General features: G+C 43.6%; 7 protein-coding genes across 16 annotated transcripts in view; all 7 read right to left on the bottom strand.

The window, feature by feature from the left end:
• Positions 1-11010: 11010 nt before the first annotated feature.
• On the bottom strand, positions 11011-16880 carry hoxb1a (homeobox B1a). The gene is made up of 2 exons (XM_047572129.1): positions 14820-16880; positions 11011-13121 (listed from the first exon to the last, which is right to left on the bottom strand). Exons 1-2 carry the CDS (start codon positions 15679-15681, stop codon positions 12772-12774), a joined length of 1212 nt encoding a protein of 403 aa, XP_047428085.1. The 5' UTR covers positions 15682-16880; the 3' UTR covers positions 11011-12771.
• A 13459-nt stretch (positions 16881-30339) lies between these two features.
• Positions 30340-35889, bottom strand: hoxb2a (homeobox B2a). The gene is made up of 2 exons (XM_047571244.1): positions 33414-35889; positions 30340-31924 (listed from the first exon to the last, which is right to left on the bottom strand). Exons 1-2 carry the CDS (start codon positions 33895-33897, stop codon positions 31056-31058), a joined length of 1353 nt encoding a protein of 450 aa, XP_047427200.1. The 5' UTR covers positions 33898-35889; the 3' UTR covers positions 30340-31055.
• Positions 35890-36049: 160 nt separating this feature from the next.
• On the bottom strand, positions 36050-122561 carry hoxb3a (homeobox B3a). Of its 10 annotated transcripts, none has more exons than XM_047571237.1 (5): positions 121862-122561; positions 77483-77852; positions 53054-53121; positions 45437-46142; positions 36050-41750 (listed from the first exon to the last, which is right to left on the bottom strand). In XM_047571237.1, exons 4-5 carry the CDS (start codon positions 46020-46022, stop codon positions 40885-40887), a joined length of 1452 nt encoding a protein of 483 aa, XP_047427193.1. In that variant the 5' UTR covers positions 46023-46142; positions 53054-53121; positions 77483-77852; positions 121862-122561; the 3' UTR covers positions 36050-40884. The 10 variants fall into 10 exon arrangements, with proteins under 10 accessions (XP_047427193.1, XP_047427192.1, XP_047427190.1 ...); XM_047571236.1 differs by lacking the exon at positions 121862-122561 and adding an exon at positions 99503-100648; XM_047571234.1 differs by lacking the exon at positions 121862-122561 and adding an exon at positions 90198-92578.
• On the bottom strand, positions 79465-90152 carry hoxb4a (homeobox B4a). Its single transcript, XM_047571249.1, has 2 exons — positions 83227-90152; positions 79465-81558 (listed from the first exon to the last, which is right to left on the bottom strand). Exons 1-2 carry the CDS (start codon positions 83699-83701, stop codon positions 81254-81256), a joined length of 780 nt encoding a protein of 259 aa, XP_047427205.1. The 5' UTR covers positions 83702-90152; the 3' UTR covers positions 79465-81253.
• hoxb5a (homeobox B5a) lies at positions 100957-106622 on the bottom strand. Its single transcript, XM_047571245.1, has 2 exons — positions 103472-106622; positions 100957-102141 (listed from the first exon to the last, which is right to left on the bottom strand). Exons 1-2 carry the CDS (start codon positions 104160-104162, stop codon positions 101894-101896), a joined length of 939 nt encoding a protein of 312 aa, XP_047427201.1. The 5' UTR covers positions 104163-106622; the 3' UTR covers positions 100957-101893.
• Positions 108091-113569, bottom strand: hoxb6a (homeobox B6a). Its single transcript, XM_047571246.1, has 2 exons — positions 111326-113569; positions 108091-109526 (listed from the first exon to the last, which is right to left on the bottom strand). Exons 1-2 carry the CDS (start codon positions 111876-111878, stop codon positions 109243-109245), a joined length of 837 nt encoding a protein of 278 aa, XP_047427202.1. The 5' UTR covers positions 111879-113569; the 3' UTR covers positions 108091-109242.
• Positions 122562-126238: 3677 nt separating the features above from the next.
• The window catches only part of hoxb7a (homeobox B7a), an 8544-nt gene continuing 2111 nt past the window's right edge, over positions 126239-132671 (bottom strand). Inside the window, exon 2 of the mRNA XM_047571250.1 lies at positions 126239-127498. Coding sequence (XP_047427206.1) covers positions 127278-127498 — 221 coding nt within the window. The 3' untranslated portion in view covers positions 126239-127277. The remainder of the gene's footprint in view (positions 127499-132671) is intronic.

Raw genomic sequence — 132671 nt, 5'->3', positions numbered from 1 at the left:
CGGTGATGAATGAAGCCCGGGCCGCCGAGCCCTTTGGACGAGCTGCACCGTGGGGCTCACCTGCACCGCGGGGCTCACCTGCCTTTGGGCAAATATGAACTCCTGCGTGAGGTTCGTGTCTCGCCGCTAGGGCAGCCCGGCATTAATGAGGAGGACGGATGCCGCGGCGCTACGGAAAGCTAATGTTTCCTCTGGCAGCCAACATGCAGAGCTGAATGGATCGCTGCGGAAAGCGGCAGGCTCTCACTGGCTCATATTTGTCTGTGTTATTTTGCTGTAGATACCGCTGCTGCTGCAGCAGCTTTTCAAGCATGTCCAATTTCATGGAATTGATACGTAAGTCCATTAATTTCAAGTACTTCAACGTGTTTTTAGTAGGTTCATGTTTTAAATCGGCCACTAAATTAACTGAATTCCCTTACAAAGATTCACCTGTGGAAAGCTTTTTTTTCTACATTTGTGGTTCATGACACTGTTGAACTAACACAAACTTTTCATTAGCAGGTCCCAACACACAGGAGTTGGTTTTGATTCAGTGCCACGTACATTGTGGTGCAACCGAAAGCAATCTGTGGGACATGATGTGGGACAGAAGCACGTAAAGTAAACAATGTGACATATTTTGAGGGGCGGGGCTTAACTGGAAGCAACAGATCTCAAACACTATAGCTTGTAAACGGCAGTTAGCATATTTCAAGAGACTGTTTTGGCAAGAATGGACGAGGGAAACGCATATTTTAGAAAATAGAGTAACACACTCACTCCCCGAGACCATGAGTGTTGTTTTAAAAAGTTGACTCTGATTGATGGGACTATATTCATGACCCCTACACTCTCACTCAATGGATGGACAATTTGACCAAAGGAGGACACAGAGGGGACGAAGTCTGGTCTGTCTTTATCTGGTGAAGTCAAATATAGTACAAGAAGCAAGAAGAACCACTGTGGAGGGTAATGTAGTAAATGCAACTTCTGCTTGGAAACCCCTAAAACATGGAACTAAAGTTGCGTTAGCTCGCAGTTGGCACAAGAATCCCCTAAATAATGATTAACTTAACGTAATTTCAGTCACGATTTAGTCTAACACATAACATTATCCAGGCTGAAACTGATGATGCATTACATATTAATCTGGCCTCATACGAAGTGTGCCCGTTGTTGTTGATTGTCTCACTCCAATCATTTCTTTTAAAGCCAAACCAAAGTTGTCTACGACTGGCAGTGGCCGGTATGTGATATAACTTCAAGTAAGTGTTTTTGATTTTTCAGTTATAGCACCAAAAATACAGCGAGACGACATTTTCATGGTTGAAAGTGACAGCGTTAGCTTCAAGCTTTCCTCTGTTTTGCCTCCAGTTAACACTGTGACGTCACAGTGACATAGAACACAGCAGACTTAACATTAATACACAAGATTATAATCTGCACCATCAGTAGCATTTAATAGTAGCATTTAAATGACTGCCACTGAAAGGATTTGGACCGTACATCTGTTAGTGTTAGCGATACCTTCTCAGATGGGCGTATATTGCATATATTGTTGTATTTCAGGACTGACTTACATATTCTGCATGTCACGGTAGTACGGGCTTCGTTTTTATTGAAGTATTTCCCCAAACTTGATGAACCGCTGCCAGTTTTTTGTCATGACCCTCTGGGCTCTGCTGAGCTGTCTTCTAGGGGGCGACCATGTTGTTATTGTCACATAAACGGCGACTAGTTGACTTCCTGCTTAAAAAGCATCATGGCACAATAGTAAAAGTCCACTAGTCGGCTCAACCCCTACTTCAGTCACAGCTCTTGTGCCATGCAACGTTGTGACACAAAAAATTCCCCAACAGTATGAGTAAAATATGTCACTGGATATCAGTCAAGAAGTGGAAGAAGTAAAGAAGAAGGTTGATTTTGAATGACTAAAAACTGGAAACAGAAGGAAGAACTTCCTTTTTTTAAAAAATTAAATCTACTGAACACATTCTGTAATATCATACAGTGCTGATCTACTGTCTTCCAGAGGTCGCTCTCCGTCTTCCTCCACCTCTCTCCTCCCTCTCATGTGACTCACATTTTCTCCCCGTCCTGACACTTTCTTCACTGACACCTTCCGCCCTCCTCCGGCTCCCATCTCAGATAACCCTCAGGATGGCGATGACAAGCTGACCCCTCTCTCTCTCCCCTCCATGACTTCTCACATTTCCCACCATGCCGTGCTGCAGACAAGATGCGGCGTCACCTATGCGTGTCCTCCCCGCAACCCCTTACACTCTGACCCCTGCAGGCACACACACAGACGCACACATCAACGCACACCACCGGCCCACGGATCACCATGTTGGCCTCCCACTCGCTCCACAGACAGAAAGTTTGTCCCAGGCCTGTGTGTGCGCAACTTATGCTTCACTTATACAGTTAGCCACTAGTCTAAATTAACAAATATCTCAGTTCATTGTTCTTTAACCTCCATTGTACATGGCATAATTTTTAAGTACATACACTACCGGTAAAAAGTTTTACAACAGCACAGGGCTTCATCCTACAACAAGATAATGACCCAAAACTTTAGTGCAAGCTACACAAGAACTACCTCAGAATAAAAACAAGATGGAAAGCTTGAAAACATGGAGTGGATAATGGCCCACTCTCTAGACTGGAGATAGTCGAGAGATACTTCTTCTGCGTTTATGGGGTCAACGGTGATGCTCATTCTTCCACCTGGATGCGAGGCTAACAACACCCGGGAGGTAACATTAGCTCTGTGTGTGTTATTAAAACGCAGTCCGCTGCTGTTTTTCAAAGTTTGTGGCACGTGGCTCGGTCAGTGAGGAGGCCGCCTGGTACCGCTAAGTGGACGCAGAGCTTTTGTGCCTCGTTCTGTTGCAGTTGTGAAATTTTTAGAACAGGTTCAGTCACATCCTAGTGACTACCTCATCATTAATTTACAGGTTTTTTTTTTGTTGTTCGGTGCTTGGTGTTGGGGACTAAGTGACTCAATGTATTTAAAAATTCACCCAAAATTCAAATACAGGAGTTAATAGTTGAATTTGTAGGGGATTTTTCTTCCAAAATTACCTTGGACCAGCCTTACCTGGTTAGGCTGGAGTCAATGTTTAAATTTAAAGAGCTACTATAAATTAATAAATAAATGAATCTAACATTTGTCACATCTGAAATTTACAAATACATTTGTCAATCTGTCACAATGTTAGCTCACATATGTCGCATATAAGACTGTGTCTGCTGTCACTGCACTCTAACGTAACACACATAAGTAATGGACAGAAATAAAGGCCGACACACACACACACACACGCACACGCACACACACACACACACACACACACACACACACACACACTTACTGCCGATTACGTGCTGGGTCAGGTGTTGTGGAGAGAAATGTCAAGAATCTCTTGGCCCAACCTCACCGTGACCCCAGCAAAGGCCAGCGCAGGTCAACGAAACCCGACCCTCGGGAGCTAGGCTATCTCTGTGCCCACACACACAAACACACAAACACACTCGCACAGATGGAGGGTGGTGGTGATGCCGTCAGGACAGGGTGTCGGGTCAACCCGTGAAAGAGGACAGACACGCGGAGAAGAAGAAGAAGCCTGCGTCACGTGTTTGGAGATGTTATTGTGGAGTCAACATTTAAGTTCACTGTGGCTTTTTCTTGTTTAGTTCAAGAACTGGAGATCAACTTAATTTTCATGAATGAACACGAAAAGATAAATACTTTTTGAGTCTGAACTGGTAATTAGGTTCCTCTACAGTCCTTTATAAGAATCCAAACAGCTGCATTGAGGCAGAGTGGGCGTTACTGATAAACTAAAGGATAACAGGAAGACAAAAGACCACCACAAAGAGAAATAGCTCAAAAAATGAATAATGGTGGGTGATAAATTTACCACCTTTTCCCCTCTTTCCTCTTGTCTGCATCAAGTCAGAGTTCATTTTCTCGTTTTTTTTACAGTTGCTTTTCCACGTTGTGTATACCCACATTAATTTTCTGACTGAAGGTAGAGGTTGCTACCTAAGCCATAACTGTTGACCTTTCCTCAACCTGAAGTCGTCACAGCCCACCCCCCCACATACAAATCAGCCTGACTGCTATAAAATGTCATCAGTGCACCCTGGGTTATGTAACATTTTATACTGCAGGATGGTTTATGGCTCTGTCAGCTACAGGTAGAGAACATTATTTAGTACTGACCGAAGGGGCTCCGTGATCTAAGTCAAAATACATTATACACTGTTTTATTTCAGTTTTTAAGTTTACATATTGCTTGAATATTTTTAGGCTAAAATTAGTGGCAATTACACCAGAAGTCAATCTCTATGACTCTTCGGTTAATTAGACATTTTTTATATATTCTCTACACACATTAACATGAATCCAACACATTTTCGTAAAGGGATGAGGGATAGCTTAATTCTCAATGCATATGACGCACGCCGTATACAAACATACAGCCCACATTACAGCCTGTAACCCTCTTTAGCTCATCGTAGTGGCAAAGCAACAATATTTCCCTAACCACCCAACACCGATCAATATCTGACATAGCACCGTCACAAGCCTGTAGTCCGCCATTGATGCTGCTGTTGTTGTTACGAGACGTCGGAGGCTAGAGGGGCGAGGGGTGGGGTGATGACATCATTGTGTTTGTATCAGGCGTCCACATGATTAAAAAAAAAAGAAAGAAACCGCACAGGCTCCGTATTTGTCTTTTTCAACCCAGGGACCTGGATTCCAGTCATGGAAAAATCCAGATCCGTCATGACGGTCGGCAGAAATGCACAAGACTTACGTGGTTTCACCTGAATCGTAAAACCTTGGCTATTGGCTTTTTTAGTCCAGACAAAGGCGTCACAGTTCTTTCTAGTTGTCAGTCTTACTGGTCACTGGTTATGCACATTCATCTGTCTTAGTCTTGGGGTTGCTTAGCTTTACTGACTTGATGCTAGAGGATGCATGATGGTAAATTTATTTCTTTTTGTTTTTATTCAGAGTACGGAAGTCGGGAAAACTGTGACTTTCCATTTCATAGAAGTTTAAAAGCTACTTCTCCGGGTGTTGACAAATGTTGGACCCCTGGTCACTGATGTTGTTAGTAAGAGATCAGACAATGACTATGATCGTGCTAATGGCTGTGAACTGTACTTCAAGAGACAATGATATAGACGTCCACCAGTGTCCGAAATAACGTGAGCTTGGAAACACACTAGGACAGAGCTCAGTCACAGGGAGCCATAAAAGGAGAATGAACTACTGCAAACGTGGTAATTAAATAATGACCTGGTGGACACAGGGAGACAAATGCAAAGCCATACAGTGTGTGGCAACAAATTGTGAGCTTAACGAGCCGAAACTATTAACATTAAGGCTGGAACTGACAAGAGGGGAAGACAAAATGAGGAGCTCAGCGGTGAGTCAGAAACTCAGAATGGAAGAATTGTAAAGTCCCAACCTCAAACCTGACCTGGCAACAATAAAGATACATACAAAAATGACAAAAGGCCTCAGTTAGGTGTCCAGAGGAGCCATAAAAAGAGAATGAACGGCCCCGTACCTGGCGACGCCACAACTCACCACCCGGCAACAATAACGTGACGAAACAGGACAGGAGAAAAGATCTCACACCTGACTGCACCGGAGTAATAAAAGGAGGATAAAGTCTTCACAAACTGCAACCCCTGGTTTCATGAAGCCATGTATCCCAAGCAGACGGGTCTCTAAGACAATTATATGGTCAGACGGCTGCTGATCGATGTTTACTTGTGGTTATGACCTCATCGGCTGACACATAGACAAGTAGTCCCCAGTCATCCTAAAGAGAGACAGTCACGGGTGTTTTGGTGACAGTTTAATAAATCTGTTAGATAGCACCATTATACAAATTGACTTTAATAACATAATCAAAGACAGTGATTAGATGAATATTAAAGAAATCCCATCAAAACCCACGGCACCCAAAGGCTCCCCACTAACAACATGCTGTTGCCAGACGCCACAGGACGCCCCATGTCCATTCTCCGATGAGTCACACTTGTGACTGTGGGAGGGACTACGCAATACTAGGAAGGTGGTTATAACATTATGCAAAACTGACATTGTTTCGAGCCTAAATAAGGCTTGCAGAAAGCTTCAACGTGGTTCGACTGAGCCAACACAAATCACCACTGAAAAATTAATCTGCTGCGTGATTGATGGGACATCTTTATTGCTAAGGGCTGGTCTCTTTTGGACCCAGACAAGTGTTGGGGTTAGGTTAACATGCTTGGCCTCCCATGCTAAAGTCCACGACCTTCTGTCACTTTGGCGCACTTGTTGAGGCGACCGATCCCAACTCCTCTCGAAGGACAGGTCTCCAAAAGCCTGATCACATCAAGCATTGTTATTTGACCAGTGTATGTTGTAGATACGCATTTTAAACCGCTGCAAGCTCTTAGTAGTGACTGATTTGGGCTCATGGACACGATAAAGAAAGATGAAGGATGTGTCTTGTGCAAAGTGATGCTAAATTAGTGGTTTAGGGTTTAAACGTGTGTGTGGGTTTTACCTGATCGGTGAAATGTGGTGTGTTGTGTATTTTTCTTCGCAAAGTGACCACACACTAATTGCGGCTCCCCGCCCTCCCCCGGTTCAGCACGGCCGCGCCCGCTTGTGTTGACTGTCCCTTCAGAGACCTGTTGGTGACGACACAGATGACCACCATGAACGCCCTGACCCCGTGTTTGTGTGTGGCCTCGCGAGCGGCGCCCGGCCGAGCGGTAGACTTTGGCTTTTGAATTATTATTGCCCCATTACTAATTGATTTCGTGTCAAACATATTTGCTCATTAAATATTGTCCGACCCATTGTCGTTTCGCGTCGCTGTGTGTCTGCGCGCTCATGTGTTGTCACCGCGTGATGGATGTGCCCTCGCTTTCGCCCCGGCGCTGAGGATAGTTGATGCACTTTAGCTGTTCCTGTTTCCTCTGTGTGTGTGTGTGTGTTTGAAAGAAAGAAACACACACACACACGCACACAGAGGGTGCTGAAAGAACGTGGCACAATAGCTTGTTTATCTCAGGCTAACACAGCAGGCCGACTCTAGTGTGTGTGTGTGTGTGTGTGTGTGTGTGTGTGTAATGAGGACACAGGGTCAGGGGATACGCAGCATCAGTTAAGACAAACATTCGTAGGTGTTCAGGCCTGTCCTCCATATAAACACACACAAAAGCAGAGTTTCTACCTTGGAAATTTTTTTTTACGTCATTTATCATTTAACACATTTAGAACATTTCCTTCTCCTTCTTACTTGAAGTCACAACTTTCCTTAAGTATTTCTGTATTTCTTGTCTTTTTTTTTCTAGGCTGCTCATTTCTCCTTCTCAAGGGGCCGGACTAACTGGAATGTCTGGCCTGATAACCTCCTGCTCCCTGTTCTCCCTCTGACCTCTGACAGTGCAGCCTGCTGACAAGCACATTTCCCCCCCCCAAAAACAAAAAAAAAAATCATTTAAGTTCCACTGTCGGTTCACGACCTTTTGTCTTTCCTCTGCTTCTTGTCACTGTTCTTCTCATAACTGACCAAAAATGGTGGATTTCGTAAACGACTGGTCGAGTAAAATGGCCACCACTTCCGTTTTACTGCATGTACAAGAAGCTGCTGGCTTCTTCTCAACGCCGACCGTCTGCTAATGTAAAAGTATGCTACGCGTTCATCACAAAGCGATACCGTACGAAGGCCGTTCAGACGGAAAAGAGAGAATAACGCACAGTTAACTGGCATTTGACGTTCATGTTACTGGATTGAAGTCAGTTTAAGTGTTGATCAGTTTAGATGCTACTTGAGTCAGAAGGTAACTTGGTGCAGCCGGATACAATTCAGAGAAAAAGCCCCCCCAACCAAGCTGTAACTTCTCTTATAAGTTTCATGGATATATATATAAATTAATTGTTTTTAACCACAGACACACAAATGACAGTAGCGTCTTAGAATAGCAATAAAAAAGGAGAAAACACCATGAAAGATCCAAAGATAAACTGTCATCACTGGACTTATTACTGTCTGGGTGGTGGATTATGTTCCATTATATAATTCATTTGTTTATTAGTTTGTGTGCTGCTGTAGTTTTAGTTCTTAATCTAGGTTTCTAAAATAACTGATATCTCTGCAGCTTCGTTCCACTTTTGAAGACACTTCAGATGTTTTTTTTGGGGGGGAAGTTGGCGGGTGAGGGCCAGGCCTTTTTTTTTTGTTCTACAGAGCAGCAGGCCTGGGCCAGCGGGGCGTGGCAGCTACTCGGCAGGGTCGCAGATCTCCTCCGTAGCCTGAGTTGGAGGAGGAGAGCGGCTGAACTCTGGTTTACCCTAACAGACAGAAACCAGGACTCACCTCTCCCGGCACTACCGAAAAGATTTCCCTACTTCTTTGTAATCCGGTTTTCATTTGAAGCAACACGTGTTGAGATTTAACTTTCAGACTGAGACAGTTACCAAAATACCACTAAAATTGCAACTGTGGCGTATTCTCACGCTTATATGAAGGAATTCTTGAATAATGGAACAGAAGGAAAGCCTAAACGTATTTACTTGCAGGGCGTTTACATGTGTAAAATAATGATAAAGTGAAGCAAAATAAAGTTTTATTGTAGCATTATTGTCTTCAAATGAGCAAAAATCATTTTTACCATTAGCTAAACACTCAACTGTACGTGAATCGTTCCCATGTGATATTAACAAGCAGGCAAAGGACTACAATGCACTCACATCTGTGTGCAAAAGAAAATAGTCTTTACATGTTTTCACAAGATTTCACATGCAGGCCTAGATTTAACGAGAGATACTGACTAGCACAGGAAGCTGAGGCTGAGGCGCGGCAAGAAAGTAGCCTTGGGACGGTGACCGTAGAAGGCCGAATCTGTTCACCACGGGCTGATGCCGGCGGAGCGGGGAGCAGTTTTGAGCAGTGTAGGTTGGCTGGTGAGCAGTTTGAGTTCAGAAAGTTCGCCGCGGACAACAGGCGTAGCGGTCGGATGAGGGCGGAAGAAGGTAGATATGCTGCGAGGCTCGATTGGCGGACAGACGTCAGATACGCAAGGTCACCACAGATGGCGATGATTGGACCGCAGAGTCGATACTGGCACGCTCGCAAAGAAAATACAAAATGGAACCGTGAGAAAAATGAGAGAGGGGGGAAAACCAGACACTTGTAAGGCCAAAGTCTTTTTTTTTTTTTTTTTTTGAATGACACATAGCAGCTTCATTGAAATAAAGTTATTGTATGTGGAAGAAATGAAAAAGACAGCAGAGCGGCACTAGCATGGCTGGGTGAGTGAGTAGCCTGTGCCGTATGTAAGTGATTGTTATATAGGCTAATGAATATGCTATGGAGGCTAATGTCATAGCAAAATGTTGTTAGCTGTGTTATGTTTAGCACCATTTTTCACTTTGATTTCCCGTCTGACCCTGCAGCCCGGGGTCTTGTTGCAGCCGTGCAGCCGCAACACTGTTTAAGGTGGAGCTGTTTGTTAGGATGGGGAGGACAGAGCAGCCGGCAGCCAATTTTTAAAGAATGTTCCAAAGAGCCAGTTATGAGGAGCCAATTCATCAAACGAACACGAGCAACATTAATACCAGCATCAATCTAACTTACGCAGTGATACTCACTGTTGGAGCTTGTAATCATTAGCTGATTATCAGCGGAGAGGGGAACTGAGACCGCTCGGAAAACAAACAGTCCCCCCCAAAAAAACCTCCGAAAAAAACACTTTGATTCATAATTTTAAACATTTTCAAAAAACAATCCATCGCGGCAGTTTGGAGAGAAGCCGAAACATCATCAGACTGTTGTCCAAAACAAATACACACGCCGGCATCTGGATCCAATCAGTCCCACGCGCACATAGACACGCATACCCTTCCAGTCGGGTGTCCGTGACTTCGGAGGACATTACATTGACTTGCACTCATTTCCAGGCCTTTTGCATTAAAGCATGTCTGGACTTAAAATTTTAACATATATATATATATATATATTTTAAGTAAGAATAGTCTCCTTTATATGACCACACACACAGAGACACAGACACATTCCTTCCATTAAATTATGCTCATAGCTAGTATATGTAGTATACGCATGGCAAACTGCTATTCTGTATTGAATATATATGACATTTTATATGTTTATTTGAAATAAGTGCCTTTTTCAAATATCAAACCTCTTTTAAAGCCTAATTCTCTTTGTTCACTCGTGAAGTGTGTTGTTTAAGATAAAAAAAACAAAAAAAAACAACACTTTTGGTCTGGTTTGGCACAAAACAATCGCAGAAACAGGTTTCCACCAGAAGATTCAGGTTTCTGCACAGACCGCTAATGAAACCTTTCTCCTGCGGGATGGTTTCCTGAGATACTTTCAGGGTGACCTCATACGGTCTGACCCAAAACCTCTGTTTTCCTTCCCATAACTCATCCCAAGTTCAACACGGAGCTGTCTGCTGCCCGATTCCCTCTCCCTGTGTCTTTCTGTGTGTATGTGCTCGAGACGGGCTTTGCTGAAGTGTGCATGCATGTGTGTGTGTGTGTGTGTGCGTGCATGCCTGAGGTCAAGCGGAGGCCACGCAGCCCTGTGAATGTGAGAGGCCTGGCTCCTATTGAAATGCATAGCATGCTCTCTGCATGTTGTGCTGCGTCAAACACCGTGTCCTGGGCCTTCATTTAATTCTCATGAATCAAATCACTCCTCTTCTTGGCTGTTCTTTTTTAGCTCCCAACCTTAAGCTCACTGGAAAACCAAAGGCAACAATACATTTTTACATTTTTTTTCCCAAAAACAAAACAAAAAAACTTAAACTGGGCCTACTTTTACTTTCATAAGCATATGGACATTTGGGGTTGAGGTTTTGGATAAACAAAAACAATATATTTTTGAAAATGTCAGAAATGTATGAGATTTATCATTTTTATGTCATATGCCGTACTTGATTGGTTTTTGGTCAAAAGCAGAGACAAAATCACATCGGTGGATTGACACAAGAATATTTAATTGAGGTAGCTCAAAGTAGAAAAAAAAAGACAGACAGGAACATGATTGGGAGAATCTTCAGGGCAGCAGAACTAATAAAACTCAGCCTGCTCTCATTTAAAACGCCACATGTAAATCACATCGTCATCAATTCACAGCAGAGGCCAACACAATATCACGCACTTGAAGACATTTACTCCTGAGTAACGTGCAGACGAGCTGTTTCAAGGAGGTGATCTGAACTACAAACATGGCTTCCTTTAAGATTCAATTCAGATTTGGGAGTAAAAAAAAAAAAAGTTTTTTCAGTAGTAACAAGAAAAATGTCCCACCTTTTCATGATCTAAAATCTATAACATGAAACGCAGTCAATAATTTATTCTCCAGGGGCGAGAGTCGTCCTCAGTAGTTTTTCCTAAATCACGTTCCCGTGCACACTTGAACCCGCTCACTCCAAAGGAACTTCCCATCACCATCTGCAAACCTGCGTTTCTGAGCGCTTTGTCTGAAAACGGTACCCGATAGTCAAGTAGTGCAAAGGCCAGAGTTGATAAAAACAGACAACATTCAAAAAAATTCAAAGGTAATCATATATATATAGTGTATATATTAAAAATGGAACCAAAATAGCTACAGCTATGAAGACTCAAGTGTGTTTTTGCCATTAGAGGCTCCCTGTATTCCTGATATAAGGCTCATTTGTTCAGGCTCCGGTCGGACTGGTTACATGGGTTAAAGACGGACCAGCTTTTCTTGCAGTTTGATTTCCATTCACACCGGTCAAGAAGCTTTTCGGGTGGCGTTTAACCTCAAGCTATGACAGAAATTTGGAAAACTGTTGAATTTTGTGTTTTCCAATGTGATAAAATTATTTTATTTTACTAATTATCTGCAGAAAATATGCTCTGTCCACCTCACGAGCCCCAATCCTAGTCAAGCCCTGTTGTTCAGACATCATATAAGATGCCAAAGTGCATCCTATCATCATCATCATCATCATCATAATAGACGTAGATTCTTGTGGCCGATGATGAATCCTATCATGCTAAAACTCTTGAAAACAATGTGTGTGTGTTAGAATGCCTGAGGTTTTTAGAAGCAATTATCTGACCCAGTGTTTAACTATAAAACGCAACCTTGAAAATATGGCTCCGTTGGTGCGGTCCAGCCCCTCAGAAACCCTGTAACTTTTAAGGCAGTCGCTTTTTTAAGGCAAAATTCACCCCGTCGCAAAGCTTAGACATTAGACATTCTAACCAATGTTGTTTTTCATTCACAGTTTTTAAGGGGGTTGGAAGGAGATGTAAACATCTGAAAGCACAGCCTTAAATTGGTCAAAAAGATTATTATTATTTTTTTCTTTTGTGCAGATTCCTTTAAACGCCTTGTGACCCCGTTGAGGCCTAGTGTGGGAACCGCTGTAGGAGCGGAAATCAGAGGTTGGGAACCATTATGTCCATTTTACATTCCCAACCATGCATCTTTACTCGTGCTGTTACCTTTGTAATAGGCCCTATTTATTATTAACGTCTGGTACCCTGATCTAGTGCTATTTAATGTCCTTAGTTTGTGTATTTGAAAGAAAAAAGCTGATAAAAAATGCTAGAAGAAGAAAGCTTTGATTAAGGTAACATGGTGTTGCACCTGCAAGTCCTGGTGACTGGTTGGGCCACCACGAGGAACTCTGGGACGTGTAGGAAATGTGCACACCCATGCATTCAGTAGCTAAGTGTCAAACACAAGCCTTCGGATCTCCACGCTACGTCTCTGAGCTCGGGGACGCGCCCGGAGACGTGGACGCGGAGGAGTGGTCGGTGTCCTCCAGCTCCTTGCAGGCGGAGGAGGAGGAGGACGAGGAGGAGGAGGAGCGCGCCACGGCGGAGGCGCCCTCCCGCTCCCGCTTCTTCTGCTTCATGCGCCTGTTCTGGAACCAGATCTTCACCTGCGTCTCGTTGAGCTCGAGCGTGGCGGCAATCTCGACGCGCCGCGCCCGCGTCAGGTACTTGCTGAAGTGGAACTCCTTCTCCAGCTCGGTCAGCTGCCGGGTGCTGAAGTTGGTGCGCATGGCGTTGTTCTGGGTGCCCGCGAAGCCGAAGTCTGAAACCTTGACTGGATGCAAGCAAGAATGAGAGGCTGTTAAAGGCTTAATGAACTCCTTCTGCGTACATGCCACGGTTGACGAATAAAGAAAAACACGCATGCTCGCGAAAAAAAAACAACAAAAAAACAAAAAAACAGTAAATGTAAAGTTATATGTTAATTAAGAAATGGACCGATCCCCTTTCTTGTTTCGTGTTCGTCTGCTTATTTGTTGCTCATTATTTATTCATCAATTGTTATTTAGTTCTAATCAGGCTAATTAAATCTGTTGTGTTGGCTGTAAACCAGCTGATTCTGCCTGAATAAAAATATTTATTTTTCTTCATTCCTTATCTGGATGACACGAGAAGGACGAATTTTAGAGAAAATGATAAGCTTAATATATAATAGGTCGATAAGAAGGAGGGGAAATGAAAATAAATAAATAACTAAAAGGGACGACAAAGGCAAAGAGGAATGGAGAGGCTGAGCTGGGTGTGGTGGTGGTGGTGGTGGGCTTGCCTAGAAAGATAACAGCAGGAGAGACTTCCCAGGGAGAAATAACCAGTCTGCTATGTCCATTAAGAAAGAGAGAGAGAGAGAGAGAGAGAGAGGGAGGAGAGATCAGACGCTGAGGCCCATAACACCAGAGCAGATCTGCTTTCTGTCCCGAGATAAAGCTACATATAAGAGTGAAAAACATATACATGTCTTCGTTTTTTTTTCTTTTGCGTTTATTTCCTATTTTAAAAGGAGCGATCTAGGTCATTTAAAAGAAAATATCTGATCTGGCGTTTCATGTGCAGAGCACCAGTAACTACGCTCAGTATACTCCTTAGTGTAAAATTGTTCACACGTAGATTGTTAAAATGTATCCAATTATATCTTTAAATTATTCCTTTAAATATTTTAGTTTGTTTTAAAGGAGTTTTAGCAGAAACAGGCCTCAACATAAAAAAAAATTGACTCCATTAATAGCTCGAGTTTCTATTAATAACGATCAAAGGGCTTCCACAAATGCTTTAACATTAGATGAAAAATAAAAGACATGTAAATAAAATTAAAATACAGCGTTCAAATTGTTACACTCTGGTAACTGACCATAAGTAATACCGAAACGCCGCATTAAAAAAATGCAAACGTGTTTTAGTTCAGCTTGCATTATTTCTTTATAATTTATAACTCCGGCTTAAATTCAAACGAACTAAGACTTGAGTGATTGAGACAGGTGAAAAGAGAACGGAAGAACAGACGGAAAGTAGCATTTACATGAAAAAAGCCTGGCATCTGCACAGAGATAATTCAAACTGAGGCCTGCAGATTGATTTAAAAAAAAAATAAATAAATATCTGTGGAGATAAATATTAATACTGACTTTCAGGTATGGTCCACATTTTAGTGCTTTGATCGAAACGATTTATAAAGTGTTTCTCTTTGCTACATCTCCCCTCAGCTATTCACAAAGGATCGACCTTCTTCAAACAAGCCTCTATGTTGGGGGGTGTTTGGCTGCAACCTGATCCATCTGTGCAAAATGAGACACTGTGCCTCTTTTTTTTTTTTTCTTTTTTTTGTCACGCTCCAACTGATATACCCACAAATCACTGTTAAATATGGAACCAGGACGTTTGAATTGACTGAACGCTTAACTTTTGGTGATTTGTTAAGTGGGACATTTCACCATCAAACAAACCAGTGATCGCGATGAAAACTCCAACCCATCCTCACCTGTCTTCGGCGGATTCCTCTTCACCTTCATCCAGTCAAAGGTCTGCCCCTGCCCGGCCTGCTGGCCGTCCTCATCCCCCTTCACCCCATCCAGCGATAAGGGTAGCTCCCCGTAGCCTCCTCCGTGTGGAAGCCCCTGATAGCCCGATGCGTCCAGACCTCCGCCGATCTGCTGCGGGTACTGTGACCCGGCAAGAGCACCCTGAGGCCCGCAGTGGACCCCGGCGAGAGCGCCATAGCTGGGGCCTACTGCGGGGGCCGAGCTGGAGAAGGTTGATTGATGGTAGTAGGTGGAAGCCACGGAGTCATCGAGGAAATACTGGTGGTGGACGGAGTTCTGAGGGCCTGCTGAGGGAACATACTCATAGTTTGTGGAGCACGTTTGGTTCGTATAGGCCCCAGTGCTTCCACTGCCATTATTATAGGGGGGTAATATTCCGCTCTGCAAGCTCAGGTTCTGGTGGAGGTGGGGGGGATTATGATAGCCGCTGTGCGTATGCTGGTGCTGCTGTTGCTCGGGATGGTGAGCAGGATGCTGCTGATGATGATGCTGGCTCGCCGCCGTGGACCCGTGCGGCCCTCCGCCGCCCGCGTCCGCCCCGGTGCTCCCGTACATTCTTCCATCCACCGCGTAACTCGCTCCCCCGGAGCTGCTGTCACTTCGCGTGCCGTTGACGGGAACAGGTGAGCCGAGGCCCGCGTGGAGAGAGCCGGTGGTTACGGGGAATCCCTGATGCTGATCCAGGGGAAGGTGGTGGTGATGCAAGTGATGGTGGTGGTATCCAGATTTGGGAGCAGAATAAGAGCTGGTCCCCGGTCGGTTGCAAATGGAGTATTCCACAAAGGAGTTCATGTTGTCCATGCAGACCTGAGGGAGCGTGGGAGTGGATGAAGTGACTGAGCTAATTACCACCAAGAAACTCGAGACCTCGAATAAAATTAAGAAACGCGAGAGAAAAACATGAAAAATCGAAAAATGTAGGGATTTCCAAGAGTCTTCGGAAGGAGCATAAAAAAAACACAAAAAGAAAACAAAAACTCCAAAAATAAAATTCAGCACTGGTGAAAATTTGGAAAAATGCGTAAAATTAAAAAAATATGCTATATGTAATAATAAATAAAAACAAAACAGCAAAACGAAAATTAAAAAATAACCCTTCCAATGTAGGGTGAAAAGCAAGTGGAGGCTGCACGTCTCCACATGAATGAGTAATGTTCTCTGCCGGGGTGAGTGTCTGCGTGTGTGTCTGCGTGGAAGGCCTTACGCCGTCAATAACTCAGAGCGTAGCCTCCGAAGGCTCATCGGTGACACCGGGAAAACAACGCGAGAGGACAGAAAAGAGCCGAGTCACCTCTTCACCTCCGCACAGGTTACACTGCGTCTTCCTCCATTCTGTCTTTTTTTGCGTGAAATTCTCTGCTTTTCCCTCTTTTCCCAACTCTCTCCTTCTCTCTCTCCCCCTCTCTTTCTCTTCCGTGTCACTTCTCGACTCCTGGCTCTGCGCCTGTGGTCACCGGAGGGCCAGAAGTTTGTCAGCTGGTCACGGGAGCGAGGGAACCACTGTGTGTGTGTGTGTGTGTGTGTGTGTGTGTGTATACAGGAGGAGGGGAGGGTTGTTCCTTTCGGTTCGGGAGTGGAGTTGACGCGCGCGCGCAACGAGCACCGGCGCACGCGCCTCATCCATCACTTCCCGTGACATTACCACGACAAAGAGACTTCAATCAAACCGGCCCATCAATCTGATATCAGCATGGATCTGTCAGAGCAAAGAGAGAGGGGCAGGGAATAAAAGAGGAGCTGTGAGCCGGTCTGCAGAGTCCAGACCTCCTCCCTGCACAACGCAGAAAAAAAGAGAAAGAAATAGCACCAGAATCTAAATAAACCCTCTGATCTGGTACCACAAGACTGTTCTGTACATGTAGCTATTGCTGCCACAGCCCATTAGTCCTATCAGTGGCTGTAACATTGCACTTTCTGATACAGAAACACTCTCTGGCCTCTCTGGCTTAGACAATAAGCAGTACTAGTGCTTAGCTTAGCTTGTGTGTGTAAATGTGAGATTAAAGGGGCATTGTAATAAATGGATTTGGGTTGATTGGGGGGATATTTAAATATAAGCAGTTGGGCTGTTTGTTTAGAGGTATAGAAATAGGTAATATCCCCTTGTATCAGAGCAAAATGAATGTTTATCGCAACAAGTACACTAGGTTGATGATAAATCAGGAAATGTTTCTGTTTGCATGGTGTGTACAAAGAACAGTAAGTGTAATAGGGATTTATCTCCTGAAATAAGCTCACCCCATTCCTAGAGTGTCAGCATGGCGAGTAAACAAAAAAAGATCAGATCCAAGTTGCAAAAAACAAGAATTAACCTTTAAAAATAGTTCTGTTTGTACTTAGAACGGGGCTTACTGAACCCACTTTACATCAGCTGTAATTTACAAACAGGGGGTTGCTTTATTTAGAGAAAACACGCATTCATTTACCGTAGACGAGTCGCGTGTAGCGAAGATCGTAGCTCTGGCTCATGTGATTAACTCTAGACTTTTTTTTTTCAGTGTTAACAGACTATGAATAATATGTGTTGCTACAGTGAGTCTCGGGCCGCGTTGCTTGCCAGCTGGCAATGAAATCTGTCAGCGAGCGGATGATTGACTGACTCTGTGGCCTCCACTGTAACATCCAGCTCCGAGCGTGTGCTCACAGATCGCTATTACAAACATAAAAGACTGGGGAGTGTCTTCCGTCTCTGATTAAAGTTTTTTTGCATTTCCTCGTCAGCTTTCATCAACTTCGCCCTCCGCCCCACTCCGCTCCTTCCCAATCGCTGATCGCCGCTTCAAAGATTATTGATTTGACTTTATCTCGTCTTTGCACATTCTCCCAAACGGAGGGAGGAAATCTTTCCACGGATGTGGAGGTTCCTATCGATCAGACACCCCCGATCGCACGAGGTGGGGGGGACTTTTGGGAGTTTACTTTTCAACAATTGGATTGAGAAGCCATAGATTTCTGATGGGTGAAATGTGTGTATGCGTGTGCACATGCGTGAGTGTGCGCTAATTGAATGAATGAGCTGATCTGTTACAGAAATGAGGTTAAGGCAGACAGGAGGCCTTCTGGTCGGCCAAGCCCTGCCGGTCCAGCAGAACAGGAAGCTGGGATGAGACAATACTGTGTGTATATAAAACAATGATCTGGAACTGTGCACATGTTTGAGATTGGCTCAGGTGGATCTTTATATCATCTTTCATTGTGAAAGGGGTTTGTAAAACCATTTACAATTCTGCATTCTTTCACCCTGACTTGTTTCAAAGTGGACAAAAGAGCGAAATCTCTTCATGTCAAATGTCTGCTCATCAAGCGTGTGTTTCGCCTCCCTCCTCGTCACTGATTAGCCGCCACTGCAACGGCCTCCCAAGGATCCCGTCATCAATTTCTCCCCTCCAGAGCCTCGGTGAAGGGCCTGACAGCAGACGCGCTGCTGTCCCGCCGCCGGAGCGAAATCAGGACGAGCGGCGTGGGCGAGCGACAAGGAACGAGGTTAATCATCGGTGAGGGGCTGAAAGGAGAGAGAGGCAGAAGGAGTGGGCAGGAAGTCTGGAGGAACAGACCGGGACAAGAAGAAGATTAAATGACGCCCACGTGCCTGTCTGTGTGCTGGAGAGACTACAGGAGTGAGGAAGAAAGAGGCAGGGGTGAAAAGGTCAAACCTAACTTGTGTCTATACATTCTTTTAAATTCATGTAGTGATTATCCAGATCATTTGTTCTTTATCGCTGTAGTTTGTGTGTTTTATTTTACACCTAATTTCCACCTGGTCATGACACGCTCTGTATCTGGGACGCCTTTACATTCACACAATGAAAAGTTTTGAGTAGTTTAATCTCAACTCTGCGTGCATCAGATCTGAACGTGCAAATTAGGTGGGCAGAGGTGGAGGACCTGTCAGTGTGAAATGGGTGAGGTCAGTGAAAGCAACCCCACAGTCTGGGTGTTTCACGTTAGCTGCAACTCAGAGTATAGTTCATTAGTGATGCATTATTAAATTACTCTTTCACAACAAATCAGTTCTAAATCCCAACAGAAAAACGCTAATATTCAGTTTATTATCAAATGCGACAAATTAACAAGTCAGACCCTCGGCAGTGGAAACCTCGGAATGTTTTTTATCTTTGCTCAAGCTGAATATTGACTACAATTGTGAACTGAATTACAGTTAGAGTTGATTTTACTCCAATTATTTCTCCTAAGCGCCGACCCTTCTGTAGTATTGTGCAGTCTTTCTCTTAAACGTAAGGCTAAATGTTCCCAAACATCTGCTTTTTCTTCTTCTTGGTAAAGGACAGACAAGTTTTTAAAGTTACATGTATTCACTTGTGAGTGCATTTTTTTCAAATTCCAAAACATTTCATGTGTACCATTACCAAGGCGCTGCTAAGCATTGAGTGAGAAAACACCGGCACTGCCAAAAGACCAGGAATATATTCTAGGGCTGGACTGAAGGCTCACAATATACTATATTGTATTCGTAGAAAATTGTGTAATGAGACCGGGGGCGGCACTAGAAGGTTAGCTTCCTAAATTCAGCAGATACTGCATCTCTGCATCGCAGTATGTAACAGTCTTTGCTACCATTTCTGTAAATTCAGTTGAAAATACTGGTTTAATTTTTAATAAACAGGCTCCTCACTGGTGTCCCTTTATGTCAGCTATAATTCCTGCTGATATTACGGAATAGAATTTACACAGAGATGCCTTTTAGGTCCTGTTTATGGCGTTTCATCTCAGTTTGCAGTGTGCTAAGTGTGACAGTCAAGTGAGTTTTGTCTAGGAAACCTTGACTGTGCAGTTTAAGTGATTATGTAATTGAGAATGCATTCCCTCTCCAGGTTCAGTGCTTGATCTTGAGTGGTGTAGATGGGAATTTGGCCGTTGAGCAGTGGAGGCTGCAGGAAGGAGTTGTAAAGCAGGTCACTGCGGTGGCATGGGGCTTTGTGAGTAGAGAGAAACACTCTGAATTGAATCTGCAGTGGGACAGGAAACCATAGGACGCTGAATCAAGGTTTTGGCACAAGACAGACTAACTACTTTCTTTTAGACTGAAAAAAAGCCTGGTGATTTGAGAGGCATGGTGTTCAAAAGCAAGGCCGCTGTCCAGACTTAATCCACTGTTGCAAATTTGTGGAGAAGGAATGAAATTATCAGAGGGGAGCGATGAGAGATTTATCACACTTTAGTTTGTGGAAGTTGGCTTGCATCTACGACGTAATGTCAGTGATTGGTCAGAGTGGAGTTTCAGTGGCGATGGACTTCATGGAAATGCAGATGTGGGTGGTTGTTGTTGTAGATGTTGCAGCAGAAGCAGAGACCATGAGAAGATATGATGTTGGAATATGAATACAAGGGGACCAATTACCGAACCTTGGAGGACTCCTCATAATGATAGGGCAATGGAAATGTTGCTAACCCCATTTTTTTTGTTGTTATTTTTCCTTTTCCTTTTTAGATTCCTCCATACTGGACTTCTGTCTTCAGTGGGAAGGGTTATAGTTTTTAGTTCATGGGTGTTTATTCATTCCTGAGTGGAATGATTCTGTAGAACTTGTGGGTATTTATATGTTCCAGTTTCAACTGGCTGTGATGAAAGCATGTAATGTTTTAAAAAGTAGCAATCTGATCATACACAACAGCAGGAATGTTTATATGTTGACAAAACCTGCATCCGTGGTTTCGGTTTGGTGTGAAAAGGGTGTTTGTGAGATTTAACGTTAGCCAGGAGAGGGCAGTACCAGTGATGTTGAGGGGGGACTCTTGTGGTATGGTAAGACGTGAGGTTGAATAAGATGGGCTGTGGATATAAAGTGAACTTTGAGTAAGGGTGCAGCAACAGAAGTATTTTTGGCAGAAAAGGGAGATGATAGATTGACAGAGAACTGCTCATCGTATGAGGGTTGAGTTTCCTGAGGGGGTGATGGCAGCCTGTTGGATTTTTTGGCACCGAACTAGAGTTGAAGGCAGAGCTTCTCTGATGAGTGAGGTGATGACTGACAATCCTTGACCAAATTAGATGGGATGGCAGGCTCATTCCACTTCTCATTCTACAAAACTGGACAGCTATAACAGAGACAAGCAAGGAACTGCGCAGGGACTGAATGGTGAAGGAAGACGAGACAGGTGAGGGGATGGTGAGGCTGATGAAGATGCTAAATTATTTAATTTTTGTTAGGAAAAATAAAAGTATTGCACTTGGTAACTGTGAAGGATTTGGAGTTTGAGAAGTTTGTTTATTGTGGAGAACTGGGCATTGATAACAGGAGGACTGGGTTGTGTTGACAGCATTTTTGGGTTCTTAAGGGTAATCTGAATAGTCTTGAAAATGCACTCTTAGTAAAATGTATTCTCTAAACTGGCTCTTATAGGATCTTATTTGTTGGAGTTCAGGCATGTGTCCAAAATCTGAGAATGGAATAAAATCACTTCAGTTTAAATCGAGGCCAGATGATAAAAAGTTGACCAAATTGTTGGGGACGGATCACATTTCACTGGTAAGTTGACAAAGACATACAGTAGATTTGATACAGTTTTCCATTGAGGTGTGGATGTTGTTAATGATTTGACATAAAATGTAACCTACATTTGTAAATCTAGAAAGTCGGAAATTAAATGTATCTGTTCTGAGTAAACAGTTGTCAGTTGTCACACCCTGTCAGAAACAATGTTTCGGATTAAATATGCTAGTCACTGTTTTTTATGCCGTATTTGGACATTGAAGCTCATTTTGTCTCTCTTTTATCGTAAAATTGTGGTTTTAACATCAGAATTTCCTCAACACTATTGATACTTGCAGTCAAATTACAGAAATAAACCATTGATTCTGTCTGGTCAACTTTACCACAATTAAAATAATAAATATACTAGCATAATACTCAAATTAAATATTTGTTTAAAAAGTGTTCATCGATATTTTTAATGAATAATACTTGTATTCTTGCAAAAAAATATTGCTGAAAAAGCTACAGATGTTTCCAGATAGTTTTCATCCATTAATGTTTTGTATTCCACCTGTGGCATTTAAATCTATAAATCATCCATTTTCACTTGCAACAAAATACAACTGTCCTTGTTTGGTTTTAGAACTCTGAACTTTCCACTGAAAGTAAGATCATACACAGGAAATGGAGTTTGACTGCAGCTGCAACAGATTAGTCTACATCAAAATTAAATGAAACATGCAACAATGGAGCGATAAGTAAAACACAAAAGTGCGTGCGTGCGTGAGTAGCTTTTTCTTGCCTGAAATTATTCCAAAAACAATGCTGCCTGAGGAATGGACGGAAGAGAGACACGGGGAAATTGTTAATTGTCCACCGCTATGGTCCCGCAAGCTAGTTGGGTAGACCGGTACTTTGGGAAACCTTTAAAACGAATGATTGACACCTCCACTGAACCACGAGAGCCAATAGAACCGAGGGGCGGTCCCGAAACCAGTCCGACCAATCACGTTCTCTGACGGCAACGCGGGGAAATACAACTGTGCCCGGAGAGCAGGGCCTTACCTGGTTCAAGGTGGGACGCTATGCACCTGCCGAGTTACGGATTCTTACATCGACATGGACGTTTTCAAGACAGCAAAGGTAAGACGGAATGGCTTTTCTTCTATGGCTGCTGGTTTTGCTGTGCTGTGGTTATTTGTGTCATGAAGAATTGCAATTGTTTGTGCCTGCTGTGCATCATGTGGCTTGTTTTTGTTGTGTGCTTTTTTTTTGCTTGCTTGCTGTTGGAATTGTGTTGAATTTCAGTAGAGATGCCTGCCATGGCCAAGCTTCTTTCCTTTCAATGTGTGTGTTTAATGTGTGGCTATTTGTGTCATGAAGAATTGCAATTGTTGGTGCCTGCTTTGCATCATGTGGCTTGTTTTTGTTGTGTGCTTTTTTTTTTTTTTGGTTGCTTGCTGTTGGAATTGTGTTGAATTTCAGTAGAGATGCCTGCCATGGCCAAGCTTCTTTCCTTTCAATGTGTGTGTTTAATGTGTGGCATGCTCCGTGTTAGCATGGCCTTAAAGCGTGTTTGTTGTTGGATGTGTGGCTGGCTTAGGCTTAGGCCCAGGCCCAGGCCCAGGCTTAGGCCCAGGGCCGGGGGGTCCTGGGGTTTATGCACCTGCTGATCCCATCCCATTATTGATCTTCACATGTGCTGTGTATTGTAAAACCTGCTTTAAAGAAATGTAATTTTAACCTGATTCTCCACATACATTGCATATCAGCCTAATTAGCCGTGTACCAACCATTTTTCTGAGGTTATATAACACACATAATAATTATTACTGGTTTTCTGCTGATCATCCATTGCGGTGTGTGGGTTTACGGCCTTGTCTCGGCGCAGTCCTGGCATTTGAGCACCAGTTCAATCCCACATCCCACTCAGACTTATTGACCGTTTTGGTTTGTGTATTTTCTTTTATTTATGATGGCCATGCATCACTGGACTGGATCCAGATCAGTTAAGAAGCTACAATTACAAATCGGAGAAACAACAGTGGGCAGTTTGCGCCCGTGACTCGGCGGGTAAGCTTCCTGTCCCGCTGTCTCGGTCTCTTCTAACAGCCCCGTCAGACAGGTCAAATGACTGCAGAAGCAGGAAGTTATGCTCCAGCATTCCTGGAAAAGAGAGGAGATGCGTGCGTGCGCGTGCGCCCGTGTGATTCGAGGGGCTTTCTGAAAATTGTGAAAGATGATACAGAAGCGAGAGTGAAGGATGGGCCCTGACGGGGTGAAAGAAAGAGAGGAGACTGCTGATGTAGTTGCATTAGCTCTGAAACCCGAGCCGCCGATGCAGACGCTTAACAGCATTTATTAACCGTTATTAATAACATTTACACACATTTCACCCAGTGGGGAGGGAAAGTGTTGGGGTGGCCCAGACTCAACTTTTTAATTGTTTTTTTTCTCTCTCTGTCATGGGTTCTTAACACCGTCATTTTAAATTGAATGAATCTGCTAATGAAATTAGACTGCATGCCGTGAATCTATGTGGTACAGGATAACAAGTAGACAATAGATACATCTTCTTTTGCTTTCCATATCTTTTCATGACTTAAACTCTTTTAACAGACCTTCTACGGAATACTAAAATTGCCAAAATAATAATTATAGTAATACTTTTGCCAACTTATTTACTTTAGTTGTATTTCTCTTGCAAATTATTTACCATTTGTCCTACTTATAACAACGCAGGCAGTAAGAATGCCAAGGAATTTGACTTACCTGTTTGTTTTTACAACATGTCTGAAGACCATGGCTTCACTAGCCTGTGTAATAAATCGCTAAATGTTTTGGTTTTGAAGTATATGTGGAAAACTGACTTGTAGATACAATAGTTTTGCGGCATTTCCTTGTTTTCTGGAAGTCTGCAAAAAGAAAATCGCAGCTTTGCGAGACCCAAAACTCCCTTGTTGTTTTTCCGTGGGTGGCTCGTTCGCGCATCTCGAGCGTAACCTGATTTGTTGTTTCATCCTGGCCTGCAGTATTTCCTGGAAGAAACGGAGACGCCTGCTGTGGAGACATTTTTAATAGAAAGCAGCGTTTTAAAATACACCCGCTCTTAACATAGACGCAGTTTCGAGCCCGAGGTCCGTGTCCTGACACCCAGCGATCAGTCCGTGTTGCTCTGAACTCTGAAAAGCACATATTACCATAATATGACACCCAGCAGTTTTTTTGCCGTGTTTTTTTAATTGCCACTTCATCGTTTGATTATTTCTCAGACAGTTTTAGCTTAAAATCCATGGCTGCTACTTAGCGGACCGAGTCGACCACTCAGCAGTCCATTTAGAGGCTGTTAATTGGTGCAGTTGAATTGACTGACAATTGTCTGCGCAGGTCCCTTGGTTCTTTATTGACCTATTAGACAGACCGAGCGGGGAATTCGGTGCAGCATCACGCACATTTCACAGAGTGATTTGTGTTTGGTGTGGATCCTCCAAGGCCCCCACCTGACAACTCAATACACGTACAGTTGTGTGTGTTTGCATGCGTGGGCCCAGCCATCCAACCTCTCTCCCTATCGCACACACACACAAACCAAAGCTGTATGTCAATGGAGTCCTCGGAGGCTGATGCATTGATCCCGCGCCTTTGGCTCACCTAGAAGAATGGATAGAAGTTCAGAATCCAGCTCAGTGGATGCTGATAAAACCACCGTCCCAATGCAAAGTGCAAAGGAACGGCTTGCTGTTCACACTCATGTGACACGCGCTCAGCACGTACAAGTGCGAACGCCGCTCGCCTGTTTTTCAGCCATGACCCCGCTTTGATACTCTGTATCCTGTCTTTAAACCTGATCCGTCTCACACCCGGTGGCCATTTTGGTTCAGTGTGGTGAAGGGTGGAAGGGTACATTTTTTTTTTTTTTTTTAGATACAACAAAGCCTCAAATAAATTATGCTTGCGGACATGAAAGGAGATAGGATAAAAAAAAAAAGTATACATGTTTTTTTATGTTATCTGAGAATGTTTAACTCGTCATAATAGGATACAAGGTACAAGAGGTCAAAGCTTTTGAATGCGATTTTAAGTATTTTGCCGCTAACCATCACAAATGCACCTGCAAGTATTGGATGTTATTCTAATTCATAAACGTCAACACTAAGAAACACTATTATTATATAAAGAAAGTCCATGATTAGCAGTCTTTTTCTTTAATATTAATTGATATTCGGTTGGTGTGTAAACTTGTTTCAGCAAGTTGTCTGTTAAGGGTTCAGTACTAAACAACTTGTATATATACGTATTATGCAGTGAATTATTGTATATGTAGATAACAGTGCACCCTTTAAAAATTTCAAACCCAGCCATCTGTCCATCTAGCCAATGTCTGGGGGTGGGAAAAAATATTGCGATATATTACCATATATCGCGATATTTTTTCTTCCGATACATTATCGATTTTGAATCTCTTAATAGTAATGTATTGTATCGTGACTCGAGTACCGTGATACGTATCGTTAAGTCCTTGCCAATACCCACCCTTAGTCTGCCTAGAACTTCTGTGCTTATCTCCAGAAATCTTGAGTCTGCAGAAGTGATCACCAAATGATGAGCTGTGCTAAAAAGGTGTTTGCAGAAGCATTTAAGAAGAGTGCAAATAATTCATTGCTACTGAAGCCCGTGCCTTGTTAGATCTAGCAACAGTTTGCCACATTACTGCAGTAGGTTAATAGACACTGCTTCAATTTCTACTTAATCCCATCATTTTTGCCTCGTGTGTCAGCAGCAAAGTTCGTGCCTCAGCAGTAGAGTACGACGGCCCGTGTGTCTAGAGAGTAAAGTTTCCTCTTGACGCCCTGGATGATAAAAATCCTCCGCTCGTGGATTTCACCACCGCTGCTAAGTGGGTGATATATCACGCCTGAGTTATGCAACATCACACACACACACACGCCGAGGAAGAAATCATAACAGTGATGGTGACGGTGATGCAAGAGATAAAGGAGCAGTCCGCGCATTACAGCATGGCAGCAGGCCGACAGGCGGTGACAGCCAGGAGAGAGAGAGATTATTGGAACACACACACACACCACCTCTCCCTCACACACACATTCAGGCACTCAGAAGGTGAGATATGTCTCCCAGCATAGAGATGTACTCGGCTGTAATCTCTTTGTCTACAAGATACACTTAGATGGATGGTTATAGGGGAGAGAGAGAGAAAGACTGTTGCAGTGACTGTACACCGTTTGTCCCAGTCTGCAGTTTCATAGCCAATGCACTTTTTTTTTTAATGGATATTATGGCTTCCTGTACAATTGTACACAAGTAAACTATGACATGATCCCTTCCTAATGAGACAGTCTGAACTGACCTCTCTCACTCAAGTGTGGATTGATTCGTGGGGTACCTACTTGTCAACCCAGGACCACCTGCTTTGAGTCTTCTCCAGTTTTGTTTTGAACTTTTACAGCTGTTTAAATCGTTCAAGTCTCCCACTATTGGTGGTGTCTGTGAAGACTTATGATTGCTGCTTTCTAGTGTCACAGTGGGCTTTCTAGTTTCACTTGGTTTCAATCAAACCTGTGAATCCACAACTGTTTTTCTTTTCTACTGTTGAGCACAGTTTCTGCAGGTTTTTATCCCTGCAACAGTTTCTACCATTAAAAAAATAATACATACTGGAAATTCACAAAGTGTGCTAATTCAGAGTAGTATCATCTAACAGTATATGAGTAACAGCCAAGTCACGTCACATGCTGTCAATGAGCAATTTGTGGTTTTGGCATGTCATTTCACACCTTCTAATCTCAGCAGCTCTAATCATTGCAAGTCAAGACTTCAAGTTGAACTTCTGTGCATTATTATAAGAGGTCTTAAAGTATTAAAGTTGAATTTAGTTTAAATGTAAGTGTCATATTTATATTCAGTAACTGAGGAAAGATGACTTTTTTCCCACTGAATTCCTGTGTGGTGTTTTACAATGTAACCAACATTGTCAGTTTTTACTTTCCTTGGGACAATGGGAGAATGCAAGGAATGTTGTATTGAATACTCAACCCAATAATACAATGACCGAAGTGTGTTCTAGGTCTAATCACTACAGTATTTACATACTGGTCGAGTAAATGGTAGATATTCTGACATGTTTTAAATCTAAATTCTGTTCTATCTTCTGAAATTAATATTCACCATGTCTAACCATATATAATTTATATTTATATATTTGTGCAAAGATTAGAATTAGAAGATTGGAATCTCGATACCAGTGCAGTATCTGTATTGCTATTATGATGTACAGTACACCAGTTAGTTCACTAGGAGTTCTGTTCCCAGTCAAACCCTAATTTTAATTTGTGTCAAGCACTTGTAAACAAATGGAAAACAAGAGCCACACTGGATATCCTTGAATATTTCTTAAGTGACCAGCAGATGGCCAACTCCTTTGTTTTAGATCTTAGAATTTTGTTGGAGCATTTTATTTAAAGTTAATGGCTTAAGCAGTGGGAATTCAAGGTTAATTATTTAATTATTAAACTTGTATATGATTGAAATAGCATTTTTCCTGTACTTTCTGGGTACTGGGTTTGTTTTCCACGGAGTTCCCCATGGTTCTACTCTGGGACCACTGCTGCTTTCTCTTGGCAGTATGACAGCCCAACATTGTTTTTCCCTTATACTGACACAAAATTACTTTTTCTAGGACTCTACAAACTGCCCAACTTAAATTTGCCGCCTTTGTTATTATCCAAACAGTACAGAACATTCACATAAATCCATAATCAGAGTGAGAGGTAATTTTGTCAACCGGAATTAAATCTTATTGCTGCACATACTTGACTTTGTATTAGCAAAGGGGGATGTTTTAAGTACAGTTGAATTTTATTGTTAAGTATTTAGCTTTTACATCAAGTTTGAAATGCTTTTTTGTAGATTTCTGTTATTTTTACTGTATTTTCGAGTAAAGCCTAACTGTTGATGTAGCACTTCATTTTATATAGGCCTAAGGCACTTACCACCAGTAATCATTTTTGTATTGCTTGTTCCAATCGGAATTACTATAAGTATTTTTATATATCTTTTATGGCTACACATCCTTATACTTGAAGGCTTAGTTTAATATGATGGGTGACTTTTTCTCTTTAAGATGACAAACTCTAAATTATGAAACTGAAAACACATCTACTGCTCAGTGCAGGATGTGGTTCAGCAGTTTTATGAAAAGTTCAGATAATGTCATTAATAACTAAGTTATATGAAATTATATAGAGCTATTGCATCCTGCTGCAGAACAGTGTTAAGCTGTAATAATTGTTGGTTCCCATGGGAAATACTTTTAAAATTTTAATGAATCTCAGATGGTTTTGTCTCACTGCTATTATGTATGTTTTATCATTGCAACATCATTGTTTTCGCTGACCAGTACTTTGACTTAATATAGGTCAATTACATTAATAGGTAATCAGAAATACAGTGGAAATCAGTAATCTTTTTATGATATGATTTACCACAGCTCACTCCTGCTATTGTAGCTAAATAGCCTAGAGAGCCCATGTGAGTAAATGTTTTTGCTCATTGTTTGGAAGCAGTAATATTTCTGTAGTTTGCAGTTCTTCCAGACTTAACGGAATGCTTTGTTTTATGCGTTTCTGGACATTTTTTGGAAGACGTTATCTCGTATCATTTAATAGGCGAGCTTGGCTGGACATTCAGCAGGGCTTATTAAACTATGGGCCACGACCCTGCCGTTTCTGTAAAGTGTTACATGACACAGCTACTATTTTGGAAGTATTTTAAGAATAAGGTATTGACTGTGAATAAATTGTACAGACAAAAGCCTATATTTGATTTCAGTTGTAGCCTTTTAAGATATGCATTTGATGTCAATTACTAACTTATAGTCATGTTAATGATGTGTAATTTCCTAGTTATTTATCTTTTGTATAAGTGTCTAAGTATTTCTTCCAACTGTGGACTTTTTATGTAAAATTGTGTATATATATATTTTTATTATTATTGAGCCATAAACCTGTCTTACAGCCTAAAAAAAGCTAGTCATTATTCTGCCTTCCCGACTTGCTCTCTCCCCTCCCACACAAACACACACACACATTCACTATGCCTGTCACAGTGAACCAGTCATCCTGTAATGGCTGCCACTGCTCATTGTTCACATCCTGCTTTGTCTTCAGCGCCATTTTGACTCCGCGGGAGGAGGAGCAGGTAGTTAGCACCATGGTTAGCATCGTGTCCGCACACACTAATGGCAGGGCGCTAGCCGTGCTAACTCGCGGTTAGCTTCACAGTCCCTCTGCTAGCGTAATAACCGGGCGGACACCGCGTTGCCAGGCTGCAGCTTATGTCCACACACATACGCACACAGTTTTAATTTTAGGTGAGTCCTGTTACTTTATCTCCCTGCCTAAAACACGGCCATTACAAAAAAAATGCTACATTGTTGCTCTTAGCCCTGCTTTTCTGGTGGAGGGCCTGCTATGCTAACCTATGCTAACCTGTGCTAACCGTTAGCCCCGGCTCAGAGGTCTAACCGTGCTTGCCTAAATCTGCTTTTATCAGCTCTGGAAAATATCTCCCTATCCCCCCACCCAATGTCAGGGTTATCTCTGTGTAAACACATTCACGCTGCGCTATTTCAAGCCAGTGTGGGAAAACTACAAGTATTTTAAAAGGAATGTCATTTTAAAAAGAAAAATGAGCAAGAAAACAGCTATTTAGGTCCGATAATAATAATAAAAAAATAAGAATAATATTAATAAATTAACATTTACTTGCACTTAATCGTTACAGGCTGGGTTGTAGTCTAATAGTAAAGTTTGTTGTGTAAAAATAAAATATTTCTCACTAGCTATTGTTAGTAATTATAAAATCTTAATTATAACCACCCTAAATTTATACTACATTATTAATACCGTAAAATAGATAAATACAGAGTCTTAGAAGATCAGAAGATTACCATGCAATTCGGTATCTTAATTAATAGCTATAAAACAAAACCACGTGGGCCACATCGTAAATGTTTGTGTGTTTTTATTATTGTTATTATTATTATCATTATTCCACTATGAAAATATATGTACAATAAATAATTTTGGATTTTCACTATTAAAGAATCTCAATAAATAAACTGGGGTCTAAACCTCTGCTCGGAGAGAGAAAGAGTCGATCCATTCTTCAGTTTAGATTTCCCGAAAAAAGCAGTCCCAACTCTCTGCTCCTAGACTCTGTGAACAGTTTCCTGAGAAGTTATTGAGGATCCATGAAGCTGCACTAGAATGGAGTATAGAGGAAACAAATCCACACACACGGAGAATTTTTGATTCTTCCTAATCCTTTTACCAAATGGGGGAAAAAAAATTAAAAAAACAAGAAGGGTAATTAATACCTGAAATTTGGACAAGCGGAGGGAAAAAAAAATCCACAACGTTTCGATCGAGATAAAGAAAATACTCTATTTCCTTTCGACGTTTAAAATAAAATCCCTTAAAACTACATTATAGATTCAAAATAAAACCAGCAAGAGAGGAAAAAAAAACATATTTTCAAGAACGAAATTAATTCAGAAAATCAGAAATGTTTCAGGAATGTTGACGAGATGTTTTTCTTTAAACAAGTGAGTCCTCGCCGAGTGTCGTCCCATCCGCTCCGATTGTTCATCCACACGGGCCTGTCCGTCCGCTCCTTGTCGCGTTTTATTTATTAGTTCTATTTTATGTTGAAAAGCCTGCCTCAGAAGTTGAGGTGCTGCAGGTCTATGGTGCACAGTGTGCTTGTGAATAAGTCGAAGTCCTCCTCGGAGAAGTCCACCGGGCTGTCCAGGGAGCTCTGCAGGCTGGGTGACAGGCATGCGTCCCCGGCAAAGAAGGTCAAGTCGGGGAGCGCGGTCGAGGAGGAGGAGGAGGAGGAGGACGCTGCGGGAGGAGCAGATGAGGCGGCGGGGGCGATGGAGGAGTCCCGCTGTTCGGGGAATGATGAGTCGGCCGCCGCTGCTGCTGCGGGCCCGGACTCGCTCAGCTGCATCAGGCCACCGGGGTTCTCTGCGGAGTTCGTGGCGGCGAACGCCGGCGGGGAGTGGTGCGTCGCAGCTGAGTCGGAGGAACCAGATGCCCCGGGCAGCGGTGGGCGTTCGGGAAGGCTCAAACGGCCTCCCTCCTCCGGCGTGGGTTGTGCATTGTCCCCGCTGTCATTAGCGTAGGCGGTGGAAGCAGCGGAAGATGGATTGCCGCCCCCCAGCTCGCCCTCCGACGCAGCCTCCCCGGTCCCAGAAGCTTCCAGCGGCTGGCTCGAGTACGGGGAGGAAGCATCGGCGCCTTCGAGCGGCTCGAACCCGCCCGGGTCGCCGGGTTCGTGGCTCCCTCCGCTGCCGTCCCTGTGGTGCGTGGTCTGGCGCTTGTGTTTCATCCGTCGGTTCTGGAACCAAACTTTAACCTGGCGCTCAGTGAGATCCAAAAGAGCCGCGATCTCCACCCTCCTCGGCCGGCATAGGTACTTGTTGAAGTGGAACTCTTTCTCCAGCTCCAGCAGCTGTGTGTTGGTGTATGCCGTGCGTAGCCGGCGGGACCCGGCTCCTCCACCGTCCAGACCGGCCTGGCTCGGATCTGCACGGAAGCAAAGACAAATGGAGACGCACAGAGGAAAAAAATTATGTGGGCGATTTATTGGCGCAAAATGTAATCTTTTATTTTCATTTTATATTTCATTTAAACTTTGCATTTTAATCTACTCCACGAGGACCGCGTAAAACCTCCAGGTTTATTGCATGCGAGAAATAATTTTCTTCAGCATCGAGCTGAAATCCCCTCGGCTCTTCTGTGCGTAATAAAACACAAAAAGTCTCATAAAAATACACCTTCCAATTACAGTGGCAGCCAAAGTCATAACTGTACAAACGGCCAATTTGGCGCTTGAAGAAAGGAAAGGAAAAAAATAGAGACACAAAGTACAGATAAAGACAGATGATGCCAAAGTGTGTTTCTCTCCTGTAAGTCCTGTAGTGCAGGCGAGCCTGCTGTGAGAGGCTGAGGCAGAGTGTGATCAGAGAAATGTAAAGAGAGGGACCTAAATAAATCACGGGAGTGGAAGGAAATGTGTGTGGAAATGTGGGAATGTCGATGTGAAACGAACGTGGCGGTATCTGTCAAGCAACATAACTGAAACCCTGAATATGTTTTTTTGAATGAGACCGGGAACGGCAGGAAATTGGCCGAGAAAGGAAGAAATAAGAATTTCCATTAGAAATGAATGGGGCTGTGATTTTGTGGGGGGGAAGCAGAAAAAAAAGAGAGAAAAGAATGCACTGATTGTAGTGGAGGTCAGTGTGAGAGACAAAAAAAATGACCTAAGCTCCAGAAAATCAAATTGTGTGCAGTGTATTTCCTGTGTGGATGTAGCTTATAGCACCCCTCCCCAACCCCCACCATATTTTTTTGTCCACTCGCTTCGCCTCGCCATTATTTTCCCTACCTCCATCCAATATGGCGACCATCTCAGTTGTGTTATGAATATATAATACCAGGATGATGCTGCTGCTCTGAAACTACACCGAAAAAAGTAAACGATACCGGCTGCTGCAGCAGTCAAATGCAGAGGTGATTAAATAAGAATAAAAACAATCTCCCTCTGTGCGTCTTTACGCACGATATAAAGGGATGCATTTAGGAAATTTGAGCTATAGAATGTGGAGAAATACACTATGCCTCCGCGGAAGGGCTGCACTCAATCCAGCTGAACTGAAGCTACACATTATTCATTTAAATGAGTGGGATTGGGACGTGTCTCAGGTGTTTGTTTTAGCCTTTTTGGATGCATGATGAAAGAGTGTGCAAAGCACTGCAGCATAATGCAGTGGTCTAGATATGGCTTCCCTGTTGACACAGCATCACAGCACTGCACAATACACACACACACTCACACACAGGGGGAGAAAAGACAATGTCATCCAACTAAATCCATGCAATGCGTAATGATGACTTATTTCTCAAATTAGGATGCAAACGGAAAATCATAGAACATGCTGCACAATCCCAACACTGCACACACGTAAAAACACACGTACATATTGGCCCCCCTGCATCTCAGAGTACCGACCTGTGGGTGACTCGATTCCCGTCGAAGCGTACCCAGAGGCGGTTGGTGATGGGGAGGACGAGGCGGGGGGGATTGTGGAACCGCCGCCGCTAGAGCTGCTTCCAGGCTTGGGGCACTTCTTGGATGATTTCTTCTCCTTCATCCAGGGGAACTCGTGCGCCAGCGGACCGGCCGCGGTGGCCGTGCCCGGCGCAGGGGCCTGGCCGGGCGGGCAGGGCTGCTGGGCGGCTCGGTGGTGCGTCTGGAGGCCATTAGTGGCGGAGGTTCTCCGGTTCTGTTGGCTCCTAGCAGCCGGTCTCGGCTGGCTGGCTGTGCAGGGGCTGAGGCTGGGGATGGTGTGCTCGAAGGGAGGCGGAATTACTGTCGACTCCTTGATTGATGAAGTTTGAAATGACTCCAGGACGGCGGGGAAGGACGTCAGGCACTCTGCTAGGGACGGCTGGCTGTTTATAAAACCGATCTCCCTCTCAAATTCAAAATTCATAGCTCCCTCAAACCAGTTTCACCCTCAAACGGCGAGACCCCGAACAATCCCTTGCACAAAATAAAAAAAACAAAAAAACAAAACACATGCACGCACGCACGCTCCCACACGCACGCTGCACAATATGGCTTCTCAAAAAAATAAAAAGGAAATGAAAAAAAAAACCGCACGAGCATGTAGGCTCCCGACCGCAATGGCGTAAATGCGGTGGCTATATAATAATTGTGTATATTGGTGATATTACTAGCGTATGGGGACCTGGGTAGGCTAAACTGAAGAACTATGGGGCGAAATTGCAGCCAATTCCTGGTCATGTGACCAGAGCCAGCCAATCGGGGATCCGGGCCTGGCGGCGGCGATGGCTGTGGGAAGCAGCATTATTATTTTCCACCAAATGCTGTGGCATAGAGGGGCTATATCACAGGATAGCCGCTATTGTTTTGTCGTAACGGGGGGTGAATTCTTGAGAGGAAAAAAAAAACGGAGAAGGGCTGCCGGTCGCCATGTGCGCCGTGTAGGCGGCGGGTCGGCGCATCCTGGCCCGGTGATAGGCCTATACGCGCAAACAATAGAGCATCTCTCGGACATTTCTCCCCAGCCTTTTTTTGGGTGATGTAATGACGGTTGCCGTTAGGTGAACGGAGCTGGCCTGCGCCGTTTACAATATGTCTCCTTGAGGGAAAAAAAAAATCTGTTTACAGCACTCGGCTCATTAATCTTATAAAGTGTGACACAGGCCGAAAATCCCCCAACTTAAACACAGAAAACTTGGGAGAGGGGTTTTTAGATGGCGCGGCAGCTCAGGAGGAGAGGATGGTGAAGATTTCTGCTGAGCGGTAGCGCAGATGGAGCAGTTGGGCTTCTAACAGATCAGACTAGACAGATGCTTAGATTTGAGGGGAGGCAGAGAGAAGCCTGTTGATGTGTAAGTGTACGATTTTGTACTTAATAGACTCGTTCATTTGTGTATGACAAATAGCTGCGTGTATGCGTGTGTGTGTGTGAGAGAGAGAAACCTAAATATTGTCTAAATATAAACTCACCCTAAAATAGCCTCTTCTCGAAGGCTCCAAAGTTCTTGCAAGATACCCTGGTTCCTCTCTCACCCCCTCTCTCCACTGTGATGTGTGTGTTAAAAATGTTCGGTGTGTTTACGCAGAGAGGGAGAGAGAGAGAGTTCACAGCGAGGTCGCTCCGTGCAGCTGGAGAACACGTAGAGCCGCAGCCTCCAGCTTCACCTTAGAATTAAAGCAATAATGCAGCAGCAGTGATATAGACGCTAACAGTAAGCGAGGGCGCGCTGAGTGGCCCTCCAGATTCAACAGGATGCACATGGAGATTTTTTTTTATAAATATCAAGAGCTCGGGAGTTTAGCAGAGGATATTTTGGGGAGGGCCCGAAGCGCCCCGAGTGGGAAAAAAAGAAGTGCGGTGATCAATCTTTCCTCCATGCAAAGAGCCTGACAGCAGCCCCTCTCTCACCCTAAATAACAAGGAAACCTCCAGTTCCTCTGCCTCTCTCCTTTTAGCTCCACGATTTAGCGTTTGTGTTTTACACCGCGTTTACGCGCGGCGAATACGCACCGCACGCGGGATTATTTTACCTATTTAAATAAATAATTAAAAAAAAAAAAAAAAAAAAAAAACGCCGGCTCAAATATCGGGGACAAATGGACAGAATATATTTAGCTCGCTTCCCCCCTTTCTTATTCTCATTAAGCCTCTGAGAAGGAAAGCAGAAATGTGTGTGGGAGTGGGGTCCATTGAGCGCAGCAGAAAGGCGCAGGCAGCGAGTAGGCCGAGGCTGCATGAGCACACACCAAACACAAGCCCACACAACAGCCAGCAAGCTGCTGACGGAGCTCCAGCACCAACAATACCCAGCGCCGCTTCTACTCTTTTTATTTATTTTTATTAATTTGAAATATATTTATTTATTTTATTTGTAAAATGTAAAACAGTCCAGGATTTTTTATTTTTTTTTCTGTGGAGAGCGTTCTTTAATTGCAGCCCTGACACGGAGAGCGTGGATTGGTCGACTAAACATGGAGGATTGTTACTCTTATTTTATTTTATCTTATTTTATTTTTAATTTTAGGTTTTCTCACGATGGTAGGGCTAATCGTTTTTTTTTTTTTTTTTTTTTTTTTAATTTACATTTTACGTAATTGATTTGTGCGTAATGGATTCATCCAAAGCCTAATACACAAACGGAAAATTGTAGCCAAATTTTTAAATAATTATATAACGAGTTATAAAGATTTTTAAAAAAAAGTTTCCAAAAAATATAGCTGTGCTAAGTATGATCATAGGTTTGGCTCAAACTCGTGACGGTTGACTTGGTCTCGGAGGTGACGGTGCCTGATGACGCCCCTAAACTGTCTTTGTCAAATAGCACTTAAGAGTTTTTGAACCCTCTCATTCGGTGTACCTGGCTGTGCGCGCTCTCTACAGTAATAGTTATGCCTTTTTTTTCCCCCAGCAGCGTCTGCCGAAGCCCTGCTCAGCCCTCCGTCTGCTTTTATGAGGCAATAAATTAGATCCAATCTCTGCTTATTGGTGTTTTTATTGTCTGTTAGTCCAACGGAGATGTAAAGGGAAGTACGGCCATTATTTATGGGAGCCTGATTTATGTCCCAAGTTTTATGCTGCTCTCAGGCGTCTGAGCACGCGTGTGTAGTAAGTGGAAAGAGAGAGAGGAAAGAGAGAGGGATGGGGTGTGTTAGGTTAGAGACCACGTGACCTGGCCAAGGCGCAGGCCCCGGGGCTTTTTTTTTTCTTGCTCTTCTTTTTAAAAGTCATAAACATTAACACAGGATGCGTGGCTCGCCAGATGATCTGAGTGTGTTTGTGTGTCAAGAAGAGAGACAGAAAGCTGTGAGAAGAGGGAAACCTAAGTACGCTTGAATCTGGAAAGACAACAATGAACTCTTGAAATGGGCACACATCCAAACAGCAACAGTTTTAAATAGTCAAAGTTTAAAAAAGAAAAAAAAAAAATCAAAATGCTGGAGGGGTTTCTGAATGGAGACGCTGTGACAAGGAACCATCTGCTTGAAGATGTGGTTTAGTCTTAAATCTGTCCTCTGACTAGATCTCGCCGAAGTTTTTAGCCACATCAGTGTCTCGCGCTGAATATATAAAAATCCATATGTTTTACAGAACTAGCTCCTACATCCTCTTAACTTGGAATAAAGTCATAACTACAATTTTGACCTGCATTCGCATCTCCCAAACTGCATCGCTCTATCATTTGCGGAGAACGTTTGACAGTTATCTGCTGAATATATCTGTCAGAAGCCCAACAGTGAGAGGAGTGCCAGCGATATTGAAACTCAGACGCTTAAAACAACTGAGCTTTCTTGCACTTGTCAGACAAAAACAACAGATCACGGGTGTCTCACTTCGCTCTCCCCCCGGTCCTGTCTGGCTCGTAGCGTAAACTGCGCAAACCTTGATGTCGAGGGGTTAAAGGTTTTCGATTTCTCGCGTGTTGCGCGTGGCTTTCCGACTCGGGGTTTGAATAATTGAGCAAGTTTTTCAGACAACGATGCCGCGCTTTAAGCCTCCGGCGTTGACCGGATATTCAACACCGGCATCGGTGTAAGGTCGTCTCAGAACCAGAGGAGCTGCCCCTACACCTGATCTGGGATTCAGGAGCCTTTTGTTGCCTCAACCCTTGCGCGCTTTGTGTCGTCGCTCATTTAAAAAAAAGTTTTAGCAGGTTTGCGGTGTTATATTGAGCTTTTAAAGCTGATAATCAGTGAACGGCATCAAGGTAGGCCTTAGCAAAACGTTGGTTTGTGCGTATTTTACGTTTTCTGATGCAACCTGCAGCCAAGAGGAGCACAGCAGGGCAAAGTGTTGTTTGTACGCCGCCTTGACAATGAATACAAAGGGAGTTGGCAGGGTTTCTCCAGACTGCTGTTTCAGACAGGAATTTGCGTTTTTGTTTTTTCGGGCTGATTACATTCTCTTAATTAATTACCAACCCACTCCGAGTCCAGCGTTTCACTCTCGGGCTTCTTAAAAAATCGACGGTAGCTCTGAATAACATAACATTTTATTAAAGAATTTTTTTGACAGACAACTCTCTCAACAATGAAAGAAAAAGGCGCTACAAAGGACAAAGAAAGAAGTTCTCCAAAAAGACTTGTTCTTTTTTTTTCCAGCTAATAGTTTGTCTAATTTTTTTTTTTTTTTGACTATGCAGGGATGGGTCACCAATCCCCACCCTTGCCTTTTTCCTTGTACAAGCCAAGACATTTATGTACAAGGGTCATCATAGGAACATAAAAACTACTTATTTTCTTCTAAAATACAATAACTAAAAAAATGTAATTTCAATACAATGGACAAGAAGAAACACAATGTTGTTTTTTTTCTTTCATAACAGGTAAATACTAAAAAAGTACAGTATTTTTTCTCAATATAAATACATGAAGGATAAATAATAATAATACAAAACAGAAAGTCTTTTTAAACTGGCTATAACAAATAAATATTTATATATGAATGTTCACTTGAACACACATTGGCGAAAGACGCTTTGATTGTAGGGCCTTCCGTCTTCAAAATAAGATTTTATTATTTTTTTTTTTTAACCTTTAACCATCAAAATGTAAACTCTAAGTGCAACAATGATGCCCAGATGTGGAAAGCTTTTTTTGTGTAAAATGTGCATTTTTAAAAACAACGCATTGGGGTTCACTTCCTGAACGTCGGCGAGTTTCGGCGCTGCCACGCGCCGCTTGTTTTCAGTATTGGACGCAGGGTGAAACAGTCTGTAAGGGTTTTGGCGTGTGTTGTCCCAGTTTGCCCTCGCCGACGGTTCAGAGAAGTTCAACCCGGGTTGTTTTAAAAAATGCATGGCACACGTTCGCTTAGATTTTCCGGGACATGCATTTTTGTTCAAATATATACCCTGTATCCACGTTAAAAGTCAAGATATGTGAGAACAAAACAAAAAGAAATAGAAAATGTGGACATTTACGCATAGGTGTCCACTAATGTAAGTGAACCCTTTTCAATAGAAAGAGAAGGAAAGAAAAAGAGAGGAGGGCGACGCCTTACTCAAACATAAATAAATAGTGTTCTCCACTCTTATTATTTACCCTGTGTCGATGATGTGCTAAAATAAGAACATTAAAAATGTCTCTTCCATGTTCTCGTGTTTGTTTGAAGATGTCAACAGCTGGCATACCCTGGCTGTGGAAGTGTCAACGAAAGGAAGCTAGCTTAACGTTGCTGTCTGTGTGTGTGTGTGTGTGTGTGTGCGTGTGTCTGTGTGTGTATGAAAGTGTGATTAGCCGAAGTAGCTTAGCACAGATGTGTGTCTGTGGGAGCTAGTTTAGCCGCTGAGCCGCTGTAGCTTCTTAAACCCTGTTAAGAGTGATGGGAGGGATGTATCTGTGGTGATGGATGCGTGTGTGGGAGGGCAGTCTGTGGGGGATTGTGGGAAATTTCACCTCCTTCAGAAGCCATGTGCTGCTGCCACAGACGGGAGGCGATGGGTTAGTAGTGATTCGGTCTGGACAGAGGGAGATGGGTACGGTGAGGGTGGGGGGGGGGGGCAAAAAGAGACAGCGGAGGGAACACCATCCAGTGGTTTTTATGTGCTTTGTAATACGGGAAGATCGGCTGAAGATGAGTGATGCCTGCTACAGGCGGGTGATTTTGCGCTCCTCTCCCGCTGATGGAGCGGCAAAGCCCTCAGCATAGCTCAGCTTGGCTGACAGCAACATGTGTTGCGTGGAGGGGGAGAGATCCCAGGGTCACAAATCTAACCACCTTGTTAACTGCCCATTAAAATTTCAACTGTTCCATTCACCAGGAGGAAGAGCTGTTTGAATATTTGTGTAGTGGGGGGGGGTTTTATTATCGAAGTAAAACTTTAAACCACGTACTAGTTCAAACAGTCATTACAGGCGTATTTACTACACACTTAGCTGAACTACTGCTGCACTTTGCTACGCCCACATAAAAACTCTTTGGAAAGTCCGCTAATGCAATCGATGGAGCAGAGTGTTTAATTCTTATGTAATAATGCTGCAGTTATTTAGCTGAGTGACTTGGATGCAGCATAAACAGTTTTCTTTCATCTGTAATTTTCTTTTTGTTGATTCTGATCCGAATCAATAACCAACTTTTCTCCTTTTGACATCTACTTGATTTGAATACAGCAGTGTGAATTACAGATTCACTGTGCAGCACATTATCAGTCTAATGAGTAATGACCGTACACTGGCGCTAACCACTGATCTTGTTATACCATCCAACTGCAAATACTGTATGTCTCTGCAGCAGAGTTGGGCCTTCTTGACATTTATTGCCCCGACCTGGGAGCAAGAACTGCACTCGGTGTGTAAAATTGGAATTAGGGGGTTAAATATCTGCATTTCTGTGGAAGTTGAGAAGATTGTTGATTCTAATAATGCTCTGGTAAATGGTTTGACAATTTGGTTCCTCTTTTCCTATATGAGGATGAATGGATTCAGTGGCAGCGAGTGAGTTTAGTCGGAGCTTAAAACATCAGCGGAACATTTTTGGCAACTACTATTGATTTCAGTACTTCTGCTCTTGACAGATGTGCCTTTAATCGACTTATTCGGTAACACGAATGGTTAGGGTCCATCTCTGCTACTTGATACTATAGTCACAAACTCTTCCTTTTGAAAATTAAATTAACTGCTATTTCAAGGTAGCAGTGAAAGCTCTCGGCCTAATTTGATTTGTTCAAGCTTTTTATGACGGCATTGAAAACAGGGCGGGGTCGAACAGCACCGAATGCTGATTGTTGCATTTTTGTGGCTGCAAAGCACGGAGCCGACCACTGGATGGTTCCCGCCTGTCTCGTTTTGCCTCTCCCGCCGTCCCACTGCAGCGGTGGAGCCCCCACAATTAGTTAGTCTGTTAGTGAGTCATGTCGTGTTACTTGTTCTTTGTCGTCTTCAATATTCCTACGTTGTCATTTTTGTTCCAAACCTGCTACAGGTGAGTGAGCTTGGGTGCTTCCTGGATTCTGCCCTGAGTCGAGGTGTGGTGCGCCGACAGCTCGGTGTACGTTGGGTGCGTGGGCGGGTCGCAGGGACCCTGGGGTCCCCCTCCGCCCACGTGGTGCTGGTTGGCGGCTGACATTGGCCCCGCGCCGTTGTAGTCCATGGCTTGGTGGTGGGACGGCGTGGGGCCGAGGTGGTTTAGGCCGTACATAGAGGGCCCCGAGCCGGGCATGGGTTCCACATAGCTGCCACCACCCACATAAACTGGACTGGCCTGCATGTTGGTGGGAGTTCCGTAGCCCGCGTTGTTGGCCTGCACTAAGCCGTGGTGGGGATGGGGGTCGCCATAGTCTTGGTCTGGGCCGCCGTACTTCTGCTGAGGGGGGCAGCCCTTCATGGGGACGTTGGAATAGGCAGTGGACATGGAGTAAGACACTCCTTGGGGGGGCTTGCCGAAGGACGGCGGGGACGCGGCGTCGTACCCCGGACCCCCTCCACCGCCTCCCATGGAGTGCATTGAGTTGAGGAAGCTGGCGGAAGACTGCATGGACAGGGGTGGGGAGCCAGTGGGTGAGGGCCCCCCAGAGCTGGAGCTCAAGCCCTTGGACTTCTGGTCCTTCTTGTACTTCATGCGTCGGTTCTGAAACCAGATCTTGATCTGGCGTTCGGAAAGGTTGAGCAGGTTGGCCATCTCCACCCGCCGGGGCCGGCACAGGTACCGGTTGAAGTGGAACTCCTTCTCCAGCTCGACCAGCTGGGCGCTTGTGTACGCCGTACGAGCCCGCTTAGATGATGCTGACGACCCTCCAGTAGGACTCTTCTCCCCGCTGCTACCGCTCTCGGCTCCCCCTGATGCTGAGGAGAGAAGAAAAAATAAAATGTAACCGAAAAAGCACTTGGTGACAGGCAAATCCAAGGAAACCGTAAAATTAATAGAGTTAAAATAAGAGAAATGTCCAAAAAGGTAAGAAAATGGGGTATTAAAAAAGGATATACTAAGAAACGGGTAGAAAGATGATCAATTGGAAATTTAAAGAGCGGGAAAGCAAGAGAGGCTATAACACAATCGAGCTGCTAGCTGCTGGAGGAAATTGAAAACATTCAGGTTCTTAATAAAGCAGAGGGGGGTCTGGGCAGACCGGCTGAATTATCCCTTGATATTAGTTGTCAACACTTCATAACAGTGGCAGTTATTAAGAGTCTGAGGCCCCGATGCTGGCCGAGGGCAGCTAAATTGCATCTTGGCTGGAAAGACAAATCCCCCACAGCAACAGCAGCTGCAGCACAACGACTGAGCAGGAACTGAGGTTGACCTCCACACGCTTGAATCAGCTTGCCAAGAAGTCAAGCTTCTCATCGCGTTTATGTCATAGTTACGCTGGCGCGTGAGAGAACTGCTCAGAAACCCATCCTACTCTTGATGAGGATGGGTTCTGAGAACACAATTCTCTTCACTTGCTGTTTGTTGTCGAATCTTAAAGATCGTTGGGACTTGGACATCTATGGAAACCATGTCTGATCCGTAAAATCCTAAAATTCCACCTGTTTCCGCCACCGCTTTAAAAGACAAGTCTTGAGTTAATGAGACTAGATGAAGACTCCTGTCAGTACTTAATCTGTCTGTGTTTAGAATAAGTATTGTGAAGCACAAATGTCACACATTTAAATAATAATAATGATAATAATATTGCAAATGACATTAAAAGCAATCATAACTCCCTTAGACAGCCTCTGAAAACACACTTCTTCCTCTACACATTCAGCACGGCTGCAAAATTAGAATAATGAGGCGGAATATTCTTGGACACCGTCTAAACTTGGATTTTATTTTGGTTGATCCTGGCCAATCTATAATGACAGCTAAATGTCACCATCTCGGATTACTGCTAAAAATATGTCAAAATGGTCAAAACGAACAACCAGTCAGTGCAATCGGGCTGTAAACAAACTGACCGTCGAGGCGGATTATGGACGGGGTGTATTCTTATCCGAAGCCACGATCTTTTCCTCAACCTCACCGAGTGTTTTTGCAGCCGAAATCTAACCCAGCAATAAATTAAAGTGAGACCAATATAAAAGTGAAAAGCAGCAAGTCATATGAAAAAAAAAAAAGGAAAAATACCTCAGTCTTCTTAGTCTAGTGAGCATAAATGTACGTAAATTACATATATGATTGTTGATTTGTTGTTGCTAAGGTAACCTAACGTGAACTGCACAACTTGATACTTTGTCCGTCTCAGTTTGGCCTTTAATTCCGTATTTTTTTTCATGCTAAACAGTAGCACTAAACTATCTGAATAAGTAAGCAGCAGGTGCTTCCGCTGTGAATATGCAGGCATGTGCTTTTGTGCGTGCTTCCAATGTGTTCAAACTAATAATAGCTGATGCTGTTCAACGAAAGGAGTGAGATCATATCTCTCGATATTCTATCTCTGTCTGGACAGTATAAACAGCTGACTCTAGTGTTTAGTCATGTGGACTGAGGCGCAATTATGAGGCCAGCAACTAGTGTATCGTCCATCTCGGGGAGCAGCAACTTTCTCTGAATGATTACTTCTCGTCAATTAGCAGCCCGATCTCCTCGGAGCTCCTTATCCAGTCATCAGAAAGGTTTTTAAATATCAATGTCAAACCCTTTTGACACAACATATGTTTTCCTCAGTGATAACTACCAAGAGTATACGTGTTTTGTTGATGACTGTGCTTTATGCCCTTTATCAGACGTGCAGATGATATTCAGACCATAAAGGGGAGCAAGGAGAGCACTCATAAGGCAAGTTCTTTCAACGTGGTTGTAGATAAAAGAAAGGAGAAGGAGGCACAAGGTGAGGAGGAGAAAGTGAATGGAGGGAGGTTTACCATCTGTTTGCTACAGGGCTGTGGCCGCTGGTTAGTAAACTGTTACTGTTTGTACTGTTCAGTCATAAGAACGGCAGTTTAATACAAAATGCATTAAAATAAATGTATGTATGAAGCCCCAGTTTCTTTCCTTTCAACCTGTGCGACATACTCTTCTTCGACAAACACCTTTTTTGGAAAATTTGTGGATGACTTGTAATACAATTACTGTCAACAACAGCATGTCCATCCAACCGCTATTCCAATGCCTCCACCTTCCTACTACTTTTTACTCTCAGCAAAAACAGATTTAAACACAGGCCACTGTACAGGCACCAGGCAACCTCAGCGACGACAAAGCTCCGTGACAACGCAACGAATCAGAGATGATCAGTTCAAGCATGCAACTCTTAAAATCACATATTTCTATTTCTATTTTCTGTAAATAGGCTGTTAAAACATAAGATATAATTACTTATATTTCTAACCTTTAAATGTGTTGGTAGGTATATATTGTAACTTCACATAGAGCTGGATTGTTTCACTAACTGATTCTAGATTTCCTTCTCGGCTTCTGCACTTATCACATCGATATAAATGTGTGCATCAAACCTTTGAAATGAAAGTCAAAAGGTGCATATAAAGAAGACTTGCCTTGTCCCAATATGCATATGCAATTTATACCCATCGAACTTTGAGCTTAAGTCAATCAAAGGACTCAAATCAAATGAAAAGCTGCCTTCATGTAACAGATATTTTGATGTAAATACTTTCTAGTGTCACATTTCCATTGAATTCAGTTTAGCCACATTAACTACAATTTAATTCTATGGCAAAAAACACACAAAATCATATATTTTACATTTCTGACGTCATTTTGGAATCCTCGCAAGTCTCAAAAACCATTCATCTCGCTATCCAACGACGCTTGGCTCTGACTCCACATCCACACACGCACGTCTCTGCAGCAATTGCTCCACAAAAAGCCATAATTAAAAATGTGTCTCTTCCTCCTCATTCTCATTACCATCTGCTCCCTAATTCACTGGCTTCAACCGCTCATCAGGTTAATAATGAAACCATAAACGCCAACTTCAGTGACCTCCGTCTCTACTTCTGTACAACGGCGCGCCGCCTGTGATGTCTTGTTCTTTTTTGCATGCGCGGTTTAGTTCAAGACTGTGACCACGTCTCCATCTGAGGCCAGCCACATTTAAAAATAAAAATAAAACCTGAAGAGCCAGACCAAAAAAAAAACAAAACAGCTGGGCAATTAATCCAAATAGAAAACTGATTTGCAAGCTACAGACAAAATGATACTCGGCCCGACTGGTTGCCCGTGGTCAGTTCCCTGTCTGAGCCACTGCCTGAGGAAGCCTGTTTTGCCATAATAGCCTAAGAAACCTTTTAAATCCTCTTGGGATCTGGGCCAGGAGAGAGGATGTTGATAAGAGAGGTGAGGAAAGAGCGATGTGTTGATGGGAGGGAGACGGCGGGATAAAAGGAACAAAGACGCTAATGAGGAAGGAAAATGAAGCGGGAACAAAATGGAGAGATGGAGAGCAGAAGGAGCCGAGTAAAAGAGCATTGAGAGATAGACAGAAAGAGAGAGAGATTGTGTTGTTGCTATGGTGCTGGGTGGTGGGGGGGGAAATCAAAGCAGAGACAGACAGAGAGACAGAGACAGGTGTAATCTAACACACCGTTGCCAGAGTTGTTGCTGGGTGAACAGTTTTTCTGCTTGGTCGTCTGCCGAGATTCTTTCATCCAGGGAAAGATCTGCTTGGCCAAGGCTGGGTTGGGCGGCAGTGAGGAAGAGGACGACGTGGAGGATGATGTGGAGGAGGAAGAATTAGATGACTTATTGGGGCCTGATTTGGACACTGAGCAGGCCCCAGCGCTGCCCCCCGGCTGCTGAGCGCCGGTATTGCCGTTGCTGGGGTTGGGGGGCAGCGGAGGGGACACTTGGGAGCCGGGGTGGTGTTCGGGCGGCAGGCTGGGCTGCATGCAGCTGCCATTCAACTCCTTGGTCTTGGCTAGCTGCTGCTGCTGCTGTTGGTGGCCGCCATTACTGCCCAGCGACTGTAAAGAGCACGCGGAGCGCTGGTACGAATCCACGTCCAGATGGGTGGCCGACTGGAAGGCCGGCTGGTGGTGGGACACTGGGACCGGGGCATCGTAGCCCCCAAAGCCATTGGGGGCCGCTGCCGCTGCCACCCCCTGCACCTGGTAGGACGAGTAGCCACCAAAAAGCGTCGATGAGTTGTCGTAGTATGTTGTCTTCTGCATTTCTGAGAGAAGTGGCGGCGTCTTCTTGTGCTCCGGTCCTTATTGAGAGCCACTGCCGGAAGACCATTTGGTACCGGGGTCACGTGACGGTGCCTCTCCAACAGTCCCCTGCAATCTGACCTGAAAGGTTAGGAGAGACAGAATAAAGAAATGAGAGAGATAAATCCATCTTCCTCCAATGAAAGGCGCCATGACATGAATAGAAACCACTGCTTTTCTTTCCTCACCCCCCCTCCCTCCCTCCTCACCCTGCCCCCCCCCCCCCCTCCCTCTGAGCCCAGTGCGCAGCCTGCAGATGCTCTGGTGGAGGGGGCACCAGGAGGGCAATCTGCGTACACACACACACACACACACACTCAAAATGTTCCATTTTCAAAGAAATGTTAACTTAATTCAATAGTTATGGTTATTATTATGCTAATTAATAACACAATTTGTTACCTTAACTGGATCAATTGTACAATTTTGGGGTGTTGTGTTGGTGTTACTAATTATTTTCAGTTTTCAGTAATTAATTTAAGGATAACGCCTCTGAATTTCAAACTAAAACGAAATAAAATCTCCTACTAGAACGTTTTACAATTACTCTTTGATGCGTTTCTACATACCTGATGCCTTCATGTCGTGTAAATGTTTTCTAATAAAGCTTTACCCCATCACGTCTGCTGTTGCTCAGTCTGAACTCGTGACGTTTCTGTTGTGTGATGGCGGCAGTGAATGGGTGTGAACGCGGGGCCTGTATCTGTTTTCCCTTTGTGACTGATGTAGGTAGCCTATTTCTGTCAACCCCTGCCTTCCACGCGTGATTTACTGTATTACCTCACCTCATCCCCGCTCTAAGGAGTCTCTCTCCGGAAGCGACCATTGCTGCTGAATAACGGCCTGGTTTTGGTATAACGGGATTTTTTTTTTTTTTTTTTTGGTTGCAGGTCAGGACGATTTTATGAGAGTAATGCTGATGAATGCGCGGTAATGGGATTTGTGGCAACAACGGAAAACAATCGTCTATTAATTGCAGTCTATACTTCACCATGTGTTAAATATGATTAAAAAAATTCTCCGAAATCTATTTTTTTATTATTTCATTTTTTATTTTGGTATAGAAATATTTATTTATTCGATTTGGGTCTAATAAATAATGTAAAAAAAAATAAATTCTATAACTATACTTGAGGACAAAAGAAGCAAATAATAGACAGATAGATAGATAGATAGATAGATAGATAGATCTCGGAAGAAGCTTCACGAGTCACTGGTCCATTAGGGTCGAGGGGCAGAGTGCTCTATCATGGCCCCTTCAGGGAAAAGAGAGAAAGAGAGAGAGAAAAAAATCACGGGTGAGCCTCGCTCGGGTGGGCCTGTGTCCACGAGAGGCCGGCTTGTCAGGCGCGAGAGAGCACCTGGTATTTATTCCTTATCCGGAGATAAAATGTTTAACGAACAGGATAGAAATGGTTTCTCAAATAGGATACAGACTGGGCTATGCTAGCGCTAGCCGCAGCTTAAGGTTAGGACACTAATTTATTTCACGGGTTCATATCGCAACAACACTGTCCTTATAGGCTAGCATGTTTCCTTCCGAATTTATATCTGTAGTGATATTTGGCTTAGCATTCATCAGTAAATAAATAAATGAATGTTGTCAAAAGTGTATGTTTTTCGAATTAATCGCGTCGTAAAACTGAAGCTACTTTTGTCTTTTGGTCGACTTCGCTGTGGAGACATTTATTTATTTATTTGTTTATTTATTTGTTTATTTATTTGTCTTGAAATAATTTGTCAGAGCGCGTGCGAAGATAAGGCACAGGGCCTAAGCTACAAAAAGCTTCATTAACAACAATCATAAAGGAAATGGTTCATGTGTCGGTTGGCTACATAATGTGTCTTATTCGTTCACAATCAGGATTTAAAGCAACAACAACAAAACGTAAGGAGAATAGCAGGCCCGAATTAGAGTTCCTAAAAAAAACAACATAAAAATAAAAATAAATAAATAATAATAAAAAAATAACGGCTAGCAAACGGAGCATGAGATTGCCTACTCATGATACCAATATGCTGATAATAACGAAAGCCATAAAATATATGGGCCATTTACAAAGCCACAAACAACGCAACAAGGAAAGATAAATAGGCCAAAATCCCCCTTTTCTGTTCCGAACGCCGCCATAATCGGGCAAATTTGTACCAATGTAATTCGCTTTTTAACCTTTTTAAAATGTACCACCATATTTTTTCTCTCAAGAGTCCAGCCTTCCTCCAGCTCTTAACACGTCACACATGTCAGCCATTTATCTTTCCAGCAGACAAGCTGGAATCCTAATTATTTACTCTGAGGAATAGTCCCAAGGAGGGAGAGGGAGAGGGAGAGGGAGGCCGTGGCAGTGAGTGGAGGAGGAATATGTTATTAAATCATATCGCTGTTTCGCCATTAAACGGGACACGTAATGTCTCTGCCCCTGGCATGTAGGGCTAGGGCTACAGCTTAATACAATCACCAACTTTACTAGACGCCTTCCTGAATAATCCACTTTTGCTGACAGAGAAACAGACACCCAAACAAAAACAACGGGGGGAGAGAGAGAGAGAAAGAGAGAGAGGGGTCGGCCTTGGTGTCCAGTGACTGTGTTTTATCCTGGGATATAAAATTACAAATGGCGCCTGCCATGAAGATGCATGCAGGGAGACAGAGAGGGAATGCATTAACTTGGACAATCCACGTATTCCTTATCCCATTAACAGACAGAAAGGGGTGGGGAGGTGGGGGGGATTATGTGGATCGGAGACCATGCAGCGACAATAAAGGACTGACCTGATCAAAGCTATAGGCTATTGTCCAGTGCCTCAATTTAAGGTGCAATAATCACCAAACAGTGAAGCCTGCGCGTGACATTAAAATTAAACTCACTGAACATTTTAGTGAGAATTACAATAAATGTGTTACATTGCCAAGATTTTAAAAATCTGAAGGAGGACAAAACGAAAGGGAGAAAGTGGACCATCCCTTAGCAGAAAAATGGTCGACCGTAGCTTTGTAAATAAATAGCAGTAAGTGAGGAAGAGGCATGGACAGAATAGGGGAAGAAATGAGAAGAAAAAAAAAACAGAAAAAAAATGGACAGAGATGGACGACCGAAAGAAGAAGGGGGGCTGCTTGAGGCGGGTAGCTACGGCAGCTTAAAGCATTGTGAACTCTTCTTGAACCGGGATTGAAGTCATACGGGCCATAAATCACTGAGCCAGCCACTCCACCGTTCACAAACTGCACAGCGGACAAACACACTATGTAGCCTATTTCTGGTTTGTTGTTTGAGCTCGTCTATTAGTGGCCTGCTTGCTTGCTTGGTGATGTTCCTTACCTTCCTTAGCACCGGCGGTCCCGGTCCAGTCCGGCACGGACCCAGCAGCACCGCATCATACAAGCTTATATCCTCACGCAGGTTCACTTGGCAGTCAATAACAATAATAGGCTAAACAATTAAACAAACAACGAGTCCGCTCGCGCTCCCCTCCGTCTTGCTCGCCTCCTCTTCCCCTCTTCTCTCCGCAAACCAGCTGCTCCCCCGGTGCTCTCTCCAGACTAGCAGGGCTGCTCGCCACCACCACCACCACAACAACACCTCCTGGAGCCGCGGCAGCGGCGGACAGGGCTGCGCGAACCGGACACCTTGTGGCATGAACGTCTGGCGGATGAGAGCTCTGGCGGGACTCAGGGCATCGCCGGGGGGGGGCTCGGTGTGAGGCTGGCAAAATTAATGGACGGACGCGGTGCAGGCAGGCTAGCTAGCGCACCAGCTAAACGAGCTTACCGGGAGCCCTGCCTGCTCGCGCCCCCCACCCCCCACCCGCCCTCCACCCTCCGCCCCAGCCCCAGCCCCAGCAGCAGCCCCAGCACCAGCGCTGCCTGCACCGCTGCTGGCCGATAACAATGGCCTCCAATTTCTTTCTTTTTCAGCCTCTCTCCGCACGCAGCCTGCCTGCCAGCCAACCAACCAACAAGCCACTCACTCAGTCAGTCAGCAACCTCGCGGGATCCAGTCCGCCACAAAAATGTCACCCCATCACATTTTGGGTGGTTATCCGTCGCTTTTTATTATTTCCCTCCTATTTCTTCTCCGCTTCGGTCTCCCCAGGTCTCCTGTCTCTCTTCCCGCAGCGTCTTCCACACTGTCTTGGGTCTGTGCTCCCGTCTCGCTTCGGTCTCTGGAAAGCTATAGTTGATTTATCCCACTGCTAACGGCATTAATGGCTTAATAATAACGGTGGTGGTAGTAGCCTGGTGGTAGTAGTAGTAGTAGTAGTAGCGCAGGTATTGCCATTACAGTGTTGACAACACGTGCGGGTATCAGCCACGCTCACGCGGCTGTAACGCACTAAATAACGGAGTTTGTCTCGCGGACGCGCTGATTCCCTCATCAAAGCAGCGTCACTCACAAATTATGCTAATGTCACTGACTGGAAGTGAAACACAGGCTTCATGCAGTCACGTTGGCTCCAACACCGTGACTAGTCTACGCGCTACTTTTCCATGTGTCACCAAGTCCCAAATTAAGTATTTTTTTCCTATTACAGCTGTGTTGACATATCCTGCAGCCCACAACTGGTTCTTATCACTGGTTGAGTTTTGCTCCAACTTTCAAGCAATGCAAAAAACAAAAAATTCCCAGTTTTTAAAGTTACGTTTCTTCCGTTTGGTTTCTTAAAATCACTTTTCGATTACCGGGCCGTATGCTAGGCGACGAAAAAACGCAAATATGCTACCTCTTAATAACTATACCTAAACCTATAGGTTGAAAATGGATGGACCAACAGCACAAAGATGGCCTACCAATGGTTAAAAGTTAGGATTATTGCCATAATGGAATTTAACAATCATGATTAGCAGTCCTTATTCAGTGTTTGGTTATATATTGGTCTAGACTTCCATAGCTCGGATCATGTGACTCAAATCTTAAAAGCTACTTTAAAATCTAACACGTGACAAACGCAAAATATAAAAAGACTAATAAATAAACATGGGAAATACTCATTAGCATAAATTGTATTAGAATTGTCCTCCTCATCTGAGAACTAACGTATAAATTACATTTTAAAAGGTTTCAGTAAAACAAAAAAAGCCAAGGAAGGTCTCTACTAATAAGGTTATTTTAGGATCAGTAGCCCAGTGAATTTCTAGAAAACCTGTTCCTGCTGTGCACAGAAACAAAGTAAATGAAAAGCACATGGGACACTGGGGTAAAATATTGAGATAATGTCAACAAACCGACGAGAAGCAGCTCTGAACGTAAGGGAGGAATCGGGCCCTTAAAACACTTCCACTTCCATTTTTTTTCTTTTAAAGAAAACACAACAAGAGAGCCTATGCTCTTCCTTCTGTTTTGACTTTAACACACATGGGAGGAAGACATGAACGAAGTACAACAACATTTGTAGAAAGAGGCGAAGTAGCCAGGAAAAAAAGAGAAAAGTAACAAGAAACCCCACGAGGAAAGAGACAGAGAGGTGAGGCCAACATGGAAATGAAAATATGAAGGTGTCTTACAATGTTTTCATATCCTACCACCACCACACACACACCCTCCCTCTCTCTCTTTCTGTGTCTATACCTCGCTCTCCCTCTTCCCTCTATTTTTAGTATTCAGGACGCTACCCCTGTCGTTTATGGCTACGTAAGATTTATGAGTTCTCTCGCACCCAGCAGCTTGTGTGTGCGTGTTTGTGTGTGTGTGTGTGTGTATGTGTGTGTGTAAACAGCCCAACTTTAAAACAGATAGCATTGGCTGTGGGCTGCTGAAATGAGAGGATGAGCTCCGTGTAGGTGGAAGGTGGGAGTCTGAAATGTGTCCGTCTGCAACTTTTCAAATCAGCCTTTGCGCGGACTGAAGAATGCTGCTGAAAAACCTCATTAACAAAACCACTAATCAGCTTTTTTCTTTTATACCTCGGACTTTTTTTTTCCCTTTTCTTCTTCCCCCCCACTCCCCAAAAGTGTGGGAAGAGACTTGCATGTGGAGAAATAAGCAGTGTGGATTACATGTATGTATTGACTTGTAAAAGCACGCCGGTGCTTGTAAAGGATGGCAGCGATTCTTTATTTTCCACGGATTGCAGACGCGCTTCGACATTGGTGTTTGGGACTGAGTCACGGGTATTGAGTTTCACAACTGAAAGTCGGTGCCTCGCAGACCTATGGAAATCCTTTTCTATTTTTTTTTTCTTCCCCTCTGGGACTTCAGACATGTTGGCCACTGAGGAATTTCCTTTGAATGTGCGTTTTAAAATCCCATTTTTACGCACTGTTTTTCTTCTTCTACTTCTTGTAAATGCAATTAAATATTCTTCACAAATGAATAATATGTAATTGTGCTGTTTCTGTTGGTGGTCTGAATCCTACAACTTTGATTTATTTGACTGCGATGGATGGCAGTGCCACCTTATTATGTAGCTCATAATATCATTGCCTGCGTTGGCATTGGTGTCATTACTGCAGTTACAAAATGTTGTTTTAATAACTGTCTATCAGATGATGAACTGACCCTCCATGTTTCCTGCTTCGACTGTAACCCGCGGCCATCACGCTGCCCTTTACGCCTCTGGATTATATTACATTAGTGCTTGTCATTACATTATATTACATCACTCACACGTGCATGCATCCGGCTGCACCTTTGCACCATCTTGCGTAGTTTTTCTGCTATAAAGCCACCAACATTTTCATGCACAGTTTGCATATTAATATCGAAATCGAACTAATGATATTAATCATTAAAAAGATTCCGGGCAAAAAAATCGTGTTATTATTATTTTTAAATTTATTTTAAGTTTTTATTTTAAGTTGCCATTTTTTATATTTTTAAAGACTATACAGCCTGGACATAATATAGAAATCTATTATATATTTATATATATATACACACACACACATATCTCGGCATGTTCCACAGCCAGTGGATTGTCGATTAATCTCAATACACAGGCTTAACGGCCTCTTTCATGCACCAGGACGAATGAAGTCAAATATTTAGACTCACCGAAAAGATTTCCTCTTTTTTCTCGATGTTTTAATGGAGGAAAACGGCTTCCAGAAAGCTCCTAAGAACTGTAGGATAAACGGGAAAAGGGAGAGAGACGTAGAGAGAGAGAGAGAGATGGGGAGACAGAGGGGAGGGAGGGAAAAAAGACAGGAAAGAAAGAGAAGAGATAAGCAATCAAAAGGTCTCGGTAAAATCCGATACAGAGCACAGACCTCTTGTAGTTTAATCGAACGATTTTGGGACAGGGGCAACCACTGACAGGTTGCCCAGACTATTAAATTATTCCCGGAATAAAGGCAAAAAGGAAAAAAAAAAAAAAAGAGCCAGAGGGAAGGATGAAGGCTGGGTGGGAGTGATCTTAGATGGTATTGATTCTGGTTATCATATTACACATCCTATTATATTTACTGAGTTTCCCTCACTTTGTAAATGGAATAGATGGAGAGAAAATGCCTGAAAAATGTCCACAATTTATTCGAAGCCGTTTCTGGAAAATTAGTTACTTATGCGCGCCATGACGCACACACGCGAAAAAATAAAATTACAGATCGCCAGATATCGTTTATATAAATATATATACGTTATATAAATTAACACAAATACGAATAGAATTAATTAATTAAAATAATAATCAAGCCTTTTACTGGTGCCGTAATTATACGCCGAGATTTGTGTGACTGACATCACACGAACTTGCACAAATAAATAAAGTCATCGTCTACAATAATAAATAAAAGTAATCAACTCTGCCTGGGCTGCCTCTAAATCCTGTCTCTGAGTCATTTTACTGGGCTTAATATAAAATCTAAAAATAAAATCGTGTAAACCTAAAAAAAATAAAAACAATAAAAAAAACACATATTCCTCAAAAGTGGATTTATCTCTAATAATTACAATGACGCCCACAACAGACACAAACGCGTAAAAGGGGAAAAAAGCGAAGCAAGGAAAAGCCCCCATAAGACGACCAGCTGCTTCATCGGCGAAGCCCATAAATAACTTCAGCATCGTTCAGACAGAAAGCACTCATCCCGGATAACATTCAGTGTTCCTGCCGCCAGAGCAAGAGAGCGCGTCCCAGACAAGAAAGATATATCCATCCACTGCTGCATGCGGCGGTAAACACTGTGCAAAGAGTTGTATAATTGTATAATGGCATCCGCGACCGCAGGATGAAAAGCGCTGTCCGTGTTGTTGCATAGTGGCTGTTATTATTAAAGTGCTGGAATAAAATCTCTGGGCCGCTCTGCTTCTGTTTCTGCTCCTGACAGCTTCCCCCAAACACATAAATCAAAAGCAAAGGATCCCCCGACCTCCCCGTACCAGCCTGCACCACCACCACTACTTCTACCATTACTACTACTACTATAAAGTTATTTATTGTTTCCATCCATGCACTCACGCACAGCGCTGGCTGCCGTCCATCCCCATCGCAGCAGCAGCAGTCGGGGTTTCCTCCCTGCGTTTCCCCCCCTCAGCCCCGCGGGTTAGTCGTAAATTTGCAGCCACGGAGCAGGAGTGGACTAGTCTAAAGTTGTCCAGAAAGTGATGCAGGGGCCGACTAGCTTAGCCAGCTAGCCTATAGGCCGAGACAAAGAGAAGGAGGCCGCCTCCAGAGCCCCCAGAACAGCTGATGAGCCAAATTTTGAGTGGAAGAGGAGGCTGGAGGAGAGAGAGGGGAGAGAGGGGGGGATTTCAGATGGAATCCAGATAGAACAATGTGGATCAGTGATTTTCCCAGACTGAATGAAGTGAAAGTTGGAAAGGAAAGGATGGAGGAGCAGCAGCAGAAACAGATGTAATACAAGCCTGGGAGATCACAGGAGCAGCAGAGGTGCATAATCTAACAGAATTTATATTAAGTGGTGAACAGCAGGTTTAGACTCGGGTGAAGATCAATGGACGGATCTGAAAGTGCCCACAGCCGTTTCTTTGGGGGGAGTAAACAGTCGGTTCATTTTAATTCTGTGGTTACTTTGCAGTTTTCTTCTTTGTTTACTCGTCTGCTGAAATATGAAGCAATTTGGAGTTGAAAGGCTCCTAATAGTGGCGCAGATAACTTATGTTAATGCTTTAAAACACATTCCTTAAAGGAAAGGGAGAGGCTGCGAAAGAGCATCTGCGCCCCTGATACATCAGTGCATCTCGCAGCTAATGCTGCTGCTCTTACTGGGATGTTTTTCAAGGTTGGCGGGGCTTTTTTTTTGGTGGAGGGGCTTAACGCGGAGCTGGATGGACAGATTGATGTTGCTGCCTCCTTCTGCCGCGGCTCCGTCTCAAAAAGTCTTGTGATCCGAACAAACTTTATCTCTGCTCCCTGCTCTTATCTCTGCCTGGTCTGGTGGTGCCGTCACCAGCCTGCCACGGCCCACACACGCGCAAACACAAACACCTTTTCTTTTTCACAACATTTTCCAATCCGTGTTTATCGCCGGGTTGCATAGCAGTGAGCAGATGTTCTCAGGTTTGCTTGATCTCCGTGGTTTCTTTGTCCTTTTATTTCTATGACCTTAGATATGAAGAAGAAAAACGCCACTTAACTGCACAAGTCCAGGCTTCGCAGCGTTGGCACCGGCGCTGCTACTTTTGTGATGTTAAGATGGGAAGCGAAAGCTCTCAGTGACATATTGGCAAACGGCTTTTCCGAAAGTGACCTTTGACCCAGGGCTGCTTAGTTGCTTAATGATCAACTAAAAGCGGAATTTTTGTGTAAATTTTAAGCATTAATCATTAACACCTTCACTGTATTCAACCAGTCGAATTCTTTGCACAAACTGGACCGCTAAGTCTTAAAGCGTGACCCTCCAACTCGCAGCAATCACAGCAGTGGGAACTGAGACACTGAATCCACACACAAGCGCGCTGACATGTTCATTTCGCTAAGTGGATTTTATTACTGTAGCATGGCAAATGCTCATGCACTCAGGTTGTTTCTGTAATTTCCATTTGATGGCACTGCAGTATTTATGCACCCGGCCATCATGGTTTAAATGGTTCACGTTCAACGGCGTCACGTGAGTGCGGACGCACATTCAAACGGAGGCCATTTAATTTGAATGTTCGCTTAGTGGACTCTTGCGTGCAAATGCCGCCGTACGCGCTCCGCACCCCGAGGAAAGTCTCTCTAAACTTAGTAGCAGCGTTCGCCCTAAACAAAAACTCCTGAGCTAAAAAATCTCGGCAACTTTTCAAAAAAACAAAAGCGGTAATAATAACTTCAAACTGGCCTGGCCTCAAACAACCTATCTGGTTGAGCACTTCCCCCATACGTATCCAATTTCTGCATTTGATGTCATCTGCTGCGACGTCAGTGGGCCTCTGGCCACTTCTATTTTTTTTTTTCCTCCTTTGGTTAGAGTTCGGGAGATAAATCACGCTACTTTCCCCAGATGCTGAACTGCCTGGTTTGGTTTGTCCTCTGCAGCTAAAAGACTCGCACAAAATCTGCGATTCTTTTGCTTCACGCGCAAATATTTGCACATCTGTAGCCTGGCATCACCGTCGCACTTGAAGTGGGTCCTTTGCTGTTTGCGGGAGTTTATTTACACCTTCAAACAGCGAGCGGATGTTAAATAAATAAATAAATAAATGAACACATTTTATTCACATATGAATAGATTTTAGCTAAAAAAAAAAAACATGCAATACCTGGCTCTGCTGCACCCTTTGGAGTATTTCTAGTCATCTTGACCTTTAAGGCCCACCAACTGCCATCACCTTCAGCCTCCCCAAAGATCAGTCAGCATCCATACTCTTTTCATCTAAAAAGCCATTCCCATCAAGTCTGTTTGAAGAGTCCCTCTGAGTGTAATGAGCTCGAACGGCCGTGCAGCAGCGGCACCACCGGCACCGCGGCCCCAGAAAATGGGCAAGCGACGACAAACCCAGCTCTGCAACACATCTCATCTCCTCCCCCTCTCGCTCCTGGCGGATGACACGCGAGTTTCAACACCATTTTTCAGAGGTTAGATATGCACTAAGGAGAGGAACTGGCGAGAGAGGCGCCGCGCGCGCTCACGCGCTTCCAGTCTGTTCAATTAAAGAGCTGATCTCAGAGGAGGGAATGGCTTTTCATTTGTTGCGCGGTTGATGCTTCCCATATTCTCTGCAGTAAAGCAATCAATCTTTATTCAAGCAACCTCTGCGCACTAACGGCTATATTTTCAAATGCGCCAGCAAACAAGCAGTTCGTCTAATTAAATTCTTTATTTTTTTTTTCTTTCTTTAAATTTTATCAGGAACTAATACGCAGTCAGGAGAAACACTTTGAGCCGCCAAATTACATAACCTCCGTGGGTGTGTGGTGCCATGTTTGTTAAGAGGGCCATTTCTCAGTCACGTCTAAAAGCTTTGCATGTTTCGCGCGCCAGGGTGTGAGCCCGAAGCGTATTAAAAGAAATTGCATCATTTTGATATGCAAGCTCTTGAATGTGTGCTTTTCATTGAGCCTGGCGAAATGTGAACAAATCTTCTAGTTACTGTCTGCTGCTTCTGGCTGTAGACACATAACTTAGGCATTACGCTCATCCTGTGTACAAAAGGCCTATTTTAACCTCCATCAGGCCGCAGGCCTGTGCTGAAATTTGTTCCCAATTCATCTCTGACTTTATATTTAGTCTTTTAAGTATGACTAGATTTTAATAAAACATGCTTTAAAAATTGAAATTACTTTTAATGAAACACGTCCAAAACCTCTTCTTCTTCATTTCACTAAAATCACTTTTTCAAAATGAGATCAAAGTGTGATATCACTTCGTGTCATTATTACCTCTTATCTCACCCTTTCAGCCAACGTTTTACCCCAGCATAGCCCACCGCTATTGCGGCAGGCGGGGTCGCCCATCTTCGCGAAGAGTTTGCCCCCGAGTCACCAACGGTCCCGAGTCGGAAACTCACGCCATCAGCGCTTCCTTTGACAGCGAGTTAATCTTTATCAGAGATGCTAATATTTAACCTCAAACTCAAAGAGACTCCTGACACCAGGGGAGAGAGGGAAAACGAGCGGGTACGGGGGTTTACGGGGGGAGATGTGGTGTGAGGGGGGGTCAGATTGCCCTTTTCTGCTCCTGGGCCATGAAAAGTGCCAAGCTCACAAGTCTGTCAGGCTGGGGATGAACAGGGATGGATGATTGCTTGTGTGTGTTTGCGCTCAGTCTGGTTGGAAATAGGCACAAATAGATCTGAAAGTATACTGGTAGAACGTCTAGTGAAGAAATACACACCAGAGCTGACTCAGAAAGCCAAAGGGGTTTGGTTTTGTTTGTGTAAATTTGAAGTTTATTGTGATTACTTAAAATAAATGATTCAAGGAGTTTGTGAAATCTTAACCACTCCCAAAGGGGATGTCTGTCTATATTATGCCACTCTATGAAACGCTGCTATGAATAAATAATACACCAGGTCCTACAGTTAAACACACGGTATCTCATGACTGGTGGAAGATTTTTCTCGGCAGACCAATCTGGGTGGGATCCTGAATAGAATAGCCACAATATTGGCATCAGATGGTTCGAGAGAGAGGTTTCAAAGCCTCGCTGCATCGGTGTTTAATTCAGTTTTGGAGTTTATTTATCCATGCTGAATAAAGTATAGCCACATGTAGGCTTCCACTAGCGCTGGTGTATTCATAGGGATTAGAGCAGGATGTATCGTTGTCGGGTTTGGCTCTCGTGCTTGACTATGTTTTTTAGGGTTTTTATTTGTCATTGTGCATCTGGCCAAAGGCACTAGTCGGATTTCTGTACATGCGGCCACTGTGGCTGCCCGTTGGTCAAAAACGAACATTTCCTGAATTAGAGTATCGGCCCATCCAGGGACAAGAGCACTCAGTGATACGTGTCTGTAGTAATTTGTGGTTTGGCAGTGACTTAAAAATGGATTTCCTAAGTTGCTATTATATAGCTTTGAGGCCTCATTACGCTGAGTGTTGAACAACCTGTACCACTACAACAGGCCGGTATCCATTTCCTAACAACATGCTCCTCTTATGACACATGGATCGGAAAAAGAAGTTGATTGTAATATAATCAGGCCACTTTACCCAACAGCACACGGGCCTGTTACAGCAGGAGAAAGTGGCTGTATGGATCTCAGCCAGACCTGTCAGCCTTTATACACTGCGACAGTGTTAGACGAGCTTGGCCCCGCTATTTTATTCTGATTGGTATTTTGCCCATGTTTTGTCAGTGATGTATGAAAAAATCAATTACATCACGGCTGTGCTGGAGTTGCTGTGGTTCTTCTTTTATGACTTTAACGTCTGCAGATCCGGAAGTGAGCAGAAACCACCAAGGTCAAGCGAGCTCCCGGGCAAAAGCTGTCCGACAGTTATCGGAGATGGCATACATACATATCGGACAATTGTTCCCGACCTTTTTTTGGCTTGTGGCCCCGCTGAAGTGAAGGAATGTCTTCTTGCGACATCCAAAACACATGCTTCAGGTTTGGTTGTGACTGCTGATCAGTGATATCGTAATCTCAGATAGTTTAGTTTGGACATTTTTCCGCTTACTTTCTGACCACAGTTGTAAAATTAGCGAAACTTAATGAAAATTCTATCTTTGGACCTAATCCCTAGGTTGTGAACGATATAGTGGATATTCATACCCTGCCTATTTAAACTACTTTCCAACTTAAAGTTCTGATTCAGAGCAAAGATTACATTACACATTTAATATCGTTTTGACTGACAGATCCAATCAGAGACAGATTTTTTCTGCGGTCTTTGGTAGAACAACAATCAAAATCGAAAGTCCAAATGGGGTGGGGTTGCACCTAGGAGGAAGTCTTTTCGACAATCTAGACTTGGGGAGACGTCCTAGCGGTACAAAGGTGATGTGTATTTTGTGTTAGATTTATTTGTGTGGAAATACATCCGACATCGGCTCTGTGATTTATAAAGCCTTCTATATTATGATGTATTCTGGGAAGACATGTAGTTGTAAAAATATATTGGTCCCAAAAAACAAAAAAAACCAACACTATAAAGTGTAGATCAGCCTGTGTGTATGTGCGTTCTTCACATCTACGCTGCCAGTTCTTTAAACATTAAAGTCACTCAATCATTATTAGCATGTGTCTTAGCTTTGTTTTCAACAGCAAAAGAAACATCACTTCATTTTTGTAAAGGCCTCATCAATCCAGGATTCATAACCTCAGGTTTATGTAATTTTTCCCACTTAGAGATCTACACTTGTTCTAGTGTCACACTTATAACAACAGCAAATGATAACAGATATTAATAGTCATTCTTGGTCATGGATTGTGAGAGTTATCTTATTTAAAGCTTTTCTTACAGGTATTTGGCCTTTATATTTACTTTAAATAATTTCTGAAATTGTTTGCCTTTTTCGTTAAGTTATACTCACAGCTATGCTAAAGTAGCTGCATGGTGCGTGGGAGCAGGTTATCAAGCAGACAATACGAAAACTTAACAAAAATAGAAGTCATTTCCTAACGTTTAATTCTTATTCTTTCACAGCAAATGACTTGAAGATAAATCTATATTTAATGCACATGTATTCTGAACATAAATTCCTCAGCCCAGCCCATGCATATTTGACTGTGTTCTTATTGTGGTTTCCTATTCTTCAAATCCCCCATTAAATGGACCTACAGAAATGCTTATATAAAAAGGTGACGTGAAACACATTAGTCAGGATAAAGGTGGATTAGGATCATTGTGGAGTGAACTTCAGTTTGTAATGCTTCTTGATTAGTTGCACTTGTAATTATATGTCTACTTCTAACCACCCTGCCTGTTTTAGTTTAGGTCTGGCTCGAGGAAAATCATGTTTTTGTACGACCATTTGTCCATTTGCTGTGCGTTTGGGGGGCAGGGAAGGACATGACAATTTGTGGATGGGAGAAAGAGCAAGAAAGAGAGGGGGGCGGCTTCTTGAGTAAGCAATCTTTTCACACTATCATAAATCACGGCGTGGCTAGCATGCATCTTCTTTCTTTACACCTAGCCGTCAGGTCCTATTCACTGCGACTCATTCTCTCTCTGTCATGCGCGCACACACATACCACAACACCTCTCTGTCCAAACCGCTCTTAATGCTACAGGTAAACTTTTTTTTCTCCCCCCTAAATGAGAGGAGAAGAAGAAACGGGCGCCCCTTTTCGCCCCTTGTCTGTTACCTGTTCTAAAGCATCTATCTTCGGCTGCTTTCACAGACGGACATGAGGAAAAAAAAAAAAAGTTTTTTTGGCTAGCAATAGAGCTTGCACGCGGGCACACCCCGCGGATGCCTCTGTGAGTTTGAGAGAACCCACGGTCACACAACAGATAATTAATGACATGTCGAGCGGCGGTGCGCGTGGGATGGGGACGCCTCGGGAACACACACCGACACACTCAGCGAGAAGCATTCCGACAGACCTTACCTGCTCTGCCTCGGCGTGTCTCTCCTGCTGGATCTCCTCCTGGCGCTCTGATTTTCCTCCCTGGATTCAGTCTGTTTTGGACACGGACGGAAACGCCGACTGTAGTTAGGATGACCAGAGAAGCCCTTATTGGAAAACCTTGGACGTATTTTTCACCAATTGCAAATGCGTATTTACGCGCACTCGCTCCTGAGAGTTTGGCTCTTTTCCTGGCGTGTATTTGTGTCCAAAATGGCACTCAAGCAACGTTTATACCAATTAAAACCCGGCGTTTAAACAGCGACGTAGTCGGTTATTATGACATTGGTGCACCCATTAGAGTGTCTCTCTAACACAGCGTTAAGGAGACGCCAAGTGTTTGCATGCCCGGTTTGGGAAAGACATAAATCTTCATCGGCTCCGCTATAAATCTCCAGCAATCAAAGCCTACCTACAGCACACAAGCTGACGGGAACTGCTCGGTCTGGGGCTCGCGGTGCAACTTTACCCTAAAATGCACCCCCACCCCCCCCACCGCCCGTGCTGCAAAATTCCCGTACAGCGGGCTGGTGCGTGCATAGCCAGCACCACGGCCAGGGCTCGCTTTTCCTTTCTTCAAGCCTCTCTATCTTGCGTTATCCACTAGCACACTGCTGGCTGCTAGCGTCCGGGGACACGGATCGAGCTCCAGTGGGCCTGCAAGAGGCCTGTGCTGGGCGAAACTCCAGAATAAAGCGAGCAGGGCTTGACTCTGTATCCCCTAGGCTCACCTCCTCTTCTATATCTTTACCAGAACAACAGTCCTCCTTCGCTCTTCTTCTTCTTCTCTACCCTCAGCCTGCCTCACCAAAACACGCGATTCGGTTGTTGCTTTACTAGCTAGTAATCGCGCGTCACCTCGCTGACCTGTAACTTTTGCGGACCACAGCAGTGTTTCATAAAACCAATTATCCCCTTTATGCGCATTTTTAATGGCTTCGCCGGTTGCGCGCACTGAAACTAGTCCCTCCACAAGGCTTCTCCTCGGTCTGTTACTGGTGCGCGTTCTGCGGATTGACACCGTGAACTGTTCCTGAACCAAGCTGCGGACTGACAGCTAGACGGGCCGCGGGGAGCCGGGGAGGGGGAATGGGGGTTCTGGTTCCCGTTCCTGTCCAATGGGGGAGTGTGGCTGAGGTGCGCCAGGGGTTAGCGGGGTTCAGCGTGACCTGCCTGTCCGTCCTGCTCGCGCAGAAGGCCAGATGTTGGTTATTACATGGCGTCAAACCGAGCACGATCAGAGGAGAGGAAGAGGGAGAAGGAAGGTTGAGAGAGCAAAAAAAAAAAAAAAAAAAAAAAAAAAATCCGCTGTGATTTGACCTGCGCGTTCAGATGTTTACACGGTTTAGTGGTAGGCTGTGGGATTTGTCCAGTATTCACATAGGGAGATGGTGAAAATACACCATCCATCTAAAAGGAAGCAAACTTAAACATATTTTAACGAAAGGTCGTGTTGTTGTCGGTAGTGGATGTCACCTAGATGTCTGTGACCGAATCCATGTTGTTTATGTAAACCTTTCCCACCATCCAGCTTTAAATGTCACGGCATGCGTCTTATCACCGGACACGTTGGTTGTAACACAATACGCGGAAAGCGCAGTGGTCATGGGAATTACATATTTTTTTAATTTTAAATGATTTGAATGAGATTTTTTGTACACTCTGGACGTCTTAGCGGATAATACCACTTTTTCTTGTGAGTTATTTTTTTCACACGCTCGTGTTTTGTCTATATTTACCGCAAACATTTTGAGTTGGAATTAATTCGCAACAGAGAGATGGACTTGGCTTTGATTTTTCTTTCTGTCTCTCCCGTGTCTGTGCGCGCACACACAGGCAAACAACAAACAAACGAACGTATCACACACGTTTAGAAACCGAGGAAGATAAAGCGAGAGAGAAGATTGAGAAGGAGAAGGAAGAAGGTCAATTACACGAAAGCAAAGTCGTTGTTTTTTGTTTTAGTTTGTACCCGCTACGATAAAAGAAAAAAAAAACGGAGGGAAAATAAGATCGAGCTCGTTCCCCTCCTCGCGGAAACATTTCCGGCCCAGCAGCTCGTGCTTTCTTATCGCTTTCTTGCATGTTTCACTCCGGCTGAATTGTGGAAGAGATTGAAGAAAAAAAAGCCCAAGCTCGCGGGCTCCGGATAAGGTTTCAGTCGCTCATTTTTATTTATTTATTTTTTATTTTTTTCCACGAGCTTTGAATCACTGCCCTCACGCAGGCGATTATAAATTAGCGCGAGGCTTCTTATTGATTAATTTTTTGCACTGGTAATCATCTCCGCTCGAGGAAAAGCCCGGAAAGCACCTGGCGCGTGGAGCACGAGACTGGCTAGCTAAAAAATATTACAATTTAAGACGATAATAATAATAATAATACTAGCAACTGGTTATTTGAGCAAATCATTTTTCTGTTGTAATAAATCATCGCGTTTCTAAAAGAATCCTTCTTATTGATTTAAACACATGTTAACGTGTTTTGTTAACATTATTTTCCCCACACTTAAATCTTTCCCTCGTTAACGAGCGGCTGCAGATTTATGAGGCCGGGAGCTGCTCTGATTTATGTCTGACTGTTTTCGAAGAATCGCTGCTCGCCGACCTGCTCTCGCTGCTCACACGTAGTTTCTTTCTTCCTTTCGCTGTGCTTCTTCTGGGATAATTTAAACAGATTTTCTACTTCATGCAACTGTTATGGCGGATATATGTATTAAAACCGTGTTACTCGGCGGCGTGTTACAGCTCCCGGAATTAAACACGAATAAGATGTATTTCAGTGCCGTTTGGGTTCGTTGTTAATTTTGTTCGTGGGGTTCTATGTTTTCCTTTCCTTTTAAAGTCGCCTTTTTCTTCTTTAAATTTTTTTTACAGCACGACTGTGCATGTCTGGACCGGCTTACAAATCCTGCTCCTTCTTCTTCTTTTTTAATGTGGACACTCTTTGTTTTCATACTAGCAGTTTATGGGTCTTATGGGCTATATTTACTTGTATTAATTCAATGCATTTCATTTTTTCCATTTACTTTTTTAAATCACGTTTCAGATTAAGAGAAGCTCCTTGTATGGTTTAGCCTATAAAAATATATATATATCTCCGGGCAGCGTTTATATATATATATGAATGTGGAATATAAGTGATGGGTCATGTTTATTTAGTCTGGCTGTTAAATTGGATCAAAAACGTTAAAATAGCGGGTGTTAAAAATAAATTCGAGGCATTTCCCGTCTTTTTCTCTGGAATAGGCACGCGGCGCATTGAAAAGGTCGTGTGCGTGGGAAAGGAACATGGAGCGGACCATTCGGCTGCCAGTGAGTGGGAAGATGCGCCTTGTGTGGAGACATGTCCGCGTGCCTGCTCGCTTTCATGCGTGGCTCTCAGACGCGTGGGTTTGCACCGACCTTGCCTTTGACCATACGCAATAAAAGCACTCTTTACGTTCTAAATGTAAACAGAAACGTCCATTTTTTTCTTCTGTGTATTAACGCGCAAAGAAACGCGGTTCCTCTCGGGTCAACAGCGTAGAACATGTCTGAGATACGTAAACATGCACATGGTAGTCAGGGAAATGCACAGGACGGTACATTTTAAAGCTACAGAAAGGCGGATAACACCACAAGGCGATCATCCCACTTCCATCAGCGATTTAATAATAATAATAAAAAAATCAAACATGCACGAATGCACAGAGACAAAAATAGTCATCACATTTATAGGCGTGAAACATTTCAGCTTCCTCCTCTATCCTGCTGCTCTCACAAAGAGCCGATATAATGCAGCCATTGTTCCCCAGCAGATCTCGGTGTAAACATTAATTTCAGCCTCAGTTGTGTCACAGTAGAAGCAGAAGTGATGCTTAATCTACTTTTTTTTTCTTTTAATCCTCGAAACAAACGTGCCGTGCCGTCATCGGGGTTATGCATATTAAACAGCAGCAGAAGCTGAATTGTTTATAGCAGAGATAGTGAATGCATCGAGGCCTCACAGGAGCTGCCCACCCCCCCCCCCCCCCCCCCTCCTCCTCCTCCTCTTCCTCCCTTTCCTCTCCACCTCCCCTCCTGCAGCCCAGGTTGCAGCAGCTATAATAGATGTCAGACAGGGACTGATATCATTTCTCAACACCGTTTCAAATATTTGAACTATTTCAGCTGGGTTTTGATGTGGAACTATCTTTCCAGACAAAACACACTTAACGGTGGACACATGCCCGGGATAAGATAAGATAAACCCCGCCGCTCCCGCAGCCGTGTCCCTTTCTCTCTGTGACTTAGGATTTCTAATGCAGCAGCCTCTGCAACTTATGATCTGACTAATTTTTAACGCTTTCCCCCGTGCGAGGCCGAGCTCGCCATACCTGCCTCCAGCAAAGGTGGGCGGAGGGACTGAGTGGCGTTTGGAAATTCGCATTCCCAATGCTTCTCTGTCACACAAATCAGATATAAAGCCTGGGCACCCAGTGAGATATATAAATATATATGAAAAAAAAAAAAAATCAGGGAAGGAATCGTGTCATCCCCGCCCCCCCTATCCCCCTTCTCTCTCCCCCCACTTCTCCATCTCTTTCCCCGTCCACAGAAATGAGGCGAGATATTGTTTTTGACGAGGCGGCGGACAGCAGGAATACACATTTTGAAAAGCGCTGCCTCTCGCTGCTATAGCCATTATTACGTGATGGGAAGCCGCGGAGCTTCTCTAATTTGGTTAAGCTAAGGTTTACACTGGTAGTGATGGCCAGGCAGGGGGAGAGACGGGGAGGGGGGCGGTTGGATAGCCAGGACGCGGAATAACCCGGCCCTAGAAATAGATTGTAAAGTGACTCATCCATCTATCCATCTGCAACTGTAAATTTAATAAAACTACGAATAGTAATAAGAATAACAATAATAACTGCCCTCTGCCTTCCTGTGTACTTATTGCACTTTGCATGTGTTCCACCACCACGCAAGCGCCACACACTATAGTAACTTATGAGATTAGAAGATGAAATTACCCTCCTTCCCCCCCACCCACCCACCACCTCCCACCCCACTCGCTTCAATGGGAGAACCCAAAAATGGAACCACAACCAGCTCCCTGTGCCCCGTGAGTGATTGACTTTCCGTAGAGGCAGTGAAATAAAGTAATGCGACCGAATTTGATACGAGATCTGTCTGGATGTAAACACGGAGTGAAAGGGGGCGGCGGGGAAAGCCTCCCATCTCTGCATCTTATTTTCCTAGCCACATCTTTCAAAGAAAAAAAAAAAGAAGAGAGAGAGAGAGAAAGAAATCAAGGTCTGATTCACGGTGAAGGGATTTGAGCAAAGGCAGAGACACTGAGTGCTGACATGAATAATGGCGACCAGCTTCACTCCAGCAGCCTTCCAAAGAAAACACAGTGGAGGGAAAAATGCTGGGAGAGAAGAAGAGGAACTTCTAAGAAAAAAAAAATGAATTCAGTCAGTCAGGTTTTGCGCGTAAAGTTGAATTTGAATGTGACATTATCAACAGCAGAAAATACATATTTGTACAGGCAAAGCATATGGGGACATAAATAAAAAGCTGATACAGAGCGCCAAAGCCAAGCTAATTCCCTCCAGCTCCAGCCGGTGCAGAAAGCAGTTTAATCATTGCATTTCACCTAAAACCACGGGCCAAATTAAACTCGAGAAGCCATAGACTCCAACCGGCGTCATTTAAATCTTCAGGGCAGAGCTACTTGGATTCATTCACACCTCCTGGCTAGATAGATGAGATTTTCCTGGCCGGCAGGTCCCTTTTTATGAGATTTCATGGCGGCCGAGGCGTGCCCGGTGTGCCAAATTTAAACAAATCTCCCGTTAATTGGTCGCCGCAGTAATTCAAGACCTGGAGCTAGAGCCAGCCACCGAGGCAGGAGAGAAAAAAAAAAAGAAAAAAGAAAACACCCCGAGTTATAATCAAGTGTAAAACAGCAGAGAGGTGTGAGTGAGGGCAAAGGAGGAGGAGAAAGAGGAGCCGGAACAGAGGGAAGAGGACCACTGCCGGCCGCGGTGAGATCTCTTCCTCCTCTCTCCCCTCTTCTTCCTCGTTCCGGTGTATCATCGGTCCATCGACCGTCATTTTTTCCCCCCGCCGTCTTCCCACAGCGGAGGAAAAAAACATGATTCATCACGGGCAGCGCCATAAACAACAGCACTCAAACACACAATGGCAGCCCCGGCCGCACGCTGACACCCTGCCTCACGATAAATCAAGAGAAGTAGCTGGCTGGGAGGAAAGAAAAAAAAAAAAAAAAGAAGAAGAGGAGAGAGAGGGAGAGAGGAAGACAGGGGGAGAGGGAGGGATGGACAGAGAGTCAGGCAGATAGAGAGAGATGTAGAGGCAGACGGGAGGTGATGGGAGAAAGATGGAGAAGAATATCAAAGTGCTTCTTAAAATATAAACAGCCATCGGCTAACATTGCACTGCTCCCCTCTCTCTCCCCCGGTCTGCAGGCTGGGCGGCTGCACCGCTTCCACCTATAAACAATGGCTGATGATGATGATGGGTGGGGGGCGATGTGTAAACAACACGACAGCAACATGCACGATGAGAAAACACAGCGAAAGATGGGTATTTTTTGGGCATATTTACCAAGATGTTAAAATAGCCTATGATTCACTGAGAGGGATGCGGCCGAAGGCGGCGCAGCGGCGTAGAAGATGAGGAAGAAGAAGAAGAAGAAGTGTGGTTTCCCCCCACGCAGTCCCCTTCCTTCCGCAATACTCACGGTGTCCACAACGACCCGCAAGACGCACACCCGTCCAAATTTGTTTTATTGCAGCCTCCTTCTCTCTTTTCTCTTCCTCTCTCTCTCTCTCTGTTGGCGTTTCTCAGTGTCTCCTCTTCCCCCCCTCTCTCTTTTTTTTCGCTCTCTCTCCCCCTCTCTCCGCTGCTATAGGGGGCTTGTATTTTTTTTTTTTTTTTTTTTTTTTTGAAAGGACAGTTGAATTTTCCACCTCAGGCACACACACACTGGAGCAGCACCATGCCTTGCCGTTATATTCCTGAGGAATACATATCTATTCTGCAACCTCTGCATTAATTATTTAATGAATCACGTGACGTGTTGGTCGGGGCGGGGGGCGTGGGGGTGGCTGTGCTTGGGGGGCGGGGGGGCGAGGAGGGAGGGGGGTGGGGGGTAGTTCGTGTGCCTCTCCGTTCTTGGGACCCATCCGGACCCTTGCAAGTGTCCAAGATGAACATTAAAAGGCGAAACAAAAAAAAATCCAAAAAATTAAAAAAAAAAAAAAAATCAACTCTATCAGTTGTGTTTACTTGAAAGCCGAGCGCTGTGTGTTTATATGTGTGTGTTGTGATCTCCTGTAAGGTGGAGCAGGCCTGTGACAGGCACAAAGACAGAGAGAGAGAACCCGATAAAAGATGACTGTCACCGACTGTGTTCGTTTTTTAAAAATGACTGCACGCCTTGCCCTCTCTTTTCGTTATTCCTCACTGTCACCTCTCTCTCGGTTCACCGTCGGGCCGAACGCGGGGAAACTCCTCGTATTGTCCCGTCTTATATTTCAGCAGATCTGTTTACCAGCGGTGGGAAATACTCGAGGATGACGGCGCAAAGCTCGGGAATAATTTATCTGATGTTGCGCTCCGCTTCTAAGTTGATTTCTCCCGTTTGGTGTCTGTATTTTTTATTTTTTTTCTCCCCGCATCCTGGAGCGAAGCTGAATATTTTAACACCCACAAAGAGTCCTGTCAAGTGCAGCAGTATGTTGAAATAAGTAAATAAATAATAGAATAAATCACGCTTTTTATAGTACACACCAGTATTAAATATTATATTGGGACTAAACTGCTGTCCAAAGGTGAAGGTTTTATTTATTTCCAGTGGCTAAGAGGAGTGAGACATTTATTTTAGAAGGGATGGCATTGGCCAGGTAGGAGAAGAGGAAAGAAAGGGAGACAAAGAGATTGTACCACGGGCAGATAGACACTAAGGAGGCAGAGAGAAGGAGAGAGTGTGAGAGACCCACGAAGACACAACGCAGAGACAAAAACCCCCGTAGCGAGGCCGTGCAGGGCAGCAACAATAGCACGTTGGAATCCCTTTGGCGCTTGGCTAAAAAGCTCGAGTCGCCTTCAGCGGAACAATGGAGCCCGAGACTCGGAGGAAGAAAAAAAAAAAAAAAAAAAGAGTGTCGAGGCTGGGAGGCGAGAACAAGACTAACCTAGCAAACAAGAAACACTTCAAGGTCAAAGAGTGGGCCGCGGCAGCCTCAAGGCGAACTGCTTCTCCTCACACAGACGTTTTCTTTACCTGCTTCTCCATCCTTGAAATATAAACTCCTCTTCTGCAGAGTTTGGTCTTTATTACTAGTGTCAGTTGAAGAAAAATCTTTTTTACACTTAATCCAGAAATCCCAGCAGGCGAGGAAAGGAGGGTGAGGCAGTGGCCACTACAACATGTAAATCTAAAACCAAAGCGCAATAAGCAGAAAGTAATTATTGTTTCTAAATATATCATCTACCAAATTAATATAAAAATCTACTTATAAAATAATGTGCTCTTACTATGTAAAAACAGTTATTTATTAGCTTTAAGATTCACTAAAAAGAACATACATACATACAAAAAAAAGCAAATAAACGCGTCCTTTAAACTTGCATTCCAAGCACAGCGGCGCTTCCCTGAGATTTTTACCCACAACAAGATTGAAATCAAACATTTGCGGTGGTGATGATGGCGTCTTTAATGACGGCCATAAATTATGGCAATCACAGTGTGAAACAACAGCTAAGATAAGTAACAGCAGAGACCTGGGCCGGCCTGACAACAGCAATACGAATCAGCTCTGTAAACTTGGCACAGCCACATGCGAGGCTATTACGCACCGTTTCAATAGCCTAAACATCCGAATTATGATGGGCAGGGGAGTCGAGCAGGAAGAAATACTTCCAACTACAGCTACTCTAGCTATAACATTACAGTCATCATGACATTAGTGACAGGAGGCTACCGCCGTCTGACAACACGAGACGGAAGGCTTCTCTGAGAATTCGCATATTTTTGGTAAAGCCACAAGCGAGAATTCAGCATTACGCAACGCTGTGTGATTCATGTCAGTGTAAAATGGTTATTTTAACATTAATCAGGTAGGTATAGAATAATAATAAAAAGAAAAAAACTGAAGAAGGTGGAGTGCTCTGAGATCTTGGGGGTCTCTTGGTCTGTGATGGATTAAGACAGGTAGATTCTTCCTCCTCGTTAATGATTAACTAGGCTTTGAATAAAAAAGAGAGAAACTGAAAATGTCTCTTTGTTAAGATGGAGAATGGCCGTAAAATTAAAGTGTCCAAGACGTGATTAAGTGGTTATATATTACGCCACGACTAGTTAAAATCTTATTATTGTTATTTTCATTATTGTTATTATTATTTATTATTATTAGACTACATTGATTCCAGAAAGACGACCAAAAAAAAAAAAAAAAAAGCGTCAGGAGGGAAGGAGAGAGATTGATTTACCAAGCCTCGACATCTCGCCTTTTACCGCGGCTCGTAAATCTGTCTCGAGACGACTGCACGCGCACAACCGGTTTTTGAAATATACTTTTCTCCTGCGCGAGACGTGGGGTCTTCCCTCAGTTATGCGATTGAGCCAGAGACCCCCCTCACACCCCTCCACCCGACTGTTCTTGCGAGTCAATGCTCACCTGTTTATTATTATTATTATTATTATTATTATTATTATTAGTTTTACTAATGATTACATCAAAGGACAAATCAAGAACTGCCATTATTCAGGTCTTTTTAATATCCCCTGTAAAGACGAACGCTAACACTGCTGCATTACTGTGGCCATAATTGCAATTTGAATACTGATTTGAATCCTTTTCCTATTTATTTTTTATTTTATTTAAGATTTTAACGAGCTGCTGTGACGGATTGTCATCGAACATGACAGGATCAGTGAGTTTGGAGCAGTGCTCAAACTGCACTGCCATTGTTAACTTTTGAAAGCCTCCTGATATTATTATTATTTTTATTATTTTATTTGTATGGATTTGCTCAAATTCCAAACAGCTCTGTAACACCGTGGCCATCCTTCCAACGTGCACAGTAGATTTTCCCTCCTGGATTACTCGCTGCCATAAACTGTAACTGATATGGCGTCTTTAATGCAGCACAAAAAAAAAAAAAAAAAAAAAAAAAAAACTTGTTGGAGAAGACGCTCCATTTGCCGTCTCTATTTTACACATAGGAAGTGATGAATAAACAATATCACAGGAGGAACAGCTGAGAAATAATCTACACTAGCCGTTTATCCACCTTATAAGAAATCTCAGTTTGTTGAGATTATTATTATTATTATTCAAATCAGTTTGTGTCAAAAGCAAATTGAGTGGTGTTGAATTTATCACTTTTTTTGTACATTTCTTTCCACAAATGACCTCCGTTTTTGATTTCTCATAAATAATGTCCACAAACACTCTTTTTTTTAACCAAACAGGACACTAATCTTAGGCTGTGTGTCTGTATGATTTTCTCGCCACAAGCCTTTATCATAGCGATGCGTTATAAGCGCTGACGTTGCGTCTTTGTCATTAGGATATTGAAGTAAAGGCTAAGGAGAGGTGGGTTAATCCTGTAGTATCAATACCGTTGTAGGAGCCTAATGCTCCGCCATTAGTCATACAGGCCGCAGAAGCCTATTTATCACTCACATGTAACGGATATGAACGCGGTGGTACGATCATCTCACCAGGCCTGCTTGTCTCCATTCAGTAAATTCAACATCACGGATTCCTAAGCTGCTCAGAAGGCTTATAGGACTTCACCGTGAATGAAAGTTAACCATGGCACAGAGTCTCGCTGCAAATTCACGTGCCATGTGCCTTATTGTTCTCATCAGTTTCAGGACTTTAGCCTGGTTTACTTGAGGTTGTGATCCGGCTTCACAGTTCAGACTAAAAAAAACGCAAACAAAGAATCAAATGTTGTTGATAAGTGAGTAAATATGAGGTGGTGTAGTAATTCACACACACACATTTATATATTTGTATCATTCAAGGTTATGTCTCGGATGACGCGGCGTCTTTTTTCTTCTTCGTTAGGCCGCGCTGACAAATGCTGCGGGGACACGCGGGACTTAATCATATTTGTGATTTATTAATTAAGCAACTGCGAAAAGTAACTGCTTTATCATCAAGAATACCCATTGGCTAACAAGGCACAGCCGCACTGCCACATTACTCCAAGAGCCTGGCCCCTGAAAAGAAATTGTGTATGCGCGCGTTGCGACTTGGCAGCCATTATTTGGCTCTCTCTTTTAATACTTAATACGTGTCTGCTTTTAAATGGCTCACACACACACACACACACACACACACACACACACACACACACACACACACACACACACGCACACAGCCATGTGGAGAGTGCCATATATCTCTCGTGATGACCTCCTCCTGCAGCCCGAGCGCCTGCACCGTGACCTCCTCGGCTCCTCACGCTCTCCGGAATAATAAATTTCTCGGGCAACGGATGCAACGAGAGAGAGGAGACAAAAAAAAGAAAAAAGAAAAAAAAAGAAGCAACAGCGCGGGCGATTTGTCTGGTAATTAGCAAACCACCGCGAGACTCGCAGGGCCAGGGAGAAAGAGAGGGATTTGTGTAACTGTCTTATTTATTTATTTTTGTGTGCGCGTGTGAGTCATGATCGCTGGGCGCACACGCGCGGCGGAGGCATATTTTGCGCGCGTGACTCGAGCGCGCACGTCGCCGCGGTGCGTTTCCGTCGGCCCGTGTGCGTGTGCGTCGTGAACCCTGAAAGCCCAACGCTTCCTGTCCTAAAGCTGCTGCTGAAACATCAGCTCCATCAGCTGGTCCAGACCCTCCAAACAGGCTGCGCCGCAGAGAGCAGCTCTCCTCTCTGCACCGTCTTCTCCCGTCATCCGTCTCCCCGACCCCCGTCGGTTCATGCCTTTTTTTTTTTAAAATTTATTTATTTTATTTTTTGTTATTTAACTTCACAGTTATTTAACTGCTAATCCCACCGCGATTACAAAAGCTAATCTCCCTCCTGGATGTGGGGGAGCATCGGGCCAAGTGATAAAGCCGCAGAGAAAACAACACTTCTCAGTATAAAGGAGCTAGAAATCACACGAAAAGCAACGTCTGCTTTCGCTGAGTAAAAGGCTCGACGGGCTTTTATGCGGCAGCAGCCGAGCGGGAAGATTTTTAATTTAACGAGTGCGCTTTAATGAACCTGCGTGAGCTCAGGGCAGAAATTACATCAACTGCATTCAGTCGGAGAAACTTCGGAAAACTACTGCATTGCATTTCTTTGCAAAACACGTTTCCGCAAACTCGTTTCGCTCTTATTCCGCGACGATATTCCTACTGAGCTGTTTGTAAAAATGCGTTACATTCCGCTTTTGTTTGGCACGAATCAACCATCGAGCGGATTTTATGCTCCTCTTTCTCAAGGGGCCGTTTTCAAACTTTTTCAAACGTCTTTAAAGTCCTCAGTGCCTTAACTGGAAGATGAAGTCGTCATACGCTGATTCCATGTAAAATAAAATACCGAATATTCTGATATTGAGGATATTAGTTTAGATGTATTGAATAAGAAGTAACGCTATCGTTAATATGTGCTACAGCAATAGACTGTATTCACAATGTCTAAGAATGTTGCACCTTTTCCCTTTTAATGATGCATTGCACCCAGGAGCATTGCATTAGCCATTATTTTTTTTTTACTGCAATTAATGCAAACGTCTGTCTCTTCATTGTTCTGTTTTTATTTTATCACACAAACGCACCATGACCAACGCCGTCTACGTTTTCAAATTCCATTTTCTTGTTATTCACTTAATGCTATCTCTGATTCAAATGGGTCTTTTGAAAAGCTGTGTGGCTGATTGTTCTCGGTCTCGATGCATTTTTAAATAATATCTCCAATACTGGTGGAATTAATTCATCCACGAACTTGTTCTGCAAAATATAAACAATGTAAGCTGGAGAAAAATGGAGCCTTTGAGGAATAGTGACACCACTTCCTGTAGATTTCTAATAAAGCTCCTAATATAATGGCGCTGCAACCGCTTTCTTCCCTTGTAGCCGCTAATGTTCGTCCATTTAATTTGTTGTTAGTGGATTTATTTGGCAAAGACCGTCGTGGATGGAACTGCCACGCGATCTAAAGGCAGAACATTAGCCTGTGAGGGGTGAAGGTGTGTTTAGACGTGAATCTTATCCGGAGCTGCTCTTTGTCTGCTCTGCTTCTTGGTCCTTAAAAAGGCTAAACTACATATTTGAAGTACATCTTCTTCTCCTGCAGTTCACACAAACTTTGTTGAACGGAGACAGCACTGAGGCAAACTTTCCTGTGAGGGCGATGAGTCTAAAGGATAGTTTAAGGAGATGATTCTGTAACGGTATAAGATGACTAAAGGTCACAGATTTGGTAACAAGATCAGCAACAACATCTTCTCAGCTGATTATTCAAACTGTCTGAAATAAAAACCGGCCGTGTGGATCTGACCAGGTCAGTTTAAACCTGGACCAAATAGTGTAAGGTGCACACAGAAAATATTAACCACAATATTAATGTTTCATGAGACCAAATGTGAAGTAGAAAACCAAGAGGCGTGCGTGCACAATATTGGAGATATTTTACATTAGTGAAGGAGATGTGGAGCTAAACGGACCAACAGCATCTTGTCCATGTTGTGCCTTTGATTAATCAGAACTTGATTAACCAGAACACCTTCCCTCCCCCAACCACACACACACACACACACACACACAAACACATAAACACTCACGCACATCCTTCCCTCAGCTGCAGGTCAGATTACCAGGCTGGAAAATGACCACCAGCTCAATACCTATAAATAGTGGTGGCTGCAGCTCACTGAATCGCACACAGTCGCTTTTCCAGTCAAACCATGAGAATTCTGTTCCGCGTTATATCAACCGCCGGCCGCCATGAATCATCCCGTGTCAAATGGGTGTCGTGTTGTGAAGTTTCGCCAAACACGAGTCCGTGTAAAACTCCCCCCGCGCATACGGCGGGGCAACGCGGGCTGAAACAGGCATGGAAGTTAAAAGGCTGCTCAGCAGCTTTTCAACGAGGCAGTCAGGAGGGGCAGGCCGTGTTTACACTAGTGTCCAAGTCTGTCCAAATACTGTGCAGCATCAGGCTGCACAATTTCTCTGCCTCAGCCCAACAGACGTGGGCTGACTCACTGGATCTTTTATCAACGGCGCACAAGATTTCAGCTTGAGACCATGCGCTCTGTCCTTGTGACCAAGAAAACATTTACACCTAAACTTAGAATTACAAGCGAGTTATTATTACTATCTTCTTCCGTTGAGGCGGCCTCTCCAGCCCAGTTCATGTGACCGTCAGCGGTGGCCTCGCTGACCCCTGCCGAGGTGGATGGGCTGGCTGTCTGTCTGTCTGGGTGTGGGAGCGGAGATATCGCTGCCTGACTGGGTTACAGTGCCCTGAACTCGGCCTGTTATGACTAAGTGGCCCGGGGGCTCCGGAGGTCTGGGAATGTCCGAGGGAGCGGAGGGTCTAGAAGCACTGTGAGGTCAAGGGGGACCAGGAGTAGCGGGGGTAGGTGGTGGTGTGTGTGTGTGTGTGTGTGTGTGTGTGCCTCCGTGCAGGGGAAAGAGGGGGGGTATCCACGGGTCAGCCTCTGGCTTCAGAGCAAGTGGACCTCATCGGTCAGCAAAACGTGTCCCCTGGTTGAACCCTCTGTGGCTGCAGCTTGTCCATTCTGCTGTCCCTGCGTGACCATCGATTTTTTCCTCCTTCGCCGTCCCTTCCCTCTCTCCCCCTCTTCCTGCCTTCTCCTCAATACTCGCCGCTTATATTTCTGCCATTTGTTTCTCGTACTTCTCCACGCCTCGCGTCACGCCGCGGCCCGCACATGCGTCACCACCCCCCCCCCCTGCGAGAAGCCCCGGCCCCGCCAGAAAAGAGTCGCTCGCTCTTTTATTAATTTATTTTTAATCCTCGGCAGATTGATTTCTTGAAGGGGGTCAAATAGGTGTGAGCGCGCAGCCGATCGTTCGCAGTTCATTTGGAAAGCCTCGCAGATCTTTTGTTTTCGAGGTAAATTGTTTTGGAGCGCAACCGAGAGAGTATCCATTAACCAGCACCCCCCCACCACCACCCCTTCCTCCTCTCTGCTGTTCTTTTAATTTTTCGTTCTCTCCCCCCCTTCCTCCTCCCTTCTTCTCCATGCCTCTCTCCAACGGAACACCGAATTATTCATATTCCCACCGCAGTCTCTGCAGCCTGTTTGCACCTGGCGAACAAAACACACATACACGAGCGGCGGTGTCTCATTAAAAGCTATAGGCCTAAACCGCAACAGCGCTTTATAACCACAGAAATACAGCCAAGACAAAATGCATAATAAGCTCAGACTGAACCAGGAATTCTTCACACAAGGGTCTTTTGGTCATGCATTAACATTTTTTTTTTAAAACGATATCATGATGCATCGCCGACTAGTCAAAATATCGGTTCAAGTGCATCGTCAAAACTTTTACATATTAAAATACACCTTCAGTGTCATCTCACAGCAACTATCCTTACATACCCCGTGCTCGATGGACTCGCAGCGGCGCATTTTACGCACAACAACAGATGCTCGAGAAGCCGCAAGGCCTCGCGAGTGACAAACAGACGCAGGAGTGACATCACCGCATCAAAGAGGGGACGGAAACATTTGCACAAACCCGGGAGAAAACAACACAACACAAGCCCGTCATCTGTAGCTGTATATCCTGCGTGCAAACACGCCACACACACACACACACTCGCAGTCACAGGCACCTTCCAACACAAACACTCGACTCCAAAAGTCCCCGCGTTAAAATCAAAGCCCCCGCGGCCATAAATGCCCCCTTCGCCTGACCTCGCCAAATGCGCAGGGGGCAATAAAACCATAAAAACGCCACCGGGCCGTCAGAGAGTCAGGGGGAGCCGGAGATAGAAAAGTGGAGGATAAAATGAAATTCCCAGGCCTCTTACCTTTGACGACACCACTTTTAGCAGCGACTTCTGTGCCATGTTCTTGTACGCAGTGAGGACTCTCTGACTGGTTTGTTGAAGTTTCTTTGGAGGGATTTACTCCTTTCCAATGGGGAAGAAAAAAGTTTTTTTCTTATGGTGGGATACTTGTTGGGTGATGGGTGGGAAGGAGATGTGTGTGCGTGTGTGTGTGTGTGTATGTGTGTGTATGTGTGTGTGTGCGTGTGCGTGTGAGGGAGGGAGGAGGGAGGGGGTGGTGTCTTCCAAGTGTCTTCCAAGACGTCTTCTTTTTTCTTCTCCTCATTCTGTCTTTCTGTTCCTTGCCCTCTCTCTCTTTTCTCTCTCTCTCCTGGCAGAAGGGGTCTTGTAGCTGGCGGGTGACAATAGGGGAAGAGAAGAAGAAGAAGTGTTTAAAGAAGAACAAGTGATTAATGATTTTCTCTCGTATAATTCTCGCATTTTTCTTGAGGTGCCATCCCCTCTGTCCTGTCCAGAAAATAATGGCAGTGAACTTTTTTTTTCTTTCTTTCTTTCTTTCTTTCAAACGGTTGATTGCGGGGGGGTGGGCATCCTCGCTAAATTTGCTCCCATTCACAGAAGTAGCAGAAGGCCCCAGCTGATAAAGGAGGTTAAAAAAAAAAAGAATAGGATAAGGATTCCTCGGTGGATTTTATTGTGCGAAGTTGTCAGCTGGGACTGCGAGTGCTCGGGGGCTTTAGGCGTTATTGTGGAGGAACATATGTGTGTGGATATCTGTCCAAATGCTTCAGTGTATCGCGGTCAGACTCAAATATTATTTAGAGAAGCGTGCGCAGGCGTAGTTACACGTGAATTTATCTCAAGCTTAAAACATATTCTTGCACATTGTTAAATATCAAAAGCGAATTATTTGTGAAATGGATTATTACGCGCTGAAATGGATTAAAATTCACTTTGAACGTGTAGGCTTTTTGGCACAGTGTGCGCGCGCGCGCGCAGCTCGCTAGGTGTACAGTTTGATAGGAGGGCTGTTTTTTTGCTCTGAAAGAGCCTTTCATAAATAGGAAGAAAACAGATAAATGGGCAGGGGGAGTCTCTGTGGCAAGAGGCCCAGGGAGAAATCAACCAACAAGTAATAGGGAATCTTCTCTGGGCCGAGGAATACGAGCGGACCAATTTGGGGGCCACACTTTTTTTTGTTTAAAGTTCACCGAGAGGAATGCTATTTTCTTGTTCTCCCCCCCTTCTTGCTCTATATTTTTCGATACCTGCTCTAGGAAAAGAAAATGAAAATTAATACGGGAGCCGCGCCTTACAAAAGAAGCCATTCGTCTTGTTGATTATCTATTTGGTTGTCAGGGTTTGAGCTATGGCGCCGGCCCGCTCCCTTTTTGTAATATATAAAAAAATAAATAAAACACACATGCGCGCACAGCACCGGTCCAGGAAACACCGATAGGAGAAAAAGAAAAATGTTGTGCAAAAATTACACTCATTAAAGCATTAAAAGACCACGAACCGAGAAACTATTAAATTTTTTTTTCTTCTTCGCAACCAGAAGAAGAAGGAGAGGGAGGAGGAGGAGGGGGTGTCCCATACCTACTCTGTGTCGGGCCGGTGCAAGCGCATCTGAGCAGCCGTTAAATTAACGGGAGAACGGGAGTGAAACGGAGGGACGGTTTGTGATTTAAAACGAGATTACAGGACGTAATGTACCAAGATCACTCACGGCCGGGACAGATTAATCATCGCAGGCTCCTGATTTCTCGAGACGTGTCGCTGTGCCTTTGTAGGCAAAACCAACATTGGAATTACATAAAATTAGGTATTGTGTGTGCTAGTGGATGTTCGCTTTAAATACATCATCCATCGTTAAATCCCGACGAGAGAAAGAGACGCCGTGCGATCTGTTACACTGTAGGAAACGATAAATTAAAAAGGGGAAAATGTGAAATGTTTAAAACAGTCATTAATTCTGAAAGAAGAGAGAAGATAGAAAATGATACATTTTCATCCATTTATTTAAATTTCTATTAACTATTTACAAATAATAGGAAGGTAGACACTGAGGAGGCATAAGCAGAGAAACGTACATATCTGGGGAGGTAACACATGTTCAACAATACCATCATTATTATTATCGTCATTTAACAACGGATCTTTGGAATGTAAATAAAATAATTCAAAACCTCTGTAGAGTGGCACAAAGTGAAGGAATAGAGAGGGGAAGGAGAAATAAGAATTAAGTGTGCGCGCATCTAATGTGCGGAGAAAAGAGAAAATAGAGACAAAGAGAAAAAAGATTAATAACAGGACGCTCTTTTTTTGTTTAGTGTTTTTTTTTTCAGAATGTCCCTTTCTAGAACAATTGTTTATAATTAAATTACATTATTTCGAAGTGTTCCACGTACAAGAAATGTTTTTCTGTATTGCAGGTAATAATAATAATAATAATAATATTAATAATAATAATAATAATAATAATTAGGACTCGTCACATAATTTCCCCCCAAAAAATAATATATATTTATATGTATATAAAAAGCTCAAAAAGCTGTCACTTCATTAAACGAGCAAGAGGAAATAAGAGAACCAAAAAAAATAAAATAAAAAAAATATATATAAGTACAACTGAGGTAATAGGTAGGCTAGTACATTACATAGTGCTGTGTTTATACTGTGTTCTTTTTGTACCAGGATTTGTGTGTATTCATTAGTGTCCTTTGTTTAGGCAGCATTAAAAACCCTGTTGGTTTGGTAAGTAGTGGGAAATACCTTAATTCTGCTTTACTTCGCTTCGATCACCCTGTTAGACTCTCCCTGTATACAACATCACAAAATGAACAATCAACGGACGCACATAAACGCTCCTCGGCACTCTCAGCAACAATCATTTTACAATCAACACTGAATTCCAAAGTAACTACAATTAAAAAAAAGCTCAAAAGCTATAATTTGTCATTAAACAAAACGGAAATAGCAACAGTTATGACGGCAAACTACATTTTGGAGTTTACATCGGATATGAGATGTTCAGACAGAGGGGCGTTGTGGAGTTGTGTTTTTCTGTGTGGTGAGTGTGAAAATACTTATTCTGATGAAACGTGCGTTTCATTTATTACACGTGCGTGGGTAAAAAAAAAAGGGGGGGGGGGGGGTACACACACACACGGGCGAGGGGTAATAGGCAGAGCCGCGGTTCACCCCTTTGCTTTGTACCCGCAGAGTAAACATGACAAATGGGGCCCGAGTTTGGCATGATTAAAGATGAAAACGAGGATCTATCTTCACCAAAAAAAGAGTCTTGGATAGAAAAAGAGAGGGAAAGAAACCACACACACGCGGGAACATTATCTTCAGCCTACCGTCTTCTGCTCTGTCAGAGGGAGGAAGACGGAGAGGAGTATAAAAAGAAACAGAAATTAAAAGCAGAGAGAGAGAGAGAGAGAGAGAGAGAGAGGGGAGACGGGGGGACGGAGGCAAAGAAGCAGCATTATTTTTATCAGTCCGTTCAGTCTCCTTCGCCTACTTTTGTTCATTTCATATTTTATGAATGGAAATTTTCCTCTTCTACCCCTCCCTCGCACTAACGTCATATAATAGTGAGTAACATCAGCACACATCAGGGCCATACAATGACATCTCTCCCTCCCACCAGAGCGAAGGCGTTAATCCGGTCCAAAGTGCAGGCTCCGGTGGCTACAAGCGTGGCTGCCCCCTTGGCGTTCAGTTTAGGAAATCGGGGAGCAAAAAAGGCAGGGCCAGCATCTGACAAAGGACAAAACAACCGGGCTATAGGGGTCCGGAAGAACGGTTCTGGGAGCCGGTTAGAGCCTGGGAGTTTGTGTTGCTGTTGTTTGTCCCGGAGCGGACCTTGGTGTTTGGCAGCTTGTGATCCTTCTTCCATTTCATTCTCCGGTTCTGGAACCAGATTTTGATCTGTCGCTCTGACAGACACAGTGTGTGCGCGATCTCCACCCTGCGCCTGCGCGTAAGGTACCGGTTGTAGTGGAACTCCTTCTCGAGCTCCAGAACCTGCTGACGGGTGTAGGCCGTCCGCGAGCGCTTCGGTTCGCCCCCTGTATAGTTTGGACTCACTGCGGGAGAACAATGGGAATGAACATTAACAGCTCAACGAGAAATATTTTAAAATTAAACACCAAATACTACTACTACTACTGCTAGTACTGCTACTACTAATAATAATAACAGTTGTGTGTGTGTATATATAACCTATATACAATATGCTTGTCTGTACTATTAAGCAACATATAGCAGCGTGCAACATCAGCAGCAGGGCGGTGTCACTACAACACCGACTCAAAGAACATAGACGTATTATTGTTTATATTCAGCGTGGACTCCTTAAGGAGGACCCGCCATAGACGTGTGCTAATAACAAAATTGAAAACAGCACATTAAACCATCGTGAAGAGGAAAAAAGTCACTATTAGCATGCAATGAAGAGAGAGAATTAAAGCTCTGTCCACTGCGGTTGTATTTACTAAGCTAGAACGCAAAATGGCTGTAACCTTGGCAAACGCGTTAATGATTTCACCCCTATTTTACCGTGCGCGTCCAAAAGCAGCTGCTGCAGCGACTGTTATTTTACACGACGTTATTTCCAAGATACCGTGCCCTTTTTTTTTTTTTTTTTTTTTCCTCTCCCAGAGAACCCATGCTGTCAGGTGTCAGTTTGGGCCCTGGGGCGGACTGGATCCTTGCAGCAAAGGCAGCCTGTTACGCCGGTGTCCAAATGTTGTGATCTGAGAGCAAATTGTAGGCACGGCCGAATGTTAAGGGCAGAAATCTGTGGTGTTCTGGCACGTTCGCGCACGCAAGATCAGGATTGCAACAAAATGCCTGAAACTGGGGAGCGTCAAGCCAAGCGATGCGTAGCAGCTGTATATATGTTATATAACGCGCGTATGCCACGGACTTAACGCGATGATTGTAGCATTGTCTGCGTTGTACAAACTGGCTCAGAATGAAGAGGTGGCGGTGAGGGGGGGTGCAGCGGCTACACGACGGTACTGAATGGCCGACCGGGTAATTCAACTCATCTTAAAACTACTACTGGACAGCTGAAACAATACGCAGAGAGGAAATTAAAGAAATAATCTTCTTACCGATTAAACGGTCCTGAATTACACTAAGGTGACTTCGCAAAAGTAGCATTTAGTCGCCGCCTGAACATGATCGCCGGGTATCCCAAAACACACAAGGCTGCAAGTCTGCTGGAACATCGCAGAGAAGCCATAACAGACTGGAGCTATTCGCTTTTACATTAGTGTTTTACGGCCGGCTCCATAAACATGAATATTTCAGCTGCCATAAAACTTTCCCTCCCCTGGAACAACGAGTGGGGAAAGAAGGCTCGACAGAGTAAAGTACACCGTTTATACAACCCGACCACTTAAAATCAAATTACCAAAGCATAAAGGCTAACTTATGGGCTCGGTCTGAGTTGTCATAAGGCGAGGAATTAGAGCAGACGAGTCTGAGATCGGACTTCAAAAGGCACCTCAGCGGAGAGGTGTAATAAAAATTTATGGAGGGTGTAATTATATTGGCCCTGCAAACAGACGATCGTAAATCTTGACCCAAGGGCTACTCTTCTGCTCCTAACGGGGAGCAGGGAGAGGAAGCCGTAGATTTTTGACGGTGGACACCTAGCTGACTGCATGGGTTTAAACTGGGCACAAAGGCGCAGCGAGCGAGAGAGAGAGAGAGGGGAGAGAGAGAAGTTTTCATGCAGCCCTTACCGATGTTTACATGGACTTTCTTCATCCACGGGTAGACTACGGGGTCCTTGCGAGTGCTCGAAGGGGAAGAAATGCTTTGGCTGTGAGGCGTTTGACCGCAAGACGGAGGCGGAGGAGGCGGACTCGGTGTCACCGAGTCGCAGCGGTGGCTCTGCTCCGGGACTGGGGTGGTCTGCAGCCCGGTCGGGGGTACGACGTGACCCCGAGGGGACATCACCACCGAGGCGGGCTGAGCTGCGCGCTGGCACGGCGTGTACGGCGGCTCGGTTCGCTGCTGGTGCTGGCTCTGGTGGTGCGGGTGGTGTTGATGGTGGTGGTAGAGAGAGTCCGGCTGGAAGGCAGCATTCTCTTGCCTTTGGGAGCTGTAATAGTCCGGAGAGTGACTGGGCAGATAGTCGCTCTGTGAGTATTCCTCGCACGGTGGGAACTTCGGGTCCACATAGTTGGAGTTGATCAAATACGAGCTCATGGCCATTAATTTCAGTCTTTTTGTAGAATTGCACCTAGTCGGAAAATATATAACTAAAATTTATATCTCATCCCTTTACTCTTCGGTTATTCCTGTTCCGTTGAACCCTCCTACTTTTCTGTCAAGTGAACAAAGTTAAGAAGCCACGTGACGGCAGCCGGCCAATGGCGCGCCTCCAGGACGAGCCCCGGATAAGGAAATGGGATTAAGCATATACACGGCCCCCGCACGCGCATCATCATATGGCCCCAGTTTGCGGGGCATTCACAGTCCGACAATACCCCTCCCAGTCTCTCCCCTTACGCCAGCTCTGTCTGTATATCACGACCACATGTTTCCACGCATGCCGCTATAAGCAGACGGAGAATCACAACAATAACAACGCGCGTCCACCAGACGAACACACATTCTGCTCCGGAGTGAGGGGAAGAGGCGCGCACACGGACACGCACGAGCAACAGAGTACAGTACAGATGACAAGTCCTCCCCTATTGCAAACGAACCCTTTCCCCCTCTTACGCATCTGGCTGGAACTTCAAATAGAGAAAAAAAAAATTAAAGGAAAAAAAAAGAAGTAGCAGAAAGAAAGCGCTTGGGGGGATTTAAAGTGGCGCCTGCACCACCCTCTGTGTATATATTTGGGTGTGTGTTGGGACGTGCTTGCCAAATCTCTTTTCTTTTTTTCCCCCCCTCTTCTTTTTTTAAATCGCTAATAACGGGGAGTGGGAGAGTGGGAGAGTGGCCTGGCCGGCTGCTGCACCGCCACCCAGCAGCAGTACCGTGTCAGAGATAAATCTGGCTTGTTTAGGATCGATAGAAAATTCATCAACTAATTCAGGTTACACTCCCTCTTAAATCACCAGAGGACCTTTGCATTAGGAACGAGAATCCAGCACTGCGAGCCCCCTTTTTTTTTTAAAAAAAAAAAAAACCAGGCTGCTCCAACAGGCAGCCATTCCACATTTAACTCCCCGTGCATGGAAATTCAGCCTCGCATGAATAAACAGGATTTATTTCTCCCCACTTTCTGGCATTAACATCCCTGGCGTATGTGCCCCCAACCCAACCGTGCGCTCGCTCTTGCCTCTGAGGGGTGCATTGCCAAACAGAGGTAGAACTCTCTTTGTTGTCCTCCCAAAAGAAAAATCCATCGAAACGGTCATGGCCCTCTCCCACGAGTAAGGGCACACTTTTAGAGCAATTTATTTCGCAATTTCAGACACAAACGCGTCGCCATTCAATTCAAAACCTCGCTTTCCGATGGTGTTTTTGTCATAAGCGGACAGAAAACACAGGAAAAACGAGCGTTTTTGTCTCGTAAACTAGACCTCACACTATTAAACAAAAATAATTCTTATCAGCATTCTTGGTAGTTTTACAGCGCACTACAATTAAAACCATTAAATGTCTGTGTGCGAGAAACGCAGTTAAAGCCATACAGCACGTAAAAGGCATTAGAACTGGATAGAAAAGGAGGCTGGGATAGGAGTTTTCACATTCAAAGCATGCATGCTGCAGGGGTTTTCTGTTATCAGTAGGATTAAAGGTTTGCACACACACAGACCCACTAGCAAGATGATGGAGATATCCAGGTCCTTTGTTTCGAGAAAATTGACCGTCTCTAAATCGAAACCTTACGCACACCCCCACAAACACACGCGAACACAACCCCCCAACGTGCCTTCCTGGATGAACAGTACAGCCGGCCGCATCATTTTTCAACAAGACAAATAATAAATAAAAAAAGGAAAAAAAAAAAGAAAAAAGATTCCAATTCAGCCCGGAGTTGGCCTTTAAAACGGCGACGACGTTTGACGATCGAAATAATAAATAAAATGCACAGGGGCTGGGTCGTCACTGTGGATGGGGGGCTTCAACATAAACATAAATCAGCACAATTACAGCCCTGAAACAAATAAAACGGCGTATGTATTTTATATTTTATGTGCGCATGCAGAAAATGAAAACACGTCTTTTAACCTTTACGGTCCCACTTTTATACAAACGAAATCGAATATAAAGCCGTGATCTATACTGATTAAAGGCTTTACAGCCCAATAATAACAGCTAAAGGCCTCTCCGCCCTGTGCGGGATCCATCGCTGCCGTTGTGCAGAAATCCACTATATACTCCCCTAGAAGCGAATTTGTGACTGTTTTAATGATTTTTACACAAATCCGGATCTACAGGGTAGATATAGAAGACATTGGCTCTCTGAAGACGCAGGTTTACACCGTCGATAATCTTTTATTGCTTTCATAAACTCCCCGCCTTTGCCGATATTTTCATCCGTCACTACTGTCTCTGACCCCTGACCTCCTCAGCGCTGCTGGGGATCTGAGAAATGAAGTTATGACGCAGTAACACTTCTTGTGGCTCGAGGGCGACCATTTAAATCCAAATAATAATAATAATAATAACGATGATAATAAAAATAAGAATAAAACAAAAGAAAACTAAAAAAATAGTGGTAAAACGAGACAAACGTGTCAGACGGTTTTGTTTCAACGGTTCCCAACAGAAAGTGGTGGAAAGGTGGACGAGGGAAGGGACATGGAGGTGATTTAATAAAATACTACTATAAAAAGGTAAAGGCCTTAACTGCCTTAAGGAACGAAAATAAAAATAGTACTATTAAACTGGAGCTAAAATATTACTTCTGATATTAAATGGCATATATATCGTATATTTATATATATTTATACATATATCGTATGTGGGGGAGAGAGAGAGAGAAGATGTATATATGTATGGATATATATAAGTGACTCTTTTGCTATAATTTTGCTTTGTAGCAAAAGGCCTCAATCACAGACTCGTGGTCCTTTTATTTCCACTGCTCGTGGTTAAAACAAAAGTTTCCTCAAAAAAAGAAAAAAAACAAACTAAACTTTTTATCAACCTGATACCAACGCAGAATTTAATTAAAACCACGGTTTTAATTATTCAAAAAAGAGTGGGAGGGAAAAAAAAATCTTGGCAGCTCCAACCGTGGACCGTTCTAACAGAATGAACACAATTTAATGAAAGAAAAGACAAATCGCTTGGCACAGGGAAACGCTGTCCTATCAGAAACTGTTCTGAGTGATCTGACTGAAGAATGGATGGCGCAGCGAAGAAATGGATAAATATCCCTTCAGAGTAGTAAATGAATTGTAGTCTGTCTCTAAAACTCTGATTTAAGTGAATTAAAAAGTCATCACAGAAGAGCGCACAAAGTCATTCTATCTATCTATCTATCTATCTATCTATCTATCTATCTATCTATCTATCTATCTATCTATCTATCTATACCAATCAAAATATTTTTTCCTCACTTTAATTAAACTTGGGTTTTATAATTACTAAACTATTTTGGCTGACATGTTAATGACCTCTGTATAAAAGAAAATAACAATAAATCAATAAACATATGAGAGGCTTTTTTTACGCTTTCGTGTCACGTGGTCTCCCAGCTACATTTTCCATGTAATTTCTACCTGCTCTTACACTGCTCCCGCATTGATTTTGTGACACCAACACACCCTCCCTGCTGCAGGCAATATTGCTCTTTTTTCCCCCTGTTTCCTCCAAAAGTTGCTCATACATCACCAGAGCAGACAACAACAACAGCAGCAGCAGGAGGGAGCATGGGAATTGTTCAGACGAATTCCACATGTCTTTATATAATCTTATTCTATTCTATTCTATTCTATTCTATTCTATTCTATTCTATTCTATTCTATTCTATTCCGCCCTGCCCAGGTGTGTGCGTCTTTTTTTTTTCTGTCACCTTGACCTCCCACTCTGCTGCGGGTCATCTCAGGTATCGATCAAGGTGTGTTCGGTCTGACTGCTGCACTTCCCCTCCCTCTGTCAAGTTTGTCAGCAGCAGCCATTCAGTTCAACGGGGTCCCATTGTTTCCGGCCTCAGGTAGAGGTCAATGCGCTGAGCAAAGATCCAGACACGGATGTTAAGAGGACACGGAAAGAAAAGCAAAGCTCTTCTTCTTGCCAGGGGAATTTCTGTGTAGGCGTATTTTGCATATTTTCCAGGATATTTTTATTTGGGAGTTTTATCTTTACTATACCGTGCGTTTAAATATTAAAATCTATCTGACGTCGATTGACGTAAGGGCATCTTGACATGAAAAAAAAAATCCCCCTTGTTTTTTTTTTCTTTTTTTTTTTTTTTTTTTACTAACCACAACCCATGTGTAATATGCAATCACTTCCTTGCTGCTACATTTTAGAGAAAAGTCGCTTTCTCTGCTGTAACATATTTCAATGAGGGAAGACAGAGGGAGTGGGGGGAGAGAGAAGATGACATACAGCGGGATAAAGTAAGCGGAAAAGGTCAGCGTATCCGGATTTAAACATGTGACTTTTATGGCGGGTCAGTTCCGTTTACTGCTCAAACACCAACGAGCTCAAACGGTGGCTTCATTTTATTTATTTATTTATTTATTTATTTGCGGAGCCGAGGTGGGGGTGGAATGAAAAGTAATAAAATATTCAGGAAGAGGAAGAGAGCAGGCCTGAATAAATAACTTTCAAGTCCCTTTTTACAATTTACGCCTTTCTACAAAGTTTGCCCGGGCAGCGATACACGCACAAACACACACACAGCGTTGTTCAGTTGTTGCTTACAAACTGCTTTGCTCCCACTAAAGCTACAAATCGGGATTAAACGCTTCTCTAAAATGGATGAATTGGGAGCAACATTACGGTAAGAAATCCCCCTATTTGCCAAGGCCCAGTTGGTTTCGCGCAGAAGGGATTTTCCAACCCCGTGTAAAATAATATCATCATGTCATATCATTTTTTTTTTTTTTTTTTTTTTTTTTTCATGAAAAGCCAGCATTCCCCTCAACAGCAGGCCTGAAGTGGCAGGCTGAAATTACAAACGAACATAGGGTTAAACGTCGTCATTATCTGCAGCGACCGGGCTTGTCAGTGATCTGAAATATTACCGAGGTGAAAAAGCTACAGGGACAACGACGCAGAAGAGAAATGTGGTTTTGCTCCTTTGTGCAGTTTGAAAAATACATCGAGGTCCATTCCCCTGGTTATTGTCATGCAAAGTAACGGACAGAGAGAGAAATAAATGGAGGGCTGCAGATGCCTGTCCCTCCGTGTGGCGAGAATGAATCCGAGGCTATTTTCGCGTGTTAGTTGGAAAAAGAGGCTTCGGGAATACGGCTATAAATTAATTTCGCAATGCTTCGCGTCAAGTAAAACTGGGGAATAGGCTCCAAACAGCAGGGAGGAGATAAAGGCAGACCTGAGAGCTGGTTGGATAAAATGACCACAACAATAGGCTACTGCTTCGTTTAAAACCAAGCTAAACACCGTTCAAGAGCCCAAACCCGAAACAAAAACAAGTCGTATTTCTTTTTGCACAGAGAAATCTGAGTGACTCCTTTGCAGCAACATTTGCTACGCAACGTTTTCACACACGCGCACACAGAAAGAGCTCCACGCAAAGCTAGCTCGCATTCATTTCTAATAAACATGATGCTACAACCGCTTAAAAAAAAAAGAAGAAAAGAATAGAGGCGCATGTGCACTGAGTGGCGAACAGCCTGTGTAGCAGCACAAAAAAACATGTGATTCCACAGCAACATTATAATTAAAAATTAGAAAGGGGAAAACAAGCATCTGAAGGCTTACTTTAAAGCTCGCAACATGTGGTGGTATATCAGCAGCAATAAAAGCAAAATAAATAGAATAGCAAAAAATCTGATTCGCACACAATGGGAGTTTCTTTGCGCTGTAGCACGACGATTTTCTTTCTTTGCTTTTGTATTCTGCGCATTTTCACCGGAGCGCTGTTGCATTTTAAAACCATTATGTAGCACAGAAGCTATCTGAACTGCGTTTAAGACCATGGGGAGAAAGTTGTCCAGTTGACCTTTAACCTTCCACTGACCACGACCTCGACTTCACCCTCCACAGTGTGGTGATAGAGCTGGGCTGCATTTAGCCCAGAGAGCTGTTAAAAACTCAGATCTATCTGTAGCATCCATAATAGTGGTATACGGATAGGGGGGAAATTAGTAAAGGAATTGTTGCCAAATTGTCTATAGTACACCCTAAAGTCACACAGATCCAAGAAGTTTAATTAGGCTAACTAATTAACTAGCATGCTAGTGTAGGAACAGTGAAGGAAATGAAGCTTGCAGAGAGGGTTCAGACCCCAGGGGCATGACGCGCACAGCCTATATAATCGATCAAAAAAATATGAATTGATAAAGTCACTAAACCGGAGGAAGAGGAGGAAGAGGGGGTGAAATGAGGAAGGGGGAGGAGGCAGGAGGGGGTTCTGCAGCAACTCTTACACGTGGCCTTCCTCTTCCTCCCGGCATGGGCAAAGCACCTGCCCCACACACACACACACACACACACACACACACACTCACACACACACGCGGCAGGAGTCAAAAGCTGGCACACACGCAACGACATGCAAATGAGCGAGCTTCATCTTCTACAAGGGGATTTAAATTTTTTGTGTACTCACTCCTCTCCAGTCTGTAGGTCCGTCTCTCCTTTCTGGTGTCGTCGAGTTAAGCCATTTTCTTCACGTAATCATCTTTTTATTTTTTTTCCCTTGTTTATACCTTCAAGAAATCGGCATTTTCGCTGCTCACTGAAAAGCCTCCCTTGCTCGCTTTCACACCACAGTTCCCCGCATTTCTCTCTCTCTCTCTCTCGCAGAGCCACAGGTTTTTTTTTTCCTTTTCTTTTCTGACCTCTTCTGGATTCTTCGCGTTATCTTAAAAAAAAAACCGCTGACATATCTTCTTCTGTTTTCCGGAACGCGCGCAGAGACGCACGCCCTCTGCTACGTCCGTCGGGTCTCCGGTAAAGCGTAAACACGGCCGTGTCGGAACCGCGCCGCTCACAATCCGCGTGTAAATGCGGTAATACTGCACCGTTGGTGCCAATTTAACGGTGATAATCCAGCGAAAACAAAAAAAAAAAAAAAAAAAAAAAAAGAAAAGCCAACGCTTCAGCCTAACGTTGCGACACCAGCACCAGGCGTTCCGTGCGTAAAAAACCCGGGCTGCTGTGGAGTCAGTGGGCTCTTTAAGGCATTAAGTGTTGTGTGTGTGTGCATGGACTCAAGTTTTCAAATTAATCTGCCAGTTTGGCACACTCTTTGTTTAATGGGTGAGGCGTGTCACCCCGCGTCCCCGGTACACATTTTAATATTGGTGAGACGCGCTGAACTCCCGTTCACCCCGAGAAAAGCCAAGCCCTTCTCCCCCCCTCCTTCCATACCCTTTCTTTCTGCCATTTCCACCTCTCTTTCACTCCCTTCTGTCCCTCATCCCCTCTTTCTGTCATTTGGTTCTTTACCCTTCCCTCTCTCTCCCTCTCCGTCATACTAAATTGAGTTGGAGTCATTACTTTGAAGAAAAATGGTCAGTAGATGTGGAGGAGGGAAGGGTCTTTCTCATTTTCTCTGCCTCACACAGATTTTTCTTTTCTTCCGGGATCATTTCTCCCTTTCCTTTTGTTGTATAAATATAAATGACACCACGGTGCACGCTGACATGTGAACCCGCAGCGCAACCGCCGCCATCGCTTCGCAGAATTATACAGGGGGCATTTCGGACCTGCGAAATGTGTTGTTTCGCAGCCGAGTTCGTGTTTTTATTGTGTTTAACGGGCTCCGAGCCGCGTGGAGATCCGGCGCGGGGGTATCAGGTGGATTTATATTGATGCAACTCGAGTCTCTGCAGCTCTCAGATGGATTCTTATTGAGTTAACCGGAGCCATATGTCCACACTTCACCCCTGCGCTCATTTCAATATTCCTTTTCTTATATTTCAACATTTTATCACACAGTAAACAGAGTCCCATCATCCACTAATCATTCCCATTTCAACCAACACGGTGTTTTATATATGCTAGCCTTCCCCTACAGGGTTTACATACGTATTTTTTGGGAAAGGTCGTGCGCATAGATGGCGTAAATTATCAAAACTCTCGGCCTCCCTTTTTGACAGACGCGCAGGCGCTCGCTACCACCTAAACTAAATTAATTCGGTGAACTCGGGATGAACCCGGGAGTAAAAGGCGGAATCTGTAACGTAGTTATTCGACCATTACCTTTGAATGTGGAGGCTGAGGGGAGGGAGAACCGGGCCGAGCCGGTGTCCCAGCACAGACACACCAGCTTGTTTTATGTCAATAAGCGGATTATTTATTTACTCCGTTGTCGTTTTTGATCTTCCTCGGTGACCCCACCCCCTTCATTTCTGCAAGTTTAGCGAAAGCACAGGTCCAACAATGTCCAAAACTCTGCCGTTCAACTGGAGCTTACGCGGTTAAACGACTAGATTGGAGAAGTTCGGTTATTCGAGTTTCAGCAACATGTTTAGCAATATTTATGTCTATCCACGTGGTTAAGTGTGTGTGAATATCTGAGCGTGTTGCTGGTCCAAACTGTACATGTGCATCGTTCTCTAATATAATTATCTTTTTCTTGTTGTTATAGACGGAAAGGGTTAAGAAGATGGATGGAGGCAAAAAAAAAAAAAAAAAAAATAGTTTGAGGCTCGTACTCCTGAACTGGAAAAGTAAACGGAGTAGGACATTAATCTTACAGCGGAAAAAAAAAAATCCGATAAGAGGAGCAATATTTTTTTGGATGGTGCAGCAGATAAGAGTTTACTTTTGACAGGGTCACGGAGATAAGGCTGAGGAGAGGAAGAGCTCTGCTTTGCTAAACTCCCTCTCCAAAATGTATAAATAGCTCTTAGCTCCGAGCACAAACCCACCACTTTGTAAGAGATAATCTCTCTTTATGCACATATGAACACACAATCCTCTGTTCAAGTGATAAAATAACAGAAAACGCTGGTGCACTTTCAAATCCACGTGTATTCATGCGCATGAGAACTTGTTAGATGATTCTTTGGACATTAATTATTGTTGAATTAACATTTAACTTAAAAATCTGAACTCAGGCCCCATCATATCAATGATTTTTTTTTTAAATATATATATAAAGGGAATATTTTCTATTTCTGAAAGAGATTCGTGTAGTTGTATAAATGGTTGCTGTGAGTGTAGTAAATTTTTATTTCTATGCAAGAACAAAAAACAAAAAGGAATTGAAATAAGGAAGTGGTCATTCTGTGCATTTGTATAGCCTGTATTTAAATTCGGATTTGGACGAGGTCCCTAGATTAAATGTCTGTTTAACAATAATAGAAAATGACTCGCGACCAGCTTTCAAAAGAAAGTGGCTCAATTTGAAACAAATGTTAGCCGGCGTGAACAAAATGTGTAGCCAAACACCTGCAACAGACCTCCACCCACACCCCCTCCACACCCCCTCGTGTCACCGAATAGCCTACCTTCCGCCCTCTCACCACCACCTTCAACCCGTCTTTCTTTCCCCTTCATCTCTCCCCCTCTCTGTACATTGCAGCCGCAGCTTTGCTTTTGTTACCGGGCAAGGGAAGGGGAAGGTCAGGCCTCAGCCTCTCCTTTGCCTCCTGCTATCATTTCTCTCATCTGTACCCCCTCCCTAGCCCTACTCCTCTCTCCCTCCCTCCCTCCCTTCTCTTTCTTTTTTTTTTTTTTTGTCTTTGACATACAGAAATGGGTGTAGAATGGAGTGAGTGAGGAGAGGCAGGGCGGAACTCACGCACCAGGGTGAACTTTTGACCCTTCAACTCGGTGAACCTTCTGCTGTAGGCTGGCTGGACATCCAGTCATGTTGTTCTCTTGATAACAACCCTCCTCCTCTACGCCTCGGGCAGGAAGACAGAGGGAAATAAGAAAGAGAGGAACAGTATGCTACTAATTCATTCGCTACTCTGAATGTTGAGCAGTTTCGTGTTTCTGTCTGCTGCTGCTGCTGCTGCTACTTTAGAAGAGAGTTAGCTTAGCCTATCAACAGCTAAAATGGGGGAAACCCCCTAAGGGAGGCTTAGCAAGTTTTATTTCTTTGTCTTCCTTACTGTTAAAGCTGCTCGTGTGTGTTCGCGCACTCGCCATTCATCAGCCGCGAAGGTGGCGAGCGGTTTTGACAGCTGTGTGTTTTAGCAGCGAGAGAGGGAGACGGGAGGTTGGTGCAGGTTATCGTCGGTTAGGATTCAAAAGGACGGGGGGCGCGTGCTGAGAGGGAGGTACAGCAGCAGGTAGCGAAGGGCTCGCGGGGGCCCTCGCGCTGCCTCTCGCCCTCCTCCTGGTCTGAAGCGGGCTCTGGTGGCGGCGCGAGGGAGCTGCATTCTCAGAAAAAAAAAAAAAAAAAATGGCATACGTGCCGTCGTTAGCCTAAAAGCATAATTACCCAAGTCATTTTTTTGACTCACTGTTATAATAAAAAAATAGCAATATGCTTGCTAAAAATTGTGTTTTTTTTCTTCTTTTCTGAAAATGTTCAAATATGACACCGGCAATTATGCTATTAGACTAAGGATATATATAGCCCGAGTCTGACAACACGGGAAGATAAAATGACAACGAAGGAGGATATCTATAAAACTTCTAATCTCTCTAAAACTTCCGATGTCTGTGGGTGGAAATATTCGACAAAGTATCAACTGAAAGCTGTTGCCGATTTTAGAATCTGCAACACTGTGACAAGCGTCTTTCTTTTAACTTATTTGTTTAATAGTGAAGGATAAAAAAAAAATGTAAGAGTAGCCCATTTGATGTATTGTAGTCCATAGCAGTGAAGTTGAAGCTAATTTCCAACACCAGTTTATTGATGGGCATTTAAATGCATACTATTTATATAATCTATTCTTGTTCTACTTGTTCCTCAGTACAAGGTAGTCGCAGAAGACTGGATGTTGGCCAATATTTTCCCAACTGCTTTGCTAAAAAGTAGCTTGCTGCTATCTAGCCTGCTAATGATTAAATTAACAATTACTTGAATTAATGCACATTTTTAAAGACTGCGGCTTGATAGATCATATATATATAGACTAACAATACTAAACGAGCCTCTACAATACGCCTCTCTGTAAACAAGATTTTTTTATTTATTTTTTTGGTCAATATTAAGCCAGGCTCTGACATGTCTGCTAAGGTCTGTTGCACAGGCGCACTGACACACACTATTTAAATAAACAGAAGAAAGAAAGAAAAAAAATGACCCGGGTATTTAACAAAAAAAAAAAAAAAAAATCTGCAAACTTATCGACTTGTCATAACCCATCGCCAAAGCAAACAAACCCTGTTCTGCTCTTATCACAGCTTTTATTCACAGTCCGACAAAGCGGCACTGATAAGGGCATATGTCGACGGCAAACACTTTTAAAATAATAATAATCCAATCAAGGTTCGTTTCCCTTTATTTTTCTGATTTAATACATTCGCTGCCGATTAGCTTAAACGTGTTAATTTAAACTAAGATCAGAAGTGATAGTGTGGCGGCTTCATTGTAATTAATGATGTGCTTAATACGTTTTAGTGATTGTCTTGTGTGTTTATCCAACCTGCCACGGTTTAAACTGTGGAAGTTTCTCGTTTGTCCGAGATAAACTTCCCTCCCTCGCGATCCGGAAATGGGAAACACTTACAGATAAATAAAAGCAGCCACCTGTTAATTCTTCCCCCCCTAGTGTTAAACAGACTTGCGAGGGGGATTTGAAGTGCGGCGCTCTTCTCCCCCCTGCGCATGCGCGACTGTCTCCTAGCAGTGCGTGTCTCGAGCCTGTCTGCTGACCTCGCGGTGACTCCTCCTCGTTAATTATTCATGAGGCTTGGCCGCGCGGTTCACCCCTATCAGTATGCGGGCGACATTAAGGCTTCGCAAATGTCGATTTAAACGTAAAGCAATCACCGGAGATGCTGCTCCGGAGGAAAAAAAAAAAAAAAAAAAAGAAGAAGAAGGGGAAGAGTTCAGAGGCAGGAGGACAGGACAGTCACAGGCTCGGCACATGGCTTCTGTGCGACTATAAATATGCAGCAAAAACGTAACGAAATCGCCTGAAATGATCATATTAGAGCTGAGCAAGAAGAAGTGTGACACTCAAGTGGTTTCTGTTAAAAAAAAAAAAAAAAAAAACACACACACACTCTCAGGAGCTTCCCGTGCTCGGGTCATTCACCTCTCTCTCTCGCTCTCCCTCTCTCATGCCCTGCCAATAAACCCACCAAACGCAACAAAACACACCCCACTTATTCCCACACAACACAAAGCCTCGCAACTCTCTCCCACGCGGACAAACACACACCTTTGCAGTGCAAAGAGAGAAAAAAGGGCCTGCCGCATTAGTTACTCACCCCACTCATCATCACCAGCACACAGGCTGTAAAGCCGAACTCAGCGCCTTGTGACAGCCTCGACAGGTTCAAAGGAGCAGCGAGCCCGTACACATAATGCACATAATGCATATAATGCCGAGGAGAAGCGGCTCTGCAGGCTGCCTACATAAACGGGAAACAGATGACACACACGGCTAAAAACAAAGGCGGCCTCACAGAGCTGCCGCTGCCGCTGCGCCTTCCCATGTAGCCTCCCTTACTTTACGTCGACAACAACAGAGAAAAAAAAAAAAAAAGGGACGACATTTGTGTCACGCGTGTCATGTCCTGTCCTCGTGTTTATGTATAGAGAGGCCAAGGGGAGGAGGAGGAAGAGGTGATAGTGGGATTTCTGGCGGAGAGGGGGGTGTTTGGCATCATCATTTAAAGGAGGAAGTTGATGATTTTTTTTTGTGCCTTCCTGTTTACTGAACAGAAACTTCCTCAAGGACTCGGGTCGATGTACACACATACACACGTGTGTATGTGTGTACATCGATATTTACAAAAATTGTAATATATATATGCTTCTGAATTTTTGTCGTGGTAGAGAAATTGGCCTAATGAATTTACTACCTGTGAGACAACAACAAAAAAGCAATTATGTTATTATGATGAGGCATTCTGCTATTATTATTATTACTATTTTTATAATAATTGTTATTATTATTATTATTAGCAAGGATGCCTGAATTTAGTCTATTAGTCTTATTATTTTTGTTTTTCTCAAATATCTACCGTTTAAAAATCCGTCAGCTTCTTTTCTTTTCCCTTGGACTTTTTTTTTTCCCGCTACTTGAATTACTACAAAAACTATAAAAGGCGAGTTTTTGTTACCATTACTCCCGTTTTCAAAGAAAAAGCACCCCGAAGAACTTTTACTACAGAGAAGAGCTCCTTCCTTCACTTTTAACCCCCCCGCGCCTCCCCCTCACCCCCACTCCTCTGGTGTCTCAATAATTTATGGTATCCCAAACATGGCTCCAAATAACACTGTGAAGCTCGTGAAAAATCATTGCGATGGCGGAGGGCAGCGCCAGGAATCCCCAGGCTGAAAATGCATCGGGGCAGACTGACTTCACATGTAAAGTGAACATAACAAATGAGAGTTTGAGAGCAGAGGGACTTCCGAAAGCGGAATCCTCCTCTCTTATTAGCAGAGTGCGGAGGACACCGGATTAACTGTGTGGTCGCGACCGAGGGAAGCACACTCGTACGTGAAGTAGGCTAGTAGCTGTATAAATATTGTAAGAACAGGTTTAGTTTAGGTTTACTCTGAGTGTAAAACACTCTGTAAAACGGAGAGAGGAACACTTCATTTGAGAGCGATAAATAGATAATATAACAATAATAATAATAATAAAAACAAGTAATGCGCCTACTGCAACAAATAAAATGAAATAAAATAAAATAGAATTCTTCTGTAAAAAGACAACATTTGCGCCAACTTCTATACGTCGTCTTTCTGGAGTTTCCAGATGCTTTGGCTATAAATACGGTTTTGCAAACTTAGAATAATATATACGTGAATAAATAAATAAGTAATAATAATAATAAAAACAGGCAACTTAACATATCTAATTTTGTATTCGGCTATAGGCTATTTTTTCTTTTTTTAAATTATTATTTTTATTGTGTCTTAGTGGTCATCCATCCCTCCGTGTTTGTCGGCCTCTTCCCGATGTCGTGTTGCGTCATATTTACCATAGAAGGAGATTTATTATTACCTTTCTAGTCTTATTGGGACGTCTATGTTTATTTCACTGGCAAAACATTGTGAATTAAATGAATATATATATAATATGCACACACACACACACACACAAAGTTTGAAACTCTAAGCAGTGTTTAAAGAAATGTGAGCACGCGTCCTGTCACGAGACATTGGACAATTGACATGATTGATCTGACCAATAACGGGACGGTGCGCACGAGTGAACTGTGAATTTCCGCGTCTCGAATCAAAACAAGACTATTACATATCAGTTCGGTCGCTAAATTGGGTGTCGCATTCCCAAAAAGGTTCCATGTGTAGCTGTTAAGAAAACTCCACTTCTATTGCTTTCGAATGGGTGTTTGTTTCATTGAGTTTTATCAATACTACAATTTCACTGGAGCAGCTTTGGGGCCTACTGGTGGTTTTAAGCTGAGTCACGTGGCTTCCACCGGCACCACTTTATCAAATCTATTAATAATTAATTCTGCTCAGTCAACGTCGCGTGCTTAAACCGGTTACTTTATCATTGTTTATGTGGGTGTTAAATCTGATCTAAAGGCTGTTAGATAGAGATCCGCTAGCATCTCTGGAGATTTGCAGGTTCTGGTATTTAGTTCTTACTGACAACCTAAACGTTTATGTATCACGTGGTTTCATTCTTTATAGGCTATGAACGCGACTTTGGTTAGGATTGAGAGATGTGCATCATGTAAATACATGTGAGTTCAAGAACTGCACCAATATTTGGTCCAGTGTGGTCTCTGGCTTTCACAGAGGGTGCATATTTTGTCTGTGATTTCGTTTTTTTGGATTGTGATTTCTTCGAACTGGGAATTGTTTGGTTTAGTCTAAACGCTTTTCATTGCAGAACCCCCCCAAAAGAAAACAAAAAAAAATCTTAACTACTGTTGTGCCACATATAGGCTACTAGTGCGTGTCTGCTGACAATCATGCAACTGTCCGTAGCTCCGTTGTGAAATAACCACTCTAAATGTGAACCTTGGAAATGTTTGTTTCCATGAAGCTTTTTTTTTTTTTTTTCACACACACCCATCCTGCTTGGAAAATACAAGGAAGGGGAGGGTGCACTCATATCACTCCAGCGTGTGGGTCTGCGTGAGCGTATGTGTGTCCTTGTCCATCAACTTTGTGGTTAATCTGAGCACACATGGGCATTTTTTACAGCTCTTAATCCGTCACTGAAACTATTTTACGCACACGATGGCTGTGCGTAAAAATGGTGTTTGAGGCATTTGACCCACTGGGAATACGCGAGTCAGATCGGTTTTGCTCTTTCAAAAAAAAATCACATACACGACACAAACAACGCGATATGTTCCTCCGTGCCAGCTGATCTGCTTTTCGGTGAGCACAGTTTCTTCGAAAACAAGTTCATGTTAAAATGCAAAATGAGACAAATCAGTGCTTGGAGCTTCCTACAAACTTCACGGCTACTACAGGTCGTCTCTCCACAAGCACAAAACCCCCGTGCGCCATCGTTACGCACACGCAAAAGTGACGCGCGTGTTTAGAGCAGCACACAAACGCGGCGCGCGTACCCACGCTCACACACACACAAACACTTTCATAATCTCTCTCCATCTGTGACGCCACGACCGTCGCGCGGCCCGGACCAGCCACAACAAGGAATCTCAAATGTCTCCAAAACACCGGAGCTGGGGCAGCACTCCGCGAGTCCGTTAATACAAGAGCACTACACAGTGAGTGAGTGACATGTTAATTACTCACCTCTCTCACTTTACCCCCATCCCACCCCTCTCCCTCTCTCACTCTAGCTCCTTACTTGCAAGCAGCGTTCAAAGTCTACTTACTGTGCGTACTGGCCTTCTCCCTCTACCGGGGTTTTCCAGGGTCCGAAGTGGAACGAAACAGAGATCGCGGGTCTCCAAGAGTGTGAACCGGAGCTGCAACAGCGGCCGGTAGTAGTGGCCTGCTCTCTCTCTTCCGACACACACTCCCTCCCTCTCCCGCTCTGTCTCTACTTTACTGACCCCTTTAGGATCCCTGCGAAGCCGTTAAACCGTCACTTGCTTTCGAGAATGTGAAATATATAGTACATTGTCAACTCCCCAAAACCATAAAACTAACTTTATGGACCCCACGTGACCAGAGGAGAGCCAGTGAGAGGTATCAGTCTGAGGCCAGGCCTGATCTTTACGATCCAACTTGGAGATAAAAACGCTCATCTGGTTGACATGTAAATGTCAAGGCTGTCTTCTTTTTTTTATAGTTTGGCCCAAAGCAGAAGGGGATTAGCTTAAAAAAAATATCTCAACACGCATACACACATAGAAGAGGCAGGAGATAGAGGTTGCGTCCAGATGTGTCCCCCGCCATCAGCTCAGGCAGAAGGCCGTGCAATGAGCGGGGAAAACGGCAGCACCATCAGCCGGTGAGTTTAAAAGTTCAGTTGGTTGTTTACAGTTTGAAACCAGGAGACGGTAACTTAATTTGCCCGGGAGTGGCCTCCGTTCGGACGGAAAGGGGAGAAAAGTGACCAATTTGTCCTCCGCAGGTAGTTTGTTGTGTTGGGCTCGGTCGGCGGGGATGGAAAATGACGTGTGCGTGTCCGGCCTCGAGCTCGTTTAATGATTAGTGAGCCTGTGATGCTGCTGTGGTCCAGGATGTTGTCGCCTTGGAAATGTGGCGTTCAGGGCTCGAGAAAAGCACGGCAAATAGATGGCTGACCTCCGGGCGACGGATTTAAACGTCTCTGCGCACAAGACGTGCAGATGGCGGAGAGGCACGGAAGTGAATTGCGCCTTGATGGACTCGGATTTAAAAGCAAGGCTCACACGATTTCATTTGGGTCCAACCGCGAGATGCCAGGCTTTTGTTTTGCGCCCCAGGCGAACTTTATAACGTGACAGCTTGGTTACTGACAGCCAAAATCGTACAAGAAATATGTGATTAACAGCAAATACATAAGAACACCAAGACATCGCTGATTGGATTTGACAAACCACTTTCAGGTCAAAGTGCTCTTACATTTAGATTTAGGAGCCTTCGCGGGTTATCTTTAAGACTTCTAAATCCCAAACACCGCCGCGTGGTTCGACGAGAACAAGAAGCTTCATTATTGTTGTTGGATTTTTTTTGTTTGTTTGTTTTTTTATTTTTCTCCAAGTTACAAACAAATACAAAAAGCTCACTGGCAGAACGCTCACGGGCCTTTAAAGGACGGTAGCCATTTCCCTTCCATGCGTGCACACTCTCACACCTGCGCGCGCACTCATCCACACTGCAACTACAAATAGCCGACTGGTCACATTTAAAAATGTCAATATATATTTATATACACCATTTCTGAAACATAGATCCAATAATTACAATAGACATAATAACAATATAATACAGTTACGTTTTTTTGTTTTATGTATTTTTTTGTTTTTTTTGTTTTATAGCTATACACAACATTATGATGGATACGGACACACACGCACACACTCGCACGCACTCACACGCATACACCTTGCTTCTTCAATAAAAAATAGGGGCAGATTTTTAATGTTGAGTAACGAGTGGGGTGGTCAAGGGGGCGGAAGGGGGTTAAACTAGGAGGATATAGGCGTTACTGGATCATGTAAATAACTTACAATAAGAGCTCACATGCTAACTTTTCTAGAAAGCACTTGGTCAATTACAAAACATCGCACTTGACACAAAACGATATTTAGTCAATAAACAATAGGTAGCCTAGGTAGCAAGGTTGTACGGTAGAAAGTAGGTAGCATATTCTTCCTTGACTCCTCTCCTCCGGTCAGCCATTTTTTTTAACGACGACAACATACAGTAACGATAAGTTCTTTTTTTGTTTTTACAACAAGAGCAAGTACCACAGTCATTTTTTTTTTTTTTTTTTTTGCCCTAAAACACCAACAGACCAACATGCCGAACAAATAAAAAGTGCTGCGCTGCCGTACAGTTCTCAGTTGATAGTGTGAATATTTTTTTTTAAAATCTAGATTTGGAATATGTTTGCGTGTTTTCTTCATCACTGTCTTCGTCCGTCCCTCCGTTTTTCTGTTGGCCTCTTTTAGTTTTTTCTTCATGTTTTCTTAAAATTTCCCTCCCGTTTGTTGCTCGGTTCCCTCCTGAGAAGCCTGTACATGGTAGTAACCTTTCCAACGAGATGGATGGTTTTATTCTTCTTGTTTTTATTTTACTTTTTATTTTTTTTCTTCCCCTCAATGGCACAATTTCTAAGGCTGGAAGGCGCTGCCGGGGGTGGCAAGGCTCATGCTTTTCAGTTTGTTGTCCTTCTTCCACTTCATCCTCCGGTTCTGGAACCAGATTTTGATCTGACGCTCCGTGAGGCAGAGCGTGTGCGCGATCTCGATCCTCCGCCGCCTCGTGAGGTACCGGTTGAAGTGGAACTCCTTCTCCAGCTCGAGGGTCTGGTAGCGGGTGTACGCCGTGCGCGCTCGTTTGCCGTCGGGGCCCGTCATATCTGAAGGTTTGGAGCAGACAAAAGGCTGTTAAGGAGCGCGTTTGGATGCACGCGTGTGCGGCATAAACGGGCCTTAAGTGACAGATAGACGCACACGGAGGGCGAGCAGTGTAATTTACGACATCCCAGAATTGCACCGAATAACATATCCACCAAGTTTTCTCTAAAATGTCACTGGATTTTCTGAAGGCTTACTATACTACTTTCTAGTAGATTATAGATACACCGTGCCACTCTCCTCTATACACACACCAAACGTACACACAACACAGAAGCTTAATCTGAATCCACGTGCGTAAAGACGCACCAATATTGCGTACAACTGACACTCACGATTTTATCTCAGCCATTCATTCCCCACAGCCGGTGCTAAAAGATTTGCTTTTATTTGCTGCATTGCTACTTTTTTCTTCACCACCACCCTCTGGATTTCCCCCCTTTCACTCTCTCTGGCTCCCTTCAGGATTTTATTGCCCGTCTTCTGCCTCACCTCTCTAATAGCCTAAAGTTCCCACACCTAATAAAGCTTCAGTTTTCAAAGGCTCCAGCTTCCAAAGCCTTCGTAGCCTCTCTCCTAGTTTTTTTTTTTTTTTTTTTTCAACTGACTCTTTCTTCTTTTCCCACCCGGCTCTGTCTGCGCTCCCCAGCCTGTTGGGCTCTGCTGCCCGGCTTGCCTCTGCCCCTGACAGATTTATGACACTTTTGTGGAATTTGCTAAAATAGAAAGAAACAACAGAGGGGGCAACCATCCGGCGTCCCTGGATTCTACGGGAGGAAAAATGTAAAACAAATTGCACCCTGATGCACAGAGAAAACACGCTAATACGTAACTTCTTCTGCTGGTTAACTAGAGGGTCTCCAGCTGTTACTTTCTCAATTCCCAACCAGCAAAAGGCAATTAAATACACGCAAATGCACTAAACCCAAAAGCAAAATAAATTGATAGTGTGTCCCTTTTAGGAGTTCAACAACTCGTTGATGGATTTTTGACAGCCATATGAAAATATGATCTTGACGCAATGGAAAAAGGCTTGGTGGGGTGTAGACAGAAACGAAGAGCCGTGGCTAATTGTGTGTCTTTCAGCTATTCTCAAGCAGACAGTTTACTCAAATCAAATCAAAGCAGCAATAAGTCTCCTGAATATTTGGTGTGTGTACAAAGAAGCACGAAGCTCTATGGCTCCCCAGCCTCACAAGCACAACACTGTCACCAGCCCCATGTGTCCATACATACAGCTACCAAACTATTGAGCCAGCATTATGAATATTATCGCCCTGGAACTTCTATGATACAGAGCTAATAAGCAGTAAACACGAGAGCAGCATGTACCATGGCTAATGTGCAGCTTTCTCATCCAGGGGAATATCTGTGGAGCCTCGCTGCCCGTGCTGCCGGCGGCTGATCCCGCCGGGCCGCCTTCCTGCTTCTGCACGGGCTGCGGGTGCCCGGTCCTGGGTGGCGGGTTGCCGCCGTGACGGACGTCCCGGTTGTGCTGCAGCTCCTCGGTCTCTGGCGACGCGTCGTCCAGTTCCTTGAAGCGTTGAGCCGTGCCGCCGCCACCGCCGGAGGAGGCGGCGGACAGGTTTGGAGAGCTGAGATTACCGCTTCCTGGTTGCTCCGAGCGGGGAGACGAGCTCTGCGCGCCCAGCTTGGTGCTCTCGCTACCGTGTGACAGGAGAGAGTCTTCCGCGGAGGCGAGGGAGCAGCTGGACGGCTGTCTGAACCCCCGCTCCTGTGCCGGGGAGCCGAAACCCCGGGAGTCCCCGACCACCGAGCCGTCCCCGAAGTGTCCTCCGGTGTTGGCGCCGCTGCCGCTCCCCCCTCCCCGGTTGGAGACGGTCAGATCCATGCCATTGTAGCTGTAGCCGTAAGAGCCCGTCGCATGGTGCATGGTGGCGGAGGAAGAGTCCCTGTACGCCCCGCCGTTCATTGCGCCGCTGCTGGCTCCATAATTTAGCAGTTGATAGTCGGGGCCATTTGGGTAGCGCCCCGAGAACGAGTTTACAAAGTAAGAGCTCATTTAGGTTGTTTTAGAGAGTTGCAAGCTTACAGTTGAGTACTAAGGGGCGCTTGATTTGTTAGATTTCTCTTGGTCGTTATAACGCGGGTACTTTCAACGATTTATGATGTATTAGTGAATTATGGCGTTGCACTGTACTTCGTTTTTAGCTATGTATGCGCCGTCCAAATATGGGGGTGGGGTGGCGTGTGTGTGTGTGTGTGTGCGTTTTGGATGGAGTGTGTGTGCGATGGGGGAGGTGAGGGGTGAGGTGAGGGAGGAGAGAGAGAGAGACAGGGAGAAGGAGGGGGTGCGGTCACGTGCTTTTGTTGACCAGTCGTAAATTCTCGCCGATGACTTTGGAGAGGTAATTCATGCTCTGAGGTTTCTAATGATAATGGGTTGGGCGGGGGCAGCTCTCTCTCTCCCTCTCTCCGTCTCTCCCTTGGTCTCTCTCCCTCTCTCACACACACACCCTGTGTTCGGTTCGAGGTGCCGGGGGTGGGCTCAGAGCGCCACCTACTGCAGACATAATTTATTGCACTGCTCACAAAGTGAGAGGGAGAAAGTAGACTCCCCCCCCTCTCAAAAAAGAAAAAAAAAAGAAAAGTGAGCTGTTAAAACATATCCCTGCCCCTGTGTGAATGTAGGTGTGTTTGTGTGTATGTGTGTGTCATAACTCAGGCCTGTTAACTGGCCTTTTCTAAAGGCTGGAAATTAGTAGCCGGCTACTTTAAACCACAACACAACCCCTTAAAAAACAGACAGAGGCGTCAAAGCAACTCAGACCTGCGCATATACTGCAGATAACAGCACCGAGAACAACAATAATGGTGTAAAAATGAGCACACATGCAGCCATTTTGGTAGGAAGCTTCACACCAAATTATAATTATTATTTTTCTTTTTGCAGTTTGTGTTGTATGGCGTTCAGTCTGCACAGCCACAGTGAATCTACATCCGCTTCCACCACAAAAATATCCCAGACCAACTTTGTGCATTTTAAGTCAGCCAAGAAAGAGGCCTCTTTCTTTCTTTCTTTCTTTCTTTCTTTCTTTCTTTCTTTCTGTCTTTCTTTCTGTCTTTCTTTCTTTCTTTCTTTCTTTCTTTCTTTCTTTTTCTGTCGCCTCCTCCGTCTCTCTTTCTCCCTGCAGCCTCCAGCTGCATAGGAGGAATGTTAAACCTGATCTGTGACGTCCACACTGGATGGAAATCTGCTGATTTATGATTTGTTGATTCCCGTGTTGGGATTCATTTCAGCCAGGGTGCCTCTGTATGCCTCTATATATGTGTGTGTGTGTGTGTAGTAAGCCACAGTGCGCGCTCTGCAGGTTTTCCCTGTATCCCTGAGACACACACCGGCTACAACAGAGGACATTTGAAGAATTCCAGATTTTTGCGTGTGAAATGATACAAATGAACGCGCACCGGCGGGGGGAGTTTGTGCAGTGGCCGACCAGACACTCAGCTGCTCTCACACTGCGTCGGCCGGAGGAAACCAGCAGCTGGAATGAAAATCATCTCGAATATTTTAAAGCAACCGGGCAGATAGGAAATGAAAAATGGAAACAAACAGCAACGGGGGGCCACAGAACACAAAACATACATCAGATTTATTATTTCATCCGCAAGCGTTTAGCACTAAATCAGCCTACTGTTGGCCTAAAAAGCCGAGCGAGAGGCCTACAGAGCCCAAAAAATGTGCCAGGAATGGCCTGGAAGCCACGGAGACACACAGGAGGAGGTACTGACCCAGTTGGCACACACTTCTGAACAGCTTGTTATATATAGATCCTCACTATCACTGAATATTCTTTCCACGAGTCAGCTCAATGATTATCCAAAAACAACAAAACGGCACAGCTTTTGAAGCGCTCAATGGCAGCGATTTTCCATTTTGGCACAATTTACAAACTGCTTCTAATTCTCGAGTTGTATTTATTTGTAACTTTATATATATGCTTTTTATTTTTGTGTGAAATGTGGATCGTCTGGACCAGTCTTTCAGAAATGTTTTCCTAGCTCACAGGTCAGCGTCCGTGTTTAAGCCAAGGTCCTTCAGCAGGAGCCACAGATTTTAGAGCCTCTGCACAGATTGCTAATGAATGAAATAATCTTCTAAACAGCTCAACATATTCTTGACTTCATTGCACGAGCGTATGCACAATTTCGTGTAATTTATAGAGTAATTAAACCCTAATTTCAAGCTGTGCACAGATGTTAAGATTCTGCTAAGATGCTCCAGCTCGGGATATTTTAATATTTTGACTGAAGTTGAAAAAATACAGATATTGTCTATCCGATGGCGTAATAAAACCCCTTCGAACTCTCACAGTGATCACTTCAGGAAGTTTACTGCTCAAATAAAGCATGTGTTAAAGCTCATAAACGGCGCATGCCTTTCAGTAGGGGATATAAAGCATAGACAAAATAATAATCCACCATAACTTTTTTTTTTTTTTTTGTCCCAAAAAAAAAAAAACTAAAATAAAAAATATGTGAAACGCCAAACGCGTGCGTGCAGTTAATGCATTTGTCTGTAAAGCGAGCCCTCTGGGTCACAGTGAAACCATTTCCACTGTGTTTAACATGGAACATCTGCCAGCACGTAGTTTCTATTTTCAAGTGAATTGACAGCATTGTGGGAATCAAACCAGCAGCCGGTCATAGTCAAAGAAGCGGCCTATGGTTTTGTCTAAAGAGCAAACTAAATCACATCTTCTGCTTGTTTAGTGAAACCTTACAATATACTGTAGTATGACATGGGGGGGGGGGGGGTCATCTCATGGTGAGTCTAACTGTATTATTTGTATTAGACATGCGCTTATATTTAAACAAAACATGCATTTTCACACAGCCTGCCTCAAATGGTTCATTTAGTCAGAGTGGGATTAATTATTTACTGACAACGCATGTTACCTTGGCAATATGTACCACAACTGAAGAAGTCTTCTTTGTCACAGTGCTACAACACAGTATATTCAGGGCCGTAAGCGGAAAGGAATTTAGTGAGCTGAACATTTGCAATAGTGTTTTCACCTACATACACATGCTTCTTCATTATAACTTTTATAAAAAGAATTAATAATAATGCCAGTATTTTTCACTCAATGTGCTCCTTTTAGACTCCTACAATTTAAATAACATTATGATAACCTTTTTATATGTGTATGTTTCAGCATAGTATTCATAACATGAGAATAATATTTCATACTTTTTTTATATATATAATGTAAGTCCACTGTTAGTAGGATAGCGGCCAACAGAAATATTAAATTACAATTAAAAACAAACAATAACAACAACAACAACAACAACAAAACACTGTGATAATGTTAATTCGGTTACTGCAAGTAGCCATGTTTTTATGTCCACGTGTTATCTTAGCACGAGATAATAGGGAAAAAATGCTTTTCGTGTTCACGCGCGCACCGGCGAAAACCCAAGATGGAAGCCGCGCGCCGGTCACTCAGGGGACAAGCAGAGTTCACAGGGTCACGAGGACATTGTCCACTTTGTCTGGGTGAAGTGTGTGTGTGTTGTGCTGTGTTGTGTTGTGTGTGTGTGTGTGTGTGACGCGTCTGGCTGCCCGGCTCGAGGACAGGTCAACTTTCTCTCCCTCGCTCTGGTCATCAATTAGTTGAGCGCGCGCCATCAGCGGCAGAAGCAGCTCGCGCCCCTTGTCACTTCCCCTCCGGACCGCCGCGTGCGCTTACTTGGCCCCGGCCGCGGTCTCGCCTCGCGCGCCGTAAATAGCCTAGCTAATGTGCGCGCGTGTTTCGCACTCCCAAGTAAGAGGCTAAAAGGTTTACGAGTGTGCGAAGGAGGCCACTAAATCATAACACGAAACGCCGTTTCGACTTCGGAATCTTTTGATAGCCTTCCGCACTCGTCTGAATGTATTAACTAGCAGCACATCCACCCTCGCCCCCAAGAACAACCTGTTTCCGTTTATTTCTTAACGTTTTATTGAACATTTCTCATAGGTAGTATACGTAATTACTTGACAAAAACACTAACATAAACAAACAATGTAAAAATACATAAAATATAGGCTACACTTTTCCTGAACGTCTTTAGGTAGTTTGGAGAATAACATCAGTAGGTTAACACCCCCCACCCCTACCCACACCCCGCCCTCACTCCCCCCCCTCTATACTGGTAAAGTATACAACTAGAAAGGTTAAATTACCCTCACCCGAAATTACACTATTTTCACTGTACAAAGATATTTGTCCTTGCTGATTTCTACAGACTACATTTTAAATATGACACAGATCCACGTCTTCGATACTTTTGCCCCCCCCCCCTCCCCACATTGTTTTGTACGTGCAGAGCGTGTTCGCACGTTTAAATTCAAGGTATAATACACAACACATTTACAAAATAATAATAATAATAATAATAATAATAAAGATGTTAAGGAAAATGGGGGAGATAGGGGTCAAGTCCCAAAGCTTTAAAACAAGTGCCGACAGAAGATAAGAAGTAGGCTATATTTGATAAAAGTGATAATGATAAACGAAAAAAAAGAGACGAAAAGTTTGGTGGTTTTCTTGGAATGCTTCAAGAAATAGTGTTTCAAAAAAAAAAAAAAAAAAAAAAAACGTGTCACCGATTGCTGCTTTAGCCTACTGTATTTAATACTTTGGATGTAATATAGCCTGACCCCTCGACCCCCCCACGTTTCCCTTTTTCCCCCCATTTCTTCATTTTATCTGTCCTTTCCACAGTTTCTCGGCTCTTTCTCTAGAGTCTTTTTTATTTTTTTTTTATTTTTTTTTTTTTTACAACTTATTTCCAACAATTAGACCACAAAGAGAGGCAAAATACAGCCTAAAGAAAACGGCAGGGAGAAGGGAATTCTCTCCCACTCTTCTCTACATGTTTTTTTGTTTTGTTTTTTTTTTCTTAAAAAAAATGTAGGATACATTTTCCCAGAGTATTCACATCAGACGAATGTCTGGACGAACTTTCGAGATGGGAAGGGATCAACCAACGTGTCTTTTCCTCCATCCTCCTCATTCTCATTTTTTTTTTTATATATATATATATATATATACGTGTCATTTCAGCTTATTTAAATTCTCCCCTTCCCTCTTTCACTCCGTCCGTTTCTCCTCTTCGTCGGCACCGTTCGCCGTGGAGGAGGAGGACGAGGACGACGATGAAGAGGAGTTGATCAGCTTGTTCTCCTTCTTCCACTTCATCCGCCGGTTTTGGAACCAGATTTTGATCTGCCGCTCCGTGAGGCAGAGCGCGTGCGCGATCTCGATCCTCCGCCGCCTCGTGAGGTACCGGTTGAAGTGGAACTCCTTCTCCAGCTCGAGTGTCTGGTAGCGCGTGTACGTCTGACGGCCGCGTCTCCCGGGGCTGCCGAAGGTCCCTGAGAGAGGAGCACCAAGTTACACTTCAACCACAGTTATCACATATTACATATCATATTATATATTAGTTATTAGTTGACACGCGAGACAAAGAGTTAGTCACCGCCACCCTATTCTATTCTATTCTATTCTATTCTATTCTATTCTATTCTATTCTATTCTATTCTATTCTATATTTTAATTTATTTATTACAACCTACTGTATGAAGTAGGGTTAGGATTTTATCGCTCCGCCAAACAGTCGTCCGCCAGTCGTATAATGTTCTAAGTGTCATCATAAAAAGGACACATACATGCAACTAGCTGCGCTATAAAAATATTAATTTCAAATAATATTTTAACTTCATTTAATGAAATCTTAATCTTAACTGAAAGCAAAGCAACAAATATTTCAAAACTATTAGGCCCGGGCGTCTCGTTGTTGCAGGCATTTTTACAGATAATAATAGTACTAGTAATACCAGTAATGATAATAATGATGATAATAATAACATCAGTATGGGTAGTAATGGTCATATATCACTGGGTAGATCCCCGGTGAGGATCATTTTCCAGGGCTTTATTCTCCTCTGATCCACACTAACAGTATTTTGGCCCCTGGTGGTAAACAAATCGCCATGTTGTCAGTTTCTCAGCTTCAGTTTCTGTATCGATCTGAAAAGGCAGATCGTGGACGGGGAACCGCACGCCACTCAGGGCGCATATCTAAATCAAAATAACCATAAATAAAGCCAGATTACGGAGAAGCAGTCGCTTTTTTCTTTTTCTTTTTTTTTTTTTTTGTGCCACTCCGTTCTCTCTCCAGCTGCCATTTACATGTTCAGCATCTGCCATTTGTATAAATATATACATAAACATATAATATATACACTGCGCGCCGCCGTTTTCGCCATGCTCCTTATATGTTTCTCTGCGGCGCAGCTCGTTTCCACATCATATATCAAAACTCAAGATTGTCCTGCAGGGCTTTTGTACAACAGTAGCTCTGCCTCATCCACCATTAGTCACTTCACTTTCAACAGGCCGTCTTCTCTCCGTTGAACAAAAACGCCCCGGTTCTTTTTGTTTTTGTACTTTGGTTTAATTCGTGCCACGGCGCAAAACAGCGCCCTATTTGTTCCCATTATGAGGGGTGACATAAATCAAATTATTCCTATCAAAAGCTGCCTTCTGCATAATTCACTTCCACTACAAACTTGGAAGTATTTGCATGCCAGATTATCTTATCGGTTCTGAATAAACAGTGCAAGGTTAACAATACAGGCAGCGTATAAGATAAGAGGGGTCGTGATATATAAAATAGCAGCAGGACCTTTGATATATTTCTTCCCCTGTCGATAGAGGGATGTAATGTGTTGCCGTGAACGACTTTTATTTTGTCTGTTACGTAACATTTAAGGAGGACAATTCAGGGAGAGTACACATTTCAAGTACACACTGCATGCTTTTAGTGCTCTCTGTCCCTGTATCTTGCTATCTGCTCCTTGTTTTCACCCACAACACTGTCTGACAGGCTCTTCCTCTAACTTTCCTTCCCCCCCTGCTCGGTAGCAGCGTCGGTCAGCAGGTCACGGCAGCTACAACCCAAACAAACCCGGTTTATGACGGACAATAAAATACCGAGCACATGACTGACTGGCAGGCCAACAAACGGGGATCATAAAGCAGCCACTGAGAGAGAGGAGGGAAAGGGGAGAGAGGGGAGACAGCAGCAGAGAGTCTGACAGAGGAAACAGACGTCAGTTTTATGACGGCGGATCATAAAATATGCAAGGAAGGGGAAGAGTAAGACACTCACCATTGCACGCGTTCATCCGCTGCATCCACGGATAAATGGGGGCTGACGCCGCTTGCTTGTCGTCCATCTCGCCGAATAGCCCCTTCCCGCTGACCCCCGCGCACTCCGCTTTACGGTGCATTCCGTCCGGGCTTAGCAAGAGCTGGTGCTCGTCCAGGCTGCACGGGTGCTCCTTATCCCGGTAGAAGCTCGTGGCAGCCGCGGCATAGTTACAGGAACCTGCTCCGGTTGCACCCCCCACACCGACCCCTACCGCCGCCGCCCGGTGCCCACTGTACGCTCCGTTGGCCGCCTGTTGGTAGTAGGTGGACGCCGCGTACGGTTTGTCCTGGTGCACGCCGCCTCCGCTCGCGCTGTATGCCACCGCCGCGGCAGCTGTAACAGCTGCCGCCCCCGGGTAGTGCCTGAGCGGGTGGTCGGTCGCGTATCCCGACGAATAAAGTGGGATCTGACCCAGGAACGACTCCGCCGCCGCTGCCGCCGCCGCCTGCGCGCCTCCGCCGGTGCCCGGTAGCGTCACCGGGAAAGAGGAGTTGACAAAATAGGAACTCATCGGGAGAAAGTGGAAGGAGGAGAAGAGACGAGGAGAAGAAGAAGAAGAGGAGAGGAGAGGAGAGGGGAGGACAGGAGGGCACGAAACAAACACAACAACAACGTTGACGCGATGAAGAGGAGTAGACGGAGGCTAACGGCTAACGGTTCTCCCTCCCGTCCTCCTTCCTCTGCCTTCCCCTGCCTGCACTTTATGATTTGTTGTGTTTTATAGCCGACAGTCCGACGGGCTGCTGCTATCACTTAGGCTAGTTTATCGCAGATTGGGAGGAGGGGGTGAGGAGGGTGAGGGTGGGGGTTATCGGGGTGGCTGTGTGCCAGTGTGGGACATACAGCGAGGGAGGGAGGGGGGCGAGGGGGAGAGAGAGAGAGAGAGAGCGAGAGCGAGTGCGTGTGTATGTGAGTGGAGAATACGGGATGGGGTGAGGAGGGGAATAAGGGGGGAGACGGAGACCAGCTGACCCCCGACTGACCAATGGGAGGCTTCCGTGCCTGGCATTCGTCCGCCTCCAGTTGGAGAGAGGAGGAAGAGGAGGGGGTCTGGGAACTACCGCGAGCCCCCACCACCACCACCATCCAGCCTCCACCACCTCACGCTTTTCCTATTTCCCTTCCTCAAATCTCCCGTTCTCTCTTTTCTAATTCTCATCCGATCTCTCTTTCTAATCTTCCTCTGGTACCCGGTGAAATTACGCAATCACACCGGAATCCTCGGCGCGTTAAATTGATTCTTTCTCCCCATGTGTGTCTTCCTCCGTCTGTTGCTGGATCCATAAAACCCAGCATCACACACACGCACACGCTTCTCCCCGAGGGGAGGGGAGGGGTGTGTGTGTGTGTGAGGGGGGTGCCTCTGCTGCACCACTGGAGGCAACCGAATAATAAAACATATTCCCGGTGCTTTGCAGATAATACCGACCGCATTAAAATGAATTTGTCGAGCGTAAATCACTGCCGGGCGCGCGCGCACACGGCTCATGTGTGGTCCCATTTGCGTGCGTGTTCGTGCGGTGGGTATGCGAGTTTGTCTACAATTTAATGCGGGCTCTGCACTGCTATAATTGAGGTGTTTGTATATTTGCAATCGTTATGTTTGGTCGCTGGGTAGATTTACGTCCCCCTTCCTGGTCAATGTGTGTGTCCCATTCCAACCACAGGCTTTTCATCGCGGTTGTTTCCTCCATCAGAAGAGTAATTGATAATCTGGAGGGGATTTTTCTGAGCATAATCTGATAGCCGGTAATGTTTTATTGCTTAAAGATAACACGAGAGACGCCAGCCTTGTCCCGTATTCTGCTATGTGAATGCTTTACTCGCAGACTGTGGTGTTTTGTTTTTAATAAAATTAAAAAAAAAAAAAAAAGTGGAAAAGTCTAAAGCAGAGGTCTGTCCCGGTTGATCAGTGTGCGCCGTGAATTATTATTCCTGTTGCTGTGACACTGATTGGACTGAGAGGTAAAAGGAGGGGAAGAAAAGAAACAGTCCTGAAGTTTTCCGTTTTCTTGACACTGATAACTTTGCGCCTGAAACTATTTCCATGGTGGCCATTTATAAAAAGAAAATTACATTTAATTTAACCAGCTCTCGTTTAGCCACAAGTGCTCATGCTGCAGCAATAACACCAAAAAAGTAGCTTCTAATTAATGCAATTTTACAACTTGAATTAAACATATTAATTACAAACTAGTACATGCATGTACACACAACTTAATGCATTTTCTTTTAAATAAAATATTTAAATGCACAAGTATTAAATTGCAAAATGTTATAAGCTACATTATGTAAATATTACTAAATAAATAATTTTTAGTAGAAGACCATTTTTCATAAGTATTTATATTGACAAATATATTCATGCAAGTTATATTTAGCGCCTAGAATATTTTCATACGTCATATTATTGCGACTACTTTTAGCACAATTGTTTTGGAAGTCACGGGCACAAAACGCCATGAATAAATAAATAAATAAATCCAAAATGTAAAGGAAACAGTAGCACCCACCTAAAGTGTAAGTACATTTTCAAAAGACTGACGGCCATGGATAGCTGCCCTCTGCTACTTTGCTGCGCTTTAAAGGCTGGCCAGAAAAGAAAGGAGAGGGGCGACGCAGAAGGGAGAAATTTAAGACGGCCTGCTTTTCATTCGCACTTACAAGCGGGATATGTGTCGCTGAGGTCATAAAATAACCGCAGCCATAAATAAGTCTCAGTCTCTCTGTCTTTTTCTCTGTGCTTTCCCCCACAGGCTCTGACTTGTCCGCATGGCCGAACTGCAGACAGTCCGACTGACAAATAGAGACAAAGGCTCTATTTTTACTTTTACTTTACCCTCCCACCCCATTCATTCCGCCATGTCTTCTCTCCTCTTTTTTTTTTTTAAACAAAAAAAAAAAGCAGAGAGTACAGAGAATAACTTTAATCCTCTCGCCCTACGTGCAGGATCACGCACACCGATGGGGCAATCTCTGTTTTTAACTTTCATTTTTTTTTGACCTCTCTCCGTTTTCTCCCTCTACTCTCCTGGCAGGACGCTCTGCTTCCTCTCCGCTTTGTGGGAACGGGAAGCAGCAGCATTGTGTTGGAGCTGACTGTGGTTTAATCATTAATGAGCAGCAGCTAGCAGCCGGGACAGGACAGGCACGGCTTAGCCTACACCCTGGGACACACACACACCCACACCCACACACAAGACGGTAATGCTATCATTATAACCCATACGAATTAGCGCGCTCTTATGTGATTGTTGTTTTGGCGTAATGTCAGTGCTACCTGCGGCAACCTGGAGGGCAGATATGGCGTCCTGACAGAAGAGTGACAGACTCTGATTTATCCGGTGTTGTAGCACTAAAGATGAGTCTGTGTAAGAACGAGTGATGTGCTGTTAAGTGCGTGTTTACCACGTCCTGAATTAAATGGCACCACATTGCGTAAATTAATGGCAGGCCTCAGCATGTGATGGTTGAGTGTCTAATAATAAATGATGCATACTTTTTTTTAAAAAAGGAAAAAAAAAAAAACATAGCTACTCAGGTTAAACTTCTGTGTATAACATTAACTCCAAACTTATATGATGCTTGAGAGGGTGCGTTTCTAATGTACAACAAATATAAATTAAAAACATTGTTAGAAAAGTGTTGCTATGATTCAAATAATCTGGCTACTGTCAATGAGTCAAATATGCTAAATCAAATATCCATTTATTGTTATATTTTTTTGTTTCATTTTGTTTTGCCAAAGCCTAGATTTAGGCTCACGTTAGCTCAAAACCTCATAACTTAAACATTAACCTCAGTTGGCCTAAAACTGGGTTATGAGGCTCGTGTGACTTGCTCTTGAAGGCAGCAACGTGGCCTTATTTCATTTAGAAGATCATGTGACCACCTGAGACATTCATACAGCAGCAGCAGCAGCAGTAATGCTAGCTGTGAGCGTGTGTGCCTGTGTGTGGCTTCTTTGGAGCTAATGTTTTTGTGTGTCGCTGCAGGTGTGTGCAGTTTGTGGGGCTACAAATGGCAGAAAGAAAGGAAGGCTCGGGATATGGAAACGGAGACAGGATGAGTCGGTGCGTTTGGAAGCTATAGTCGCTCATGGGAGAAGGAAAAGGAGAGAGTGGGGGGAGAGCAATAATGGAAGCACATACCACAAAGCAACGCAGTTACAGTGCCCTCTGGAATTATTTATTGCCTTCCATTCAACACATTTGCAGACATGAAACCCATTTTATTGAAGCAAAATAAAACAGAGTTACATTTAATACCAGCAGAAAATACTACGGATTAAAAACCGAAGCAGTTCCCAATCAGATGTTCCTATTTTTAGGAACTCTTACGACTTCCTGTTTCACTCTTGTGTAAGGTTACAGGACATTTTCCTGTCTCAGTTCATCACTATTAAAAAGACCGAATGCCACGCTGAGAATGTAGGAAAGTGGTAGAAGAAATTACACGAAAACACAGCTGGAAACATCAAGCCAGTAATTAAATACATTTTAAGTGAGAGTAGATGTTAAAAATCAGCCCGTAAGTGGATGTGTGTGTGTGTGTACTGTCTCCAAAGTTCATAGCTGGATAATTGTGATTAGAAAATCTCCAAAACAATCAGGCAGCTTGCCTATAACACTTCAACTTGTTTTCTGGAAAGAAAAAAAAAAAGCCTGTGCCAGCAATCAATAACAAAGTAAAGCATCTGCAGGACTCTACACTTCAGCGGAGCCATGCTGCATTCAGATGAGAGCAAAATCCAGCTTTTAGCCAGCAAACATCAGAGCTCGCTTCGGCTCACCGACAAAGATAAGATAACCACGCAGAAGAGCACCTCATTCACGCTACGGGGCTGTTTTTCTTCAGAAGGCCCCCGGTAATTTGGAAAACGTACACGCCGCCGTGCACCCAAATCTAATGCTAGCACAGATATTAAACTTAAAATAGAAAGGAATCGGAATCCACACACACTCCTCCTATCTAAACCCCGCTGGGGATCTGTAGGATGAGCTAAAGAATCCGCAACCCTCAGAATCTGAAGGAATCTGTGTGGAGGAACAGCCTCAGACCCAGAGCCATGTGTTCACCAGCCTCAAAACAGTTGTGGGGTGCAAATTATTGAATAAACTGATGGTAATAATTGTTGCACACACATTTTATATTAATCATGTTTTGGGAAGCAAATGATTAAATTACATTTCCTTTATTAAAGGTCAGATTTTTGTGTATTTTGTTCGAATTAAAGGTCACAAATATAGCATGAGCTTTTTTTTTTTTGCTTTTTTAATAGTTCCAGACACACATTCCACATTCCCTCTGACGCGGGCTATACAGCCATAATTATGACAATCACTGCTATTCTACTAATAACTAATAACAACGATAATAATAAATAGAAAGTATGTATACCTACTAAAGCGGCGGAACTATGTGTTATTATGTGATGTGTCTCCCACGGTTTTCGATTGGCACGGTGATAATTAAGTCTCAAAACGGATGCGCATTTTAAGCCCGCAATGTTCCTGTGCAGTAAATCAGACTGGTGTAACCTGCACTGAGCGTCAGTGCAAACAGTTGAGAGCCGCCGAAGGAACTCCAGGAATCTACCAGAGATAGATAGAGGAAGAAAGAGGGAGAGAGAACTCGGGGGCTTTTATGGCTTTATGACTCTTTATGACTCCTTGTAAAGTCCGAGGAATGGCGACGAACTGAAAAACAGGCCCGCAGCAAACAACAGATGAACAAATGTGCTGTCCTGCACACAAGGGACGCGCGTGTACACAGATGCGCGCGCGCGCGCGCGCAAGCAAGCAAGCAAGCAAGCACTGTACAGTTCAACCGCGGTTCACGTGAGCCCCGGAGCCGCTCAACCCGCGAGCGTTTCACACGCTTTTATTAACAGGCACCGTGAAATAATTAACAACTGTGAAATTAAAACTTCGCCGTTTTTTATTGGCCGTGTTTTCTTTCCGATGCAGAATTTTATTTTAAACACCACACAGAGAAAATTACACGAGAAACAGTCACGCATTTAAATCTTCCTTCCGCGGTCGGCCGAGGAAGTAAAACGGAGATAAAAGTGAGCTGCCTTTAATTCATATATAATTGGTAATAGATCTAATTTGCACTTGTTGGCTTTATTTTTTTGTTTTATTTTATTTTTTTAAAATGTAAACTAGTTAAATGTCTTACTTTTTTTTTTTAATTCAAAAACATTCTACTTGAGGTATTTAGAAATTCTGCATGATGTTTTGAATAAATTAACTTCAAAGGCTTTCAAAACAGGCGCGTGCTGGATTATCCCATTGTTGAATTGTTTCAGAAAAATAAGAAAAGTTGCATTATTTTTAAAATATACCCATTTTTATGCGATAGCTAGTAGTAGTTATATAGTTGCAGTGTGTTTTTGTCTTTATGCTCGGTGGCCGACCGTTCCTGTGAGTTAATGACAAACTCAAAGAAACTGCCTGGCTGGTGTATTTTTTTTTTTTTTTTTTTAATGTATCCTATTAATGGTTTCCAGGCAGAGGGAGTCGGGTGGCTGCGACCTTCAGGGTACTTGGAGCTCGTGCTCTGGGATAGTTCACCGGACTGTTACGGTGGGCGCGAGCCCCGGGAACCGTTAAAGATTAACTCGCGGATGAATGCACCATCACGTGGAGGGACGCTTGTATTCTGAAAGTTTCTGGTAAATACACCGAGCTCACTTTTACGCCGTAAGATACACCATTTATTTGACATAATACGTAATATAATAAACACATAACAAAAACGGCTACAAAATTATTATTTGTGTTATTATTATTAATTGTATTATTATTCACAATACTCTATCATAACTTAGTTGTAAAACTCATTAGTATGTATAATATTAGCCAATTAAAAATAACAGTGAACGCCATGAATATTTATTAATGCCGTTGAATCGTTATATAAAGCTGAATAATCATGTAAAATTCCCCCGCTGACTCCGCCGCCAGCTCAGTATAGGCAGCAAATCCAGTCGAGGTGTTTGAGTTGACGAGTAGAAAATAGATGACAGGAGGGAATATTGATTTTTTTTTCTTCCCTCTACCCAATCTTAATGCACTGAAGTTGATTTTGAATGCCGAATTAAAGTCAGATGATGCTCGGGCCATAAATTACAGGCAGCGCCTTGGATCATTTCAAGCCTGTGTCCTTTTACAAGGGTGTCTCAGATGATCACACATGATCACACACACACACACATGATCACACACACACCTGGATATATGCATATATCTGGGGGGTGCACAACAGATCTGCATATGAGTGCTGGTAGCAATGATGAAAGAGCAATCACACTAACACTTTGAAGCACGCGCACGCGCATAGCATAGCCTCCCGAAACGACCATCTCGACCAATCAGCACTTTTTTTTCCCTTTTCTTTTCTTTTTTTTTTAACATTTAGAGCATTTCTTTCATTTGGCGCAAACAATCTCAAAGCACTCTCTCACGCGCAGAGAACACCGCGCGCGCGTTTGCCTGTTCTCGTTTGGCTTCTTATTCGCCACGGAGTCACAGCAGCCGCTAGGGCTAAACCTTGGAGGAAAAGTGAAAGAGCTGAAATTCTCTTTCTTTCCTCCCAGACACAAATCTCCCCCTTTTCTTTGCATTTATCAAAGAAAAAGGAGAAAACAATAGACACATGCTCATGTGCACGCTCGCCTGCGCGCACTCGTACAGGCGCGACCCCTGCCCGACTTCGTGGCTTCGTCGGATTTAATTCCGAAGAGGACAGAAAATTAAGAAGAGCGGGCACGTCCTCGGTTGCGAACACCTATAGAGCGCGCGCACACATGTTTAGTGTTACATCCGCAGCCAAAACGCTTGTTTTTTGTGAGTCTTTACCATGCGGCCATTGCCGTGTGTTTGTCTCCTGTAAAGTTTGGTACTTTTGTCAACGTGCCGCTAGATGGCACCAGAGCGTTTCGGTAGGAGAAGGTTTGGACCGCTCGGAGGCTCGCTGCTGAGCATCTCCGCCACACGGCAACACTCTCCCGGCTGCCAGGCAGACTGGCCGCCGCTCCTTTACCTTTAGCTTGTGGAGCTCTAGACTTGGTGTAGTTTTTCATTTGTGAGCCTGGTTTCCAGTTTAGTTTTACTTTTCACAGATAAAAACAGTCCCCGCCATGGAAGGTCTTTTATTGTTTGTATCATTTATCAACATATTAAAGTGTTTGTACCTGAAATCGTTTGTGTAGTGTACTTATTAAATCTTTATTTCAGCTCGTTTAAGACGGTTATCAGGGATTTAAGATGGTATTGTTGTTCATACGCCTTTTAAAGATAAACATAAGACTGAGACTAATGCACGCACACTGTTCATTTTAATGTTTATCTCATTAATGAAGTAATAATCATATTAACAATAATATTGTTAATATTTATAACGATGATGATAATAATAATAATAATAATAATAATAACATTAATAAAATTACCATATGTTTCTTGATGGTGCAAAAGCTAGCACAAAGATTTTGTAAATTAAAATAGCTACTTTGTGAATATGCATTCACTTTAATAATTTTTTGGGGGAAAAAAACGTTAGCATCCTGAATTTGTCTCTTGGAGATAATAAGTCATTATAATCTCTGATTCTTTTTGAAGGGGCGGTTTTATAAAGTTTTGGCCCTGCGCATAAAGACAGTACCTAAGTAGCATGTAAGAAAAATAACAGAGCTATAACGTCACTTTTATACTATATATACTATACTGACATTTTCGTATTACTTAGGTCGATATGGTTCGGTCCTGCGGCTTAAAAGATCACTTCATGAGTTACTGCATTTTTTTATTTTTTTTATTAAGCGATGAAAACTTTAATATTTATTTCATGGTTCAGATAGAAAGACAGTGCCGGGTATTTCTTTCCACATTCATGCGTGAAAGCTTATTTTCCCATTGCCAGCAAAGTGCCATATTTCACCACACGAGAAAACCTGTTTTTCCAGACAGAGGTGCTACTGTCTACCCACATATTCATTCTCCTGTTCCACGATTAATAACGAGTAATAATTACCACTATATTTTACAGCGTGGTTTGGTGATGCATTTAAAATATCCTGGAAAAAATATACCAAATGTGTGCACTTATTCGGCTACTTGCACAATACTGCGACAGGGATCATCAAAAGAGCATGTGTACCTGATTCTCCCACGAGTATTTGCCAGAAGCAAACAATACGCGCTGTAAAAGAGTCGTGTTAACAGTTAGCTAAATTAGTAGCCTCATTGAGTTTGGGGATGGGTACAGAGCAGTTACTCTCGGGGCAGCGTAAAAGAAATCCTCTCATGTATCTGTGTGTGTGTGTGTGTGTGTGTGTGTGTGTGTGTGTGTGTGTTTGGGGATGAAGGGATACCCTCCAGTAGAGGTGTTTGATATTTGAGACAGCAACAAATTGCAGACCAAAGACATGACAAATAGAAAGACAGACCTGCAGATGTGTGTGTGTGTGTGTGTGTGTGTGTGTGTGTGTGTGTGTGTGTGTGTGTGTGGTGTGTGCAAACGTGCGTGTGGGGTGATGGGTGTTCTGGCCGTTTAGCTGAGAAAGAAAGAAAAACAAAACAACAACAACACCCCGGCCATCCCAGGAAGGAAATGAGAAGAGAAACAAAGTCATAAAAGTGGGCTGGACGGACAGAGAGACATTCCTCTGTCTGAACTAACACACACACACACACACACACACACACAAAAACACACACGAGGTGTCAATCAACTGAAAGAACCTGGAAGCTTTTCCACTGAGGTCTGGAAGTGAATCCCTTACAAAAAAAACACAACACGAGTGCACAAAAGCAGAGCATAAACTCGCGGATGGACTACAAATAGACAGCTACTGCAACCGAGTTTACACACACACACACACGAAGAAGAAGAAACATCCGGTAAGATTCACAAACTAACGCCTGTTCTTTCCTTTTTTTCTTCCTTCTCCTCAAATAAACGACATCAGTAATTTAAAAATGGCGATCTGCCAAATCCAGCTCACCTGCTCTACCTTCCCTTCAAAGCCATTCTCATTAACGTATCTATTACCTCCCTCCAGCACGCCATGCACGGCTTTGGGGGCAAAATATATATATATATATTAAAAAAAAAAAAAAAAAAGGGAAGAAGATGTGAGCTTATCTTCCGGATCTCAAGCAGCCAACTTTAACCGATGGATGGCTCCTTTCGCAGCTAATCCCACCACTTAGAGAGCCAATTCATCTAGATAATTCATCACGGAGCCTAATCCGGCGAGGAAATGCTTTAATCTGAGATGGGAAAGTAGCACTTCATTTATAACGTTAATGTATGAAGCGGGAGCATCCGCGTCACGCACGCAGAGCTCTGCGGCTCGACTTGCTTTCTGTGTTTTTTTTTCTTTTTTTTTTCGTTCCTTAAAAAAAAAAAAAAAAAAAGGGAAAATGCGCATGCAGGAGCGCGCGCAGGTCTGCGGGAGCAGAAACGTGCGCGGAGGGCTCTTACCGTTTGTTGATCATCCGTCACGAGCCCAACACACCTGCAGCTCACTCCGGCGTCCCGCGTGCAGGCAGCCAGGCACCCCGGAATGGCACGAGACGAACCTAGACCGGATGGATGGATGATAATTGGATGGCGGAGGGGTGGCGGCTCGAGGAGGTGAGGAATTAGAAGTGGGGGGAGAGGAAAGAGCGCGGGGAAGGGGAGGGGGGGCGTTCCCCCAGTTGTCACTCAGTCGTCAAAACACTCAAGTCATCTTCATCGCCGCCACTGTCATCATCATCATCCTCATCCTTCTCCTCCTCCTCCACGCGGGGGAAGTGACAAATTAAATAAATAAATAAATGACAAATTAAAAAATGAGAATAATGAGGTCATCTCCGGGATGGTTTCCCCGGTATAGGGTCTCGTGGCTCGGCCCCTCTCCCCGTTCTCGGTCCGCCGATTTAGCGTAGACAGAGCAGACGGAATGAGAAGCCATAGCGGGGGAGGAAGAGCAGCAGCAGCAGCAGCAGTGGGAGGAGGAGGAGGAGGAGGTGGAGGAGGAGGGTGTTGTTGTCAACGTCTCCTCTCGCCGGTTCCACAGCCACAACCAGTATTCTCATCAACTCGTCCGCTTAATTACAGCCGCTCGTTCGGTTCCTCGCGGGTTTTTTTTTTTGCCGGGGCTCCTCGCGGCGCCTCGCGAGCCCCGGACGGGCCGAGGAGGGAGAGGCTGCTGCTCGGGCCGGAGCGGAGCGCAGCAGCAATATAGCCACTTGGGAAATCATAAAAAGTTCATGTTCACGTTAAGCGCGTCCACATGACCAGCCCGTCGGCCAATCCCCGCGCGCGGCCACTCATAAACTTGTATCACAAAGTTGTAAATTTTCATAAAACAACAAGGAATTTATTGCATTTCTTCACGGAGTGCTGGGAGAGAGAGAAAAGGGGAGAGAGAGGGAGCTGCTCCTTCTCTTTCTCTCATTCTTCGCCGCCATTTTCTTCTTCTTGTGCCCCTCTCACACAGCAAGCTAGCAGCTTTCAAAACACAGAAAAGAAAGGAATTCACCCCCGTCCTCTTTGCCCTTTAATATTAGGATGGCGTCTTGAAGACGTCATGCTAACAGAATGGTTTTACGTGCGTTTGTTGGTAATGGACTCAGCGTTGTGGAAGGGCCACAGAGGTTATGTTCTTACAAGTGAATCTTTGTAGCATTTAAACCCAGAAAGGTTATGAAGTCATATCGATGTTATAATTACAAGGTGGCAGAAATGCACAATAAGCAAGTCAGTATTTGCATGGTTCTTCTTTAAATTGTCAGGATATTCTATAAAAAAAAAAAAAAAAAAAAAAAAAAAAAATGTGTTAACGGCTCATTTTTTGACGCTAAAATAAGAACGCGTTGATATTATAATATCCCCGGTTGTTGTGGTTATAAGAGTAGCTTTTCGAGGACTTGTTTACCCCACGAATATCCAGACAGTGGCTCGTGTAAATAAACCTTACGCAGTGTCTAAAAAGCCGCCATTTGTGGGTAAAGGCTCTTTTTGTGACCAAGGCCGTGGAAAAAGCAAGCCGTTTAACCAGGCACCTGGTCAGGTTAATCGGCTGTAGGATTCAGAGGGAAATAACTGGGCATTTCAGAAGGGCGTCTCTGTCCTTTGTTCACATCTCCTCACCTGGGTGGAATGAAATGCTGCACAATGCGCGGTGAAAGGAAAGCAAAGTGGAATCCAGACTGATTGTGATCTGCAGACACAACAGCGGCATCACCTGAGCGTCGGTGCGGTGCGGTCCGGGAACGGTGTGCGCGCAAAAGCGGTTTCGCAATGCGGCAAGGCATCACCATTTTAACGGCCTGCGGCCACGAAGACGCAGGATGCACATAGGCACTGCAAAGACAAACCCCTCCAAAAAAAAGAGAGAGAGAGAAAATCTGCATTCGTGCATCAAAGGCGATGAAAAAAAAAAGTCAAAACACACCCTAATAATCTCGCACTGTTTTCATACTGTTGCTGTTTGAGAGTTTGTTCTCGCTTAACCTCAGTGTTGAAGTCTTTCACCGTGTGTGTTTGTTAATGCGGGACCTGTTCTCCCAAACAGGAAACTGAGCCCAAATCTAACGCGTCCCGAATTTTAAATGAGCGATCCTGCAGACCGTTTTGCTGCAGTATGACAAAAATGATTTCACTTTCCAACCTAATAAGTTTTCTTGAAAGTCCAGAATTTGTAGCCTGTTTACGACGCTCAGAGGTGCTCTGACGAGGAAAGACGGCCTATCTGACTTGTTAAATCACACATTTAAACCAGAACAAGAGTCTACTCTACACACATGCCGACCCACGCACACTATGACCAGTAGAGCACGACATAGGCTTTTTTTTGTTGTTTTTGTTTTGCTCATGTGTCAGTCTGCATTTATCTCCTTTCCTGGCGTATAATAAAGCATCCGATTTATGGTAGCAAATGCAAAGCCGGGATTTGTACCATGCGTAAATAATCTACCCAAACAAGGCTAAATATAGACCAATAAACCCGGCATGTGGAGTAAAGCCCCCATCGTCACAGAAAATCAGTTTGCATCGCTACGACATGCATTAAGTCCGTTTTTTGCCAGCTTTTATCCCAGAAAACTTGATTTTAAACCTTCAGTGACCCACATGTGACCCTTCCGAGCGGCGCAGTGTCTGTGCTGTTGGAGACGCGGATCCAGCGTTTCCTCTATGCAAATATTCCAAGTTAAAAATTAACAGAAAATAACGCAGCAGCACGGAGCAGGAGGCAAAAAAACAAGGCGCTCGATCTGCTGGGTTTCCTTTGTGCGTTTGTTGCTTTTATTGGGGTTTCCGGCCTTTTCATGGGCGCCATAAAGACATTAGGACCTGCTATAACATCCCCCCTCTCACCACTACCTTCTTTTTTTGGCTTCCACATACAGCCGAGGGCTTTGCAGGTAACTCAAGCTTCTTGAAATTTCTCCTGGATTGTGCTAAATTTTGCGCAGCTCTAAAGGAACATTCTCGGAGTTTTTATCAAAATTTTAAGCAATGCAACTCAGGTAAAAAAAAAAAAAAAAAAAAAAAAAAAAAAAAAAAACAACAACAAACAAACGAACGAACAAGGTTATTAGGGGATACCCATGTTGCCTGGCAGTAGTATAGTATGGATATACTTTTAAAGTATCAAGATACACGAAGCTACTTTATTTTTTAAGTGAACTTTAAGTCTTAAAATGTCGGTGCAATTCGAAGAAAGAAAATATATCAAGGAAATAATATAATAAGGAGTCAGGGTGTTCTTGAGATTGTTTTAATTTTATTTTACATATATAGATCACGTACACATTTTTGTTTGTGCTTATGGAGACTAAAATATTGCTGTTGATTTTTTTTCTTATCTACGATATGAATCTGAGCAAAGAATACATAAATAAATAATAATAAATAAATGTTGTAGCATTACTGTTTGAATATACTATTTTGAAAAATAAAATCGAATAACATTCTATGTAATATTAGTTATGATTAATGATTCTATCAGACTATCATTTTTATTTTATTTTATTTTATTTTATTTTATTCTATTGTTTCGATTGAAATTGCCAAATGGTGGCACATTCATTTTCATATTCCATAAGCTTGCCGTCACGGTTTAGGGACGCTTTAATATTATTACATTGATGATTTTTATGACGTTCCACAGGTTTTTTTTTTTTTTTTTTTTTTTGTGTGTGTCGCCCAAGGAAAGTTTAAGGCGCGCTTGCATTACTGCTAAATAAAGACGCGAGTGAAAATGCTGAAACTTAAACTTGGAATGAGCTGCTGTAACAGCGGGGAGGTGAAGGTATTAGCAGGCTGACGCTCATTACTTGGGTTTATAATGTGTGAAAGTAACGATCACATTCTCTAACAAAAAGGCTGGTTAGAACTCAGTAGTGCACTTATTTATTTTTTTTTTTCTTTGCAAACATTCTCTTTCCTGTTGAAGACCGATTTCTATTAACAAGTGAAATTTTGATGAATCAACTTTGATCAGTGAACTTCCCTGTTAATCTCAGATACGGACAGTTTGATAGATCTGAAATTTGATTTCTGATTAGAGGAGACATCCAGACTGCTTCAACAGCAACTTGATGACCAGAATTAACAAACTGTGCACCAGTTGGAGGTCACATTTACAGCCTTACCCGTTCAGGCCAGCATAGGCGACTACTTGAAACTGTTTCCAAACGGAGTAACGGGTTAAAGATTTTTTTTTTTTTTTTTTTTTTTGCTTGTTTGTTTTTTGGACGTGGCCGAACGACTGGTCTTATTATAGAGCGGTCTTATACCAAAATATGAAAATCTAGACAGGAATATTTCCACGTCCTTGTCAGACGTGTGAATGATGAGACCACAGGCTCAGTGCAGTTTTCTTTTATTATTTGCAAACAAGAGTATTGATTTTTAGTCAGGATGTGAGCAGTAACGTGCAATCAGTGGTGCAAATACAGAAACAAAAACAGCACAAATATACCATTTTTATTCGCTATGCTCAAGTGGATAACCAACAAACACTGTTTAAAGTTAAATAAGCGCATGAAAAACGTGTCCTTTTGAATATTTGGCATTGATTTAGTATGTCGTCTCGGCATTTGCTCTGCGTAATTTCCTGTTTGCGGGTTAGCAGCTCTTTAAAAAATATAAAAAATAAAAATGAAATTATGTATTTATTTTTCTAATATATTCAAATCGAATCAGTTAATTATTCAAACTGGATTATTTGACTATTGAGAAAACTAGTCATAGCAGCTAAAATCTCGATTACAAGGTGATTTGTGTTGACTGAATGTCTTAAACACACCGATTTCTGGCATAGTTCAAAATAAATAAAACTTGCCCTTTAATTGAGTGTTATATCGTAGGATTTTAAACACAATTTCCGGCATACTGGCTAATAAACGTTGCATTTCGTAATTGCCTTAAATGAGCCGGAAATTGCGCTAAATTTGGTTGGTGGTTGTGGGGATCAAATGAAATCTTACAATGTGGAGATGCTTCCAAATACAAAAATACACAACACTTTTAAATAGACACACAGCACACTGTGGACACCGTTAAACACCAACAATGAGCTTCGTATCCACAAGTCATAAGTGCAACCGTTTCATTCGCAGCCTCCACAACAATCTCATCTGTTCCTGCTGCAGATCACATGAGAGAAGGTCAAAAGAAGTTCCCTGTGCAAACAATGAACCCTTAAGAGCTCCATCATGGCTAAGTTATTATTTCCCCATTCCTTTCCCGTTCTTTATTCTAAGCTGATTTAATAAAAACAATTTGAAAATTGTTTTATTTTGAAGATCCCTCCCTGTAGTTTGACATACCATAAGTAAAGTTTAATTTGACCAATTAATGTTGTCTGTTACGTCAACCAGCGGAGTCGCTCTCCTCACTCCTGCTAATCCATCGGCGCGCCGCTGTCCGTCTCCTTGTTCTCCTTCTTCCACTTCATCCTCCGGTTCTGAAACCAGATCTTCACCTGTCTCTCGGTGAGGGCGAGCGCACGCGCGACCTCCACCCTCCGCCGCCTCGTGAGGTACCGGTTGAAGTGGAACTCCTTCTCCAGCTCGAGGGTCTGGTGGCGCGTGTACGTCTGACGGCCCCTCCGCCCGTCTCCACCTGCGCACACGAGGACGCACAAAGCTGGATAACTTTAGATTTTTATGTCCAAGTTAGTCTGTTTGGGTTTTTTTGTTTGTTTGTTTTTCCCCGATGCGTGCAACAAAACAAAACAATACCGGTTTTATCGCAGGACCATTTTTTACCATCGAAATACCGCGCCATGTCAAAAAGAGATGTGCATAACAAAGCAAAATTCTAATTTCAACTCATCGTTTCCATACAACAATTTCCATGACACATTTTGGCGAATACAATATTATCCAATTATCCAGTCCAATTTCACCAGGAAAATACAAAAAAAGGGGTAATCAAGAATGACAAATCATTAAAAAAGATAGTCTGATATTTTGTACCATTTTGTCAGAAGTGCCCTTTATGTCACTGTGATTTAGAATTTTTTTTTTTTTGTAACCCACCGTCTGCATTCAGTACAGAATAAACTTAAATAAAAGGTAACAATAAACACTAAATTACTTTTTTTTCATGAATGAAACTTCTGCGATATCACTGCATTGCTGTACTAAGATTAAAGTCACTGACTTCCGCACCGATTTCTTGACATTATTGCAAAAAGAAATAAACTCCTTAACAAATCTTTGCATCTTGATTTCATCCAGTAGACACAATCCAGACCTGGTAGCCACTTGTTGGCTCCACTGCTAGTCTTCAGCTCCACTTCCTGGCAAACTTATTTGGATTGCAGCTTTGCAAACACCATAAAGCAATGCCTAAATGTTGCGGTCGGGCTGTGGGTTCAGCTGCGGTCTCTCTGAGCTGCCGTGCAATATTTACTTCACACCATGTTTACAATTAGAGGAAACGTACTTGGTAATAAATGGGAGGAAGGTTTAAAGTAGAAAAAGGTGCAAAAACTGCGAGTAATTGCAACCACTGATACACGGTACTACAGTTAATTAATATAGTTAGTGGGAATGGGTACATGCTGAGCCTCATGCTGCTAACCTACAACAGACATGTTGGGGTACCGCCGATGTGATTTAAAGGGAAAAAGAAAAACCCCTCATGTGAACTATGCGCTAGTGAGTGCTGAGTAGGACCACAGAAACCACCATGACCTGTCTTCGCGAGGTCAAGCAACGCCTGAAGGTTATAGAGAAACTGGGTCACATTTTCACAGCTCTGAGGTCATCTGCGGGTCACGCGAACATATAAACCCGTTTTCCCTGCAGAATCTCAGAGAAAAGAAAGCTCCCTCTGATGCATAGACATATCTGCGAGGTACCATTCAGGATTAAGCTTTGACTCACTGGACTCTTCAGAGAAAAAAGTTAACCGAAAATATTTTTCAACAAAGAGTTTTTTTGCGGAATTTTTGTTTTTTTTCCCTTATTGGCAAATGTCATTGTGTGTTTGGTGTAATATAGTCGAGCTGTGAAAAGCTTCAACTGTGCAATGACCTGTTCTGGTTTCCCTCAAGATGTCTGATTTAATCTTAACCGAATGTCTTAATTTACTCGAGATCTAAACTCAGAGTATGGACATAACAGACGGTGACTACTGTAAATCTCTGGCCATTGGTGTACCCCCTGTCGGTTCTCCCTATTTTCAAGAAGTAGAGACTGTCTCTCAACCGAGAACATTGCCACTGTACCAAATCTGTCCAACTGACTTTGGCTAGGCCCAAGATGTCCCGCATGGATCTGGCAAACTAAAAGGAAAGTTATTTTGTCTACTTTCATTTAAGTGTAGTGCATGTAGGAAGCAACGTTGTCAGTGATCCGGCCTCGACCGATGCTACATGTCTGCCATCAGTCGTGCCAATTTTTTCAGCCCGGGTAGCCCAGCATGTCTCCAAGTCAAGGTTTACCCTCTAAGATGAAGTGCCCGCCAAGGATACAAGCTGTCTGGTAAACCAGGGCTTTTATGGAGCTTAATTGTTAGCCCTATGCCCAACCCACACCTGAACAAACAGGACCTACCTTTTGTTTAGCGTCTACCTTTCAGCCTGCCTTACCAAGAATAAAAATTCTAACCAGTAAAGCTTCCCTGCTCATAGTCTAACAAACGATCTGGGTAGAAGATGAGGAACTTTACCTGACTGACCCACAACTAGCCACCATGCGTCTACGCAGTCTCCTCTGTTCACCACGCCAACCTTCACCCATTAGAACAATGTTGAGATTGAGATAGTTTAAAGTGGCAGGGAGGTATTTGTATAGTTTTGAGCGTCTATGGCCTTAGGTTTTATGGCGTGTCCTGGACTGTCAGCATTAGTCAGATCCCTGTCTGCAACTTGTTTTTCCAAATTGAGCATCTCTGAGAACCTCTGAACCTCAGAGAGAAAAAGAGAAGTGGAAGTGACAAAGGTGGGCAAAGGTTCTCCTCTGAATGTTCCAATACGTGGATACTCCGACAACAACAAGGCCATTTGGAATGAAAACAATGGTTGGCCAGCCGATCAGGATGATTCAGGAGAAACCGGCTCTGCACAACCGTTTGAGGCGACACCACAGTTAGCCTTTGTTGTTGCTAGTTCTTTGGTTTCAGTTTGATGTGTTCAGGTTTTTAAGCCAATACATGTACACGTTACACATTTATGTTTAAACGGACCATTTATGGAGACTCACATTGCTCTCTGTCTTAGGTCTACTGTAGTAGACCATTCAATTACAGCCACTATCCACTGTCATTGCGTTCACTTTCAATCGTCTTTAAACATGAAGGACCCAGGAAACGGTAAAAATTCAAAAGTAAGACCCAAAATGCCACCATCGAACCAAAAGGCTTGATTGTGAATGCAAGGCATGTGACAATAATCAGATGCGATTGTTTTCTCTCTCTCTCTCTTTCTTTTTTTAACTATACATGGAGACAACAGTAAATTAATTAATCCAGATCGATGTACGATATTTATGTCTGTTTGCACGTGTTACTCACGGGTGTAGTCCATTGCATTTCGTAGCACAGATACCTTTGCTAGACACCGAAATAAATCTCGGGGATATAAATCTTCGGTCCGCAACTGCTGTCTTTCTATCTTGTTGTAAATTAACTGACGACAGGTAATTGATTTACTTTGATTTGATATTGATTTTCAAGCCTCCTGTGGCGAAGACAACAAGATTTCCAGACCAACTGTAATTTGACTCTGCAGATGAAAGCTTTACACCACACAAAGAACGATCGTGACACAAGTTCATGCCCTCCTTTGTTTTTCTTCCTTATAATAATTTGGGGTTTTAGAAAGCTAGAGCAAGTCGAAGCCGTGCCAAAACTGTGATACCTCGACAAAGACATTGTGCAAGTCTATACTGAATAAAGATTTGGGCTCCTTTTGATAAAAGAAAACCCACTTTTGCCCGTTTATTAGGTGCAACTTTGTAAAATGAGGTTACTCTAATATAAAAGTCATAATTCATGTTAATCAACTACACCACAAACTACAGCTGCCAAAATGATCATGCAGTTGACTCGACCACTATGAAGCTGATTTATCACAGGACTGCTGTAATAGATCTGGTTGTTAAATGTGACCATTGAACTGCCAGTTGAGTATTTATCAAAATGTTTTGGCTAAATAAATCACACTCTAAAGTTAAAAGAAAAACAAAAATTAAATCAGAAAATACAAACTAACAACTGGATTGGCTGGAATTTTCCCTGATGTGGAGTTTTACACCCGGCCCTATGAAGGATTGAAGGATTAAGTATTCCTCCAGTAGAGACAGCTGTGAACCAGCACGCACACTCTAAAGTCTGATAAAAAAAAATAAAAAAAGTTCTAAAAAGGTAACTGACACGATATGAATGCATAAAAAAATGAAACCGGAGAGAAGGGGGGACTGTGGGATACTTCTTTTCATGACCTCAGCGTCTCAGATATTCTGCTTTTATGGCCCTGAATGACATGGACTGCACTGAACTCTCTTTGCTGTGTTGTTACTGTATATGTGACTGTGAATTATGCTGCCCTCTGATAGACTATCAAACTACAAGCTTAGCTTCATTGATGTAAGGAAACAGGACAAAGCTTTCAGTGAGAAATATCCTTTGTTTTAATTGTTGATTTGTCCTTTCTGTCAGACATATGGTAAAATAAAAAAGGCGCATTCAAGTGTTTAATTCCATGAAATGTCCACTTGCCTTTAGGTTGCTGCCGTTTCTATTTGGTAGCAGTATATTAACCTTCAATTTCTATTTTTATTTTATTTTATTTATTTATTTATTTATTTTTCCTGTTTGGTTTCATCAATGAAATGTCATTTATTCATATTATTTGTAACAAGCTTTTTTTCCTTGTAACAAATAATAACACAGGCAGAGAAAACAAATGCAACAATAACAATTTGTAAGTCATATTAACATAAGTTTTATAGTAAGTTCCCAAAGCTAATAATATAAACTGCCCTAGCTGTACTTAAACGCAACGTTTCAATACTGACTGTGCGCTCTCTAATGGCTGCACTAGAATAATTTCCTTCCTTTAGCCTCCTGTTTCCCTCCTTCCTTGCGTGACTGTCTGCCGCCGCCGCCGCCTCCTCCTCCTCGTGTCTGTGTGTGTGTGTCTGCCACAGTTTTATTGAAGGCAGCGGTCAGTATGTGTGACTGACCGGCTGTCAGAAGCGTGGAAATATGTGTTTAAGTATGTGCGAGTGCGTTTATCTCCGCCCCGCTTCCTTCTTGTTGCAGGCAAGGAAAGGTGATACTTCTTTGTGCGTGTGCATTTGTGTGTTACCGTGTCCACTTGTAATATTATTTTTTACGCACACCATACAAAAATAAATGTTGTATATAACCGCCTAAGAACATGTATTTGTCTTATTCGACTGCGTTATGGCGACATCCGGGACTTCTCCCTCCAATCATCTTTCGACGCCTTGGACTGGAATCAGATCTAAATTAAAATCCATAAATTCATTTATACAGGCTGGCTGGCTTGACCCCTCCACACACACACACACACACACACACACACACACACACACACACACACACACACACACACACACGAGATGAAGAAGATAGGAGAGAAGATAGATTAGAAGTGCCAAAAGAAAGAAATGCCTCTCCTTCTTTCATGTGTGTGCCAAACACACACTATTTTCTCTATTTTATTTATAATACAACTCATTTAAATATTTATTTACTCATTTGTTTTCCCATTAACAGCCTTGATTTCTTTTTCTTTTTTTTTTTGCACAGATCTCTT

The sequence above is a fragment of the Mugil cephalus genome, chromosome 20, assembly GCF_022458985.1.
Source record: "Mugil cephalus isolate CIBA_MC_2020 chromosome 20, CIBA_Mcephalus_1.1, whole genome shotgun sequence".
Classification (NCBI taxonomy): Eukaryota; Metazoa; Chordata; class Actinopteri; order Mugiliformes; family Mugilidae; genus Mugil; species Mugil cephalus.
The sequence above is the reverse complement of the archived record's forward strand: the minus strand, read 5'-3'. Positions and strand labels throughout refer to the sequence as shown.

Bases quoted from the DNA above. Each gene is read 5' to 3' on its own strand.
- hoxb6a (XM_047571246.1), bottom strand. From the start codon at position 111,878: ATGAGTTCCTATTTTGTCAACTCCTCTTTCCCGGTGACGCTACCGGGC. The intron at 109,527-111,325 runs GTGAGTGTCTTA...CTCCTCTCTCAG, and splicing joins GCGGATGAACGCGTGCAATG to GGACCTTCGGCAGCCCCGGG.
- hoxb5a (XM_047571245.1), bottom strand. From the start codon at position 104,162: ATGAGCTCTTACTTTGTAAACTCGTTCTCGGGGCGCTACCCAAATGGC. The intron at 102,142-103,471 runs GTACATGCTGCT...CCAAACCTTCAG, and splicing joins AAAGCTGCACATTAGCCATG to ATATGACGGGCCCCGACGGC.
- hoxb4a (XM_047571249.1), bottom strand. From the start codon at position 83,701: ATGGCCATGAGCTCGTATTTGATCAACTCCAACTATGTGGACCCGAAG. The intron at 81,559-83,226 runs GTAAGGGCTGCA...GTTCTCCCGCAG, and splicing joins GAAAGTCCATGTAAACATCG to TGAGTCCAAACTATACAGGG.
- hoxb2a (XM_047571244.1), bottom strand. From the start codon at position 33,897: ATGAATTTTGAATTTGAGAGGGAGATCGGTTTTATAAACAGCCAGCCG. The intron at 31,925-33,413 runs GTCGGTACTCTG...GCTTCCGTGCAG, and splicing joins GGGAATCGAGTCACCCACAG to ATCCGAGCCAGGCCGGTCTG.
- hoxb1a (XM_047572129.1), bottom strand. From the start codon at position 15,681: ATGGACAACATGAACTCCTTTGTGGAATACTCCATTTGCAACCGACCG. The intron at 13,122-14,819 runs GTGAGGATGGGT...GCTTGCATCCAG, and splicing joins GAGGAATCCGCCGAAGACAG to TCAAGGTTTCAGACTTCGGC.
- hoxb3a (XM_047571237.1), bottom strand. From the start codon at position 46,022: ATGCAGAAGACAACATACTACGACAACTCATCGACGCTTTTTGGTGGC. The intron at 41,751-45,436 runs GTGTGTTAGATT...TTCTCTCCTCAG, and splicing joins CAGCAACAACTCTGGCAACG to CATCAGGGGGAGCCGAGAGC.